Source organism: Macrobrachium nipponense, chromosome 10 (genome assembly GCF_015104395.2).
Source record: "Macrobrachium nipponense isolate FS-2020 chromosome 10, ASM1510439v2, whole genome shotgun sequence".
In the NCBI taxonomy this organism is placed as follows: Eukaryota; Metazoa; Arthropoda; class Malacostraca; order Decapoda; family Palaemonidae; genus Macrobrachium; species Macrobrachium nipponense.
The window spans coordinates 74,341,648-74,485,826 of NC_087204.1; the positions used below are offsets into that span (position 1 = coordinate 74,341,648).

General features: G+C 40.3%; 2 protein-coding genes across 4 annotated transcripts in view; both read left to right on the forward strand.

Moving 5' to 3' along the window:
* The first annotated feature begins 35,564 nt into the window (after positions 1-35,564).
* On the forward strand, positions 35,565-81,308 carry LOC135224254 (DNA/RNA-binding protein ALBA2-like). Its single transcript, XM_064263103.1, has 6 exons — positions 35,565-35,577; positions 36,842-37,039; positions 54,474-54,606; positions 79,719-79,847; positions 80,198-80,314; positions 80,958-81,308. The coding sequence occupies exons 1-6, from the start codon at positions 35,565-35,567 to the stop codon at positions 81,247-81,249; spliced, it is 882 nt and encodes a 293-aa protein (XP_064119173.1). The 3' UTR covers positions 81,250-81,308.
* A 32,222-nt stretch (positions 81,309-113,530) lies between these two features.
* LOC135223703 (GTP-binding protein 128up) overlaps positions 113,531-144,179 on the forward strand; it is a 196,779-nt gene continuing 166,130 nt past the window's right edge. Inside the window, exon 1 of one of the 3 annotated variants that reach the window (XM_064262424.1) lies at positions 113,531-113,645. Coding sequence is in view for 1 of the 3 variants with exons in the window: in XM_064262423.1 (XP_064118493.1) it covers positions 140,656-140,694 (39 nt within the window). In the remaining 2 variants the exon portion in view is untranslated. Of the gene's footprint in view, positions 113,646-114,453; positions 114,474-140,534; positions 140,695-144,179 lie in introns of those variants that run through there. The other 2 variants (XM_064262425.1, XM_064262423.1) reach the window with 2 other exon arrangements.

Here is a 144,179-nt window from a genome sequence, read left to right on the forward strand (position 1 = left end):
GAGAGCCGCTCAGGTGACTCTCGCCAGGCCAGCGGCCGCTCTTGCAGCGACCAGCTGGTAACCCGGGTTTTCTCCCCCCTAAGAAGGCTCCTTCGGGACCTTCTAAGGGCCCGTCTCGCTCCGGCGTGATTCGGGGAGCTCTTCTGCTGGTCCTCCTGCTCCCTCGGGAACAGGGCCCGTCTCTTCTTCTACCAAGGAGAAGAAGACGGGACCAGAGGAGTACCAGCCTCGGCTGGCACTTCCTCGCCTGGTTCTAGCGGTTCTGCCGCTAAACCAGGATCCGCCTCGGCCTCTCGTTCGCGAGAAGTACCGAGTGGACGGTCGCGCGGGGGGAGACCGTCCAGCCAAAGTCTTGACGCCCGAGCTCGCTCGCCGTCAAGACCGAAGCGCGGAGCAGAAGACTGGCGAGAGTCGTGCAGACGACTCTCGCCAGGCCAGCGGACGCTCTCGCAGCGACCAGCCGGCTGCTCGGGCTGACGTGACGGTCCTCCGACCGGCCACGCGCTGAGGCGAGGAAGGGGTGGGCCCCCGCGGCGGTCGGTGCCAGCCGAGCAGCTGGTACCACCGAGCGGCTGGTGCCAGCCGAGCGGCTGGTAGCCGGCGGCTCTGACGCGCCGGGAGGACGCTCACGTACCAGGTCTCACCACAACAGCGAGCATAGCAGGTCACCTGACCGCCACTCCCACAGGGACCGGGCGGATAGGGGGACCAGCAGCACCTCCTCTGCACACGAGATCGGGGGCCGCTGTTTCTCGGTCCCCAGCCGTTTCCCTGGGAAACGGCTCGACTAGGCCTGCAAAGTGGGCGATCGCCTGCAGCCCATCCAAGCCCGCTGGTTCTGCCAGCGAGCGAAAGAGGAGCGTCATGTCTTCCTCTCCCGTGCCTGCAACTTCCTCGGTTTGCACCAGGAAGAACGAGGCACAGCGGGGTGATCGTGAGGGCCATACCCCGCACGATCCCGTCACGACGCCGTAAGTACCAGGTACGATCTTCGACCGACCAGGACGTACGCGCAAGTGGCAGGATGGAATCCGAGAGGGGTCTATCGCAGTTCCTCCTCCTTAAGGGGGAGGTTCTCGGAATGCTCTTGTTCGAGGGGCTTGACGGTCCTACTCTGCAAGATGCTATGACTTCCGAGATCCAGAGGAACTTTGTCGAGTTAGGCGCTGATTCGTCAGTGCAACGACCTCGGGGAAGGATTGCCGCTCCCACCAGCAGAGCCCACGTCTCTGCTCGAGTCGTTTTGGGGCCCGAGAGGGAACCCAAACCGACGGTGGGTCTGCCGCGATCGGAGCTTGCCGATTCTGTCTTGAACCAGAGTCTCTCGTCTCCGGACAAGAATGGCTCTCTCAGTTCTGGGCCGGACTCGATCAAGCTACTTCCACCTCCTCTACTGCGACAGCGGCGTTTCTACGTGTCTTCGGACACCGTATTTAAATACTCCTTCGGTCTCCTGGAGAGGTTTCGACCTCGACGAGGACTGGAATGAGTCGGGGAGGACGGTATCGGCTCTCTCCTGTCAGGTGTCGATCAGCCCCACCCAGACGACGTTCACAGTGGCGGCAGACCCTTACCTATACGAGTGAGAGTTCGTAACCCTCCTCGGGAAAACGTTTTCTCCTGACGATACGTTTTCCCAGACTCTGAGAGGCCATCGCCGCAAGGCGATGGCTGCTCCTACTCTTCTCCAACTGCTAGTTCCACTGGGAAGGCGAGCGAGTATCCAATTCCTCCCCCATTCCCTCTCTCCTTACGGCTACGAGGGAAAGGGGAGGGATCCTACAGAGATTTCTCTGTAGGATCCCACGTTGGGGACTGCGCTACCGGGGGGACCTTCGGGTCCTACCTGACGTAAGCCCCGGTCGTTGAGGAGGGATCCTGCCCCATTCTCGATTTCTACGGGAATCGAGAGGACCACCAGCCGATATCGTTTGACGAATTCGGTCGGGGTTTCGCAGACTGCTTAGAATTCTACGGAATTTCTAGCGCATTCAGAGTGTTCGAGTTTTTTTTATCGATCTCCAAACCACTTAGGCGAGACCACGGTCCAAAGAAGTGAGCGAGACGAGAATCCCCGATATGTTACACGATAATCGGGAACCTCGCCTATGCTCGAGTTCCTGTAATTTCTAGCATTGGGAAGAAGACTGCTGCTGAAAGAAGAGTATCTCACAGTAGGCGACCAACCTGGAATAGAGAAGAACGGACGGGAATATCCAGTTTGGCTTGAACTATCGTCTTAGTATTCTGTTCACCATTGAAGCTTTCCTTCGAGGAAGACTTCTCCTTCACTCTCTTTGATAGAGATCGAAGGTGGTCGATCTCCAATCCTTATATTGTTTTCTTGAAGGAAAGAATTTAGGATGGAGATCGTTGTTCAGAATCCTACAAATATACTACGTATATTAACCTCGCAACATGATTCTGCTAAGCAGTTGAATTGTCCGAGGGGTAGGCGCATATCCTAGTTAATCTACAGATTGTGACTTAGACGAGAAGTATCTAATTGAACTGCAACTCGGGTTGCCTGCAACCTCCCAGGAGTTTTCAGTTTCAATTTTATATACTTATGGTTTTGTCACGACAACACCATTTCAACTTTTATATTTACCGAAATTCGTTTCGCCTAAATATAATTGCTCGAGCATATCTTTTATGCTCGGTGGTTTCTAGCCGAACGCATTCCTTCGTGGAATAATGGATTACCTGGCAACTCAGGATGACGAGTCAGTGAGAGGCCAGGCTCATCTACTGCGTATTGAACTGCCTGATAGCAGCTCAGTATCAGCTGGGCCTCCGAGATGCATGGTCAGTTATGTCTCTCTCTCCCCTGCTTTGATTGACTACCGACCGTATCTCTGCCCAACAATCATGGACTTAGGTCTCAGATTAACGGGGATTCTCGCATAATGAAGGACCATCTACTGCTGTGACGCTAGATTCCATCGCCTTCGACATTGCCGAGAATTTTCAACAGAGATATCTCTTGGACTCTTCATCTTTCTGTTTACCGCACGGTAACAGAAGTCTGTACAAGTCTCTCCCGCTGCATCGCACTGCGATAATGCGAATGATTTTGCAGACATCTGAGTTTGTCTTCAAAATATCTCGTATTCGTAGGTGTGCAATTGTTCATTGTTCAACCCGAATTAACAGATGTGTTCATAAGACATCGCCTACTCTCCGACCTGACCGCTCTACTTCCAAATGTTCAGCCCATGAGAAGCAGTTCTCAGGCGCTTTCCCGTGTTTTTTTCCATTACTGAAGAACGCCCCGCTTTCATTGCAACTACTACTCTCACCGGACAGCAATGAAATAGCGGTTTTAGCGTTTTTTCAGTCATTTGTAAGCACAGTTATGAATCTTGAGAATCCTCACCTCCACCCGGTCCAACAGCAGTCGTACGTTCCAGGATCAATCGAAGGACGTAGCATTGAGACAGGAGATCAAGACCATGCTGAGCAAACGAGCTGTAGAAATCGTCACGGATCAGTCACCGGGCTTCTACAGTCGACTCTTCTGGTGGAAAAGTCTACGGGGGCTGGCGCCCGGTGATAGATCTCTCTCCCCTGATTCGGTTTGTTCGCCAGACCCGGTTCACGATGGAGACGGCACGCTCCGTGCTCGACTCCATCAGGGAGAACGATTTCATGCTTTCAGTGGACTTGAAGGATGCGTATTTCCAAATACCCATTCATCAGTCCTCCAGAAAGTACCTCCGCTTCATCCTCGACGGGACGGTGTACCAATTCAGGGCACTTTTTTCGGTCTCTCAACCGCCCCACAGGTGTCACGCGAGTGTTCACTCTGGTGTCTGCTTGGGCCCATTCGCACGGGATACGTCTGATGAGGTATCTCAACGATTGGTTAGTCCTGGCGAGCTCCCGCTCGCAGTTGCTACAGGACAGGGATCGACTACTCGAGTTCTGTCGCGATCTGGGGATCGTTGTGAACTTCGAGAAGTCCGATCTCGAGCCCAGCAGAGGATGAAGTACCTGGGTATGCTGATCGACACGGTAGCAGGGCGAGTCTTCCCCGCAGACTCGCGGATCAGCAGATTCAGGGAGGGCAGCCAACCAGTTCCTGTCTCGGCAGGAACAGGTAGCTCAGCGATGGCAAGTCGTGATCGGACACCTGTCGTCACTCGAGAATTTTAGTCCCTCACGGGCGTCTTCACCTGTCTTCTCTCCAGTGGAGACTAAAGGAGAGTTGGTCACAGGCGACGGATCCCCCAAGCTTTCTAGTGTCACTGACACCGGAGGTGAGGCAGGACCTTAGCCTGGTGGCTGGACGACAGGAACCTCTTAAGAGGAGTGCCTCTGCGCACTCCCCCCCCGGGACATGCAGCTGTTCTCAGACGCATCGACCGAGGGATGGGGCGCACACGCCTGGAGGAGTTGCTGACTTCGGGAGTGTGGGGACGAGAACGACAAGCACCTTCACATCAATGTACTGGAACTCAAGGCAGCGTTTCTCGCTCTCCAAGAATTTCAGGACCGCTTGATGGGACACTCAGTGGTGTTTGATGTGCGACAACACCACGGTGGTGCCTACGTCAACAAACAGGGGGGCCTAGTGTCTCTCCCGTTGTACCAGTTGACTCGGCAGGTGCACGAGTGGGCCGAGGCACACTCAATAGAGCTGTCGGCACCGCTACATTCCAGGGAAGAGGAATGTAGTAGCAGACACGCTCAGCTGTCGGGATCAGGTGATAGGGACCGAGTGGTCTCTACACCAGGACGTGGCGGAAAGTGGCTCTTCGACCTGTGGGGGCGACCAGTAGTGATCTGTTCGCCACCGGCACAACAGAAAAACTTCAGGTTTTCTTTTCAGCCGTGCCAAACCCATGGGCAGCTGCAAAGGACGCTCTTCAACACCCGTGGGACAACCTCTTCGCCTATGCCTTTCCCCAGTTCAGCCTGATTCGCAAGGTGATCAGTCGAGCACTGGTCACCCCTCCGAATCTCAGGATGATCCTGGTGGCTCCCAAATGGCCACAGGCCATTTGGTATCCGGACCTGCTGGCTCTTCTCGCAGGAGAACCGAGAGAGATTCCCCCTTGGCACAACCTTCTCGCCCAGCCACACGTCGAGCGGTACCACCAGCAGTCCAGTCCCTACGACTTCACGGCTGGCTGTTATCCACCATCTCTTGCGAACGAGAGGCTTTTCTCGTAGCGCATCAACAGAGATGGCTGGAAACGTCCGTCAGTCCCTCTGCAGCTGTTGTACCAGGGGAAGTGGGCCGTCTTCTGTGGTTGGTGCATAGACGGGGTCTATCTCCTCTCAGAGCCACTTCTTCGCAGGTAGCGGATTTCCTCGTGTTTCTTCGCCGAGAGAAGCTCCTCTCAGTCCCCACAGTCAAAGGATACAGAGCCGCCCTGGCACTTGTCCTGAAACTGAGGGGATTGGACATCTCGAACTCGTTCGAGATCTCCTTGCTTATGAGGGAGCTTCGAACGGGTCTTGCCCACCCAGGGAACTCAGGCCCCCTGCGTGGGTGTGACTCTCGTCCTTAGGATTTGACTCGAAGACCCTTCGAGCCACTCCGAGAGTCGTCAGACAGGGATCTGACCCTCAAGACCCTCTTCTTGCTGGCCCTGGCATCGGCAAGAGAGTAGGGGAACTTCATGGTCTTTCCTATGATGTACGACACTCCAGGGGATGGGGATCTGTGACGCTCGATTTTGTCCGCGAACTTCGTTGCGAAGACTCAGAAACCGTCGGTCCCCTGACGACAGGTTCGAGTCTTTCACGATTCCCTCCCTAATGGACTTCACCGATAATGATGCGGATGAGATGCTGCTTTGTCCTGTGAGGGCGCTACGGCGCTATCTGAAGAAAACTCGACACCTCAGGCCTGAGTGTCGACGCCTCTTCGTTAGCACCGGGGTAACCAAGAAAGAGTATCCAAGAACACTCTTTCATTCTGGCTGCGTGAGGTCATCAGGAGGGCGTATGAGGCTGATGGTAGTGACGACATCCGTACGTCCCGTCCGAGAGCTCACGAAGTCAGAAGTATTGGCCCCTCGTTGGCGTTTCGTAGAATTTCTCCGTGGCGCAGGTCCTGAAGGCAGGTGTCTGGTCTAAACCAGACTACCTTCACCTCCTTCTACCTTCGGGATATTGCCCACAGGTCCTTGGATACCTTTTCCTTGGGACCCGTGGTGGCTGCTCAACAAGTTGTGTAGCTAACCCAGACCCTCGCAGGCTGAAACAGCATCGAGTCCTGGTGTGACTGTGCAGATGGATGTGTGAATGAGTGAGTGACTGGCTTTCTCTTCCCATCTTTTCCTCCTCCTCTACCTGTGGGCAGAGGGCCACGGTCGTCACTACGCTGGATGAGGACGAGATGCAGGTGAGCTATATGACAGAGCCCCATCCTATCCCTTTCACTAGGGATAGGAGCAGAATATCCACCACTTCCTCCTACAAGGGGGGGGAAGTGGATGCCAACAAGAGACAAACCCATGACTTTATATTTGCTCCTGTACAGGAACAAGTTCTTACATTGCTGGTACGAAGAGATACGCTTGCCTCTCTCTTAGTACTCGGTCCAGAGGTCTGACCATTGATCCTGCGGTGCACACCCCGATCAATCGGACAGAGGCTTGGATCCCTCCCTCGCTCTTACGACCAGGGAGGCTTCCAAGGTTGGGCGAACACCAGTCTGTTCACAAAAGACTCAGATTCCTCCCACCAAGAAGTGAGTCTTCCTATTGTAAAAGGACCGAAAGGTTTGTATGCCGTGTCGGAACAAATGACAATTTGTCCAAAATTGCATTTTTCCTAACTATACAAACCTGAGGTCCTTTTACACATAGTCCCACCTCATGCCACCCCTCACTCTGGAGTTTTTGCTTGGGCCAAAAGCAAAAGTGATTTGTTTACCTCCCAGTCGCGTGCGCGCGCCTGTCGACAAGCAGTTAACTACCGAACCCCTTGTTCGAAAGCTTACGACCTATCCAGCTGCCGCTAGTACCTTCCTATTGTAAAGGACCCATCAGGTTTGTATAGTTAGGAAAAATGCAATTTTGGACAAATTGTCATGTCTCCACCCCTTCGACTTTCAAGGCTTTGCTGTAGAAGAGAAGGTGGTCTCCCCACCCCCTAAGAAGCCTCGTGACGGGAACTTCTAAGGGTCTGTCTCGCTCCGGTGAGACAGGTGGTCTTCCCGCTGGTCCTTCCGTTCCTCCAGTAATGGGGCCTGTCTCTCCTTCCTCAGGGAGGAAGAAGCCACGGGGGACCATGGAGGTACGCATGGCCACCATGGTTACCTCTCTCCCGGGACTTCGTAGGTTCCACCTCCGGACCGGGAAACGTCTCGGCACCCACTCGCGAGCATCACCCGAGGTACGGTCACCTATAGGTGGGACTGTGCAGCAAGGTCCAGGACTACTGATACGCCCTCTCGTATAGGACCCAGGCACGGAGCGGAAGGATGGTAAGAGTCACTCAGATGACTCTCGCCAAAACCTGTGTTGCTCTTGCAGCGATCATCTGGTACCCAGGGACGACGTGACGTTCCCTCGGGTCCGTGCACGCAGAGACCGGTGGAGGCGACCCATCCAGACCCTCTTTTTTAATTATTCTTCTTTTCAGAGAGGTTTCGGCCTCAGTGAGGACTTGGAAGTGTCAGAGGACAGTATTGGCTGTCTCCTGTCAGGTGCACGCTCAGCTCCACCCAGACGACGGTCGCGCAGTCTCGGTGGTGGCAGACACTTCGCCTGCCGGACAAGAGTTCCGTAACCCTCCTCAAGGAAGCGTTCTCTCCATTACTGCTCCCGCAGGTCCCTCCGGACAGGTGCAGTTGGGCCGTGTTGCTACCGACCACAACTGCCCCAACTCCGTTCCTGGATGGAGGACCTGTCGGTTGTCCTGAGGAAACTGGCGAAGAGGAAGTCCAGGAAGAAGAGGAAGGTGTTGTTGCCTTCTTCTGCCGCCTCTTCCCCTTCGACTTCTAAGGGTCTGTCTCGCTCCGGTGGGACAGGTGGGTCTTCCGCTGGTCCCTCCCGTTCCTCCGGGAACAGGGCACGCCCTCTGCTCCCAGCTCCAGAGGTTCTACCTCCATGTCACGGACCCTGAGGAGGTGGTCTGCTCCAAGGTTCCATATTAAAACAAAGAAAGGAAATAAAGAATTCAACAACCAACAGTTGAAACTGGAGATACGAATATAGAAAGATACACAAACAGGAACAAGGTTTATTTACAAGCTTACTAACAAAGATAAATGCAGAATGGTTTAACCTATTTACATAACAAAAGTAAAATCTTACACTGCATGAACTGGGGGAAACAGTGAGGTAATGAAAATACTTGCTGGCAAGATTTTCAGCTGTCGGAAATCAATGCTCGAAGTGATGGCTTCACAAATGGAACTGTGACAGCAGACGTCTTCTTGACTCTGTATTGCAGAAAACAATGTCTACTCTTGATACTCGAAGGCAGGAACTCCTCGAAACCTCTTGTAGAACGTTTCTTCTGAAGGCTTGCTCAACGTCGGAAAACCTCTGTCGTTCTCTCTAACTGGATGACTTGACCCAAATCCGACCAAACTCTCGTACGCTTCTACCTCTCTAATCCTTCGTCTGTTCCTTCTTCTCTTATCTCTCTCTGATGATCTGATGATCTCTGCTGGTCTCCCACTGATGGGTCTCCTCTGATGTCTGCTACTTTGTCGTCGTATATACGTATATGGCAACCAGCGAACGTCACGGGCTCCTGAGATGACAAGAACGTCTTAGAAAGTTCTCAACGAAATATTGCATCATAATACGCTGCGTTCCTACGACATGTCGGCGCCTGTTAAGTTCCATATACACCTGACGATTCTAGAACGATCATGAGAACAGGCGCCTCCGACACGTGCATGAATGCCTCTTTGCTGCAGACCTACTTGAAGAGAATGCATTTTCATTTCCTGTAACTTATCTTTCTTTGCTATAAAGCAATTACCATGACACTCCAGACCGGGAACCGTCTCAGGCCACCCACTTGCGAGCATCACCAAGTGTACGGTGCAGCAAGGTCCAGACTGCTGAGCACGCTCTTCATGTCGGGACCCAGGCACGGAATGGAAGAGTGGTAAGAGTTGCTCAGGGTAGATGTTATGCTCCCACCGACCTTTCACGTAGCGAGGCTAGGAAGAGGTCTCCCCTGTCACCGGTCCAGCCTAGCCTGGACCTGGTCCAACCTCGCCTGGACCTGGTCCAACCTCCCCTGGACCTGGTCCAACCTCCCCTGGACCTGATCCAACCCTCCCTGGACCTGATCCAACCTCCCCTGGACCTGGTCCAACCTCGCCTGGGCCTGGTCACCGGGTCCAGCCTGAGCTGGACCTGGTACTGTGCCGCATCGAGAAGACGGTTGCTCGCTCTCACCGCGTTAGTGGACACTACCAGTCACCCGACCGTCACTCCCACCAGGGCCGTATGGCTCGCACGACTGGTAGTGGCTCCCCTGATGCACAAAGAAACCGACCGCTACCGTCCCTTGGTCCAGCGCTTCATCCATAAGGATACTGCTGGTCCAGACCTGCATCTCGATCACTACTGTGGGTTGGTGATTGCCTGCAGTCCTCCCAGCCTACTGGTTCTGCTGGTAGCAGGGTAGGAGCGCTTATAGCAGCTCCCCTGACGCACGAGATCGATGCTCTGTCCCTTGTCCAGTGCTTCTCCGCAAGGAGACCGCTGGTCCAGACCTGGAGCTCGATCACCACCGTGGGTTGACGATCACCTACAGTCCTCCCTGCCCTATCGGTTCTGCGGGTAGGGCAGGGTAGGAGCGCTCGTAGCAGCTCCCTAGACGCCACGAGACTGACACTCTGTACTTTGTCCACCACTTCTCCGCAACGAGACCATTGGTCCAGCCCCCCCTGCAGCTCGATCACCACCGTGGGTTGGAGATCGCTTGCAGTCCTCCCAGCCTACTGGTTTTACTAGTAGGCAGGGTAGGAGTGTCAGGTCTCCCTCACCTGTCCCTTCAACCTCCTCAGGCTACATCGGGAGGAACAAGGCAAAACAGGATTGACCGTGATGAATGCACTTTCTTACAGTCCAGCCACGGACCTGGTTCGGTCCTGGGACCAAACAGATCCTCGCTCAAGTGGTTGGAGGAGATCATGGGGGCTGGCGAGGACGATGATACTTCCTAGTCTTACGGAGTGACCATCACCGCTGTTTCACGTGACGATCTAGCTGGGACCACGCATGTAGAGACCGGTGTGAGCTCCCCCTTCGATCCTCTTGATAGGTTTCGACTTCAACGAGGACTGGGACGCGTCAGAGGATGGTATCGGCTCTCTCCTGTCAGGTGCACACTCAGCCCCACCCAGACGATGGTCACAGTGGCGGCAGACGTTTTGCCTACAGTACGAGTTTCGTAACCCTCCTCGGGAAAACATTTTCTCCGACAGTAACGTTTTCCTAGATCGGAGCGGCCATCAACCGCAGTTGACGGCTGCCCGTAACTCGCTTCTCTGACTGCTAGTTTCCGCTGGCAAGGGCGAGTGAGAGCGTCCAATCTTCTTCCCCCATCCCCTCTCTTCCTATGGCTGCTATGGGAAGGGGAGGGACCCTGCAGAGCATTCTCTGTAGAATCCGCATCGGGGACTGCATTCCTGGAGGGACCTTCGGGTCCTACCGGACGTAAGTCCCCGTCATTGAGGAAGAGTCTTGCCCTATCCTCAATTTCTACGGGAATCGGGTGAGGACCACCACCTGATGATCATCTGACGAAATTTGGGGGGTATTTTTGCCAAGCGCTTAAAATTCTTCAGTTTCTAGCACTCTCTGAGTGTTTTGGTCTTCTACACTCTGCAAACACTTGGGCGAAACCACGGTCAGAGTGGGCGAAACGAAAATCCCAGATAATTGATACTACGATAATCGGGAATCTCGCCGAATGCTCGAATTCCTGGAATTTCTAGCGTTCGAAGGAAAGTATACTGCTGCTGAAGGAAGAATATCTCAGGAGGGGCCCAGCCTGGATGGACATGATGATCTGTCGCCTCAGTAGGCGGTCAACCCCGGATAGAGAAGAACAGGTGGGAACATCCAGTTCGCTTGAACTATCGTCTTCGGTATCCTGTTATCACCGTAGAAGTCTTCCTTCGTGAAAACTTCAACTTCAATCTCTTCATTAGAGAATGAAGGAGGTCGCATCCAGTCCTTATTCTGGTTCCTCGAATGAAGAGAATTTAGGCTGGAGGTCTATGTACAGGAACCTACAAATATACCATGTATATTTTCCCTCACGACATGCTTCTGTTATCAGTTGAATGTCCGAGGTGTAGCACATAACTCTAAGGGTTGTGACCGAGACGAATAGTATCTTCTTAATTGAAATACAACTCGGGACTACCCTGCAAGCCTCCCAAGAGTTACCAGTTTCAATTTTGAGGTACTTGTGGTATTGTTACAACAACAGCACCACAGCATTTGCATTCACCAAATCCGTTTTTCAGTTTAAAATGCAAATGCTCGAGTGTATTTTCTTGCGCTTGATGGCTTCTAGCCGAACGCATTCCTTTTTTGGAATGGATTACCTGGCAACTCAGGAATGACGAGTGAGCAAGAGCTAGCGGTGTGTACAGGCTGCCTGCCAGCCCTGCCTGCCGCAGCCCAGTACCAGCTGGCTATTGTCTCTTGTCCTCTTCGATGATTGACTACTGAATCGAATCTATGCCCAGCAATCACAGACTTAGGTCCTCTGGTTGGCTGGAATTCTCGCATACGTGCATGACCATCTCTACTGCATCGCCTTTTACTGTTGCGAGAATTTTCAGACAGAGGTATCTCACCAGACTCATTATCATCTTTCTGTTTACCTCACGGTAACAGAAATCATTCTGCGATGACGCAGAATGATTTCTTCAGACATCGAGTTTGTCTTCTAAATACATCTCGTAATTCATAGGTGTGCAATTATTCTTTGTTCACTCCCGAATTGTAGATGATAATGGAAGACCTCGCCTGTTCCCCACCCTGCCAGCTCTACTTCCAAGTATAGAAATGTCCTCCCTGATCCAGCCCATGAGAAGTGTTCTTCAGGCAGTACAATCCGTGTTTTCATTACTGAAAAGCGCTCCGCTTTCATTGCAACTCCGACTTCTCATCGAACAGCAATGGAGCAGCGGTAGCATTTTCAGTCATCTGTAAAACAAACAGGGATTAAAGCCGTCTTCACTGGTTGGTGTCATCGATGGGACTTTTTCTACGTTCAGAAGCTTGAGAGTTAACTTCTCTCGATTCAGCTGTGAGTGTAGGTCTGCATTCACCTAAATCACCTTAGTCTTTCACTGGCACATAGTATTGTTTCTCCTTAGTTGAGATTCAACTACTATGAGAGCTTCTATCTTGCCATCAGGGACCCTCGGTCTCTAGAAGCCAATTGACTTTCGTCTGATGGGTGCATGCCTTGAGAAAGTCATCATCTCGTCTCCCAACTTCGGTGGCACAAGATAGACGATTTATATGGTTTCGCATAACCCTTCAAAAGGCAAGTGTCACGTGACTACATCTCGCTGCATGACTGCTCACTCACACGGTCACACCGAGCGCAGTCAGTCGGCAGCTGTTTGAAGAGTCTGAGGCCATCACGAGCTACGCTGTGGACTTTGTATCGGTTTGATACAGATCAATCATTACTTTCTCCTATTGGCGTGTTCCTGTACCCATAAGGATCGACACCCACCATGGAGTGTCGGTGTCTTTATCTGCTGCAGATATTACAAGACCTTGAGAGATTTCGCTGCAGTTGGATAGCCCAGTGAATGGTTACTGGTCATCATTCCAAAGAAATATGTCGGACCAGGAAGTTGGATAAGGTCATTGCGACCATATCTAGCTTTCCCTTCGGCCTGCCCACAGGTCCTTGGAACCTCATTTCCTTGGACCAGTGGTGGATGCTTGCAGGATGTGTTTGCTTACCCAGCTCCTTCAAGAGGATAAGTTGCATCTCGTCCTTGGTGTGCAGTTGTAGAGGTAGAAGAATGCGAGATTGACTGGCTCCCTCCCCCTTCCACACCTCGTCCTTCCGCTCCTCTTCCTTCGGGTTTGTTTAGGATAGGACTCGAACTCACACTGGCTGGTCGGACAATTGATGAGATTAGCTTATGCATAAGCATCCTTTTTTATGTTTCTTATCATAATCATAGAAGGAATCCCACTTCTTCCTCTAGGGAGGAAGTAGACTGACAATAATGCAAACCCTTCCCAGAGCTTTGCATTAATGTCTCCGACGCCAAATATCTTCACAGCCCTTTTTCGGATGAGTCACGATCCCTCACTCATCATTTCAAAAAGGCCCAGAAGTCTGACCTTTGATCATGCAGCTCCTATACTCCGATCAAGTTGTTCAGAGGCAAGGCACTCCTCGCTCTTACGACCGGGAGGAGTAGCACTATACAAACCTACGGTCCTTTATATATATGCCCACCTCATGCCACCCCTCAATCTGAACTTGGACCAAAAGGCAAAGTGGAGTGTTTACATCCGGGCAGGCTAGCCTGCCACACGGTAGTTACTGCCTAACCACCTTGTTTCAAGATTTAACGGCTGTAATTCCAGCTACCGGCTGTAAGTAATTCCTTATGTCAGGACTAAAGTTTTTTTATAGTTAGGAAAATACAATTTACTTCCAAAAATTTTGATTTTCTTCTCAGTCGTGCCTGACCCATGAGCAGCTGCAGAGGACGCGTTCCAGGCACCCCGTGAGACAACCTCGTAGTGTACGCCTTTCCCCCGTTTCTGCCTGATTCGCAAGGTGATCAGCAGAGTGCTGGTCACCAGCAATCTTCGGATGATTCTGGTGGCACCCAAATGGCCACAGGCTGTTTTGTATCCTGACCTGCTGGCTCTTCTCTCCGAGGCACTCGAGAGATTCCCCCTTGGCACAACCTACTGTGTCAACCACATGTGGAGTGGTACCACAAGCAGTTCAGTCCCTGTGTCTTCACGGCTGGCGGTTTATCCACCATCTCTTGCGAGCGAGAGGCTTTTCTTACCGAGCAGCAACAGAGATGGCTGGTTACCTCAGACAGTCCTCTGCAGCAGTATACCAGGAAAAGTGGTCCAATTTCTGTGGTAGGTGTCTAGAGGTGGGGTCTCTCTCCGCTCAGAGCCTCTCTTCCAGCAGGTAGCCGGATTTCCAGATCTTTCTTAGCTGAGAGAAAGCTCCTCCCTCCGTGCTCTGCAGTCAAAGTATACAGAGGCTGTCCTGGCCCTAGTCCTTAAGCTGTGAGGAGTGGATATTTTCTTCCTCCATGGAGATATCTCTCCTAATGAGGAGCTTTAAGAGGTCCTTGCTCAACCAGAAACTCAGGCCCCCTGAGTGGGATGTGACTCTTGTCTTAAAGAGCTTGACTCAAAGACCCTACGAGCCTCTCCGAGAGTCGTCAGACAGGGATCTGACACTCGAGACTGTCTTTCTGCTGGCCCTGGCATCGGCAAAGAGAGTAGGGGAACTTTACGGTATTTCCTTTGATGTTAAACACTCGAGGTAATGGGGATCAGTTATGCTCGATTTCGTCCCAGATTTCATAGCAAAGACTCGGAACCCTTCGGTCACTGATGCCAGGTTCGAGTCCTTCACAATCCCCTCCCTGGAAGACTTCACCGACAATGAAGTGGATGAGATGCTGCTTTGTCCTGTGAGGGTGCCATGGCACTATCTGAAGAAAACTCGCACACCTCAGGCCTGAGTGTGGATGCCTTTTTGTTAGCACCAGGGTGACCAAGAAAGAAGTGTCCAAGTGCACCATTTTCTTTCTGACTTTCGTGAGGTAATCCGTAAAGTGTACGACTCAGACAGGAGTGCCGACACCAGTACCTTTCGTCCGAGAGCCCTCGAAGTCAGAGGCATTGGTCCACCCTTGCATTCCGCAAAAACTTGTCTGTGGCCACAGGTGCTGAAGGCAGGGGTATGGGCCAACCAGAATTTGGCTCTTACATAGGACCTAGTTCATGCTTGCTATTCATAAGAAGTACGCTTGCCTCCCTCTTTTGAATTGGTCCAGAGGTCTGACCACTGATCTTGCAGCGCACACTCCATTCAGTTGGACAGAAGCTAGGTTCCCCCCTTTTCTCTTATGACCAGGGAGGGAACCCAGGTTGGGCAAACACCAGTTTGTTCACAAGACTCAGATTCCACCCACCAATAAGTGAGTCTTCCTTATGTAAAGGACTGAGGGTTTGTATAAACGTGTTGGAACAAACAACAATTTTGAAGTAAATTGTAATTTTCCTAACTATACAAACCTGAGGTCCTTTACATATAGCCCCACCTCATGCCACCCCTCATTCTTTCCTGGGCCATAAAGCCAAGTGATATGTTTTACCTCCAGTCAGGCTGGACTCCCGACCTACGGACAAGCAGTTACTGCCAACTACCTTGTTAGTAAATCTTACAACGATTCAGCTGGCGCTGAATGTAATTCCTTATGTAAAGGACCTCAAGTTTTGTAGTTAGAAAAAATACAATTTACTTTAAAAAAATTTTATTTTTTTGAAAGTAAATTCAGTGGGTCCCCAGTATTCGTGTTCTCCGGATTTGCGGACTCACTGATTCGCGGATTTTTATCTGGACCATATCTACCCATTATTTGCTGTGAATTCGCCAATTCACGGGATTTTCTGATTTTCCTGACCTAAATAATCACTAATTAGTGTATTTTTGATGGTATTTTCATGCCTAAATACATTTTTATGATACAAAAATGATTTAATAATTTTAAAATATTTAATATTGATCAATACTTTATTAATAAGTTTAATAAGATTAAATGATATCATATAATAACTAATAATTCACTCTCTCTCCCTTACAGGGATGTATGCTTTTTTGTGTGATAAATGATTTACTCATTTTCTAATATTAATATTAATATAAAGAGCAATCACTTCAATAAAGAAAATACTTCATTGAATTAGTAAGATTTTAGTTTATAAATTTTAAAAATTATGTAAGAATGAAGGAAATCCCAGTCTTCACGCATCTTTCTTTCGAACTCCAGGTCTCTCTCTCTCTCTCTCTCTCTCTCTCTCTCTCTCTCTCTCTCTCTCTCTCTCTCTCTCTCTCTCTCTCTCTCTACTGAGATGAGAGATTGTTATGGTACACTAGTATATGTTTATTAATATTTTCATATGATAATAGTAATATTAATAATAATGATAATAACTAATAATAATAATGATAACTGTAATTACAAAAATCATATGTGAAAGTATTTTACAGATACTATAGAGATGTATGTGTTTTGGATGATAAATGATTTACTGATTTTTCAATATCAATATTAATGTAAACAGCAATAATATCAAATCATTAAAGAAAATACTAAAGTGAATTAGCAAGATTTTCTTTTAGTTTATAATAAAAAAAAATTATGTAAGAATGAAAGAAATGCATTTTACCCTGCATCTTTCTCTTTGAGCTCCACTAGTAAGCTGAGTTGGCTGGGGTCCAACAAAACTGTCAAATTTATCAAGTGTCAGGAGGGTGAATGTGTGTTGCCCTCTAAGGATCACGTAAATTCTCTCTCTCTCTCTCTCGGTCTCTCTCTCTTCCTCTCTCTCCCGTCGTCTCTCTCTCTCTCTCTTTACTGTGATGAGAGAATTTCTATGGTACCATGTGTATGTTTATTAACCCTTTAACGCCGATTGGACGTATTAAACGTCGATATACAAAAAAGTTTTTTTTTTTAAATTCGCGGAAAAATAGTTTAATAGGCCTACTAGGTCAAAAACTTTTGAATCACGCACCTTGGGGGATGCTGGGGAGCCCACGGATCAAGGCGTTGTTTTGTTTACAATCGTTATGCAGGCGCGCAAACGCGAATTTCTTTCTTGCCGCACTAAAAAGTAGCTGTGACACATTTGTCGTCACTTTGACATAATTTTTGTACCATTTTAAATTAGCCGTTACATGGAGTATTATATATGAAAATGTGCGCATTTTATGTAGAATACAACAAAAAAAATACTCGTGATTGTAGCTGTTATAAGTTTTGAGATATTTTCATCATAACGAATAACGATAAGTCCAAAATTTCAACCTTCAGTCAACTTTGACTCTACTGAAATGGTCGAAAACGCAATTGTAAGCTAAAACTCTTATATTTAGTAATATTCAATCATTTACCTTCATTTTGCAACTAATTGGAAGTGTCTAGCACAATATTTCGATTTATGGTGAATTTATGAAAAAACTTTTTCCTTACGTCCGTGCGGTAACTCTTCCGAAAAAATCATACATGCGATTGTGGTAATGTTTGCACCATTTTAAAATAGCCGTTACATAAAGTTTTATATATGGAAAATGTGTGCAATTTCATGCACAATACAACTAAAAACAACCCATGGTTGTAGCTTTTATCAATTGTTTTAAATATTTTCATATAAAAAATGATAAGTGACAAATTTTCAACCTTCGGTCAACTTTGACTCTACCGAAATGGTCGAAAAAACGCAATTGTAAGCTAAAAATCTTATATTTTAGTAATATTCAAGCATTTACCTTCATTTTGCAACTAATTGGAAGTCTCTAGCACAATATTCGATTTATGGTGAATTTATGAAAAAACTTTTTCCTTACGTCCGTGCGGTAACTCTTCCGAAAAAAATCATACATGCGATTGTGGTAATGTTTGCACCATTTTAAAATTAGCCGTTACATAAAGTTTTATATATGGAAATGTGCGTAATTTTCATGCACAATACATCTAAAAACAACCCATGGTTGTAGCTTTTATCAATTTTGAAATATTTTCATATAAAAAAAAAAAATGATAAGTGACAAATTTTCAACCTTCGGTTCAACTTTGACTCTACGAAATGGTCGAAAAACGCAATTGTAAGCTAAAACTCTTATATTCTAGTAATATTCAATCATTTACCTCATTTGCAAACTAATTGGAAGTCTCTAGCACAATATTTCGATTTATGGTGAATTTATGAAAAAAAAAAGAAAAAAAAAACTTTTCTTTATGTCCGCGCGGTAACTCTTCCGAAAAAATCATACGTGCGATTGTGGTAATGTTTGCACCATTTTAAATAGCCGTTACATAAAGTTTTATATATGAAATGTGCACAATTGCATGTAGAATACAACAAAAAATAATTGAAGGTTGTAGCTTTAGCTTTTGTCATTTTCGAAAATATTTGCATATAAATCACGATAAATAGAAAAAAAAACCACGTTCGGTCAACTTTGACTCTACCGAAATGGTCAAATAACGGCAATTGTAAGCTAAAAAACTCTTACAGTCTAGTAACATTGCAATCATTTATCTTCTTTTTGAAACAAATTCGAAGTCTCTAGCAACAATATTTAGATTTATGGTGAATTTAAAAAAAAAAACTTTCCTTCCCTCCGCGCGCGGATTCTCCGCCACAAATCTCCGAAAATGCGTTACGTCCCATTCTCGGAATATTTGCTCCGTTTCATATTAGGCATTTCATAGAGTTTTATATATGCAAAATATAGCGCAATTTTCATGTAGAATAAAACGAAAAAATATTTGAATGTTGTAGCTTCTATTTCTAATTTCCGAAATAATTGCATATAAAAAAAAAATATAAAAAAATTCTTCGACATTCGGTGGTCAACTTTAACTTGTCAGATATGGAGGTCAAAAACTGCAATTGTAAGCTAATACTCTTACAGTATAGTAATAATTCAATCATTTGTCTTCATTTTGAAAGAAATTGGAAGTTTCTAGGACAATATTTAGATTTATGGTGAATTTTTGAAAAAAAATATTGTTTACGTCTGCACGTTACGAATTCATGCATTATTTTGTGATAATATTTTCTCTTGTGTTGCTTTGATCGTTTTACAATGTGTTATATACCAAAATGATCGCAATTTAGTGTAAAATTACAACGAAAAAAAATTAACTTGTTACCTTTAACCGTTTTGGGCATAGTGCGATTTGAATACAATATATATGAAATTTCGTTTTTGCTGCTATCATATATCGCATTATTTATATATGATAATGATAATTTTTTTCATTTCTGATGGTTGCATACTAAACTTCAGCCAATGACAAAAAAAGGAGCCAAAAATGAACTCTTAATCTTGAAAACTAACGTGCTGTGATTTTTGAAAAAAAATATTTTTTTCCGTTCCGTACTCACTCTGAGACCGCCTCGGACACGGAAGACGATTTTTAATATACCCCTTCGGCATTTAAGGGTTAAGCGATTATATGGTTCAAGTTATATCGCATACCGTGGTTATCCCTATGGATGGCAACCGAGAGGACTATTCTAATTGCATTTAATCGGTAATCCTGCAACCTTTCGGGAGTTTCCGATTTCCCTTTTAGATATTTAAGGTATTGTTACGACAACACCAAACTCAGCTTCTGTATTTAGCGAAATCATTTTCGTTTAAATATACCTGCTTGAGAGTTTCTTTCTGCTCGATGATGATAACAAACTTATTCCTTCGTAGAATGAATAGCTGGCAACTCAGGCGGAATAGTGCGAGACGGCGAACGTAGGCTGCTGTTGCTGTAGAGCCGCTCAGTTCCAGGTGGGTCTCTGTCATGCGCGGTCGTTACATCTCTCTCTCCTGCAGGATTGACTGACTAACGTATCTCTGCCCTACATCACAGACTTTAGCCTCAGGTTGAGGGGAATTCTCGCATGCATGAATGAACATCGCCTTCGCTTTGCGAGAATTTTTCAACAGAGATATCTCTTAGACCTTTTCAGTTCTGTTTACCGCACTGTAAACAGAATTCTGTACGAGTCTACCGCCGCATAGCACTAGAATAATGCACCTGCTTAGGCAAAGCGCAGCCTTATTGGGGAAGGAAAACATGCTCGGTGAGGGAAGGGATGATTCTGCTGGGGACCATTTCCTCGCTGGAGAAGTTTGTTTCCTGAAGAGATTGCAATTCAGACCTCTCCAGTTTTTCCTGCCGGAAAACTGAAATATCATCGAAGATCTGGAAGTGATTCTGAACATCTCTCAGTCGGTCAACAATCACCTAAGGTGATAGAGAGTAGGTGCCAGGCATCTGGAGAGGGGAAACAGATGTCCTGGCACATAATCTAAAAGAATTGGAAAGCAATTCGGTTGGCTCTCCAGTTCTTCGAAGAACGAGTTTTGGCCGAGTGGTCCAGGTCAACTAGGATAATTCCACAGCTCTCGCATATCCCAAGAAGTATCGAGAAACACTCTCTTGGTCCCTGATTCGAGTTAAACGAGTGAGATCCTGTTATGATCACAGGCACGGAACTTAACGATACTCAAGAAGTTCGTTGCAGGATTGCAGAACATCTGTGCGGATCTTCTGGATCGACGGCAGCAACTACTGACGTCCGAGTGGACTCTTCACTTAGAAGTATGTCGAGAGTTGTGGAGACTTTAGGGGCGTCCTTTGATAGATCTCTTCGCAATGTTGAAGACAAAGAGGCTTCCTCTAGACTGCTCCCTTGTTCTTGATCCGGGAGCGGTAGTAATAGACGCCATCCTATGGAATTGAAAAGGGATGGATGTTTAGTCTCTTTTCCCCTATTCAAACTCTTAGGAGAAGTAATAAGATAATTTGCGGCGTCAGAGGGAGCGAGGATGACGCTGATCGCCCCATGTTGGCCTTCGAGCGACTGGTTCACAGAGGTCGTGTCCTTCCTAGCACACTTTCCAAGGACCCTTCCCGAGAGAGTCGGTCTACTCTAACAGCCTCACTTCGAGAGGTACCACAAAACCTCTCCGCTCTTGAGTCTGACTGCGTTTAGGACTATCGAGAAAAAAAAAAAAGTGACCAGAGCGAGAGGATTTTCAAGACTAGTGGGCAAGTGCGATTGCCAAGGCAAAGAAGAGCTTCTATCTTGCAGTGTACCAATCGGAGTGGGCCGTTTTCTGAAGATGGTGCCAGGAAGAAGGATTTCCTCCACCTCGACCTTTGTGAATTAGATTGCCGTCTTCCCTTTCCGTCTGAGGAATGTGGATAAGCTGGCAGTCCCAACAATTAAAGAATACAGAAGTATGTTGTCGATGGCCTTTAGACTCAGAGATTTGGATCTGTCGAACAACAAACCCCCCCCCGCCCTTCACGATCTTTGAGGTCTGTTGAAATCTCGAAACTGTCTAAAATCGAAGCTTCCAGCATGGAACTTAGACGTAGGCTGGAAGTTCCTGATGTCGAAGCCTTTCGAACCTCTCCTTCTGCAAACTTAAAGCACGTGACCATAAAGGCTAATTTTTCTAACCAATCTAGCTACGACAAAGAGGGTTAGTGGGGTTTAAGCCATCAGCAGACATATTGGCTTTAGAGGACATAATGCGGTGTGTTCTCTAAGCCTTCGTTCTTGGCTAAGAATGAAACCCCATCATAACCCTTGGCCCAGGAGCTTGGAGACCAAGGGGGCGTCACAATTTATTGGGAAAGAGCCAGAGAGAGTCCTGTGCCCTGTCAGGGCTCTCAAGTTTTATCTAGGTAAAACTAAAAAGAAAGTCGAGATCCTTCGGACAATCTGCGGTGTTTCCGTAAAAAGACCAGACTTGCCCATGTCAAAGAACCCCTGGCATCCTCTTAAGGAGCTCTTTCAAAGAGGCTCATTCGTCATGTTTGGACAAGGTTTTGTTAAAAACCCACTTTTAAAGTGAATGCTCCACGAGGTGAGGGCGCGGCCTCGGAGGCATTTCAAAAGAGCATGGCACTCAGTAACATCCTGAGTGCCACGTTTTAGCGAAAGCAACTCTGTGTTCATTTCACATACCTGCGGGATGTGAAGACGACATATGAGATCTGCTGCTCGCTAGGGCCATACGTGTCTGCTGACACAATTTTGGGGACAAGAAGTACCACTCATCCTATCTGTAGAAAATGGTTAGGAAGAGCTGTTAATTATAGTTGTTGGGTCGGCCGCCAGTGGGGACCTTCTCAATTCTTAGCTTTAGTAAACATCCTTAACTTGGCTAGGTTGGTCAGATGGTGATATATGCATATAATTCTTAGCCCTCAAGTAGGTCAAAATGGTCTAGTCACATTGTGGTCACGCTCCCGTTGACAGATCATCTAGAACTTACCAGCTATACAGGTCATTACCTTGCTGGAGACTCTAGTAAAGCAAAAGCCGACTTGGGTGACAGTAATCACGAAGTAGCTATGCTAACAGGTATGGAACCAAGATGTCAATCATCTGCAGCAATGTTTCCCTTAAATCATTCTATTCTCCTTCCCAAACCTCCAAAGTGGGATTCAGCTATATATATATCTGACAGGTAAGTTTCATGAACAAAATGATATTGTTATGATACAATAAGTTTGTTCATACTTACCTGGCAGATATATAATAATCAAGTACCCACCCACCTCCCCTCAAGGGACAGTGGCACTAGAAAATCTGAATAGAAAATGGGAATGGTTCCTGATACCCGCCTCCCAGCAGCGGGAATGGGTACTAACCACCTGGCCGACCACTGTGTGTGTCGTAAGTTTTGAAATTCCGTCGGACTTCGGAGAATACAGCTATATATATTATATCTGCCAGGTAAGTATGAACAACTTTACTGTATCATAATAATATCATTTTTCGTGCGATTGTCGTAATGTTTGCACTATTTTATATTAGCCGTTACATAAAGTTTATATATGGAAATGTGCGCAATTTCATGCACAATACACTAAAAACAACCCATGGTTGTAGCTTTATCAGTTTTGAAATATTTTCATATAAATAACGATTTGCCAAAATTTCAACCTTTGGTCAACTTTGACTCTACTGAAATGGTCGAAAAACGCAATTGTAACCTAAAACTCTTATATTCTAGTAATATTCAATCATTTACCTTCATTTTGCAACAAATTGGAAGTCTCTAGCACAATATTTCGATTATGGTGAATTTATGAAAAAAAAAAAAATTTTCCTTACGTCCGCGCGGTAACAATTCCAAAAAAAAAAGCAGAAATTTTTCGTCCGAGTGTCGTAATGCTTTTGCACCATTTTGAATTAGCCGTTACTTAAAAGTTTTATATATGAAAATGTGCGCAATTTCATGTAGAATACAACTAAAAATAATTGAAGGTAGCTTTTCTCATTTTCGAAATATTTGCATATAAATCACGATAAATAGAAAAAAAATCATTTTCATACATTCAATTTACTGTCAGATATATACATAGCTATCGACTCCGTCGTCCCCGACAGAAATTCAAATTTCACGGCACTCACTACAGGTAGGTCAGGTGATCTACCGCCCTGCTCGGTGGCAGGACTAGGAACCATTCCCGTTTTCTAATCAGATTGTCTCTGTCGCCGGTAGTATCAACATTGTGTTACTTCCTCCTGACTGGAATTCTTTTTTCACAACGCTTTTGATCATCTTTCGACTGATTTTGGTGACGTACTTGGATCGTTGTTGGCATTCGCTATCGTGGACTGTGTTTTTTGGACTTCGCTTTGGATTTTCGTGAATATGTCTGATTCTAGTGTTAGCTTCAGAGTGTGTGTGAATGAGGGCTGTAAGGTGAGGATTCTGAAAGCTTCGGTAGATCCTCACACTAACATGCAGTGGTGTAGAAGGGTTGAATGCTCAATTGAGAATACGTGTAATGAGTGTGAGAGCTTGAGTGCGCAAGAATGGAAGAATCTGACTTCTTACTTGAAGAAGTTAGAGAAAGATAGAGAGAGGAAGGCGGCGTTACAAAAGCCGGAAAATGTCTAGTAGTTCTGTAGCTTCTTCTTTTTCTTCATAATTATGCCCATTCTATTTCAGCCCGTTCACAAGTTAATCCCCTCTGATTCCGCCTCAGAAATAGCGGAACTCAGAGCTTCCCTTCAAAAAATGCAAGAAAAAATGGAAGCATTGGAAGGTAAGAGAAGTGAATGTGGTTTCTCGAGTGATGTTAGTGTCCCCAGTGTAGTGGGAGGGGGCGTATGGTGTCTGCGACGCTCCCCAGGTCTAGACCTCTTCCAAGCTCCCTGGCCCGAGGAGAAGGAAAGTCGAAAGCCTTACGGGGGTCGTGGAGAATCCCAACGATCAGGCGTCCCTTCGGCGATCTTATACATCTCAGACTGCCAGGGACAGCTTATAGGAAAAGCGTCCTTCGTGAGTGCTTTTCATCATCTAGTTCGCCTTCTCCGAGAAGAGGATGGAAGGAATCGAAGCTTTCACGTCCGAACGTCCGCTGAAGAGGAATTGGAAAGAACCTGAGCTCAATTCTAGCCCCGAGCGCTTCTCTAAGAGGATGCTTTTCTTCGGTAATCAAGAAAGCTAGAAAGGAGTTAGATCCTTGGAATGTAAAAGACTCTCAAGCGCCTTCCAGATCTCCTTCTCCTGATTCGAATGAGCCTTCGACCAGAAAATTTTGATGAATGTGCAGGAGCAATTAGCGTCTTTTGGTAGGAGTAATTTCTATAGAGCCTACTCGTAAAAAAGGATACAGACTTCCGATTAAGAGTTCCAAATACCGATCTGCTGTCGGGCGCGACGAACCCTCCAGGGGAGTTGTCGCACAGGCGGCCATCTCTGGGGGGAGCGGTGCGTTAGGCAGGCGAGACGTGGGAAAGGAAGTAACTCCTGCCAAGCATCTGGGAGCCAGGCGCCAAGTAGGCGCAAAGAGCCTGAATTTACTGTAGATCGTTCCAGGCCCAGATCTTCATACAAGCAACAAGAGCCAACTGGAGAAGAGAGAACTCCCTGATAGGAGTAAAGCGCCCGCTAAGCGCAATATACTTGCCATTCGAAACAAAGGCCCATTTCCATGAGCGATACTCTACCAAGCCACAGGAGTATTCGGAACTAGATGTGCCTCCATAGGTCAGGAGTATTCGGAAAGAGATACTCCTGCCAGGCGCCTTGAGTACTCTGACCTCAATACTCCTCCAGGCGCCAGGAGTATTCTAGACTTTTTATCCTACCAGGGCGCCAGGAGTATTCGAGACTTTTACTCCTACCAAGCGCAGGGAGTATCTGAGCTAATACTCCTAAACAGGCGCCAGGAGTATTTGGAGCAAGATGCGCCTAACAGACGGCAGGAGATTCGAAAGAGTGTTACGACTGTCAGGCGCCCAGTAGTATTTCCAAACAGGATACTCCTACCAGGCTCCAGGAGATTCTCAGCGAGATACTCCTGCTAAACGCCAGGCGCATTCTCTATGAAGAGCTTGATATCCGACAGGAGTCTAACAGGCGTAAAAACAGTTTTATACATGACTCGCCTAATGATAAAACGTAAGGAGAGCGTTACTCCTAGCCCCTCTCCTAATAGAAGTATACTTCTTCGGACAAAGGAAGAAATCAAGAGAGGAGACAGAGGTAGGGAGGGAGCCTTCTCCTTCCGAGCCTATTAATTTAGATGACGTCTCGGAGGACGAAGTTTACTAACAGAGAAGGGCTTTCGAATTACAAAGTTCTTTCTGCTCTTCTCTTAGAAGAATATGGAGATGCATTGACTCCAGCCGCGCTACTTCCTTCCTCCGCGCTCTCTATTTTCAAGTACGAAGGCGCACAAGTCTTCATCTTTCCTGAAAATGAAGCCGGCCTATCCATGAAAAGGGCCTTACAATCTCTTGACTCCTGGATCAAGACAAAGAAGGAGTTGGAAGGACGATCTTTTGCCATGCCTCCGCTAAACTAAGGGTAGGAGCGGCATATGGTACGAAACAGGGAGAAAATATGGGATTGTCTCTGCCCGTTTCAGCTGAATCTACTTCTCCAGTCTCGTAGACTCGTCGAGGAGATGCCTTAAATTCAGCGAAAGCAACATGGGGTCTTTCGGAAATGGACCATCTCCTCAAGGGACTTTTTCATACCTTAAAAGTATTTAACTTCCTAGATTGGTCCCTTGGGGTTATTGCAAAGAAGTCCCATGAAAAAGAACAACTAAGCCCTGAAACCTTACATAGCATCCTTACATGCATCGATAAGGCGGTTCAAGATGTATCGGCGGAAGTGTGCTCCCTCTTCGGTGCGGGAATACTAAAGAAGAGAGCGGTTCATAGTGCCTTTCTCACTAAGGCCGCTCTCGCCTTCGCAGAGATCCCGCTTTGCTGTATGCGCCTCTCTCTGAACATTTATTTCCTTCTCAGTTGGTGAGAGCATTGCCCATTCGCTGACTGAGAAAGCCACTCAAGATCTTTTAAGGCAATCCTCAAGGAAAAATAGACCTGTGGCCAGTGAGGAAAAGAAAGCCTCTAGGCCAGCTCAACAACAGCAGCCCTTTTCGAGGAGGCCCTCAGGCTAGATCCATCGCCAGAAGAAAGTCAACGGAAAAAAGGGGAAGATCTGCCTTCCGTCCCTTTAAGAAGGGAAAATGAGAAATCTTTCCTCAGACACCTGTAGGAGCCAGGTTACAGTTCTTTGCGGGAGCATGGGAAGACATAGGATCCGATCCTTGGTCGATGTCAATAATCAAGAAGGGTTATTATATCCATTCAAGGACAGGCCCACCCCCCTTGACAACATCACCGAGGGAACTGTCAGCCAGATACAGGGACCCTGTTCTGATGGATACTCTTCGTCAAATGGTGGAACAGATGTGGGACAAAAGAGCAATAGAGCTGGTACTGGATCAAAGCTCCCCGGGGTTTACAATCGCTTGTTTCTCGTAGCGAAAGCCTCGGGGGGATGGAGACCGGTACTGGATGTAAGTTCGCTGAACAAATTCGTACAACAACATAAGTTCAGCATGGAAACGTCTGCCTCAGTACTTGCAGCTCTCCGTCAGGAGATTGGATGGTCGTCCCTAGATCTTCAAGACGCATATTTCCACGTCCGATTCACCATTCGCGAGGAAGTACCTTCGTTTCATGTTCGAGGGAAGGATCTATCAGTTCAGGGCCCTGTGTTTCGGCCTTTCTACGGATCCCCAAGTCTTTACAGACTTGATGAAAAATGGTGTCAAAACACCTTTCACATGAAAGGGTATAAACGTCCCCTCCCTATACCTGGACGACTGGCTCAATCAGGGCCAGGTCTCAAAAGCGTGTCTGGAGGACCTGTCAACAATCCTGGAATTGACAAAGACATTAGGATTAATCGTGAACCTCGAGAAATCTCAGATGGTCCCAGCCAGAACGTAGTCTATCTGGGGATTCAGATGGATTCTCGGCGGTTTTTTCGAGTATTTCCTTCTCAAGAGAGAGTAAGGAAAGGCTGTGCCACAGTATTGAACTTCTAAGAGAAAGAGCGTACTTCAGCGAGGGAATGGTTGAGCCTTCTGGGGACCCGTTTCCTCGCTCGAACAGTTCTTTCCTCTAGGAAGACTACATCTCCGTCCGCTTCAGTTCTTCCTGAGAAGCAGTTGGAGTTGGAAGACAGGACAGCTCTCGGACTGTTTCCAATCTCATTAGAAGTAAAGCAACAATTAAGGTGGTTGACCCCTTAGAAGAAAACAAAGGAGTATCCTCAGAAGTTCGGAACCCAAACCTGACATTGTTCTCAGACGCGTCGGAGACAGGTTGGGGTGTGACTTTAGGGTCCAAAGAAGTGTCAGGCACCTGGTCGGAAGAGTAGGTGTCATGGCACATAAATTGCAAGGAGCTCTTTGCGATCACCTCGCGCTAAGGAGCTTCGAGCAGATAGTCAGAGGACAAAGTAATACAGATAAAACTCCGACAATACGACCGCTCTGGCTTATGTCAAGAAACAAGGAGGAACTCACTCTCTTGCCTATACGAACTGGCAAGAGATCTGCTGATTTGGGCAAATCAAAGGAACGTGGTTCTTCTAACGAGATTTGTTCAAGGGGAGAGGAACGTGAGAGCGGACAGACTGAGCAGGAGGTTCCAGGTCCTTACCTACAGAATGGACCCTCCACTCGGAAGTCTGTCAGACCCTTTGGTATCTTTGGGGGAAACCGCAAATAGATCTATTCGCCACGTTTCTCTCCAAAAGGATAGATACATTTGCGCCCTGGTAGAAGATCCCAGGGCTTATGCAATAGACGCCTTTCTCCTGGACTAGGTTCAGGGCTAGACGTGTACGCGTTTTCCCCCATTCAAGATTCTGGGGGAAGTAGTCAGAAAGTTTGTGGCCTCGAAGGGAACCAGAATGACTTTGATAGCCCCATATTGGCCATCCCGAATTTGGTTCACGGAGGTGATGGAGTGGACAGTGGACTTCCCCAGATCTCTTCCAAACAGGATAGATCTGCTCAAACAACCCCACTTCGAGAGGTACCATCAAAATCTACCCGCTCTTGCTCTGACTACCTTTCGACTATCGAAAGACTTGTCAGAGCGAGAGGGTTTTCTGCAAGGCGGCAAGCGCAATTGCTAGAGCCCGCAGATCATCTACTAGGCGAGTGTACCAATCGAAGTGGGAAGTTTTCAGAAACTGGTGCAGGTCGAAGAAGCTGTCCTCTTCCAATACCTCTGTAACCGAAATTGCGGATTTCCTTCTTTTCCTGAGGGAAAAGTCACATCTCTCTGTACCAACAATTAAAGGATACAGAAGTATGCTTTCGTCAGTCTTTAGAAACAGGGGCTTAGACTTGACGAATACTAAAGATTTGCACGATCTCATCCGCTCCTTTGAAACGTTGAAGTCAGTAGAGCTTAGGATTCCGAGCTGGAACTTAGATGTGGTTCTGAAATTTCTGTCCTCGGAAAAGTTGTCGAACCACCCTCATACGGCTTCATTCCGGGATATCACTAGAAAGTGTATATTTCTGCTATCTCTGGTCGACGGCTAAAAGGGTCAGCGAGTTGCACGCCCTTGAGTCACGAGTTGGCTTCAAAGAAAGTTCCTGCGATTTGTTTCATTCCAGACTCTTTTTCTTGCCAAAAACGAGAACCCTTCGAATCCCTGGCCTAGGAGTTTCGAGGTAAAAGGACTTACTAGCCTAGTAGGCAGAGAAATAGAAAGATCACTTTGTCCAGTTAGAGCACTGAAATTCTATCTGGACAGAAAGAAGCGGTTGGGAGGCTCACAACATGGTCTATGGTGCTCGGTGAAAGACCCCAAGAGACCTATGTCTAAAAATGCTTTGGGCCTTCTTTGTTAGAAGTGTAATTACTGAGGCTCATAAGAACTGCCCAGATGACTCTTTTAATCTATTATGAGTAAGAGCTCATGAGGTAAGGGCAATCGCGACATCAATTGCTTTCCAGAGAAATATGTCACTTAAAAATATTTTGGACGCAACCTATTGGAGATGCAACTCAGTATTTGCATCTCATTATTTAAAAGATGTGCGAGTAACGTATGAGAAATGTTTTTCTCTAGGTCCGTTTTGTGTCAGCACAGACGGTTCTGGGTAAAGGAGAGAGCACCGATCCTTAAATATGTGTACGTAACCCTCTCTTGTCGGATGTGTTCTTGTGTTTCCTGTGCATGGGAGTGTCGATGTCGCCAACTGGCGGCCTTCACTTCTCTTCATTAGGAAATCGAGTGACAGCTGACTATTAGAGGGGTACAAAATTTTGTTTGATTTTGTATGTATGATTTTCGAGTTGTGGTTGTTTGCTAAGAGTTTGGGTGATCGGGATCGGTTGTGTGCTCCTTAAAGAAGGCATGTTGTCATATAAGCGGATTAGCACCCCTTGACAAAATGCCAGTTAGGCTCTGCCGAGTAAGTGGATAAGATCCCATCGACAGACCAGCAAGAACTCTTGGCCACAGATCACTATCTTGCTAAGGCTCTTGAGGTGAAGCAGACTCCTGGGCAGTAGCCACGAAGTCTTCCATCTAATAAGGTAGGAACCAAGGTTTATTTATACCTACAACATATGTTGTTTACCTGTCTAGTCAGTAAGTTAGCTGTCTCTTGCCCTCCACCAAAGGGTGTCAATCAGCTATGTATATATCTGACAGGTAAGTTGAATGTATGAAAATGATATTGTTATGATACAATAAAGTTTCATACATACTTACCTGGCAGATATATACGATTGAAGACCCACCCAGCCTCCCCGCAGGAGACAGGTGGAAGAGAGAATCTGATTAGAAAACGGGAATGGTTCCTAGTCCTGCCACCCACCAGAGCAGGGCGGTAGATCACCTGACCTACCTGTAGTTGAGTGCCGCGAAATTTGAATTTCTGACGGACGACGGAGTCGATAGCTGTGGTATATCTGCCAGGTAAGTGTGTATGAAACTTTATTGTATCATAACAATATCATGTTCGGTCAACTTTGACTCTACCGAAATGGTCGAAAAACGCAAATGTAAGTAATCTTACAGTCTAGTAATATTCAGTCATTTATCTTCATTTTGAAACAAATTCGAAGTCTCTAGCACAATATTTAGATTTATGGCGAATTTAAAAAAAACTTTCCTCCCTCCGCGCGCAGATTCTCTGCCGCAAATCTCCGAAATGCGTACGTCGCATTCTCGTAATATTTGCTTCCGTTTCATATTAGGCGTTTCATAGAGTTTTATTATATGAAAAATGTGCAATTTCATGTAGAATACAACAAAAATAATTTGAAGGTTGTAGCTCTTCTCATTTTTTGAAATATTTGCATATATATATAAAACATTTGACATTCGGTCAACTTTAACTCAACCGAAATGGTCGAAAACTGCAATTGTAAGCTAAAACTCTTACATTATAGTAATATTCAATTATTTACTTTCATTTTGAAACAAATTGGAAGTCTCTAGAACAATATTTAGATTTATGGTGAATTAAAAAAAAAGAAACATTTCTTTACGTCCGCTCGTTACGAATTCATGCATCATTTTGTGATAATATTTTCTCTGTGTTGCTTTGATCGTTTTACAATGTGTTATATACCAAATGATCGCAATTTAGTGTACAATACAACGAAAAAAAATTGTTAGCTTTAACCTTTTGCTCACCGCGCGATTTGAATACAATTATAGTATAGAAATGTTTTGTTTTCGTGCTATCATATATCGCATTATTTATTTAAAATAAAAATAATGATATTTTTTTTTATTTCTGATGGTTGCATACTAAACTTCAGGCAATGAAAAAAAAGGAGCCAAAAATGAACTCTTAATCTGGAAAACTAAGCGCGTTGTGATTTTTGGAAAAAACATTTTTTCCGCTTCGGCGCTCACTCCAAGACCCCTCGGCATACGGGAAACAATTTTTATTATACCCCTTCGGCATTAAAGGGTCAATAATTAATGTAAACCTACTTTTTGTGATAGCCTGATGGCTGCCATTCTACTTTGTGTTAAAGGTCGGCAGTAAAGGTATGTCAATATCTTTACTAGTAGTAACATTTTTTATTTTCCGGCCCTTTAACGTTAGGATGAGACATGTATTCATCGCTTTGGGAATTGCCGAGGGGAACTTCAGAGTTTTGTCCTTTGTTTCTTCTGGTAATTCCTCTTCTTCGTCCTTTCCTCGCTAGCTATCAGACGAAGGTAGGGGAGAGGGCATGTGGTGTGGTGTTTGGGGGATCTCCTCTCATTTCAGAGGGCGGTTGCCCGTGGATGTGAGAGGAGTATCCTTATTACTTTAAATCATATTTTCTTTCTTTTACAGGCTAACAGTGGTAATACAGCAGTAGATGGTTGGGATATCTCTTCGTGTTGGTTATCCTAACCTTGGATTTGTATTTGTGACTCGTAGCATGCTGTAATATTGGTCCTTGGGTGTGTGTATTTGATCCCCTGCTGGTAATCATATTCATTTACCACTGCTATCCTGGAGTTGCATCACTGGACAAAACCTTCGCTGCTGGCCTGTGATTATTAACTCTATTCCTGCTGGTAAATATACCTCATTCTGTAGAAGAAGTCTCGCAAAATTTGGAGAATTCAAAGAGGAAGAGAGCTCATCAAGTGTCGTCATCTTCCTCTTCAGAATCGTCATATTTTCATCAGTCTCCCCCCCCCAAGACGTCTTGTCACGGGACTAAGGGTCTGCCTCCTCAAACTGAGGAGGCAGTTGGGTCTCCTGCTGGCTCTCCCATTCCTTCGGGAAAGGGAAAAGGGAACTGTCACGCTGTCCCCAGGGTCCTAGCGTGTCGGGAGCTGTAGAAGGGCAAACTTCGGTTTGCACTTCTACTGCTAGACCCAGAGGTCCTGCGCCTAAGACTAGCTCCGTGTTGGGCGCTTGTTTGCGAGTCCCCGAATGCACGTAAATCTTTGGATTCGTGTGCATCCAGAGTCGGTGATGCTGAGTCTGCTCACCGTCATGACTCGGGCATGGAGTGGAAGAAAGGAGCGTGTTGCTGATGAGATTCACGCCTTGCCGTTGATTGGTCTGTCGCAGTGATTGCTCAGTTCCCAGGGTTGACATGACCGTTTGTGGGCGGACTGAGCACGCAGAAGAGACTGATGGGGCATCCCCATTCGGTCCTCTTGAGAGGTTTCGGATTCAATGAGGACCTGGACGCGTTGGAGGATGGTATTAGCTCTCTCCAGTCAGGTGCACGCTCAGTCCCACCCAGACAACAGTCAGGTGAATGCTCAGCCCCACCCAGACAACGGTCAGGTGCACGCTCAACCCCACTCAGATGATGGTCAGGTGCATGCTCAGCCCCACCCAGATGACGGTCACGAACCGGTCTCGGTGGCGGCAAATGTGTTGCCTGCTGTACTAGATTTTTGTAACCCTCCTCAGGAAAGCGTTTTCTCCAGACGATAACACTGTCCTAGAACTCGTGGAGCGGCCATCACCACAGGTTGATGGCTGCCCATGACTCGCTTCTCCTGCTAGTTCCGCTATCAAGGCAAGTGAGAGCATCCAGTCTTCCTCCCCTATTCCCTCTACTTCCTGTTGCTACGCCGGACGGGGGGGCAAGGTGGAAATAGGAGGGATTCTGCAGAGCGCTCTCTGTAGGATTCAGCGTCAGGGACCTAAGTTCCTGGAGGGATCTTAGGGTCCTACTGGACATACATCCATGTTGTTGAGAAAGGATCTTATGTCAAAAACTGGAGAATATGTATCCATGGCTTTTTCTGTCCTTTGTATGGATTTCAGGTCACAGTCCCCTATGGGTTCTTGGGTTTTGGGAGCCTCGATTGTATATGTTATTGAATTGTACTCTCATTCAAGTCTTAAATGCTCACATTTAGGACTGGTATTTATGTCCGTTCCTCCTCGATTTCTGTGGGAGTTGAGGAGGAGCCCCACCCCGATGATGTTTGATGAAATTCGGGGGTCTCGCCGAGTGCTTCAAATTCTTTGGAATTTCTAGCACTGTCCGAGTGTTTCGTTCTTCTGTGATCTGCAAACACTTGGGCGAGATGAGAATTCCTGATGATTAATGCTACAATACTTGGGAATCTTGCTGAATGCTCAAATTCCTGGAATTTCTGGCATTCTTAGAGTGTTATGGTTTTTTTTTTTCTGTAATTTGCCAAACACTCGGGTTAGACAGACATTCCCGGCAATTGTTATTACAAAAATCGAGAGTCTCACTAAGCCATTAATAACTTGGAATTTCTAGCATTTGTAGATTTAGTTTTCTTTGATTTGAAACACTCAGGCAACAGGTATTCCCAATGATTATTACAATAATCCGGAGTCTTGCCGAGTGCCTGGATCCTTTGGTTTTGTTGGCGTTCGCCAAGCGCTCAGCTTCATCATATTGCCAAGTACCAGGGCGAGAAAAGGCTACCCCGATTATTGTCATACAAGTCTTAAGGCACTGGCAGAAGGAAAAGATAGACATTTATATCAAAATAAATGGGGTTGATAATCTTAGCTCTTGCCGGTTAGAGACAGGTGCAAATGCTGGATTCCTCGGATTTGCTGAGATAAAAACAAATAGAAAACATGCCGTGTGCATAAACGAGGTCGTGAATACATTCCTGAGACATGAGATAACCACGGGGAAAAGTTATCAAGGACATGGGAGTTAAACTAGTGTGCATACGTTTGTAAGAAGTTGCATGCTTGTATCCGTACAGCTGTTGGTGGATGTACTTACGTACGTGGGTCACAGAAAATGACATATAATCTCTAGTATGGAATTAAGGGTAATTAGATGACAACTGTCATAGTGGACACAAGTGATTTTGGCGTAGAGAAGGTGCTTGGAGATCCGTCGGAAAAGATGGATTCGAAGTCACCATATAGAAAAATGGGATTTCTCTAGACTTGTTTTGACTTTTGATAGACAATGAATTTTTGGACAGAAAGAGATAAGAGTGGGTACATATTTATATATGATTTTGGGAAGAATATGATAGTTTAACATTTTTTTTTTTTTAGACATTTCTTTGCTTATTTTATTCCATTTTCATGTTAACTATTTTGGGAAATAAAAAGTATATTTTAGTAATAGCAGGAGTTTGATTTAGCCTAGAGTTTGATATTTGATTTTCAGCTAGCTTCAGAGGTGACATTCAAAGGGAATAATGAAAGGTAGGTTACGTTTTGCAGTTAGGAGTTCTTTCCAATTATTTATATGAGCGTCATTTTGACCTTGTAAGAGGTGGCGGCAGCGGAAAAGGAGAGACTGGGATTAAATATTATTATTGGCATATGTTGGGAAAAAGTGGTTATGATTATGTATATTGGCCACTGACTCTCTTGCTGATTTATGGGGGAATTTAACTGGTAGTCAGCAGATTTTGGCCAGGTAGCTGGGCATTGGCAGTGATGTTAGTAGTTTTAAAAGTGTAGTCGATGTGTTTCTGTGTTTCTTGGGCAAAAGGGGATATATGATAATGGAATTAATTATGCGCAGTCGCAAGTGTAACTGAATATTACGTGCTAAGGCGAGTGCAAATAACTTAATGTTTACGTGCCAAAACCTATGAGGACGTAAGTGTGAAAGTTTACTTTTTTTTGTGTGTGTGTTAATTTGCTCACAAGTGTATTTTATTTTTATATCCCTCGGGATTAAACAGACATTAGGAGTTTGTTGCAATTGCAATGCATTAGAAGAAGTTTTACGATGAGTTCATTTTTATATGTGGCAGAGAGAGAGAGAGAGGAGAGAGAGAGAGAGAGAGAGAGAAGATGAGAGAGAGAGCGAGAGAGAGAGAGAGAGAGAGAGAGAGCTACGTGAGAAGGGTTGCGCGAGCTAAGCGATTTTTCTCAGAAGAGAGATCGGCAGTACGTTTTCTCTTTCTCTCGCTCTTCCCCATTTTCTGTGGGCATAGCGACACACATTGGATCAGCTGATTGACCTTGAATCTTTGAGGCAGCAACTCAAAGCAATAGCAGTTTATTGGGAACCGGTGCATTTTGTTTTCTTTTGTTAATGAATGATATATTATTACTTTTGTGTGTGGTTTGGTGTGTGGGGATAAATGGCAGTCCCCGGGTTACGACGGGTTCGGCTTCTGACGTTCTGAGTTAAGTCGCTTTCCAATTATATTCATCAGAAATTATTTCCAGGGTTATGATGCATGTTCCAGGGTTACGCCGCCTACAATGCTCATCTGGCAGAAGAAATATGACATAAAAAATGCAAAATAATCAATATTCAAAGGTTTTTTCGATGAAAAATGCAATAAGAATGGAGTTTACATAGTTTTTAATGCACCCAAAGCAATTAAAATAAAGGTTTTCTTAGGATTTTTGACGATGTTCCAGCTTACGATGATTTTCGGCTTACAATGCGACTCAAGAACGGAACCCCTGTTGTAACCCTGGGGACTGCCTGTATATCGATGTTATTGATGTCGGGGCAAATCCTGAATTATAAGAGTTCCCATAAGGCAAAATGGCTGAAGCAGGTAAAAGTCAGACTTTGGTGCATAAGGTAACTAACATAAATGCTGGAGTTAACCCTTTTCGAGGCATTGTTGATGGCGTTCTTTCCCAACCAGTGCAAATTTGCAAATTTTTATTAAGGGAGTGAATAACTACTTAAACGCCAAGGAAATTAAAGGTGATGCAGTGGCGTTCACAGAGGCAATAGCCTTGCTAGATTTCAACAAAGAGGATTTGTTCATTTAGATGCCTTAGTTTTCAGTACACAAATGTCATTCATTGACCGAATTGCAAGTATCTCTAAGGCGGCTTATGGCTCAAAAGAACACGGAGATATTGTGAGGGATTTAAGAGGACTGTACAAGAGCAGAAAAGGGGCAACAAGCCTTATTGAGCATAGCTCAAAACTTTTTGACTCAGCAGGAGAATGGATACAGAAATTGAGAAATTCCACATGGGTAAATGGGAATAATATCTCACTCGACAATTTACATAAATTGTTGCATTTCACACAGCTTACTACACGACGTCCCGGACACCATTGTAGATAGTTTTGATGAAAAGATTGAACCTACATCAGATGAGGAACTAATTTATTCCCAAATTCAGAAACATATGTCCAAATGTTCCACAGTGGATAGTACATCTTTTAATGGGACCGGTCCAAGAAATATGATGGAAAGAGACTCAGATTTTCCTTCTCCCGTTTGTGTGTAAACGTGGAATATAAGAGAAGATCGATCGATTAAGGGCAACAGCAGTTGCATTGCTACAATTGCAATAAACCAGGGGACACAGAGAAAGTATGTAATCAAATATTGTGGAATATGCAAAAGTGTGGATCACTGTTGCCAGGCTTGTCTGTCTCAGATACGAGGGGATGCAAGACCTACACCTCAGAAATTTCAGTAGTTATAATACAACCACTTCCCAGGCAGGTCACTCAAAAGGGCAAAGGGATCGGGAAATTTTTTGAAAGCTGATCAAACAAAAGGGTACAGATGATTTGTACGTACCATTGTGGTCTCATGGAGGACGCCCCAGAGCCCAGGGCAATAGTAAATGGAACAGTGGAGGATGTGAATATCCCAATTTTTTTTATATACAGGATCTTCTGTGAATTTAATGGAACATGATCTGTATCAGTCCCTGTTCTCCCATTACCCTTTGAAACCTTCAACAGAGATGGTGTGTGATGTGCAAGCCCTTAGACTAAATGCCCTGGGTTTTGTCAGACTGGTTTACTCTTGGTGATAGTGTTAATAGAACCATTTTTGGTTATAAAAGGGGTTGTGTTGGGTAACAAACTTTTATTGGACCATCCTGGATGTAGGAGACACAGGATATCGGTCCATACTGGTGTTAGTGGTATAACGGTTGGAATACCAGGTGTTTTTATGCCTTATGAAGACACAAGTGGAACTAAGGATACTGAGATTAATATGGGAAATAGTGAAAATGGGGGCGCTTTTGGCTGTGTTAATGGTAATGATACCAAGGGTATATGGGGATTGGTGATACGGAAACCCCACCACTGATGATAGGGAATAACAGTGGTGGTTTCGGTGATGATGAACGGGATATTGAGGGCCACGGTGGTAACAATTTTAGCGGTTTTAACAATGGTGGTATGGGTGGTGATACTAATACTGATACTATTACTGATAATAACAGTGGGATCCTGGTTGGTGCAATGAGAACCACTGGCAGTGGTATTTATGGGGACGTGGAACAGGGAAGTACTAACCACAATTATAAAGGTGTTTTATCAGAGGATGTTATTTTAACTCCAGGTACAAAGACTATGGTAAAAAGTCAAGACCGAGGGAAATGAAAAGCCCTGGGAAGTATGCATAATTGAGGATAGCAATAAACTAAGAGGGCTATTAGCACTGTACTGGTGGAACAGAGTATCAAACACTGGTGTTACATGGGTGGAATTATTGAACTATAATGATACAATTAGGAAATACCAGAAGAATACATATGTGGTAGACCTCCAAGATTGGAGTAGTGACAGTGGTTCAGTGGCTATTGTAGGGGGGAAAAATGAGTTTTCAGAGGCAGAAATCCAATCAAGGAAGAAAATATTTAGAGAACATTTAGCTAATGCAGGCTATAAAGAGCATATAGAAGTGGTAAGCAAAGTTTTGGCAGAATTTGGGGAAGCGGTAGCTTTACGAGGGATAAACTGGATTGACTAATGTGTTAGAACATAAGGTAAACTTAGAGGAAGGTACAAAAACCCATTTTATTCCTGCATACCGCATACCTTTCAAAATCAGAGAACAGGTAGAAAAAGAGGTCAGTAAATGGGAAGAGGAAGGAATTATTAGACCTAGTTCGTCTCCATACAACTTTCCTCTGTTAGCAGTGCCTAAGAAGGACAACTGTCTGAGTATGTGTCGATTTTAGACGTTTGAATGAGAAGACAATTCCTGATCGTTACCCAGTTGCATGCATACCGGATTTTTTGTAGAAATCGGGGGGGACATGATATTTATAGCTCAATTGATTTAGCGTAGGGTTTTTGCAGGTCCCTCTTAGCGAAAATAGCAAGGAGTATACTGCTTTTTCAGTGCCCAAGGGCCACTATGAATTTATGCAGATGCCTTTTGGTTTGTCAGGCAGTCCTATGACCTTTATGAGGTTATTAAACACAGTTTTGCACCGGATATTTGGTAAAAAGTTTTTGTGTACATGGATGATATATTAACCCTCTTACGCCGACTGGGCGTATTTTACGTCGACATTTTTGTCTCCTGTGTGCCGACTGGACGTATTTTACGTCGACTTACAAAAGTTTTTAAAATTCGCGGGAAAAATACTTAGGAGGCCTACCAGCCTAAAACTTTTGAATCACGCGCCTTGGGGGGTGCTGGGAGTTCACGGATCAAGGTGTTGTTTTGTTACAATCGTTTACACCAGGCGCGCAAGCGCGAATTTCTTTCTTGCCGCACTAAAAAGTATCTGTGACACATCTCAGAAATTATTTCGTCACTGACAAAATTTTGTACCATTGTAAATTAGCCGTTACATGAAGTATTATATATGAAAAATGTGCGCATTTTTATGTAGAATACAACATAAATACTCCATGATTGTAGCTTTTATCAGTTTTGAGATATTTTCATCAAAATAACGATAATTGCCAAAATTTCAACCTTCGGTCAACTTTGACTCTACCAAAATGGTCGAAAAAAAAAACGCAATTGTAAGCTAAAACTCTTATATTTTAATAATATTCAATCATTTAACTTAATTTTGCAACTAATTGGAAGTCTCTAGCACAATATTTCAATTTATGGTGAATTTATGAAAAAACTTTCCTTGCGTCCGCGCGGTAACTCTTCCGAAAAAAATCATACATGCGATTGTGGTAATGTTTGCACCATTTTAAAATTAGCCGTTATATAAAGTTTTATATATGGAAATGTGCGCAATTTCATGCACAATACAACTAAATACAACCCATGGTTGTAGTTTTTATCAGTTTTGAGATATTTTTCATATAAATAACGATAATTGCCAAAATTTCAACCTTCGGTCAACTTTGACTACCGAAAATGGTCGAAAACGCAATTGTAAAGCTAAAACGCTTATATTCTAGTAATATTCAAGCATTTACCTTCATTTTGCAACAAATTGGAAGTCTCTAGCAACAATATTTTCGATTTATGGTGAATTTATGAAAAAAATAACATTTTCTTTACGTCCGCGCGGTAACTCTTCCGAAAAAATCACACGTGCGATTGTGGTAATGTTTTCACCATTTTAAATTAGCCGTTTACATAAAGTTTATATATGAAAATGTGCGCAATTTCATGTAAAATACAACAAAAAAAAGAATTGAAGGTTGTAGCTTTTCTCATTTTTGAAATATTTGCATATAAATCACGATAAATAAAAAAAAACCACGTTCGGTCAACTTTGACTATACCGAAATGGTCGAAAAAAAAAACGCAATTGTAAGCCTAAACTTTTACAGTTCTAGTAATATTCAGTCATTTATCTTCATCTTGAAACAAATTCGAAGTCTCTAGCAAATATTTAGATTTATGGTGAATTTAAAAAAAAAATCTTTCCTTCCCTCTGAGCGCGGATTCTCCGCCACAAATCTCCGAAATGCGTACGTACCATTTTCGGAATATTTGCTCCGTTTCATATTAGGCATTTCATAGAGTTTTATATATGAAAAATATGCGCAATTTTCATGTAGAATAAAACGAAAAATATTTGAAGGTTTGTAGCTTTTCTTATTTCCGAAATAATTGCATATAAAAAATATATATAAAAAAAATTCGACATTCGGTCAACTTTAAACTCGTCAGATATGGTCGAAAACTGCAATTGTAAGAAATCAATACTCTTACAGTATAGTAATATTCAATCATTTGTCTTCATTTTTGAAAGAAATTGGAAGTCTCTAGGACAATATTTAGATTTATGGTGAATTTTTGAAACAAATACTTGTTGACGTCCGCGCGTTACGAATTCATGCATTATTTTGTGATACTATTTTCTCTGTGTTGCTTTTATCGTTCTACAATGTGTTATATACCAAAATAATCACAATTTAGTGTACATTACAACGAAAAAAAAGTAACTTGTTACCTTTAACTGTTTTGCGCACAGCGCGATTTGAATACAATTATATATGAAATTTCGTTTTTGTGCTATCATATATCGCATTATTTATATATGATAATGATAATTTTTTCATTTCTGATGGTTGCATACTAAACTTCAGCCAATGAAAAAAAAAGGGAGCCGAAAAATGAACCCTTAATCTTGAAAACTAAGCGTGCTGTGATTTTTTTGGAAAAAATATTTTTTCCGATTCCGCGCTCACTCTGAAACACCTCCGGCACACGGGAGACAATTTTTTTTTTTTACCGCTTTGGCGTAAGAGGGTTAATTGCAACAGACTCGATCGTGCAACACTTAGAAGTGCTTAAGGAAAGTACTTAGGAGACTTAGGTTAGCAGGATTGAAAATTAAGCTAGCTAAGTGTTTCCTCTTGAAGAAGCAAATTACATATTTAGGTCATGTCATATAAAGAGGGAGTTAGAGTAGATGATGACAAAGTCAAAGCAATTGCAGATTTTCCTGCCCCGAAATCAAAGAAACAAATTAGGTCATTCCTGGGGATGGTGGAGTATTTTTGCAGGTTTCTGAAAGGGTTTTCTAACACTGCAGCTCCTCTAACAGATGTATTGCAGGAAGACATCCAATTTCATTGGGGAGAACTGCAACTAGTAGCTTTTCAGAAACTTAAGGATGCATTCATGAATCTCCCAGTTCTAAAATTTCCAAATTTCAGCGAACCGATCATTAATGACTGATGCCAGTGATGGGAAAGCTCCATCCCATAGGATTCTTCAGTAGTTAATTTAGGACAAAGGGCAGCAATGAAAGGACTAATATGGCTATACCGTAGATAAAGAGGCCTTTGCAATAGTATCAAGTTTGGTTCATTTAAAATGTTACTGATGGGGAATAAAGTAGAAGTTCTTACAGACTACAGCCATTATTGGATCTTATTAGTAAACCAGATTTGTCACCCAAAAGAGCTCGATGGTCCTTTAACTATCAGGGACTTCAATGCATAGCTCAAATATATAGAAGGCAAGTTAAATGTAGTCGCAGATGCCCTTAGGTAGAAGTTTTTATGGTACAGAAAGATTTCAAAGTTGGGGTAGTTACTAGTGATTTCCATACAGTGGGATATAAGTCTCATAGAGCAAAGCAAGATGAGGATGAAATTTTTGGCAGATGCAAAAGCGTTCCTCAGGGGAATCAGTCAAGAAAGGTTATAAGTTACCTTTTTCAGGTTTAGAATTAGAAGGTAATCTGTTTTTCAGGAAAATTAAATATAAATTAAGGACTAGTGAAAGTAAAGGAGACACGACAGATTGTAATTCTGAAAGTCCTAATTCCAGTAGTTTTGGATATAGTACATTGCAGGTTTGGTAGTCCACATTCGAGGATAGAAAACAAAAATCGAATAATGAGATGTGTAATAAGTATAGTATTTGGAAAAATATGTGGAAAGATGTGGAAAATTTTGTGAAAAACTGTACAGTGTGCAATGCTTGCTAACCCGCAAGGGTAACTTCGTGCAAATTAGGGTCATATCTGATACCAAGTAGACCTTTTCAGAGAAACATATGGATATCCTAGGAAATTTTTGTGAATAGATATGGAAATAAGTACCTGTTGGTAATAATAGATGAACTAACAAGGATAGTAGAAATTTTTCCACTTACCATAAACATAAAACAGCTGGAGAAAGTAGCTATAGCATTTTTCAATGGTGTCATCTGCATATATGGCTACTATCATGGTAATCGCTCTATAGCAAGGAATTATATATTAAGGAAATGAAAATGCATCTTCTTCGAGAAGGTCTGCAGCAAAGGGGCATTCGCTCACTTGTTGGAGGCACCTGTTCTCATGATTGTTCTAGAATCGTCAGGTGTGATATGGAACTCAGCAGGTGCAGCCATGTCGTTAGCAACTCCGCGATTCATGGTGCAACATTTCGTCGAGATCCTTCTAAAAAGTTCCCGTCGGGAATCTTATATTTGTTGTTATGCTCCGCCCCCTTCAACCCTGGCCCCAGATCGCCATATATATACGACTGACAAAGTATCAGAGATCAGGGAGAAATCGGGAGAAAGCAGAGGGTCATCAGTGAGAGATCATCAGAGAGAGACAAGAGAAGAAGGAACAGATGAAGGATAAGAGAGGAAGGTGAACAAGAGTTTGATCGGATTGAGTCAAGTCGCCCACAGTGAGAGAGAGACACAGAAGTTAAGTCGTCTGTAGTTGGAAAGGGAGATATTCCGACGATTGAGCAACCCTTCAGAGAAGAATCGTGGTACAAGTTGGTTTTGAGGAGTAACCTGCCCTTCGAGTATCAAGAATAGACATTGATTTCTGCAGTACGGAGTCAAGAAGACATCTAAAGTTCTACAGCTCTCCTTTGCGAAGCCGTCGCTGCGAGCATTGATTTTCGACAGCTGCAAAACTGGCCAGCAAGTATTTTCATTACCTCAATGTTTCCCCAGTTCACGCATTGTAAGGTTTTACCTTTTTTATGTAAATAGGAGAAACCATTCTGCATTTACCTTTGTTACTAAGCTTTTCTGTTTGTGTTTCTTTCTATATTCGTATCCCCAGTTTCAACTGTTGGTGTTGAATCTTTTTTGTTTAGTATAATATATCGAACCTGTAGCAGACCCCTGGGTCCGTGACACTCAGCCGAGGTTTTGTTGACTGACAATGGTAGAGAATTTGTAAACAAGACTTTGGAGTGTTTGGCAGAAGTCATGGGGATATAGAAAGTAACAATTATTCCATACAGACCTGAAGCTAATGGGTTATGTGAGCGAGCAAACAGGAAAGTGCTTTCAGCTCTCAGGAAGACTGTAGGAGGAAACGATAGAAACTGGATATATATACAGGCAGTCCCCGGGTGACGACGGGGGTTCCGTTCTTAAGACGCGTCATAACCCGAAAAATCGTCGTAAGCCGGAACGACGTTCTTGAAAACATGTCCACGGAAACTTTCACTAATTTGCAATTTTATACATTCAACTTCCTGCCAGATATATACTTAGCTATAGACTCCGTCGTCCCCGACAGAATTTCAAATTTCGCGGCACACGCTACCGGTAGGTCAGGTGATCTACCGCCCTGCCCTGGGTGGCAGGACTAGGAACCATTCCCGTTTTCTAATCAGAATTCTCTGTCGTCCGAACCGTCAACATTGTTTTTGTTGGTCCTCTCGATTGGTTTTTCTTTTTTCCACTGGCAATTGATCTTCTTGACCGACTTTTGGTGACGTATCTGGATTGTTGGATTGGCATACGCTTTTGTGGACTGTTTTGTGGGACTTGATTTTGGATTTTTCTTTAAAATGTCTGACGCTGGAATGGTTGTGAGACGTTGTGTGAATGTAGGCTGTAAGGTGAGGTTGCCGAAAGCTTCGGTAGGACCCTCACACTATGCAAGGGTTGCAGGGAGTATGAATGTTCTTTCACTAATACTTGCAAGGAATGTGAGAATTTTGAGTGAGAATGAGTGGAAGAATCTAACTAATTATTTGAAAAAGTTAGAAAGAGAAAGAGTGAGGAAGGCTTCTTCTAGAAGTTTAAGTAGTTCGAGATCTAATGAACTAATTCCTAGCTTGGGATCTTCCCCAAGGGTAAGTATTGCTACTTCTCCTTCCATTTCAGCCCCTTCTCCTATTGCAGAACCTGTAGATTCAGCGAAAGAACTTGCGGATCTAAAAGCGGCCTTCAAGTTAATGGAAAACAAAATGGCTGCCCTGCAAGGTAATGGCTAGTGATTTTTCAGTGGACAGTTGATGTGAGTGTCCCCACAGTGTAGTGGAGGGGGCATCTGGTCGGCTCCGCAACGCTCCTAGGTCTAGACCTCTTCCAAGCTCACATGCCCAGAGGAGAAGGAATGTCGAAAACCGAAAGGAGGTTGTGGAGAATCCCCACCGATCAGGTGTCCCTTCGGCGGTTTCTGTGACACCCCAGACTGCCAGGGATCGCTATTGTAAAAGCGTCCTGCGTGATTGTTTTTCTTCATCGGGATCTTCGTCTCCGAGACGTGATTGGAGGGATTCAGATCGCTCGCGACCACTGAAGAGGGAGCTGGAAGGCTCCGACTATTGACTCGAGCCTGGAAAACTTCCCTGAGGAGTCTCCTTCGGGAGTTAAGAAGGCAAAAAGAGCCATTCTGTCACCCAGAGTTAGAAGGAGTCAGGAGGTGGAGGCCATGGACTCCTCCCCTCCTCCTTCTCCTCCTCCCGAAGAGGATAAAGAGGAGGTTACTAAGAGGTTTCTGGTTTCTATGCAGGAGCAGATATCGTCTTTAGTAGGAGTGCTTTCAAAGGAGCCTCCTAGAAGGAAAGACACTTCCCTTCCTATCAAAAGGTCCTCCAGACGTGTGGAGGTACCTGCCGCCAGGATCGATGCTCCTACTCAAGGTGAGGCTTCTAGTAAGAACATGGAGTCAACCTTACGGAGTGAGCCGATCAGGCGTCTGGCACCGGCCAGGAGTGAGGAGTCACCCAGGAGGCGGGAGCCAAGAACCAGGAGCGAAGAGTCTCCCAGCAGGCAGGAGCCAAGAGCCAGGAGTGAGGAGTCACCCAGGCAAGAGGCAGGAGCCAGGAGGCAAGAGCCAGGAGGCAAGAGGCAGGAGTCAGGAGTCAAGAGGCAGGAGTCAGGAGTCAGGAGTCAGGAGTCAGGAGTCAGGAGGCAGGAGTCAGGAGTCAGGAGGCAGGAGTCAGGAGGCAGGAGTCAGGAGCCAGGAGGCAGGAGTCAGGAGTCAAGAGTCAAGAGTCAAGAGCCAGTAGGCAGGAGTCGGAGTTCTTCCATGAGGCAAGATATGAATAGACTCATTTCTGGAATTTATGACTCTTCTCCAAACAGAAGCTCCTCTCCTTCAGATCGTAGGAGTCTTGGAAAAGACTCTTCCTCCAAACGAGAGCTTTCTCCTTCGTCTGATCGAGGTTTGGACGATTTGTCTGATGACGAGCTTCCTGCAAATGAAGGACTCTCAAACTATAAGATCTTAGCCTCCTTGTTACTACAAGAGTTTGGAGACTCTCTTAGTCCGGCGGCTCCTCCTTCTCCTCGTTCTCTCTTTTCGAGCTCGGCTACTGTGAAATCCTCGGCCTTTCTGAAAATGAAACCTGCGATTTCCATGAAGAAGGCCCTCCAATCTTTAGATTCTTGGATGGGCACTAAGAAAGAGTTGGGAAAGACAGTATTCTGCATGCCTCCTTCCAAACTCCATGGAAAGAGAGGTATTTGGTACGGGACAGGAGAGACTATGGGTCTTTCTCTTCCTGCATCGGCAGATGCGGACTTTGCCAATTTAGTGGATGCCTCCAGACGTCACTCTTTAGGATCGGTCAGATCTACGTGGAGCATTTCGGAGTTGAACCACTTTCTAAAGGGACTTTTCGTCACTTTAGAGGTGTTCAATTTTCTGGATTGGTCACTCGGAGTTCTGGCTAATAAATCTAAAGACCCGGAGTTTCTTAAGAACCCACCCAGAGATTCTCCATAGCGTCCTGTCTTGCATGGACAAGGCAGTACAAGACGGTTCGGGAGAAGTTGCTTCCCTATTTGGTGCTGGTCTTCTGAAGAAGAGATCAGTCTATGGATCCCTGTTATCAAAAGCGGTTTCTCCGAGCCAGAGGACAGCGTTATTGAGTTCCCCCCTCCCCTCCGTCAGATTCAATCTGTTTCCTTCTCAAGTTAGTGAAATGGATATATCTCGCTCTGACTAAAACTGAGAAGGCTACCAAGAAGCACCTACTTGGTACCAAAACATCCAAGAAGAGTCGTCCTGGTAGTGTCTTACCGAATAAAAAGGACTCTCGTCCTCCTCAGCAGCCCTTTCGTGGAGGTGCAGCGGCTCGTCCCCCTGCCAGAAAGAAGAGCTCTGATAAGAGAGGAAGGTCTTCCTTCAGACCTTTCAAGAAGACAAAATGACTTGATGATCCTTCAAGCACCAGTGGGCGCCAGACTCCTGAACTTTGCAGGAGTCTGGGCAAAAAGGGGAGCCGACCCTTGGTCAGTTTCAGTCCTAAAGAAAAAGGATACGTAATCCCCTTCGAGGACAGTCCTCCCCTAACATCTAACGCCTCGGGAACTGTCAGCGAGGTACAGAGACCCTGTAATGAGAAAGACTCTCCTTCAAATGGTAGAACAAATGTGGGAAAAGGAGGCCATCGAACTTGTGCAGGATCCACACTCCCCGGGATTTTACAATCGCCTTTTTCTAGTACCAAAGGCATCGGGGGGGTGGAGACCAGTACTGGACGTAAGAGCTCTGAACCGCTTTGTTCTTATTCTGTATGGAAACGTCCGCCTCAGTAATGTCAGCTCTTCGTCCAGGAGATTGGATGGTCTCTCTGGACTTGCAAGATGCATATTTCCACGTTCCCATTCACCATTTGTCAAAGAAATATCTTCGATTTATGATAGGAGACAAGATTTTTCAATTCAGGGCTCTGTGTTTCGGCCTGTCTACAGCTCCACAGGTCTTCACCAACCTGATGGCGATTGTAGCGAGATGGCTTCACCTAGAGGGAATAAACATCCTCTACTTAGACGACTGGCTGATCAGGGCCAAGTCGGAGATTCAGTGCTTGGAGGACTTATTAATAACAAGAAAAATGATAGAATCGCTGGGATTACTCGTGAACCTCGAGAAGTTGCAGCTGATCCCCAGCCAGAACTTGGTCTATCTGGGGATTCAGATGGATTCTCGGGGTTTTCGGGTATTTCCTTCGCGAGAGAGAATCACTCGAGGTTTGTCGAGAATCTCGAACTTCTTAGAGAGAGAGAGCAGTTCAGCGAGGGATTATCTGAGCCTTTTAGGGACTCTGTCCTCGCTAGAAAAGTTTCTTCTCTTGGGGAGGCTTCACCTTCGCCCTCTTCAGTTTTTCCTGAAAGGGGTGTGGAGTTGGAAGACGGGACAACTCTCAGACACCTTCCCGGTTCCACAAGAGATAAAAGATCACTTGAAGTGGTGGATCCTTCCTCTTCAGAAGAACGAAGGCGTGTCGCTTGCCCTGCAGAACCCAGACCAAGTGTTATTTTCCGATGCTTCGGAGTCGGGATGGGGAGCGACGCTAGGAGCAAGGGAGGTGTCAGGCACCTGGACAAAGGAACAGGTGTCCTGGCACATCAATTGCAAGGAACTAGTGGCCATACACCTAGCCTTAAGGTTCTTTGAGGAGATAGTCAGAGGCGGGGTGATACAGATAAACTCGGACAACACCACGGCTCTGGCTTACATACGCAAGCAAGGAGGGACGCACTCTTTCTCCCTCTATCAGTTAACAAAAGACCTGTTAACCTGGACAGAGAAAGAGGCATAACTCTCCTCACAAGATTTGTGCAAGGGATAAAGAATGTGAGAGCGGACAGACTAAGCAGGAGGAATCAGGTCCTTCCCACAGAGTGGACTCTACACGCAGAAGTGTGCCGAAGTCTTTGGTCCCTGTGGGGGAGACCTCACATAGACCTGTTTGCGACGTTCCTCTCCAAAAGAGTAGAGATCTTTTGCTCTCTAGTGGAGATCCAAGAGCCTTTGCATTAGACGCGTTTTCTCCTGGATTGGTCGGGTTTAGACGCCTACGCCTTTCCCCCGTTCAAGATCCTGGGGGAAGTACTCAGGAAATTCGTAGCTTCAAAGAGCACGAAGTTGACCCTAATAGCCCCATTTTGGCCAGCCCAAGAATGGTTCACGGAGGTACTGGAGTGGATAGTGGACTTCCCCAGATCTCTTCCAAGCAGAGTAGATCTACTCAGACAACCCCACTTCGAGAGGTTTCATCACAACCTCCCCGGTCTCGCTCTGACTGCCTTTCGACTATCGAAAGACTTGTCAGAGCGAGGGGTTTTTTCTTGCAAGGCTGCAGGCGCTATCGCTCGAGCCTGCAGATCTTCGACGAGAAGAGTATACCAATCGAAGTGGGAAGTCTTTAGGAGGTGGTGTAAGAGTCAGAAGCTGTCCTCCTCCAGTACCTCTATAGTTAACATTGCCGATTTCCTCCTCTTTCTGAGAGAGGAATCGCACCTATCCGTGTCAACAATCAAGGGATACAGAAGCATGCTGTCTTCAGTATTCAGGAATCGAGGGCTAGAAATTGCAGATAACAAGGATCTACATGATTTGATTAGGTACTTTGAAACTTCGAAATCAGCAGCTCCTAGAACGCCTAGTTGGAATCTGGACGTGGTCCTGAAATTCCTTTCCTCAGATAAATTCGAGCCTCTACATCTGGCTTCCTTCCGCGACGTCACTAGGAAATGCTTATTCCTGTTGTCTCTCGCTACAGCGTAAGAGGAAGAGCGAATTGCACGCTCTGGACTCCACAGTGGGATTCAAAGGAGATGCTGCTATCTGCTCGTTCCAGACATTGTTTCTGGCGAAAAACGAGAACCCATCAAAACCTTGGCCCAGAAGCTTTGAGGTAAAAGGTCTATCTAACCTCGTAGGCAGAGAGGCAGAGAGGTCTCTCTGTCCAGTGAGAGCTCTTAATTTTATTTAGAGAGAAAGAAACAGATGGGAGGTGTCAACAAGGTCTTTGGTGTGCTGTGAAGAACCCCAAAAGACTCATGTCCAAAAACGGCCTGGCCTTCTTTTGGTGAGAAGCGTAATTTACTGACGCACACAAGAACTGCTCGGTAGGAATCCTTCGGTCTTCTAAAGTTAAGACCCATGAGGTGAGGGCAGTAGCAACGTCCCTGGGCGTTCCAAAAGAATATGTCTCTTAGAAATATCATTGAGACTACTTATTGGAGGTGCAATTCAGTGTTTGCGTCTCATTACCTAAAGAAATGTGAAAGTGACTTATGAGAAGTGCTTCTCTCTAGGTCCATTTGTATCAGCAGATACAGTTCTGGGTCTTGGAGCAAAGACTGATCCTTAAAATATTTTAATTTTAACGTACATACTCTTGTCAGATATGGGCTTGGTTTTCTATTAGCAAGCTCACTGATGTCACACGGGCGCATAGTGTCATTGCTGGTAGGGGATCAAGAGTATGTATGGCTAGTAGGGGGGTACAAATTTTTTTTTTTTTTTTTTGGGGGGGGGGGGGGGGGGGGTATATTTTGTTATAAATGATGCGTGTAATTATGTTTCGAGTTTTGGTTGTTTGTAAGGAGTTCGGGTGATAACTCCTTACAATCTTAGAACTAACATGGATGTTAGGATCAGGTGATCGGGATCGGTGTTGTGCTCCTTGAACAAGGTGTATGTCATGTTAGTGGAATAGCACCCAATGACAAAGGCCTTTAGGCTCTGCCGAGTAAGTGGATAAGACCCCATTGGCAGACCCACAAGAACTCTTAGCCATAGATCAATATCTCGCTGAGGCTCTTGAGGCTAAGCAGACTCCTAGGCAGTAGCCACGAAGTCTTCAGCCTAATAAGGTAGGAACCAAGGTTTATTAATACCTACAACATATGTTGTTTACCTGTCTATTTCAGTAGTTAGCTGTCTCTTACCCACCACCAATGGGTGCTAATCAGCTAAGTATATATCTGGCAGGGAATTGAATGTATAAAAATGATATTGTCATGATACAATAAAGTTTTATACATACTTACCTGACAGATATATACGATTAATGGCCCACCCAGCCTCCCCGCAGGAGACAGGTGGAAGAGAAGAATTCTGATTAGAAAACGGGAATGGTTCCTAGTCCTGCCACCCAGGGCAGGGCGGTAGATCACCTGACCTACCGGTAGCGTGTGCCGCGAAATTTGAAATTCTGTCGGGGACGACGGAGTCTATAGCTAAGTATATATCTGTCAGGTAAGTATGTATAAAACTTTATTGTAATCATGACAATATCATTTTTTCTTAGGGCCGTATCTCTAAAATTATCACTAATTTACTTTTTTTTATGTGCAACACTGTGTATTCACAAATTACTGTATATTTTCATTAAAATACAAGAGAGAGAGAGAGAGAGAGAGAGAGAGAGAGAGAGAGAGAGAGAGATTACATAAAACCATTAAAATTCGTTGACCATTGTATGACATTGTTAAGCTCCTAGTATCACTGGAGTTATGAGGTAGGGAAATTGATACAGAAAAAGACTGAAGGGAAGAATTTTCTTTTGAAATTAGTTATCGTATTATTACTACTTCTATTATTATTATTATTATTATTTGAAAATATAATAAACACGTGCATCTACCATAAAAATTCTCTCATCTCAGTAAAGAAAGAGGAATTATCCTTACAAGTGAAATGGAAAGGTAATTTTCATCTCTTTAAAATACGACCATTATGAATTTTGTAATTAAAGTTTTATGTATTATTATTATTATTATTATTATTATTATTATTATTATTATTATCATTATTATTATTATTATTATTATTATAACGAAATTATCAATAAACATTTTACATACTAGTACCATAAAAATTCTTTCATCTCGGTAAAAGAGAGAGAGAGAGAGAGAGAGTTTATCTCTCCCTGTTCTCTCAAAAAATATTTGAACGCTCCAGCGAAAGAAAGAGAGGGAGGGAGGTTACCACTATGACACATTATTATCTTGTGTGGCAAAAGAGAGAGAGAGAGAGAGAGAGAGAGAGAGAGAGAGAGACGAGAGAGAGAGAGAGTTAGAGAGAGAGGAGCGAGACCGAGGAGAGAGAAGGAGAGATTGAATTAAAACAATTGTTAAAAGTGACATGGATAGATTAGTACGAAGTTGTATTTTTCCTTACAAAATACTATCACATATGAATTTTGTAATTACAGTTATTATTATTATTATTATTATTATTATTATTATTATTATTTGAAAGTATTAAAAACAAATAGTACAAGTACATAAAAATCTTGAGTCTCAGTAAATGAGAGAGAGAGAGAGAGAGAGAGAAGATGAGAGAGAGAGAGAGAGAGAGAGAGAGAGAGAGAGAGAGAGAGAGAGAGAGGGGGGGGGGTTTCATGAACACTTGATTGCAACACTGCAGCTCTTCCCCCTCCTGGCTGCCACAGAACTTGATATATCTGACAGTTTTTAGTACCTGGATCTCAAGAAAAGGTTACTGAAAGAAGACTGGGATTTCCTTCATTCTTCCATAACAACTTTTTAAATATAAGCTAAAAAATCTTATTAATTCACTATTGGTATTTTCTTTAATGAATTGATATTATTGCTGTATAAATTAATATTAATATTTTGAAAATAGTAAATCATTTATTTATCATACAAAAAAACGTACATCTTTGTAGTAGAGAGAGAGAGAGAGAGAGAGAGAGAGAATTATTTTTATTATGTGATATCATTTCAACTTATTAAACTTACTAATACAGTATTAATCAAAATTAATATTTGAAAATTAGTAAATCATTTTTGTATTATAAAAATGTTTTATTAGTCATGAAAATAAACATCAAAATACACTAATTAGTGATTATTTTCATGGAAAATACAAAGAGAGAGAGAGAGAGAGAGAAACTGAGCTAAACTATAAAGGATTCTTATCATAGTATGCTTTTTAAAAGCGTCGTTAACTCGGAGCGTCGGAAGCGTCAGCGTCGTAACCTCGGAGCAAGCGTCGTAACCCAGGTCGGTTTCTTTTTCAATGAATATTTAAGAAAAAGTGTCGTAACCTCAGAACGTCGTAACCCAGGGACGCTGCCTATATATATATATATATATGTGTGTGTGTGTGTGTGTGTGTGTGTGTGTGTGTGTGTGTGCGCGTGTGTGTGTGTGTGTGCGTGTGTGTGTGTAGAGTTAGACATAACATTAATATTATGGTCAGTGATTCCATTAAAATGTCTCCATTCGAAGCATTGGTTGATTGCCAAGCATGAGGCACATTTGATTTGCTAGCTATACCTCATCATGGAGGAAGATACAATTGAAGCATTAATTTCCACAGCAAAGGAGAGACATGGTTGTCTCAGCTGTAATCTCGAGGTTAAGACTCGAGAAATGGTGGAAAGAAGCAATGAGAAATCATTAGATGTTAAAAGTACTGAGACAATGTATTCCTAAAAATTAATGTGAGAAATGAACTAATTACAAGTTAGGTCCAAAGTTTGAGGGTCCTTTTAGAGTTATTGAAGGAATGAACATGAAACATTTTGTTTTTGAATCTTAGATTAAAAGACAGGTTGGGCGAAATTAAATCATATATCTTAATTGAAAAAGATAGGTAAATAATGAGATAACATTGCACAGTTGCATTTTTTTTTCAGATTTTGCAAATGGATGATGAAATGTGATTAATCAGCTTGATTGTAAACTTTTTTCTTTCATTCTTTTGCTTTAATTTTGTTTTTTATTATGTGCAAAATGTGGCAATTTGGCGTAAAAACCCGAGGTAATCATTTTCATTATGGAAAAACAGGGTGAAAAATACAGGCAGTCCCCGGGTTACGATGGGGGTTCCATTCTTGAGACGCGTTGTAACCCGAAAATCGTCGTAAACCGAACATCACCAATATCCTAAGGAAACCTTACTTTTAATGCTTTGTGCGTTCAAAACTATGTAAACTGCATTCATATTGCATTTTGCATCAAAAAAAACCTTCAAATATTGATTATTTTGCATTTTTGGTGTCATATTTCTTCTGCCAGATGAGCATTGTAGGCGTCGTAACCCTGAAACATGTGTCGTAACCCTGGAAATAATTTCTGATGAATATAATTGAAAAGCATGTTAACCTCGGAATGTCGTAAGCCGAACCCGTCGTAACCCAGGGACTGCTGTATGAGGAAAATATATATATATATATATATATATATATATATATATATATATATATATATATATATATATGTGTGTGTGTGTGTGTGTGTGTGTGTGTGTATGTGTGTGTGTGTGTGTGTGCGTGCGTGTGTGTGTGTAGAGTTAGATAACATTAATATTATGGTCAGTGATTCCATTAAAATGTCTCCATTCGAAGCATTGGTTGATTGCCAAGCATGAGGCACATTTGATTTGCTAGCTATACCTCATCATGGAGAAGATACAATTGAAGCATTAATTTCCACAGCAAAGGAGAGACATGGTTGTCTCAGCTGTAATCTCGAGGTTAAGACTCGAGAAATGGTGGAAAGAAGCAATGAGAAATCATTAGATGTTAAAAGTACTGAGACAATGTATTCCTAAAAATTAATGTGAGAAATGAACTAAATTTTACTAGTTATGTAGGTCCAAAGTTTGAGGGTCCTTTTAGAGTTATTGAAGGAATGACAGGAAACAGATTTGTAGTCTTAGATGAAAAGACAGGTTTGGGCGAAATTAACTCATATATCTTAATTGAAAAAGATAGGTAAATAATGATAACATTGCACAGTTGCATTTTTTCAGATTTTGCAAATGGATGACGAAATGTGATTAATCAGCTTGATGTAACTTTTTTCTTTCATTCTTTTACTATTTTCTTATTATGTGCAAAATGTGGCAATTTGGCGTTAAAAACCTGAGGTAATCATTTTCATAATGGAAAAACAGGGTGAAAAATACAGGCAGTCCCCGGGTTACGATGGGGCTTCCATTCTTGAGACGCGTTGTAACCCGAAAATCGTCGTAAACCGGAACATCACCAATAATCCTAAGGAAACCTTACTTTTAATGCTTTGGGTGCATTCAAAACTATGTAAACTGCATTCTTATTGCATTTTGCATCAAAAAAACCTTCAAATATTGATTATTTTGCATTTTTGGTGTCATATTTCTTCTGCCAGATGAGCATTGTAGGCGTCGTAACCCTGAAACATGTGTTGTAACCCTGAAATAATTTCTGATGAATATAATTGAATAGCATGTTAACCTCGGAATGTCGTAAGCCGAACCCGTCGTAACCCAGGGACTGCCTGTATGGGGAAAATAGGGTGGAGTTGAGAAATATTATATGGGATTCATCTGGTGATGACTTTTGGTGGTGATGATACCTGGTGGTGATTTTTGTGATTTGGTGATTCCTGGTGGTGTTGATTTATTGGGGCTGATTTTTTTGTGGTTATTTTGTTGGTGAATCTGTGGTTTTTATGAGCCAAAGGGGTGGTGATTGTGGTTCTTTGTGGTATTATGGCTCTTGGGGGGTGGCACTAGTGCATTGTGGTTTTACGGACCCTGGCAAGTATTTTATGAAGTTATATTCACCAGTGGTTATATTTGACATTATATAATTGTTATGGATAACTTGTTGATTGTGGTTTTCTATGGTTTATATCCCGACAAGGTGATTACTATGGTGTTATATACATGTGGCGGTATCACGAATGGTTTACTTTGAGGTATATTGTAAAGGACCTCAGGTTTGTATAGTTAGGAAAAACAAATACAATTTACTTCAAAAATTGTGATTTTGTCTAATCTGTTTTAATTTCCTTGACAGTGGAGAATTATTCGAAAGGTGAAAACGTAGAGACAGAGGCTGAATGGAGTATACCTGTAGGTGATACTACCTCGCGACTTGAGGTTACCCCAAGCACCAAGATACGGGATGCCATAACTGTAGCTCTTGACAAGTAAGTTTAAAGTTTGATTTGTAGTTATTTTCCTTACATCTTCCTGGTTCAAACTGTCAAAGAAAAAAAAAATTATCTTTGGTGTGAGTGCAACTGTTAGATGGAACACAAAAATGGCATAATCTTGGAACCACTGTTTGGACATTGGAGAAGGGATCATGTGGATTTGATTTGATTTGGTATTTTATGGAGTTTCAGGCATGAATGTTATATTTTGCCATCTTAACCCTTAAACGCCTATTGGACGTATTATACGTCGACTAAAATTGTCTGTTAATCGGACATACGGTACGTTGACTACAAATTTTTTTTTTTTAAATATTCACAGAAAAAAATTATAGGCCTAGTTTGCAAAAAATTTGAAATCACGCCCCTTGAGGAATGCTGGGAGTTCACGGATCAAGCTGTTGTTTTGTTTACAAGCTTTACCGAGGCGCGCATGCACGAATTTCTTTCTTATCACACTAAAAAGCTAAAAAGCACCAGAGATGCATCTCATAAATTGTTTTGTCACTTTGTTGTAATTTTTGCACCGTTTTATATTAACCATTACATAGAGTTTTACTTATGAAAATGTGCATAATTTCATGTAGAATACAACAAAAAACAACCCATGGTTGTAGCTTTTATCAGTTTGAAATATTTTCATATAAATCACGATAAGTGCCAAAATTTCAAATTTGGGTCAACTTTGACTCGACTGAAATGGTCGAAAAACGCAATTGTAAGCTAAAACTCTTACATTATAGTAATATTCAATCATTTACCTTCATTTTGCAACAAATTGGAAGTCTCTAGCACAATATTTCAATTTATGGTGAATTTATGAAAAACACTTCATCTTACGTCCGCGTGCAGTAACTCTTGCCGAAAATCTCAGAAATTTTTTCGTCCGATTGTCGTAATGTTTGCACCGTTTTATATTAGCCGTTAAATAAAGTTATATATATGAAAATGTGCTCAATTTAATGTAGAATACAACAAAAAATGGTTGTAGCTTTTATCAGTTTTGAAATATTTCATAAAAATCACGGTGCCAAAATTTCAACCTTTGGTCAACTTTGACTCAACCGAATGGTCTAAAAACGCAATTGTAAGCTAAAACTCTTACATTATAGTAATATTCAATCATTTACCTTTATTTTGAAACAAATTGAAAGTCTGTAGCACATATTTCGATTTATGGTGATTTTTTAAAAACACATTTTCCTTACGTTCGCTTGCAGTAACTGCCGAAAATCTTAGAAATACTTTCGTCCTTTTGTCGTAATTTTTGCACAATTTTATATTAGCCGTTACATAAAGTTTTATATATGGAAATGTGTGCAATTTCATGTAAAATACAACAAAAATCAACCGCACGGTTTGTAGCTCTTTTCAGTTTTGAAATATTTTCATATAAATCACGATAAGTGCCAAATTTCAACCTTTGGTCAACTTTGACTCTACCGAAATGGTCGAAAAATGCAATTGTAAGCTAAAACTCTTACATTCTAGTAATATTCAATCATTTACCTTCATTTTGCAACAGATTAGAAAACTCTAGCACAATATTTCGATTTATGGTGAATTTCTGAAAAACACTTTTTCCTTACGTCGGCGCCCGGTAACTCGGCCGAAAATCTCAGAAATTCTTTCGTCCACTTTGTCGTAATTTTTGGACCGTTTTATATTAGTTGTTACATAAAGTTTTATGTATGAAAATGTGTGCAATTTCATGTAGAATACAACAGAAAATAACTCATGGTTATAGCTTTTATCAGTTTTGAAATATTTTTATGTAAATCACAATAAATAGAAAAAATTTGACCTTCAGTTAAATTTAACTAACTCGACCGAAATGGTCGAAGACTGCAATTGTAAGCTACACACTTACACTCTAGTAATATTCAATCAATTACCTTCATTTTGCAACAAATGGAAGTCTCTAGCATCAATATTTGGATTTATAGTGAATTTAAAAAAAACTTTATTTTACGTCCACGCATTACGAATTCATGCATCATATTGTGATAATATTTTCTCTGTGTTTCTTTGATCGTTTTATAATTTGTTATATACCAAAATAATTGCAATTTAGTCTACAAGACAACGAAAAAAATTTAACTCATTAGCTTTAACTGTTTTGCTCACAGCGTGATTTGTATACAATTATATATGAAAATTTATTTTTGTAATGTCATACAATGCAATATTTTATATGATAATGGTATTTTTTTCATTTCTGATGGTTGCATACTAAACTTCATGCAATGACAAAAAAAAGGAGCCAAAAATGAACTCTTAATATTAAAAACTAAGCATGCTAGGATTTTTTGAATAAACTTTTTTTTCTTCTTCAGCACACATTTTATATATATATATATATATATATATATATATATATATATATATATATATATATATATATATATATATATATATATATATATATATATATATATATATATATATATTTATATATATATATATATATATATTATATATATATACACACACACACACACACACACACAGTGGGCCCCCTGTATTCACGTTCTCCGGATTAGCGGACTCACTGATTCACGGATTTTTATCTGGACCATATCTACCCATTATTTGCGGTGAATTTGCCTATTCGCTGGATTTTCCGACGATAAATAGTCACTAATTAGTGTATTTTGATGTTATTTTCATGCCTAAATACATTTTTATGATACAAAAATGATTTGCCTAATTTTAAAATATTAATATTGATCAATACTGTATTAGAAAGTTTAATAAGGATTAAATGGTATCACATAATAAACTAATAATTCATTTCTCTCTTCCCTTACAGTGATGGTATGCTTGTTTGTGTGAAAATAAATGATTTACTAATTTTCTAATTATTAATATTTCCTAATAATTTAAAATTTTAAAAATTAATGGTAAGAATGAAGGAAACTCCCAGTCTTTAAGCATCTTTCATTTCAAAACTCCAGGTCCGCTCTCTCTTCTCTCCTTCTCTCTCCTCTTCCATCGTCTCTCATCTCTATCTCTCTCGTACAGAGATGTAATGTTTTTTTGGATAGATAAATGATTTAAAAACTGATTTTTCAAATATCGATTTATTAATGTAAACAGTAATAATATAAATTCATTAAAGAAATACCAAAGTGAATTATCAAGATTTTAGTTTATAAATAAAAAAATTATGTAAGAGTGAAAGAAAATGCATTTTACCCCGCATCTTTCTCTTTGAACTCGAGTAGCAAGCTGAGATGGCTGGGGTCCAAACAACTGTCAAATTTATCAAGTGTCAGGATGGGGAATGTGTGTTGCCCTCTAAGGATCACATAAATTCTCTCTCTCTCTCTCTCTCTTTTACTGAGATGAGAGAATTTCTATGGTACATGTGAATGTTTATTAATATTTTTGCATACTAATAATAATAGTAATATAACTAATTTCAAAATTCATATGTGATAGTATTTTTATAGAAGTACAATAATTCTATCCATTTCAGACTTTTAATAATAAGGATAACCCTCCCTCTCTCTCTCTCTTTCTTCTCTCTCTTTTGCCACACAAGATAGTATGTCCTAGTGAACTCTGCCCTCTCTTTTTGGCTGAAAATGTATGTATAAGTGTTATCTTTAAGGACATTACTACATTTTATGGTAAATAATAATATATAGTACTAGTTTACAAATAATATTAAGTTTAATGAGATTAAACAGTAACCATAACATCTCTCTCTCTCTCTCCTCTCTCTCTCTCTCTCTCTCTCTCTCTCTCTCACTTACATATGTTTATTTGTTTTGTAGTATAAATAAATGATTTACCTGTTGTTATTGTTGAAGATTAAGCGGGCTTTATGCCAGCACGGGCTCTTGCTCAAGAGCAGCCCGTAGGTGATTTACCTTATAACTAATTTTCAAATATTGATAAGATTATTAAAAATAGCGATTCCCAGTCTTTTTATCCATGTGGAGGAAGGTGGGCGGGGGAGTAAATGACAGTTTGATATATGTATTGGCGTAGTATTGGCGGAGGGGGAAGGAGTCGGAGTTTAGGAGTTACTCTCTCTCTCTCTCTCTCTCTCTCTCTCTCATTATTATTCTCTCTGTCTCAGAAATAATTCATAATTTCACTCTTGATGGTCAGATATATGATATTGCCATTCACTGCTCTCTCTCTCTCTCTCCTCTGTCTCTCTGTCTCTCTCTCTCTCTTCTGTTATTGGCTGTAGATATATATATGGTAAAATGTTTAAGATGACTTTGAAATTATATTAATAATATAACCTCAAACATTAATACAGTAATAGGTTAGTAATTTTAGGTATATTTGAAGTAGGATGTTACTAAAGGTTACATTTGGTATCTGAACTTTCAATATAGGCAGTATAAGCATTTTTAGTGGTGGTTCTAACTATTCGCGGGTTTTAACTATTCATGGGGGTGTTTGGTACACATCCCCCATATTCGCGGGGGATGCATACCAGACCCCCATGAATAGTTAGAACCCGCGAATGTTTGGTACCCCTATAAAAATGCTAAAAACAGTCTATTTTTGTTAGTTAAAACTCAAGAGAAACCCAAAAATTTTCATATCTGGTTTTCTTAATAGTTTTTTATCACAAAAAGTGCATTTTATGATGAAATCAATCAAAAAAACAAGGAATTTGTGGATATTTCTCATAGAAAAATAGCAAATGTGCGAATTTTCCGTGAATAATGCAGGGAAATGTTCCTGAAGAGGAATCCGCGAATCCGGAGAACGTGAATACGGGAGGTCCTGTATATATATATATATATATATATATATATATAATATATATATATATATATATATATAATATATCTATATATCTATATCTATATATCTTATATCTATATATCTATACATACATACATATATATATATATATATATATATATATATATATATATACATTATATATATATATATGATATAATATATATATATATATATATATATATATATATATAATATATATTTATACATTATTTATTTTATATATATATATATATATATATATATATATATATATATATCTATATATATATATATATATATTTATATACATATATATATTAGATATATATATACCTTTATTATATATATATATATATATAATATATATATATTATATATATCTATATATATAGATAGATTATATATATTATATATATTATTTATATATATATATATATATATATATATATATATATATATATATATATATATTATATATATAAGTCATATCACATTACCGTGATTCATATACATATATCGAGCTACAATGTCCTTTGAGCATATATGAAAATATATTAATTCCGAGGTAGAGCGAATTAGATATTAAAGGACATTGTAGCTCGATATATCTATATAAATAACGATATATATATAAAATAAATACTATATATTATTGTTATTATATACATATATGCATATCATATATATATTATATATAGTATAATAATATCTAATATATATATTGTTATATGTCTAACTAATGTAGATAATGTATAATATATATATATATTATATATATTATATACTATATATATCGATATATATATGATCTATCTTCTAGTTATGATAATAGCATATACCACACACATATATATATATATATATATATATATATATATATATATATATATATAGATATATATATATATATATATATATATATACATATATATATATATATATATATATATATATATATATATATATATCTATATATATATATATATACATACATATATATATATATATATATATATATATATATATATATCTATATATATATATATATATATCTATTATATATATATATATATATATATATATATATACACACACACACACACACACACACAGACACACACACAGTGGAACCTCTACATACGAAAGTCCCTACGTATGAAAAAATCAGGTTACGAAAGCAAAGACGAAGATTTTTTTTTGCTTCTGTGTACGAAAATAATTCAGGTTGCAAAAGGGTAAAGTCCGAGATTCGCCCGGGCTGCCGAGAACAATTTTAAAACTGGCGTGCCGACAACCTCAGTGGACTCGCCATTGGTTCCTGATGCTAGCCACCACCGTTAGATCCTGCTCTCCTATTGGTCAGCAACTGTCCCATCATGCCTCTATGTAAAGCTGTTCCTTGACCATTTTTTGCGGCAGCGTTATCTTAAACACCTGGAATTTGTTCGTTCACATATATTTCGTTTGTTAACGTAAATTCGTGTTAGTGATTTCGCTTTCGTTGCACTGTAAGTTACTTTATCGTGTTGTGTGTGAATTTAATGACTTACATTATTAGCCTTGGCTCCCAAGTTCACGGAAAGAAGAGGATATTTTGTATGGGGACGAAGATGTTGATAATCAAGAAGTGTTAAGGGGGCCGGCCAGAACCCCTATATATGGTGGTATAGGGCGAAAAATGCAAAGTCATGAAAAAATTCATGGAGCTTCATATGGCAATTGAGAATATGGTATACGAATATTTCGTCAAAATTCATCTTACTTTCGTAGTTACAGGGTAATTAGTAAACATAACTCAATAAGCCTAAAAACATTCAATTATTGGCAAAGAAATTGTGAGAAATGGCATCTGTAGAGATTCTGTGGCTCGCAGAAGCGAGTATCTGGTTCAATCATGAATCAGTTGGACCATAGACTTCAAGTAGATTACACGTTCGAGTTTCACCTCGTGACATTCGCTTGCTATTAGGTATGTTTATGTATGTTTCGATTATTTTCGGGATAAATCGCCCTGGCGTCACAAAACCGAAGGTCAGAGGCGAAAATCATACGGTTTGGCGGTTTGGAGATGTCCCAAATCACCTTATTAACCCTTAAACGCCGACTGGACGTATTTTACGTCGACATTTTTTGTCTCTCGGGTGCCGACTGGACGTATTTTACGTCGACATACAAAAGTTTTTTTTAAAATTCGCGGAAAATACTTTTAGGCCTACCAGCCAAAAACTCTTGAATCACGCGCCTTGGGGGATGCTGGGACTTCACGGATCAAGGTGTTGTTTTGTTTTACAATCGTTACGCAGGCGCGCAGCTGCGAATTTCTTTCTTGGCGCACTAAAAAGTATCTGTGACACATCTCGGAAATTATTTCGTCACTTTGACATAATTTTTTTTACCATTTTAAATTAGCCGTTACATGGAGTATTATATATGAAAATGTGCGCATTTTTATGTAGAATACACCAACAAATACTCATGACTGTAGCTTGTATCAGTTTTGAGATATTTTCATCAAAATAACGATAATTGCCAAAATTTCAACCTTCGGTCAACTTTGACTCTACCGAAATGGTCGAAAAACGCAATTGTAAGCTAAAAATCTTATATTTTAGTAATATCAATCATTTAACTTAATTTTGCAACTAATTGGAAGTCTCTAGCACAATATTTCCGATTTATGGTGAATTTATGAAAAAACTTTTTCCTTACGTCCGCGCGGTAACTCTTCCGAAAATAATCATACATGCGATTGTGGTAATGTTTGCACCATTTTAAATTAGCCGTTACATAAAGTTTTATATATGAAAATGTGCGCAATTTCATGCACAATACAACTAAAAACAACCATGGTTTGTGTAGCTTTTATCAATTTTGAGATATTTTCATATAAAAAAATGATAAGTGACAAATTTTCAACCTTCGGTCAATTTTGACTCTACCGAAATGGTCGAAAAACGCAATTGTAAGCTAAAACGCTTATATTCTAGTATATTCAAGCATTTACCTTCATTTTGCAACAAATTGGAAGTCTCTAGCACAATATTTCGATTTATGGTGAATTTATGAAAAAAATAACATTTTCTTTACGTCCGCGCGGTAACTCTTCCGAAAAAATCATACGTGCGATTGTGGTAATGTTTGCACCATTTTAAATTAGCCGTTACATAACGTTTTATATATGAAAATCTGCGCAATTTCATGTATAATACATCAAAAAATAGTTGAAGGTTTTAGCTTTTCTCATTTTCGAAATATTTGCATATAAATCACGATCAAATAAAAAAAATAAAAAAAAACCACGTTCGGTCTGGTCAAATTTGACTCTACCGAAATGGTTCGAAAAACGCAATTGTAAGATAAAACTCTTACAGTCTAGTAATATTCAGTCATTTATCTTCATCGTGAAACAAATTCGAAGTCTCTAGCACAATATTTAAATTTATGGTGAATTTAAAAAAAAAAACTTTCCTTCCCTCCGCGCGCGGATTCTCCGCCACAAATCTCCGAAATGCGTAAGTCCCATTCTCGGAATATTTGCTCCGTTTCATATTAGGCATTTCATAGAGTTTTATATATGAAAATGTGTGCTAATTTCATGTAGAATAAACGAAAAATATTTGAAAGTTGTAGCTTTTCTTATTTCCGAAATAATTGCATATAAAAAAATATATATATAAAAAATTCAACATTCGGTCAACTTTAACTTGTCAGATATGATCGAAAACTGCTTTTGTAAGCTAATATTCTTACATTATGGTAATATTCAATCATTTGTCTTTCATTTTGAAAGAAATTGGAAGTCTCTAGGACAATATTTAGATTTATGGTGAATTTTTGAAAAAAAAAAAAAAAATATGTGTTTACGCCTGCACGTTTACGAATTCATGCATTATTTTGTGTAATATTTTCTCTGTGTTGCTTTTATCGTTTTACAATTTGTTATATACCAAAATGATCGCAATTTAGTGTACATTACAACGAAAAAAAAGTAACTTGTTACCTTCAACCGTTTTGCGCACAGCGCGATTTGAATACAATTATATATGAAATTTCGTTTTTTGCGCTATCATATGTCGCATTATTTATATATGATAATGATAATTTTTTTCATTTCTGATGATTGCATACTAAACTTCAGGCAATGACAAAAAAAGGAGCCAAAAATAAACTCTTAATCTTCAAAACTAAGCGCGCTATGATTTTTTGTTTTTGAAAAAAAAGTATTTTTTCCGCTCCGCGCTCACTCTGAAACGTCTCCGGCACACGGGAGACTTTTTTTTTACCGCTTCGGTGCGTTTTAAGGGTTAAGTGGTATGAATGTCAAAGTCCTGTCGTTAAAAAACGGCATTAGCTGGCCGGGCCCCTTAATGTTTTCTGCCATTTTTTTGTGTTTCGTAAAGTTAAGTGTTCATGTTTTCTGCCGTTTGTCCTCCCCCTCTGTTGCCACTTTCGAACATCACCTCACTCGAAAGGTAAGGTTCCACATTTTACTACATACGTACATACATGTACACACAGTATTTCTTGTACCCTGTTCACTAATGACCTGATCTCGGTCATTTGTGGGTTCAGGATATGAAGGAAAAAACAGGAGAGAGAGAAGTTTACATGCATGCAATGTAGAACATGCAAAAATAATAATCGAGAGAACCCTTAACACAGGTTTATTCTTCTTAGCTACACAGGTGGCCTTTAACTATAATCATTACTTTAACTTTGCTAGTGCACAACCGGACGGCAGGTTAGACTGTTATTGACACTCATGGTGACATACGTTTTTGTGTGGCGGCCGACGGCGACGGGAATGTGGGCACTGGGCACTCGTGTCTCGACCCAGTCTACTGTATGAGACCCGCTAACTAACTGAACTGACCGATGGTGCGGCCTGTTTCAAATGCCCCCTTTCAGATGGCATCATTATGCAAGAAGCTGATTGGTTATTCTGGCTCCTAAGACACAAGGGCCAATCAAGATGGCTGCAAAATAATTGAACTAAACATAGCTCATATCACCATTGGCAAATATCAAAAATGGCCAAAAATATATCTCCAATATATTATATCTCAAATTATAACTCCAAAAATATATACCTCCAATTATAACTCCAAATAATATATCTCAATTCTCCAGTGAATAACTCAATGTTATAGTCAAAAACTATAAAACTCTCTCCTTTTAGCATAACTGCTGAAAAAGGGCAAAACTCGGCAAATAAAAACTTCTAGAAAATTCTAGAAAAAATCACCAATGCGCCACAAGTCATTATAACAGAGCTCCAAATTCACAGTGTCTAAGCAAAGACTTCTCCATATGCACTACGACATAGGCCACTAGAAACTTAACCAAGTTTCCTATCTCTCACAAAGTTGTCACATATACAACAAATGTATTGTGCAAGAAAACTCACAATTTCTGGAGCACAAATATCCAAAGAAAAAATGTAGTGCCATTACATATGTATTCAAAACAGTGCAAGAATTCTCCCGTAAATTTATCTGCAGCATCAAATAGCTGAAAAAACAAACACGTTCCCGAACAATGACTCTAAGTCACGAACTGAGATATTAAGAAATATTCACACCAACTGGAGAGAAAAAACAAATTCAAATTCACCCATGATAAAAAAAACTTGTGCCAGCGATGGCTAACTTCCAAAAAAGGAGAAAAGAAAAATCTACGGCATTGTTAACTATCTCCCGTAACTCACTAGATGTCAAGCAATTATCTGCTGAACTCATAAAAAAAAGGAAAAAAAAAAATAGAATAATGTGTTGTTAGTTCCTCCCAAATTCAAAAAAGATTTCACCACCCTTGATAGCATTACAACACACGTATTAGTGTATATATATATATATATATATATATATATATATATATATATTATATATATATATATATATATATATATATATATATATATATAAAAACTCAGTATCAGAAACATCATCATCAGCAAAATCACCAAAAAATTGCTATCATCAAAATCACCAGTATTAGCATAAAAAAAACATCACCAATGTTAATGCTTGTCCATTCTCCAAAATTTAAGTACAAAATTCAGCAAAGGTTCAGCAAGATTCAACACAATTCACCAAGATTCAGTCAGATTCATCAAGATTCAGCAAAACTCATCGTTCATGAATGACCGAAATATTCTCCAAAGTTACAAAAACTCAACAAATAATTAAGACAAGACTTCTCCCATTAATTATTCATTGTAATAATTCTCCATGAATAATTATCTGTAATAATTATAAAATAATCTCCCATGAAATATCTCAAATCTCTCATAAAACCAAAGTCTCCCGTAATGATAATTATACTTAAGCAACCCTCCTGTGACACATCTCAAGTGTAATAATTATTAATAATAATAATAACTCTCCATAGCAATTCTCTTGCAAAGATCTCAAGTAAGGGTGAAATTCAAATTGCATACAACAGTAATGCTGAACCTTATGACACACAATTTCTCCAGATGTAACACCATTCATGGCGTCGGGCATCACCATACATCACCACTCGGTACCATTTTCAAAGTAATCCCTCCAACACAATAAAAAAAAAATAATAATAATCTGTGTCTCCCCATTTTGTGTCTTCCAAGGCACAAGGAAAACACACACCCATACAATGCATTTCAATTCTCTTTTCTCATCATTCACTAGAAAGAAAATCTCTTTCTATTTCCTTTCTCATCATCCAAGAGAGAAAAAAAAATCTCTTTTCTAAAAAAAAAGACTCTACGGGAGTTTCACTTCATCAACTAATCAATCAGCTGATATCTTAGCATTCATTTTCAAGGCCAGACTCGCCTTCAACAGCCCGACAAAGAAAAAAAAAGAAAGGAGGAGTTCACCCACAATGAGAAAAAAAAAAAAAAAAGTTTCTCCCCCCAATGAGCGTTGACACTCCCTCAGTCAAGCGGCAGAACACTCCCCCGAGGCATACACCAGTACCCATCTCCCTTGAACAGTGTCTGAGGACCCCCTCCCAAGGTACACACTAGTGCCCTCCCCTGCACTATCTCTCGAGGCATGCCATACTCCCCTGGCAATGTGCCTCTCTGCGCGGTTAGCAGAAATGTGCTGAGCCCGTGAAATTCAGTGGCCGCTCTGTTTCCAAGCTAAATATGCTATCTAAGCACAGAAAACACATCACTTCTGCTACTATGGGCAAAGAAAGAAAAAAAATTTTGACCTCTTGAACCAATCCCATAACCCTGAAATATTTTAAAAAAAGGGATTTTGACGTAAGGAAAAATCTATTTCTGGGCGATTGTTCGTGTCGCCAGCGAAATATCCTTTAATCCATTATTTCTAAGGTAAATGTACTAACACATACCAGAGAATAAATAAAATAAAGAAAAGGTCAGTACTACTGACTCGCTCACCCTCCAAGAGGGTGTCGGTATGAACACTATGGCGAGTGAGACCACTACCACGAACCACTTGCCAATAGAAATCTCCTACTACAAAATCCCCACTAGAGGGGAGCCGACCCACAGAGTGGGCAGCAACTACTACTACTCCATCCATGCTGCCGACTGCTGCGCCTCTGGCCCCTGGCCATCTTGAGTTAGCAGACAATCTTGAGCGTTGGGATGGGTAGGGTGGGATTTCGCTGGCGACACGAACCAATCGCCCAGAAATAGATTTTTCCTTACGTCAAAATCCCTTTTCTGGGCTCAGTTCGTGTCGCTGCGCGAAATCGTACCAGAGAAATAGCACAAGATTGTAAAGAACAAATAAAACAGACAAAAAAGGTCTCAATAAAACATAAAATAAAATGAAGAAATATAATTGCTAATAAATATACATATACACAATGATACATAATAGAAATATTACTTAAAATTAACTTAAGGTTAATAATATTTCTTAAAATTAACTTAAATTTAACATATATATACAGGGCTTACATGGAATATATGTTGAGCTTAACATCTGTGTATAGTTAATATTGTACAAAGTAATTAAAGCAATTAAATAATAAATTGAACAGAACAAACTTCGACAATAATATAATAAAGAAATGTATATGACTTAGTATACAAAAACCCGTAACCATTGTAAATAAGATGTGTACCCTAGTATAAAAATAAGGGGACCACATCAAAGAGATTCATTATACAATCAATTGTGAGTGACCCTAGCAAAAAAATAAGGGGCACCCACTGTACCATTCCATAAAGTAGCAGCTTAAGACTCAAGGTAAACGTAGAAGACATGGCAGGTATAGACAAAACTGTTGGGTGAGATAGGTAGAAAAGGAGAACTGGATCTTCTACTAAAGATTAAGCAGAGTCGGGGCAAACTATGTTACCGCCGCAACTGCTGAAAATTTCAGAGCTTCCAAGGACTTTAAGTAATGACGCTTAAATACTGTCGGCGATTTCCATCCAGTATACTTTTTTAAATCATCGAAATTCATGTGTTGGAAATAGTTAATTGAGGTGGCAACTGCCCTGACATCATGTGCTTTAGGGAAGGAATCAGGGTTGGCTTGCTTAATAAAGTACAGGATTTGTTGCCTGATACCTTTAGTAGATAAAGTACCACCTTTTTCTCTCATAAAGAGGGGACCCGAAGAGGATGAGGATGTCCTGGACAGAAAGGCTCGTAAAGGTCGATACTGGACAAAGAGAAACATCTTGTGGAAGGGGTACAACCTTCCACGGTTCCCACCTCATCAAAGGATCCTCATTCTTTGCTATAAAACTACGTTCCGGAGAAAGTAAAACTTCCCCTGTGGGTGAAGAAATTCTATATGATTGGGATCTCTGGATAACGCCGACAGTTCTGAAATTCTAGCTCCTGAAGCCAAGCTTAAAAAAATAGAGTCTTTCTTAAGAGCATTATAAATGAACATGTCGTATTATCTGTTTCTGAAGCCAGCTTTAGAAACATCATTTAAGAACCACGACACTGACGTAGGCCTCACTGAAGGTCTAAGTCTAGCACAAGCCTTGGGAATAGACGAGAAGTAAGAGTCTGTCAAGTCTATGCTGAACCCGAGTTGAAAAAATCTTTTTCAAGGCCGACTTGTTTGTCGTAATAGTGCTAGCTGCTAAGCCTTTTTCAAATAAAGATCTGAAAAGGATATAGCTGAATTGATTGTCATGATTCTAATATCTGATTCTCTCAGGAAGGTTGCCAACTTTTTGACTGCAGCATCATACTGTCTCAAAGTTGAATCTCTCTTATCGGATTCCAAGAAAAGAATATTTCGAGGATCAATATTCTGCGTCTCTTTTAGCCGCGAACTTCATGAAGTCCATAAAGTTAGGGTTTTGAGAATTCCTGAGGAAGCGAACACAGTCTTCGTTTGTACTAACTGGGAGAGCCTGGGATTGGGAATTTCGAACGAGACGACGAACCCAGTTCCAGAATGAGAGGGTACCAATTGCTCTTCGGCCAGTCTGGGGCTACTAGAGCTACTTGACCCTTGAACGTCTGAGTTTGTTCAGTACCTTCAGGAGAAGATTACTGAGGAAAGACATAAATCTTCTCCCCAAGTTGCCCAGTCTATGGACAGGGGCGTCCGTGGCATAGGCCAGAGGGTCCAGGTTGGGGGCCACATAACATGGGAGTTTGTGGTTCGCTTGGGATCGAATAGATCCACTTGTAGACCTGGAACCCTCCGGAGAATCCATTGGAACGAACTGTTGTCCAGTGACCATTCCGACTCCAGAGGAACTGATCGGGATAGAGCATCTGCTATGACGTTTCTCACTCCAGCTATATGGGTGGAGGAGAGGTGCCAACTGAACTTGTCCGCCAGGGAGAAGATGGCTACCATGACATGATTCAGATGTCTTGACTTGGAGCCTCCCCTGTACACAATGGACTACCACTGCGCTGTCTAAAACTAGCTTTATGTGGGAGTTCTTTGGCGGAACGTAACCTTTTTAGAGTCAAGAACACTGCCATTGCTTCCAGTACATTTATGTGAAGCTGACGGAACTGGGGTGACCAGGTTCCTTGAACCTTCTTGAACTGAGAATATCCTCCCCAGCCGCTTAATGAAGCGTCCGTGTGGATGGTAATCCCCGGAGGAGGAAACTGAACTGAAAGTACTGATATTGACAGGTTCTTGACTTTTGCCCCAAGGGCGTAGACGATTCGCAGAATCTGTGGGAACTGATGATAACTTTGGTTCCTCGAACCTGACATTTGCTCGTGAGCGCCAGATTCTGGTTAGGTCTTTCAGTTTGGCTTTCATCAAGATGTTTGTCACTGATGCAAATTGGAGTGAACCCAGAATCCTTTCCTGGGTTCTCCTTGAAGCAAGTTTGTGTCCTAGAAATTGCTTTACTGACTTCGCTATTCTTTTCTCTTGGCTGATGGAATGACAGAGTATGGGAGGATAGATTCCATTGAATGCCCAGCCACTGAAAGTTTGACTCCGGAGTGAGTCTTGATTTTGTCCTCTTGTTTATCTTGAACCCTAGATATTCCAGGAACTGGATTACTTTCAGTGTTGCTTTGCGACATTCCTCGACTGTGGAGCCCAAATTAACCAATCGTCGAGATACGCTACTACCATGATCCCTTGCGCCCTTAGTTGTTGGACGACCACTTCCGCCAACTTCGTGAACACCCTGGGTGCCACGTTCAGACCGAAGGGAACTACCTTGAAGGAGAATGCTTGATCTCCTATCTTGAAGCCCAGATAAGGGCGAAAGTGTCTTGCAATAGGGATATGATAGTGTGCGTCTGTAAGATCGATAGAGGTGGTGACGGCCCCACCGGGGAAGTAAGGTCCGCACCTGCGAGATGGTGAGCATTTTGAACTTGTCGCAGCGAATGGCCAAGTTTAAACGGGATAAGTCTAAGATTACCCTTCTTTTTTGTGAGCCTTTCTTTGGAACGCTGAACAAGCGCCCTTGAAATTTTAATCTGTTGACTCTCGCTATTGCTCCTTTCTGAAGGAGGTCCTCCGCATACTCCGTCAACTTCTTTTGATGGAAGTTGAAGGAAAGGTGCTGGGTGGGGGCGCGCAGATTCGCAACCCAACTCCAACCCAGGCCTTTCGACACAATACTTTGTGCCCATTTGCTGAATCCCCACCGGTGGCGGAAGAGAAACAGCCTCCCTCCTACCTGGAAGTCTCATTGTTGCTGGTAACCTCCGCGGCCTCCCTGGAAGTGTTTTCCTCTATTAAGGGACCTTCCTGATCCTCTCTGACGAAAGGATCGCTTACCTCTGCCTCCCCTACCCGAGCGGTCATACTGCTGAAAGGCCTGGCCTTCGAACACGTTGGTTTGAAGGCTGGGGAGACAGCGTAAGAGGTGGAAGGTTGAGGCTGGGGGGAAATCACATAGATAGGCTGTGATTGAGCCTTGGAGGTAGAGGGTTGGGCCGCCTGCACCAACGGAACAGCCGAAACAGGCTGGGCGAAGCGTTGTTGTTTCTTTTGGTAAGGCTGGAAACGTCTGGGTTTCCTCTGAGCCTTACCCCTTATTGCTTGGTCTTGGCGTCTCTTTGCAGTGAGACCCCAACGATCCTTAAGGCTTTGGTTAAGCCTTGTAGCTTCGCCTGGACCTCCTTTACCATTGCATCGGGGAAGAGGTCTGCTCCCCAGATGTTTGATGATGAAAGCAACTTATTCGGTTCATGCCGAATAGTTGCTTCCTGGAGGACATGCTTCCGACAATTCGTTCTGGCTGTGGCGAACTCAAACATGTCAGACTGAACCGTTTGTGTCAGTGACTTGGTGAGAAGCTTAAAGAGTGGCTCAGAACCGTAAGCAATGGTAGCCACTCCGTCATGGCCATGGTGTTAATAGACCTGGCTAGCCTAGACTTGGCCTCAAACTCCGCCTGAATGAGGCTGTCCGGAAGTCTAGGCAGCTTCTCACCAAACTGATCCATAGCACAGTCTGGTTTGAGTTTGCCCGCCGAAAAAGTGTTGGCAGGTCTTCCCACAATTCTTCGGTTGAAGGAAGCAAAGGAGATGTGGGGTCCGCTTCCTTTAGCTGTGGTAACGACTCCCCTTCTGGGCCGCTGGGATAGTGACCGTAGCGATTTTGGTAAGGAAGGGAAGCGGAGTTCCCTCTTCCATTGTGAAAATGGTTGAATGGGACTCTGAACAGGTTGAGTCTTCGTGATTTTGAACAATCCATGTCCTCTAAGCACCTGAGCCATTCTCTTTGAGCCTGGCAACCCGTGAAATAGAGACTGTCTCTTTTAGGGACCTTGTCATCTCTCGTCATGGCTGCGTCAGTGAGTCTGGCGTAGCCAATGAACGGTGGCTGTAGACCCTCCGGGTAGAACTCGAAGTCCTCAATCCTTCGAGTACCACACTCCGGAATTGAAATAAGCCCGTCCTGGAAGGGGGCGTATGACGCCACCCTCCAGGGGTTATTCATAGAGAACGGAGGCAGAGAGTCATGAGGTGGAAGCTGAGCCATACCTGTGCCGAAAGGTGGGGAGTAGCTAGAGGAGCTGGCTAAGTTCGGCGATGATGTTATCCTGGGAGTGATCCTGTCGGACAACCGGGAGAACATCTGCTCCATACTGTTTTTGAGAGAACCGACCAAATCCCCCATGTGTTGTAACAGACCAGCATTGGGATCCAAAGCCGGAGCTGCTGCGGAGGTGGTTGGGTAAACTCTGAACAGGTACCAAGGGGAGAGGAGAAACGGCTGACTCCGCCGGAGTATGTGATCTCTCCTTGGAAGACCTACTCCTTGAGGATTTGGAGCCGGACCCAGAAGCTCTAGACCTCTCTGCTCCGGGGTTCGTAAGTCCGGAGCGACTTGCGAGAGTTGACGCCGACGAAGTCTTTTGACGACGAAGACGTCTTGCTTAGGGTTTTCACAACCGTTCTGTCCTTTGACCTTAGGTCTTACGGAAGCATCAGGAGAAGTATAAAGGAGCTCAGCTCCTGTAAAGCCTTGGAAGGAAGCTGGAGAGTTAGCAGGAGTAGAAGACCCAGTGGCACCCAAGGGAAGCCCTTGGGCGTCCAACGTACCTACCTCGACCAACAGGTCGTCAACACCTACCATTGGTTCAATATTCAGATCCAGTGTCGCGACTTCGACGAGATGTCTTGGCCTGGTTCACTCAACGAAGCGGCGAGCTGTTGCTGAATCGCCGCCATAGTCGGGGCTGCCTCTGCCGGGTCGACGTAACCCGTTGACTTGCCGCCGGGGAAGATTAGGACAGCCAACCTCTTCTCAAAGAATGTAGGGCTTGGGGGCTGTCCCTTGGCGGGTAGTGTTCTTGCCAAAACCGCCGACCCAAGCCCTCAGGGTTGCCAGGGCGGTGTGTCTCTAACAGCGGGAGCCTGGAAGAGAGGGTATTTGTTAGTTTTAAGTTTAAACTTAAGATTAAAACTTAAGTAATAGGCTTAGTCTAAAAACAATTAAGGGGATGCGAGATCCCATATAAAACAAGCTTAAGTTTAAAATAAGAGAGTTAAAATTAAACTTAAGAACTATAACCTTGTAGGGATTAGCGAACGGAGTGGGAATACTTACCCCGTCTAAGAGCTGGCTCACCAGATCGTAGCAAATAGTGCAGGTCTCGTGGAACCAGACTTGAAGATTCCCGTGCGGAGTCGCGCATGGCGCATGGGAATCGCGACTTCATGGCCCACGGGGGTCCCGGAGCATGGCATTGCATCCTGGATGCTCACAGTTGGTGGTCTGTAAGTGAAAAGATACATGAGCATCGTAAAAGATATCACTTACAGGCTAGAGGCTAAAAGAACTCCGCTGCATGCCGGAGCGCGAAAAAATTTTGGGCATAACCCCTCCCTTACCGCCTGAATAGGCTAGAACCCCGGAGAGATCCGGTGTGAGTAGGTAACGGAGGGATTTGGCTTAAGGTAGCTTAAATTAAACTTACTATAGTTTAAATTAAATACTAAACACTTAAACCTAAAAGCCATAGAACGTACCGGAATAAATCCGGTGTGCGCGGCGGTGTTCGTGTCGCGATATCAGCGCGACGGGGTGGTTAGGAAAGACCAACTGTACGCCTGCAGTCCGCCCGCCAGGGTGAACTAGCACCTTTCCACGTGGATGCCGGAGCTCCGGTAAATTAAAGAGCACCAGTAAGCCGGGAAAGGGCGAGAGGGCGAAACAGACTCGAGCTAGCAACGGAGCGACGGCGTAACGACGGAGGGGGGAAAAAGGCCCAGTCCCCCCTCCCCCCCCCCCTTAGTCATCCGAGCGCGCCGTGAAGCCAGAGAACGGTCGGGTCCAGTCTGGGTCTGTCCAGCCCCCCCTACTCCCTCCGCCTAGGGAGAGAGGGGAGGCAGGCACGGGTATGTGGAGCGAGCTGAGGACAGAAGAAAACCCCCCCCCCCCCCCCCCCCCCCCCCTGCCCTATGGAAGAGCGGAGGAGGGAAAGGTGACTGGAACAGGCGCCTGGCTGCTCCGTGATCACATAGTGACCACGGAGCGGTAACATGCGAATACAATGAAACAATATAGCCTAGGATAAAGCAACCAACTAATCAGAGAGATGCTATACAGAAGCAACCGAACTGAAGAGCGGAAGCAATAGTGGTGGATACCAAGGTAATACATAACCTAGGCTACGTAAACTGCCAAGGAAGCCGTAGGCTAACCTAAAATATAAAATAAAATCCAAAATCACTTAATGTAAAGAAAGAAAAATAAATCAGTAGGAGAAAAAATCCAGGAGTGTACGACTAAACCCGAAAGAAAGTCTACCACTCAAAGCTAGCCGGGGCCGATACTAAGAGCTGTGGCTAGGGTCTGGATGGAAGATGCCTACGCAAGGTGAAGAAGACTGCATGCATGACATAAACCCAGTAGGCTGGACCCCTAACTCAAAATAGATAACTAACAATAGAGCGTAATGAAATAAGGGAATGTTCTGGGTATGGAAGACCAAGAACGAACCCGCCACGAGGCAGAACCATGCTGCCATGCTTCCGACCAAGAGCCCGTATTTATACCTAAAAAACAGCAAATACTGACTCAAGGACGGAAAAAACCCAATAGCAATAACAACTGATACTTAACTTAGCTGCTGCGATGGCTGTACGCTCCATGACTAATAAATCCAAGATAGGGGCACAAAAAACACAGAGCAAAAAAGGGCACGTGTGTACTCGGTGCGCTAACTGAAAAGGATGGCCACCAGAGGCGCAGCAGTCGGCAGCATGGGATGGAGTAGTAGTAGTAGTTGCTGCCAACTCTGTGGGTCGGCTCCCCTCTAGTGGGGGTTTTGTAGTAGGAGATTTCTATTGGCAAGTGGTTCGTGGTAGTGGTCTCACTCGCCATAGTGTTCATACCGACACCCTCTTGGAGGGTGAGCGAGTCGGTAGTACTGACCTTTTCTTTATTTTATTTATTCTCTGGTATGTGTTAGTACATTTACCTTAGAAATAATGGATTAAAGGATATTTCGCGCAGCGACACGAACTGAGCCCAGAAAAAACATACACAACATTCTTTAACACTCACCATTCCATAATGGGAACAAAAAGAACTCGGAATTCGCGTAATGCACTAATAACTACACCCGTGCGTGAATCTCGGGATGCACTTGACATTACACACAGAAGTCATACTGAGTGCCGCTGCAACTAGTAGGCAGACTGCCTGGGTCAAATGCTGAGTCCAATAAAATCCTTCCCACTCCCCTTAGCACAGTTAACAGATAGTTATTTCTCTTTTTTTTTTCTCTCACTTAGTAACTGAAAACTAACAATTTACCAATTTTCCACAATCCCACAAAGGCTTTGTCGTTCGAAAACTATCGCTAAGCCATAACCCCTTTATTTTCTAACTGGTCACTTATCTCTTCATTGGCGTTCCCAGGCATAAAAAAAAACTTTTATACCTCTTTTTCACCGCTTGCCACCAAAATCTGTAATGAGGATATTTCCTCATTATTCATTTGGTAAACGTGTAACTCGAGCGTCAAGGCAAACAACTTCCCTCTCTCTCTCTCTCTCTCTCTCTCTCTCTCTCTCTCTCTCTCTCTCTCTCTCTCTCTCTCTCTCCACTCTAACAGGTAACCAAAATGAGAGAGTTGCATCATAAGAAAATACATTTATTAACAATGAATAAATAATGAATTAATCAAGTCTTACAGACTAACTCAAAACCCCCAACAGTAAAATGTCTGACAGTATGCAGTCACCAAAAAGTCTATATCCATTGGGACTCCCTTTCAGTCCCCCCATTGCCAGAACCGTCTGTTTCAAAGACACAGAACACATCCCATAAGTACACACACAAGTTTAACAATCAGAGATTAAAGATTGAATATTACCACAAAAATGTCAAATAGATTACAAGCCGCTCTTTGGCTAAAGTAATTTAACTCACCCATGCAACCGGACTATTTCGCACACTTAATAAAAAACCACTTCGGAGAGCACCACGGCATCTTGCCTTTCTTCCAAAGACGCCTCTATCAAATCCCCCATAGGCTTGGGTATCCAACATTATTAAAGGAAGAGGCGCACACGCACATACGAACGCACATTTCGTTAGCTCCTCACAATACTAGCTGCATCCAGTTTCACAAAGGCACTTTGAGAAGAGTTCATGACCTGAGTACATTGACTTGTGTAACTAAGCAGTTTTATCTCACGCCATCCACAGAAACTCATTGTTCAGCTTTCTCGGGTCGTTGCTTCTGCTCTGTTCTTCACATTCCATAGGTCACAGCAAACATATTGGCAATATATTATTAATCAACAAAAACCCTAGGCCTTTCATATATATATATATATATATATATATATACATATACATATACATATATATATATATATATATATATATATATATATATATATATATATATACAGGCGGCCCTCGGTTAGCGGCAGGGGTTCCGTTCCTGGCCACCGACGCCAAGCGATTTTCGACGCTGAGCGATTTTAAAGCCTACGGCCGCCGCACACCTTCTTTCGAAACTCTAGACCAGTCAAAGGCGCTGTAATCCCACAACGGCGCAATAAGTGAAATTATATTTATGCAGTATAGTACTATAGAAATTACTGTACAGTACATGTGGGGTGTCTAAAAGTATGTAAAGATATAATAAAGTTTATACAGTGTACAGGTAGCTGTAGTGTTCAGGTTACGATCATTAGTCTTACGATAGTTCGATTTTATGAGAGATCAATTACAATGGTCTAACTTTATCCATCTTCTAGTTACATAAGTTCAATAACAGCAAAAGAGAATGATGAAAGTATGGTGTTAACGTTATACTCGTTGCGTGAACGTGTACAGCCATGAACAACCGAACGAGAAACTACTTTTTTTTTTTTCTCCTAAGTACAACCGAACTGGATAACATCTGTTTGGCTTGTATTTCGATCATCGTACTACAGTGCAACATTACCGTATTTGTTATAATAAATGGCGTTATGTATAGAATAGAAATGAGATATCTTAATGTAATAACTTTATTCGCTATAGATCATAGATCAATATAGATTAAAGATCAATCGGGAAATATACCGTTAAATTTAAAACCTAGTATAACTGAAGCTGAGAAAACTGTTCAAGCTGCTAATGACTATTATCGTACATCGGCAACAAGGATAAAACTGCAGTAAACGTCTGCCATCACACACAACTGTAGATAAAATTGGGATAAAATCATTTTAATCAAAACTACTGTGCTTGAAAGAACACATTTTACTGTTTGGTTTCACGCCGATATAAGATAAATAGCGTAAAGTTCGTATTACGATGATATAAAGGATTACGTATTGCGAACGGAATCACGTAATTTTTTACGCAATAAACATGCCGCCAACGTAATCTGTTAACGAAAAAAAATAGTAGTTCACATTCACAACGAGACATATTCAATAAATATTTCCACCTAAAAACACGCTGTATATGGAAAAATAACTTTGTCTCATATAAGTCAAGTATATAGATATTCGTTTTATGCTAACTAGAAGCAAGAGCATTCGACTCAGAATTGCGTTATTGTGAAACAGACTCGTATTCATCAGCTGATTTCAAACCACAACATTGGCCGCTCCGTCGGAAATTACTGGCTTTAAGTTGTAGCCGTAGTCCAGTTTGAAAATAAAATCCAATAATATGAGGAAATACATACAATATTCTTGGATACAGTGAAATAATGTATAACGTGGAGCCTAGTTACAAAGGCTGCCTTAATTGTATCTTATTTCTGTACAAAAATGAAAATACCTTTACGCAATATGTTTTCATACACATTTTTAAACATAAAAGCATAAACATTTGAAAAATAGGACACATCGATCGCTAAATTTGCACTTTTTTTTTTTTTTTAACTCGATATTTTCGGAAGAGCGGCAGACGGCGGCATACAAGAACGAACTTGAAAAAAATAAAAAATCGTAAGTCGATAAGTTAAAGGGGAGTTTCAAAAGCTACCTTTTTATCATATTTCTGCACAGAAATAAAAATACCCTATTCGTAGTACATTTTCATACACATTTTAAACATAAAAGCATAAACATTTATAAAATCGACACATCGATGCTAATTTGCACTTTTTTTAAATCGACATTTTCGGAAGAGAGCGGCAGGCGGCGGCTTACAGAAAGAAACATGAAAAACATCGTATTTGATAACGTGAAGGGCGCAGTTTTCAAAAGCTGGCCTTTGTATCATATTTCTGTACCAGAAATAAAAACTGCCTTTCACGTCATACATTTTCATACACATTTTAAACAAAAAGCATGAACACTTATGAATCGACACATCGTAGTCGATAACTTGAAGGGGAGTTTCAAAAGCTGCTTTTTATCATATTTTTCTGCACAGAAATAAAAATACCCTATTCGTAGTACATTTTCATATACATTTTAAACTTAGAAGCATAAACATTTATAAAATCGACACATCGATCGCTAATTTGCACTTTTTTTAAATCGATATTTTCGGAAGAGCGGCAGGCGGCGGCTTACAAGAAAAGAACATGAAAAAACATCGTATTTGATAACGTGAAAGGCAGTTTCAAAAGCTGCCTTTGTATCATATTTCTGTACAGAAATAATAATGCCTTTCACGTAATACATTTTCATACACATTTTAAACAAAAGCATGAACATTTATGAATCGACACATCCATAGCTAAATTTTGCACTTATGTAACTCTATATTTTCGGCATAGAGCAGCGTCAGAGGCATATATTTTACCCTAATACCTACGTAATAACTCTCCATAAAATTTGTTAATATAAATTTGCATAACCTTTATGGTCTGAACGGCATTTCTACATATGTATGAACTCGTTTAGACAACGGGCGCTAGCGGCGCTGTTAACTGAAATTTGTGCCGTAAAGATACCTTTAAAATGCCTTATTTTTTAATGAATATTTTTGACAACCGCCGTTTAAAAAACCGATTCGCCGTTGAGTGATTGCGCCGTTAACCGCGGGCCGCCGCCTGTATATATATACATATATATATATATTTATATATATATATATATATATATATATATATATACATATATATATATATATATATATATATATATATATATATATATATACATATATATATATATATATATATATATATATATATATATATATATACATATAAATATATATATACATATCTATCATATATATATTATATATATATATATATATTATGATATATATATATATATATATATATATATATATATTATATATATACATATATATATATATATATATATATATATATATATATATTATATATATATATATATATATATACATATATATATATATACTATAATATATATATACATATATACATATATATACATATATATATATATAATACACACACAGATGTTTTTGAAGTACGTATTGAAGGCTTATTAGATTTACAAACAGCACCTAATGTACTACCTTTTTGATAGCATGAACCAGTGTAATATCAGCATAATCAGTTCAGTGGTAATGATAAAAACAGTCTAGTAGCCATTCTAATAAATTATGCAATATTTTTCCACTAGTTACACTGTTGACTGTACAAACTATGGAAATAATTCAATATGTAATTGTTCAGAATTTATCCTGCAATATGGTATGCAGTATTTTTCTTCTACATATTTTTGATAGCTTTATTTTTATTTTATACTCAGCAATCCTGAGCATTACCACTTTGTTCAGTAATGAGATTAAATGTATGTACGTACGGTAAATATAGGATATCTTGGTGAAGATTTGGCGATGTGTTTCTTATAAAATACTCCATACAGTATACCAGTAGGCACAAAAAATGTGTCATATACTGTAAATAAAAAAGTTCAAAACAATAAAAATTTCTTTTATAGTTTTATGGGTCTTTTCATATCTTAAAATTTTTAACATTCTTTTTTTTTGGGGGTGAAAAGATTAAAAACAGAGAACCAACTATTATGGATAGGTGTGGGCCCAGCAGTTTCGAAGCTTGTCTCAATGGCAGAAATTGTTAAAAAACGTGTAAAAGGTCTTCATCAGGTTACGCAGCTTAGTTACAAAAGGTAAGCTGTTAACAGTTTTATGAACCGCTACATATCAGTTGAATAAAGTAATTTTTTTGCAGTTATCCTCTAATTATGTGCATTTATTTTCTGAAATGATGCATTACAGTATTTTAACTAAGTCGTGAAAATATGAAGGAAACACAACCCTTGAAAAGATTAAAATATTATTGATTAGATGTCTTGAAGTTGCTGAGGATAATAACTTTTTTGTGAAAAGGGCTTGGCTCCATAATGCAATATTAATTTTTTATTTTAGACAGATGAAGTTCAGTTTAAGATGACTTAAATGTTGGTTATGTCAACTGTATACAGTATACATAGTATATATTTGCATTGCTATTTTATAGAGTTGATGAATACTGGGAACCTAAGCTAGAAGGTCTTGATCGTCTAAAGGTCACACGTGAGGTACCAGCTGTTGCTATTCTTTTATCAAAAGATCCCCTGGATGCGTCTCTTCCTGGGTAAAGTTCTTTTTCAATTTTTATGTTGAATTTTAATATTGTATTCTACAGAAGTTTATGAATGGAGAGATAGTAATTAATTCAGAAAACTTATTGCAGCAATATATATATATATATATATATATATAGTATATATATATATATATATATAATATATATATATATATATATATATATATAAATTGCAGTACATATATGCTTCTTTCTCTGCTTGTCTTGGTGGGTTAACCAACTACTGTACAGAATGGAAGCACTACTTCATTTCTTTTTTTAAGTGACTGGAGTTGCCCCAAGAGGACACCACTACTTTTCATCTGCCACAGCACTGGACAGCATGTTGCAATCACTTGATAGCAGTGTGGGAAGAGAACTCCTTGTAAAGCAGTGAATTATATTTATGAAACAATTATTACTTTAGAAATTAAAATATTCTTCCTAAGTGCATTGCAGTCTACTATACTAAAAATTGCCATGTGTGTCCCATCAGCCCCAATTTTTCACATGTTTGCTTATGTAACATTTCACTGGTTTGTTTGGTCTCTACCCACTTAGCTATTATCTTCTCTCTTTTGATTTTTAGCCCATAAGAACAAATGCCTTGATTTTTATTTTACGGGTTAATCTGAAGTTTTATTATTTTCAGGTACCAGGGACCAGGGGCAACAGGAGAGGAACTTTGGCTAAGTAAATCCCAAGCAAAAAAGAAAAACAACAGCAACAAAAATAAACAAAGACAAACATTTGACAAGAATTCTGGACCTAGAGATAACAAAAATCAGAACCCAAAGAAAGAAAAAGACTACAAAAACCAAAACTGGAGAGAAGGCAGAGCTAAATCAGAAAGGATTCCTCATCAGAAGAAGGATACCAGAAGTGAGGCCGAGACACCAAAAGGAAAATCTGAAAATGTTCCAGAAAACTCTAATGAACCGTAAAATAAATATGAAGGCATTTGTTTTAAATGCCACCCAAGATTAAAATATCAATATATTTATTATAGTATCTTTTTTACTAATGCACCTTTATTGTTCTTTACAAAACAGAGGCCGTCAATTATATTAAATACGTACATAGGATCAAACTTTAAATTTAAACGTTTTACAATTAACAGCCTTTGTATCTCAGTTTCATTTGGCCACCCATAAACTCAGTGGTTAGCAGAGACTAATTCCATAGATTGATCATCAGGTACAAAGCATTATTATATATTTTTTCTTTTTTACTGTAGTAAGGTACAAAGTATTATTAATAGTTTTTTTCTTTTTTACTGTAGTAAGGTCATCACCTCCTTCTGTATCATGAATGAAAACATTTGACACTAGACATTTTTCCAGAATGTACAGCCTGCAGTAAGGGTAATGTAATTGAAATAATTGAAGCTAAGAAATTGCTGAGTATATTTCTTGTGCCTTCTGAGGGTTCATAATGACATTAAGATATTGTTGTTTCTACACGATATACAAACCCTCGGTCCTTCACATAAGGAATTACTTTCAGCATAGGCTGGAATATGGCCATTAAATTCTTGAAGAAGGTGATTAGGCAGTAACTACCGTCTGGTAGGTGAGTAGGCCGCCTGTCCAGATGTAAACACTCCACTTTACTTTCGGCCGTCTTCCGATGAAGAAGTATGTTTGTGAGCTCTTGCTGACTAGCTGTTTATTACGATTTTCCTGGTGGAATCTTTAATTTGTTATTTTGAATGGATATGTATATATGTTGGCGGACTGCACCCTCTTATGTTTTCAAGTGTCCGGAAACAGTCCTCGGTTGGTTACTTAAGGATTCGCAAATTGCAAATAGCAGTGTGTCTGGAGATTTTTAACAATCTCTCTCTCTCTCTCTCTCTCTCTCTGCAGGCAAGTCAGGTAGATACTTCTTCAGTTTCATGGTTACATTTTAGTATCATAGAAGGATGTTGGGAAACTCTGGAAGTTAGCTAAAAATAATATATTCTCTGAAGTATACTATTACATCTTGAGATAGACTTTTCAGAAGAGAGTGGTAGTGGTTCCTAGAGAGTCAGAGGAGGAAGAAGTGAAGTTCATAATGGAATGTACATTCGAATAGGTTACAAACCTAACAGACATATTAACGAACACCACTTTTAGGTCATGATGATTCAACAAATTCATCTAGTTCCCGTGGGACCAAATCTAGGTTCCCAGAGCAAGATGAGGTTTCGTTCGTGTGTTGGTTGTTATGCTTACTTAGCCTTCGCACATCCTGTGAATGTATTTTTGGGAGCTGCTTTGCTCGGTCACGACAACAAAATAAGGTCAATCAGATCAAGAAATGCTCTTAAACAGGATGTGTGTGAGTGCTTTTCCAAGAACAAGATAATTCAAGATAATGATTATTCAAATAGTGATAAATGATTGATTAATGCATCAAAATCAAAGAATAGATGATAATGCAATCAATAATAATAATAAAGCACAGTCATAAGGTAAATAAGGATACATGTGCTGAAAAAATGTATGGATATATATATACAGGCGGTCCCCGGGTTACGACGGGTCCGGCTTACGACGTTCCGAGGTTACGACGCTTTTTCTTAAATATTCATTGAAAAATCCGCCCTGGTTTACGACGCTTGTTCCGAGGTTACGACGCTGACGCTTTTGACGCTCCGAGTTTACGACGCTTTTAAAAAACACATGCTATGATAAGATAAGAATCCTTTATAGTTTAGCACAGTTTCTCTCTCTCTCTCTCTCTCTCTCTTTGTATTTTCCAACGAAAATAATCACTATAATTCTCTCTCTCTTTCCCTCTCTCTCTCTCTCTACTACAAAGATGTATGTTTTTTAGTATGATAAATAAATGATTTACTATTTTCAAATATTAATATTAATTTATACAGCAATAATATCAATTCATTAAAGAAAATACCATAGTGAATTAGTAAGATTTTAGCTTATATTTAAAAAATCATGGAAGAATGAAGGAAATCCCAGTCTTCTTGAAGTAACTTCCAGTAACCTTTTTCGAGATCCAGGTACTAAAACTGTCAGATATATATCAAGTTCTGTGACAGCCAGGAGGGGGAAGAACTGGGGGAGAGCTGCAGTGTTGCAATCACGTGGTCCTGACATTTTCCCCTCTCTCTCTCTCTCTCTCTCTCTCTCTCTCTCTCTCTCTCTCTCTCTCTCTCTCTCTCTCTCTCTCTCTCTCTCTCATTTACTGAGACTCGAGATTTTTTATGTACTTGTACTATTTGTTTTTTAATACTTTCAAAATAATAATAATAATAACTGTAATTACAAAATCATATGTGAGTATTTTAAAGAAATACAATACGTACCAATATATCCATGTCACTTTAATTAAGGTTAACTCTCTCACTCTCTCTCTCTCTCTCTCTTCTCTCTCTTTTGTCACACAGATAATAATGTGTCATACATAGTGGTAAACTCCCTCCCTCTCTTTCTTTCGTTGGAAGCAGAGAGAGATAAACACACACTCTCTCTCTCTCTCTCTCTCCTCTCTCTCTCTCTCTCTCTCTCTCTTTTACTGAGATGAAAGAATTTTTATGGTACTAGTATGTAAAATGTGTATTGATAATTTCAGTTATTTAATAATAATAATAATAATAATAATAATAATAATAATAATAATAAAACTTTAATTACAAAATTCATAATGGTCATATTTTAAAGAGATGAAAATGACCTTTCCATTTCACTTGTAAGGATAATTCCTCTTTCTTACTGAGATGAGAGAATTTTTATGGTAGATGCACGTGTTTATTATATTTTCAAATAATAATAATAATAATAATAATAATAATAATAATAAAGTAGTAATAATACGATAACTAATTTCAAAAGACAATTCTTCCCTTTGTCTTTTTCTGTATCAATTTCCCCACCTCAACTCGAGTGACACTCAAGCTTAACAATGCCATACAATGGTCAACGGATTTAATGGTTTTATGTCTCCTCAATCTCTCTCTCTCTCTCTCTCTCTCTCTCTCTCTCTCTCTCTCTCTCTCTCTCTCTCTCTCTCTCTCTCTCTCTCTACTGAGATGAGATCATTTTCATGGACGTGTATGTAATAAGTTTATCATTAATATTTTCCAATAATACTATATAGTACAAAATTCATATCTGAGTATTTTAAATACAATAATCATTCATTATTTTCTCTCTTTTAAATACTGTAAGGACAATTCTCTCTCTCTCTCTCACTCTCACTCTCTCTCTCTTTCTCTCTCTCTCTCCACAAGATACTTGTCATACATTTGGTGTTTCTATTTCTTCCTATTATCTCTCTCGCTCTCAGCAAAAGAATTGATAGACAGACAAACATAATTGCACAGTCCTCTCTTTCTCTCTTCTCTGGAGAAATATATGTATTTATGGGAGGGGGAAAAAGTTGCTTACAGACGTTCATTTCAATCTATTGAAACCTAAGGAGTTATTTCTCTCTCTCTCTCTCTCTCTCTCTCTCTCTCTCTCTCTCTCTCTCTCTCTCTCTCTCTTGTATTTTAATGAAAATATACAATAGTTTGTGAATACACAGTGTTGCACATGAAAAAAAAGTAAATTAGTGATAATTTTAGAGATACGGCCCTAAGAAAAAATTGCAAAATTAGTAGTGAAATTTTCCCTGTGGACATGTTTTCAAGAACGTCGTTCCGGCTTACGACGATTTTCGGGTTACAACCGCGTCTTAAGAACGGAAACCCCCGTCGTAACACGGGGACCGCCTGTATATATATATATATATATATATATATATATATATATATATATATATATATATATGTATATATATATATTATATATATATATATATATATATATATATATATATATATCTATATAATAATCCTACTTGTGTGGATTTAGATCCAAAAGGTTATATGTATGCTAAATAGATGCATTTATATAAATGCAAGTCATGAAGGTAATTAATCAATTAGAAATACTAAGGCATTTCTGGTAGTTACATGACACGCAAAAGTTATATAGTGTTTCCCTGTAAATGCGGGGGATGTGCACCAGACACCCCTGTAAAGTTAAAACCACCAATAAAAATGCTTATAACTGCCTGTCTTGAAAGTTCAGATACCAAATGTATACCTTAAATAACATCCTACTTCAAATATACCTAAAATTACTAACCTATTACTGTATTAATCTTTGAGGTTATATTATTAATATAATTTCAAAGTCATCTTAAATATTTTACCATTAAAATATATGCCTACAGCCAATAACAGAGAGAGAGAGAGAAAGAGAGCGAGAGAGAGAGAGAGACCATTGAATGGCAACATCAAGTATTTAACCATCAAGAGTGAAATTATGAATTATTTCTGAGACAGAGAGAATAATAATGGAGAGAGAGAGAGAGAGAGAGAGAAGAGAATAACTCTTAGACTCCGACTCCTTCCCCTCCGCCAATTCATGTCAAACTGCCATTTACTCCCCCGCCCACCTTCCTCGAAGTGGATAAAAAGACTGGGAATCACTATTTTTTATTAATCTTATTAATATTCAAAATTAGTTATAAGGTAAATCATTTATTTATACTACAAAACAAATAAACGTACGTAAGTGAGAGAGAGAGAGAATGTTATTGTTTTTGTTTAATCTCATTAAACTTAATATTATTTGAAAACTAGCTCTGTATATTATTATTTTACCATAAAATGTAGTAATACCCTTAAAGATATTCTTACACATACACCTCCAGCCCAAACAGAGGGCGAGAGTTACCACTATGACATACGTGTATCTCGTGTGGTAAAAGAGAGAGAGAAAGAGAGGGTTATCTTTATTTAAAAGAGTGAAATGGATAGATTATTGTATTTCTTTAAAATATTGTCACATATGAATTTTGAGATTAGTTATATAATTATTATGCAAAAATATTAATAAACATATACACATGTACCATGGAAATTCTTTCATCTCAGTAAAAGAGAGAGAGAGAGAAATTGCATGATCTGGTGTGGGCAACACAGTCCCTCCCTCTGTCACATTACTTGATATATTTGATAGCTGTTGGACCCCAGCCATCTCAGCTTGGCTAACTGGAGTTCAAAGACAAGATGCAGGGTAGAATGGGTTTTCTTTCATTCTTACATAATTTTTTTTTTATTTATTAACTAAAATCTCGCTAATTCACTTTAGTATTTTCTTTAATGAATTGATATTATTGCTGTTTACATTAATATTGATATTTGAAAATCAGTAAATCATTTATCATCCAAAAAAAATACATCTCTGTAAGAGAGAGAGAGAGAGAAATGGAAAGATTAGCATAGTATTTCTGTAAAATACTTTCACATATGATTTTTGTAATTGCAGTTGTTGTTATTATTATTATTATTATTATTATTATTATTATTATTATTATTTGAAAATAATAATAAACATATGATACATACATGTACCATAAAAACTCTCATATCAGCAGAGAGAGAGAGGACTCTCCCTCCTCTCCTGTCACATTAATTGATATATTTAACAGCTGTTTGACCTCAGCTTGGACCTGGAGTTCGAAAGAAAGATGCGTGAAGACTGGGATTTCCTTCATTCTTACAAAATTGTTAAAATTTATAAAGTAAAATCTTAATAATTCACTGTAGTGTTTTCTTCAATGAATTGATTGCTCTTTACATTAATATTAATATTTGAAAATTAGTAAATCATTTATTTATCAGTAAATTATTTATTTATCATACAAAAAACTTACATCTCTGTAAGAGAGAGTGACAGAATTATTATTGTTATTATGTGATATTTAATCTTATTCAACTTACTAATACACTATTGATCAATATTAATGTTTTAAAATTAGTAAATAATTTTTGTAACATAAAAATGTATTTCGGCATGAAAATAATATTGAAATACAGTGGTACCTCGAGATACGAAATTAATCCGTTCCGAGGTGGCCTTCATATCATGAGTTTTTCGTATCTTGAACTGTATTTTACATGTAAAATGCCTAATCTGTTCCAAGCCCTCCAAAAACACCCCAGTAAATTTCATAATAAAGCTAAATTGACCTATAAACAATGAAATACTACAACAATTTGGACCATTCAATACCTAACTTAATATGTACTAGTAGTACTAATATGTATGTACCTGTAAATAAAGTGTATTAGTGTACATGGTATACAAGAAATACTGTACGTACATACGTACGTATGTAGTAAAATGTAGAAGCTTGCCTTTCGAGTGAGGCTATCTCTGAAAGTGGCGACAGAGGAGGACAAACAGCAGATATGTACACTTAACTTTACGAAACACAAAAAATGCCAGGAAAACAAACTAAACTTTACGAAACACATTAACAAAACCGTAACACTTAACTTTACAAAAAATGATATTGTAATGATACAATTAAGTTTGTTCATTACTTACCTGCAGATATATATATAGCTGATAATTTCCGACGACCGACAGAATTTAAAAACTTACGACACACGTAGTGGGAGTCAGGTGGTTAGTACCCATTCCCGCCGCTGGGAGGCGGGTGGGGGGATCAGGAACCATTCCCATTTTCTATTCATAATTTTTATTTCCACTGTCTCCTGAGGGGAGGTGGGCGGGTAATTAATTATATATATCTGCCAGGTAAGTATGAACAAAAACTTAATTGTATCATTACAATATCATTTTGTTCATGCAACTTACCTGTCAGATATATATATAGCTGAATCCACCACCTTTGGTGGTGGGAGAGACAGAATAGAGGATTTAGGAAACAACATATATGCAGATATTTGATATCTTGGTTCCCTTACCTGTTAGCATAGCTGGCTTCGTGATTACTGCCACGTAAGTCTGCTTGTGCTACTAGAGTTGCCAGCAAGGTAGAGACCTATGAAGCTGGTGCACTCCAGATGATCGTAACAGGGGTTCGAGACCACGACGTGACTAGACCATGGACCCATACTAATGAGGGCAACGAGACAAAAAATACCACCACCTGGCTTAGTTTACCAAAGGTATCCCACTTAACTAAGCTAATGGAAGGGAGACCCGCCCCAGGCGGTCACCCCACAACCATAAAACACGAGTTAAAAACCCCCCTAATCCCTAAAGGATAGGATGAGTGTTACCTCCTGCCCCCAAAACAGTGTCTGCAGCAATGTATGGTCCGAGGGAGAAGCAATTTTCGTATGTCACTTTCACCTCCCGCAGGTAGTGTGAAGCGAACACCGAATTGCTTCTCCAAAATGTGGCATTCAAAATATCTTTGAGCGCCATATTTTTGTGAAAAGCTACCGAAGTAGCAATAGCTCTCACCTCGTGAGCTTTCACTTTCAGAAGCTTCAAATCACTATCACTGCACTTATCATGCGCTTCTTTAATCGTATTCCTGATGAAGAACGCCAGTGCGTTTTTCGACATAGGAAGATCAGGTTTCCTCACTGAACACCACAAATTGTCAGATGAACCTCTGCAAGCTTTAGTTCTCTGCAGATAGAACTTTAGAGCCCTGACAGGACACAGGAATCTCTCACGTTCATTTCCCACTATATCTGACAACCCTTTGATTTCAAAGGTCCTCGGCCACGGGTTGGAAGGATTCTCGTTCTTGCTAAGAACGTGGGACTTAAAGAACAAATCGCACTACTGTCTGAAAACCCAATCTGCTTGCTAATGGCCTGAATTTCGCTAACCCTCTTCGCCGTCGCCAGAGCGGTTAGGAAGATCGTTTTCTTCGTCAGATTCCTGATAGAAACTGAATGAAGCGGTTCGAAGTGACTCGACATCAAATATTTGAGCACCACATCCAAGTTCCACGAGGGTACTTTAGGCTGGACGACCTTCTTAGTCTCGAACGATCTAATGAGATCATGAATGTCTTTATTATTAGTCAAATCGAGTCCTCTGTGCCTAAAGACTACAGAAAGCACGCTCCTGTAGCCTTTAATAGTTGGAACAGCCAACTTCACTTCCTCTCTCAGATAAAGAAGGAAGTCAGCTATCTGGCTCACAGAGGTTGTGGTGGAGGAAATGCCCTTCTTCCTGCACCAGGATCTGAAGACAGCCCACTTCGATTGGTACAGAGCGATTGAGGAGGGCCTCCTTGCGTGGCAATCGCCTTCGCCACAGGTCTTGAAAAACCCCTCGCTCTGGCCAACTTCTTGATAGTCTGAAACGCAGTCAGACTCAGAGCGGGGAGGTTTTTGTGGTACCTCTCGAAGTGGGGCTGTCTGAGTAGATCTTTCCTTAAGGGCAGAGTCCTCGGAAAGTCTACCAGGAAGGACATCACCTCTGTGAACCAGTCGGCTGCGGCCAGAAGGGGGCGATGAGTGTCATCCTCGCTCCTTCCGATGCCGCGAACTTCCTCATCACTTCCCCGAGGATCTTGAGCGGGGGAAAAGCGTATATGTCTAGACCCGACCAACTCCAAAGTAGGGCGTCTACTGCGACTGCTCCCGGGTCCAGAACTGGGGAGCAATAGAGTTGAAGTCTTCTCGTCCTGGAAGTTGCGAAGACATCCACCTGTGGACAGCCCCACAGGTCCCACAGCGACTGGCAAACCTCTTGGTGAAGGGTCCACTCTGTCGGAAAAAGCTGTCCTCGTCGACTGAGAAGGTCCCGCTTCGAAACATTTTGTACTCCTCCCATGACACGAACCTTGTCAGGATAGTGACTTCTGCGCTTTCGCCCATAAAAGGAGTTCCTTTGCGATGGCAAACAGAGAAGGCGAGTGAGTTCCCCCTTGATTTCTTAGGTATGCCAGTGCTGTGGTGTTGTCCGAATTGATCTGAATGACTTTGCCGGATACTTCTTCCTGGAAGAACCTGAGAGCCAGGTAAATTGCTGACAGCTCTTTCAGATTGATTGTGCCAGGACACCTGTTCCCTCTCCAGGTGCCCGACACTTCTTTCCCTCCTAGTGTTGCTCCCCAACCCGTGGACGACGTCGTCGGAAAACACACTAGGTCGGGGTTCCGAAGTTTGAGGGAGAGCCCTTCTGCGAGCTTCCGTGGATCTGACCACCAACTTAGGTGATCCTTCACCTCTCGTCGTTAAACACAAGATCGCCTCCAGATCTTGTTTGTTCTTCCAACTGTTGGCTAGGAAGAATTGAAGAGGTCTGAGGTGCAGCCTTCCCAGAGAAACAAACTTCTCCAGTGAGGAAATGGTCCCCAGCAAACTCATCCATTCCCTCACCGAGCAGTTTCCTTCCCCAGAAAGGTCGCCACTTTTTCCAAGCATTGAAGTTGTCGCCCCTGGGACGGAAAAGCCCGAAAAGCCACTGAGTCCATCTGAAATCCCCAGATAGACTAAAGATTGAGAAGGAGTCAAATGCGACTTTTCGAGGTTTACTAGAAGCCCCAGGGACTTCGCTAACGTCATTGTCGTGTGAGGTCCTCCAGACACGGTTCCCGCGATGAAGCTCGAATAAGCCAGTCGTTCTAGGTAGAGAGAGATCCTTATATTCTCCAGATGAAGCAGCCTTGCCACGTTCTTCATCAGAATGGTGAAAACCATCGGCGCTGTGGTCAGACCGAAGCAAAGTGCCCTGAATTGGAATACCTTCCCCTTCAGGACAAATCGCAGGTATTTCCTTGATTGGGGATGGATGGGGACGTGAAAATACGCGTCTTGGAGGTCTAGTGAGACCATCCAATCCCCCGGTCTTAAAGCTGACAGCACCGATTGAGGTGTCTCCATCTTGAATTTCTTCTTTATAACGAAGAGATTTAGGCTGCTGACATCGAGGACGGGTCACCACCCCCCCGAATGTTTCGGGCACCAGGAACAGACGGTTGTAAAATCCTGGAGATTCCAGGTCGAAGACCTGTTCCACCGCTTGCTTCTCGATCATTTGTTCCAAGCAGATCGAAAAGCACTTTCTGTTTCTCTCCTCGATAAGAGGGAGACAAATCCTTTGGTGTTGAGGATAGCGGGGGTGACTTCAAGAACGGGATCCTGTAACCTTCCTCACAACATCCAGCGACCAAGGGTCGGCATCTCTCTCTTCCCAGGCTTTCGCGAACCGTAGAAGCCTGGCTCCTACCGGCGTCTGAAGGACTTCCAAATCACTTCCTACTCTTTGACGGAGCAGGGGTTTTCCCTCTGGAAGAGCCTCTTCCTCGGGGAGGCTGTTTTCGAGGAAGATCCAGCACGAAAGGGCTTCGGTTTCTTGGTAAACGAAACTCCAGAAAGATGAAGCAGCTGCTGGCCTTCTAGAAGACTGAGCCAGAAGATCTTGCGTTGCCTTCTCCTGAAGGCTTGATGCTATGTCCTTAACCATAGTCTGGGGGGGGAAGAGATGGTCTGAAAACGGAGCGAAAGCAAGTCCGCCTTTTGCGCTGGAGAGACGGATTTGGCCGTGAAGTTACAGAAGAGTGCTCTCTTCTGAGAATCCCCGAGCTAAAGTGCGTAGCCAACTCCTCAGAAACCATCCCTGACAGCCTTGTCCATACAAGAAAGTACACTGGACAGCTCCCCCAGACTAATAGTATCAGAACTCCTTGACCTGGCATCTAAAACTCCAAGACACCAGTCGAGAAAGTTGAAGGACCTCTAGAGTCCTGAAGAGGCCTTTTAGATGAAAGTCGAACTCGTTATGGGTCCAAGTGACTTTTGATGAAGACAGAAGGGCTCTTCTGGAGGCGTCCACGATGCTCCTGAAATCACCTTGAGCAGAGGCTGGTAGTTTAACACCTACGTCCTCTCCCGTCTCATACCACATGCCTCCTTTACCGCAGAGTCTTGATGGCGGTAAAGCCAAAGAGGACTTTCCTGACGCTTTCCTCTTCATCCATTCATCATGGACTTTCCGGAACGCTTGCTTCGTGGAAAGCGACTTCTTCATTTTAACGAACCCCGATGCCTTCGATGCTTTAAAAGAAGAGAATTGAGAAGGGGGAGTACGAGGGGCTTCCGGTTGAAAAGTTTCTCCAAAACTCCGACTGTAGGAGACGCATCAAAACTTTATAGTCCGATGAGACAGGAGCGGTTGCTGTTCTTCCTCTGCTTCTACTAAATTATCGCTAACTCCTTCCTCAGAAACTGGAGAAGTAGGAGGAAACTCTGAAGAAAATTGACGAACAGGAAGGGTTCCTTCATCCACCTGAACTTGCGTTGGTGAGGAATGGTGTCCACCAGCGCGCGCTTGGCGTCCGAATCCACACGTTTGGCGCCGACAGGTGCGCGCTCGACATCTACTAACACACGCCTGGCGTCCACTGGCGCACACCGAGCGTCCACTAGTGCACGCTTGGTTCTTACTGGTGCGCGCCGAGCGTCAGTCAGCGCGCGGCTGCCGCCCACTGGTGCACGTTTATCAACAAAACAGGTGCGCGTTTGGCGGCAACGGAAGCGCGCTCCACTTGCACAGAAGCGCGCTCAGCGTCCACCACTCGCTTGCGAACATTCGAAGACTGCGAGCGGGAGATATCTCATCCTGAGAGCGAGAAACGAACTTCTCACCTCCTCTAGAGAGCTGCTGGGGAGCAGACGAACTCTAGAGGGAAACTCGAACGAAGAGCGAGGCGAGTCAGCGAGGAGAAAGAGCAGGTCTTGACTTCTTCACAGGTTAACTTCTCATCCCCTTTCTACGACGCGGGGGGAAGAGACTCTCTAGAAGCAAGAGCGTCCTGAAGTTGCTGCTGCAGTGACTGAATCATCCTCTTGGTTGGCGAATCTTCCTGCTCCGGGGAGGGACTGATCCTGTGAGCAGGAGAGCGGCGAGGGGACGCCTCCCTCCTCCTCCTAGGTACGGCCTCCTCCCGAGCTCTAGAGCGACTGTATCGCTTGCACGAACTAACCGAATCCAAGTCCGAAGACTTCTCTACGCCTTTTCTGCGGCGGAAAAGCAGCGAACGCACTGTCAGGAGAAGATCGCAAATTCGGAGAACTAGGACGTGAAGCGTCAATATCACGCGCCGTCCTTTTCAGCGGACGGGAAGCACCGTGAGAACTCCACCCTTTACGTGGGGATGAAGCCTCCGATGACGAAAAACACATCCTTGAGGAGACGTGCCCGTGCAAGCTCCCTGGCAGTCTGGGGATTTTCATCAGTAACTGCCGAAGGCACGCCAGATCGGTGGGGGTTCCTGTAACCCTCCTTCGGCTTTCGACATGCTCCCTCCCCAGGTCCTGGGAGTCAAGCAGAGGTCCAGGCCTAGAGGCGAAACGAGGCCGATCTGACGCACCCTCCACTACACAAGGGGTATCACTGCACTTTTGCACATCACTTTTGCTCTCAAGAGCCAACACTTTCGATTCTAAATTACGAATCGACTCCAAAATTAAGGATAAAGTATTACTCTCTACAGACACTGCTTCAGGGCCCGGAGGCAAAACTACAGGGTTAGGAGCATTAACAGAAGGAGGGTTAACAGGAGAAACATTAATTTCTTGCACACCTGAAAACACTCCTGGAGGAAGACCTCTTAACCTATCCTTTTCAAGTTTCCTAAGATAGGTATCATACGCCTTCCACTCAGAATCTGTTAATCTTTCGCACTCTTGCAACGGCTTTCATACACACATTCTGATCCCTCGCTCCCTGCAACTCTTACATACCGTATGTGGGTCTACTGAAGCTTTCAGTAGCCTACCTCTACAATCAGTCCTAGAGCAGAACCTAGCGCTAGCTGTTACTAGACCCTGACATATTATCCAAGAGAAGTCCAAACCAAAATCAAATCAATCCACTAATAACGTGTGCCTAGCCACCGATCCAAGTCAATTAATCCAAAAAAGAACCAAAAGGGATACTCAAGTAGCAAAAAAGTTTCCAAATCCAGACGGAGGTGCTGTAAACAGATGTTCACAACACCGGCGACAGAAAAATTATGAATAGAAAAATGGGAATGGTTCCTGATAACCCGCCTCCCACGCGGCAGGAATGGGTACTAACCACCTGACTCCCACTACGTGTGTCGTAAGTTTTAAATTCTGTCGGTCGTCGGAAATTATCAGCTATATATATATCTGACAGGTAAGTTGCATGAACAAACTTAAAATTAAAAAAAATTTTCTTTATTTTTACAACTTTCTGTTTTTTCGTAGTATCACTTGGTTCTTCCTTTTTGCTTACTCCTACTAAAGGCCTCTTAAAAAATAACTATCCAAGGAAGATTGCTTTCTGCCTGCTTTAACAATGTTCCTCAACGACTCAGGCAAACGTCATCGAACTGTGCAAGCATATGACCTGTGTAAGCCTTTTCTGGGTGTCTCTTTTCTACGAATGATTGCAACTTATGAAAAGCAGCTAGAGCATCCTTAATTTCTGCCATTGTTATAGAGTCGTCGTCCTCCTCACTGCTGCTAGAGAACTCTTCTTGAACGACGTTATGTTACATGGCCTCCAACTCCTTCAGGTCATCCGTCGTGCGCTCCTCTTGGTGCTCCTCGAGAAGGTAATTGATGTCGTCCTTGTCGACGACCAGCCCCGTGGACTTGCCGAGTGCAACTATCTTGTCAAGATCTAGTTGCGAAACAGTTTCAGGATTGTCAACTGTTCCTGAATCTGCAGCACCAGCTTCGCCCACGTCGAATCCCTCGAAGTCTCAGGCGGATACGTCATCAGGCCAGAGTTTCCTCCACTAAGAATTCAAGGTTCGCCTCGAAACCTCCTACCAAGCTTGGTCGATGAGTCGGATGCATATCATAACATCGAAATGCTCCTTCCAAATTCATGCAAGGTGAGGTTTGTGGTATCGGTGATGTCGAAACATCTCTTGAAAAGATGTTTCGTATACAGCATCTTGAAGTTCGATATCACTTGCTGGTCCATGGGCTGGAGGAGAGGGGTGGTGTTAGGCGGAAGATAAAGAACCTTGATAAACGAATACTCCGCTAGGACATCTTCCTCAAGGCCAGGAGTGTGAGCAGGGGCATTGTCCAACACCAGCGGACATTTCAGAGGGAGGCGCTTCTCTTCCAAGAATTTCTTCACTGTCAGGCCAAAACACAGATTTACCCACTTGGTGAACAAAAGTCTCATTACCCAGGCTTTTGCATTAGCCCTCCACATCACTGGAAGCTTCTCCTTAAGAACTTTGTGGGCCTTGAAGGCTCGAGGAGTCTCCAAATGATACACAACTAGGGGCTTCACCTTGCAATCCCCACTGGCGTTCGAACAAAGTGCGAGCGTAAGCCTGTCTTTCATAGGCTTATGCCTGGGTAGCTTCATCTCTTCCTGAGTGATGTACATCCGACGAGGCATTTTTTTCCAAAAAAGGCCAGTCTCATCCCAGTTGAAGACTTGCTGAGAACTGTAGCCTTCATTGAGAGTCATCTCGTCGAACGTCTTAATAAAGGCTTCGGCTGCTTTCGTGTCTGAGCTGGCCACCTCCCCATGCCGCACCACCAAATGGATGCCTGTCCGTTTACGGAATTTTTCGAACCACCCATGAGAAGCCTTGAACTCTGGGGTTGGCGTCGATGTCCCTTCTCCATCGTCTTCAGCCTGGGCAATCAAATTGACGAAAATAGCGCTGGCCTTGTGGCAGATTGCTGTCTCCGTTATCGTATCGCCAGCGATTTCTTTGTCTTTTTATCCAGACAAGAAGCAGCCTTTCCATTTCATCGTGCACGTGGCTCCTCTTGCTGGACAAAATATTCATGCCCTTGGAAGGTGTAGCTGCTTTGATGACATCCTTCTGCTTAAGGATGGTGCCTATTGTCGACGGATTTCGGCCGTATTCCTTGGCGATCACACTCAATCACATACCAGCTTCATACTTTTTAATTATCTCCATCTTTGTCTCCAAAGAAAGCATCCTCTTCTTTCCGTGAACTTCAACTTTCTTGGGACCCATGACTACATATATATTGTACGTAATTATGTTATGTAGTATACGTATGTAGTAAAGTTCTCACACAACATAATAAAGTATACTACAACGAAATCACTAACGAATTTACGTTAATAAACGGAATCGTATAGAACGAATGAATTGCATGTGCTTATGATACTGATGATGCCACGAAGTGGCTGAAAAAGCACGCCACTACATAGATGCATGATGGGATCATGGGAGAGATGCTGACCAATAGGAGAGTAGGATCTTATGTCGGTGACTAGCATCAGGAACCAATGGGAGAGTAGGAGGATGGTGGCGAGTCTACTCAGTTGGCGGCGCGTGAGTTTTAAAATTGTTATCGGTGGTCCGGGCGAATCTCGGACTTTACAGCAACAACCTTTCGTATCTTGAACAATTTTCGTATGTAGAGCCGCAAAAATCTTCGTATTTGCTTTCGTATCTCGAGTTTTTCGTAAGTTGAGCCTTTCTTATGTCGAGGTACCACTGTACACTAATAAGTGGTTATTTATCGCTGGAAAACCCCGCGAATAGACGAATTACATGCAAATAATGGGTAGATATGGTCCAGAGAGAAATCAGCGAGTCAGTGAGTCCACGGATATGGGGGCCCACTGTATGTATTAGTACAAGATTATAAGAACAAAAATTAATGGTACCTTGTAAGTGATAAATATAAGGCCTATATAGGTATTGATTAAAGATAAATGTGATTAAGGTTACATGTGCACTTTGATATATATATCTGGTGCGTGCAAACTCACAGCTAGATTAGTTATATATGCTTCAGGTGCGCACAGTTAGATAATGATACGTGGAATGCATTGTTAATGAGCCTCACTACTTTACAAGCTAACCAAATACTGATCCACTTTTCACACATTCACAGTTCCAAAACAAATCAGCGGTGCCATGAAGTGGCCAAATTCACGTAACCCGAATATCCCATGGTTTCAGAACATAGGAAAGATTGTCTTGGCGGGTTCTGACATTCCGTTCATGGGCCTGCTGTATATTCCTTATCTTGCGCCAAGCAAATAAGTTCACAATGATTATGATCGCCACTTTCAGCATGACGATGGCCAGCAGTGCATAGTAGTGAAGGTCTTCATTAGGCATGTAAACAGGGTGGACCGGATCCATAGTAGCTAAGCGCTTTAGCTGTTTTGCTATGGTGGGGTTGTAAGGTAGGGGGAGTTCTGTGATGTGGGTGGTGTCCCACGTCATATTCGCGAAATAGGACCTCTCCTGGATGATTATGCTCACTTCATGGACGGTGTAGTTGGGCGTTGCTCCACTGCAGGCGTCAGCAGCAATGAAAAGATGAGATTCCGTAGCTGATCCATCTGGGCAGGACACTCTGAATTTCTCTAGGGAGAATCTCAGCCAGGTTCCATTATTCAGTCTGTGAGCAAACTTATTCTTGTCATAAAGATACAGGTGATCCAAGCTGTGTTCTCGTGTATGAGACAAAGTTCCATTGAATGCTAGGTCTAACTCACATGAACCCTCGGAGGTATTCCAGAATTCAAAGGAGTCAGCCATGCAAACCCTTTTATCCATGGCTGTGTAGCAATTAGTGAACGATTCCAGGTCTCTGACGAACATAAAAGTTTCCTTGTTAGGGGAAATTAATATGTAGCCAGACAGATTCAATATAACTGGTAATGAACAATTTGACATGTAAGTGGGAAATGGTGCTACATTATAGAATTCCCATGCATCAGAAGGATCAAAAGGGATATTAATCATGATTTTATAGTGTTCTATGCTAACTGAGATTAGGCTATAATAGAACTCAATCTTATGTGCTTCTAACAAAGGAGTACAACTGAGTTTGTCACAAGCATTCTCTATGGTTAATGTTAAGTCTTTGATAGGAAACAAGTGCGGCGACAAGACTCCTTTTGTAGCAAGTGTTATGGCTTCCACATAATCTTTGGATTTTTCAATGAAATGAGAAACCTTTGTATATATATGATCCATCTTCATATTGTAATATGCTATAGTTGCAAGCAAAGATTGCACGTCTTGGATATGATTTAAGTTACTGGAATGTTCGTTTACTATCGTCATGAGTTCGTCAATGGATTCTGGTTGTTTACGAAATTCAGAAAAAATGAATTCATGTTTGTGCTGAAATATTTCAATTCTCTTATTCTGATCGTTGATTTTAAGAAAATTAGATATACCTAAACCTAAGCCTGCTACAGAACCCAACACATTAAGTGCGGCAAATGCAAAGGGGTTACGTCTTTCTACACTGGTGTGTGGAACGGTCCACATAAGGAGGTCGCGTGCTAAGCATTCTGTTTCAGCCATCTTATTCTGCAAATCAAAGGACATTAACTCAGCGATACCCAAGGTATGAGCAAGTGGGTGTTTGTCGCTTGAGGGAAAATAGGTTCTGTGCAGTTGATTCAATGACTCAGCAAAGCAAGATAATTCGGATTTCAAATTGATGACATCAGTTTATGGCAAGAAAATAGCTTGCATATCAACTTCTAGCATAATGTTACTTGATGTAATGAATAGATCTTCAATTCTTTCAGTGCTTGAGCCATGATTAAATTGCATATTTTTGGTTTTGGAACCAGTCCCACCTGCATCCTCACGGCTGGAGGTTATCTACTATCTCATGCGAGCGAGAGGCATTTCTCGTCAAGCAGCAACAGAGATGGCAGGATACTTGACAGTCCTCTGCAGCAGGTTGCCAGGGAAAGTGGGCCGTCTTCTGTGGTTGGTGTCGTAGACGGGGTATAGGGCTATAGGGCTTCATTGACCTTGGTCCTATAGCTGAAGGGTATGGATATCTCGTCTTCCTTCGAGATATCCCTTGTCAAGAGGAGTTTCGAGAGGATGTCCCCATCCAGAGATGTCAGGCCTCCTGCGTGGGATGTGACTTTCGTACTACAGAGCCTGACTCATGCCTCGTACGAGCCACTTCGAGACTCCTCAGACAGGGATCTGACCCTCAAGACCGTCTTTCTGCTGGCCCTAGCATCAGGGAAGAGAGTAGGTGAACTGCATGGTCTTTCTTTCGACGTAAAACACGCAAAAGGTTGGGGATCAGTTACGCTCGACTTCAAAGACTTCCACATCCTAAGAAGAGGAAGGTAATTCTCCTCCCACTAAGAAGTCTCGCCTCAAGATTTCTAAGGGTCTGCATCCTCTCTCTGGGGTGGGGGCAATTGTCTCTTCGGTTCATCTGCTCCTTCCGGGGTGGGAACCTGGATACTATCCCCAAAATATAGTATCTCGGGAGCCCCAGGAGTTTGAACCCAGCTTCGTTCTCCTGTCTCTGGTTCCAAGGGCGCTGGTCATGGAACTGGGGCTGCGTCGGGTGCTTGTGTGCGGGTCTCTCCGAGTGTACAACCTCTAAGGGGGGTCATATATCCAGTCTTCTCTCCATCATGATAGTGACACAGGGGAAGAGAAGGAAGGGATCGAGCCACATTGCTGGCTCAGACCCACCTGTGGAAGCCAGGAATGGCTATTTTTCAGGTGCCAAGATTGATGTCGCTGTTCCTCGGGACAAGGCATCTGAAGGAGATAGGAGGAGGTCTCCTGTGTAGTCCTCTTTGTGAGGTTTGATCTTGGAGAGGATAGATGCATAGCAAGATGAGGCAAGTTCTCGCCCCAGCTTTTACTGCATTTAATTCTGGTCAATTTGCAAACGAAACAGTTGTAGGAAACGAATGCTTTGTTTAACAGAGTGAGAACATCGGAAGTTCAGAGAAGAGCGGGCAAGAACAGTCAGTCCTCCTCTCTTTTTTCCCCTCTACTTCCTGGTTACACCAGAATGAACAAAGAAATAAGAGGAATTCTGTGGAGTCTACTCCTCAGAGTTCGAATCTGAGAGACTATGTTTTTGATTCAGTCTTAGGATCTTACTGAACATAGATCAATCTGTTTAGGATGGATAGCACCGAGAGGTTTGAACACTGCTCCAGTGCTACTGTTTTGGGAACAACTGGTTCGGCTTGAACTAGTCATCTTCAGTATCCTGTTATCACTGAAGAAGTCTCCCTTCGGTACAACTTCACCTTCGCTCTCTTCATTAGAGAATGAAGCAGGTCTGCTTCCAACCCTTATTCGTGTCTCTCAAATGTAGAAGAATTAGACTGGAGTGCGATTTACTGGAACCCACAAATATACGTATCAGTATATTTCTCTCACGACATGCTTTTGTTATCAATTGCAACATCTGAGTAGTAGACGCATATCTGTAAGTCAATTCTGGTATGTGACCAGGACGAATAGTACCTTCTCATAATTAACCGGAAACTCAGGACAGCCTTGTAGGCCTCCCAAGAATTTCCAGTTTAAATTTTGAGATAACTAGTGGTATTGTTTCTCAACAACATCACTGCATTTGCATTATCACCAAACAAGAGGATTGTCTTCATTTCCACTTTGGTTAAAATGCAGATGCTCGAGTGTATATTTTTGTGCTCGATGGTTCTAGCTGAATGCATTCCATCATGGAATGCACTGCCAAGCAACTCAGTATAAGGAGTCGAGCGAGTGGTAAAGTACTCTTGATGCTGTCCTCTCTGTGAGATTCTGTTCATTTTAGTATTGTTTCTCCTATGTCAAGGATTAACTACCAATTCGAATTTCTCTGCCGAACAATCGCAGACCTAGGTCTCTGGTTGGCTCAGAATTCTTGCATAAGGCCCATGTCTTGTGCTCCACATTTGCCGTTGCAATTTTCAGACAGAGATATGTCTCATTAGACTAGTCATCATTTTCCTGTTTACCTCATGGTATAACAGAAGTCTGTAGCCTAGTCTTCTGTTCCATTGCACCTGCCCCATCTGCCGCTCCAATGAAGCAGAATAATTTTCTTCAGACAAATTGAGTTTTGTCTTCTAATGTACATTTACTACAGTGGGCCCCCGTATTCGCGTTCTCCAGATTCGCGGATTTTTCTCTGGTCCTTATCTACCCATTATTTGCGGTGAATTCGCCTATTTGCGGGATTTTCCGACGATAAATAATCATTAATTAGTGTATTTTGATGTTATTTTCATGTCTAAATACATTTTTACGATATAAAAATGATTTACTAATTTTAAAATATTAATATTGATCAATACTGCATTAGTAAGTTTAATAAGATTAAATGATATCACATAATAACTAATAATTATCTCTCTTTCTTACAGAGATGTATGCTTTTTGTATGATAAATGATTCACTAATTTTCAAATATTAATGTTAACCCTTAAACGCCGAAGCGGTAAAAAAAAAAATGTCTCCCGTGTGCCGGAGACGTTTCAGAGTGAGCGCGGGAGCGGAAAAAATATTTTTTTCAAAAAATCTTAGCACGTTTAGTTTTGAAGATTAAGAGTTCATTTTTGGCTCCTTTTTTTGTCATTGCCTGAAAATTAGTATGCAACCATCAGAAATGAAAAAAATTATCATTATCATATATAAATAATGCGATATATGATAGCGCAAAAACGAAATTTCATATATAATTGTATTCAAATCGCGCTGTGCGCAAAAAGGTTGAAGGTAACAAGTTACTTTTTTTTTCGTTGTAATGTACACTAAATTGCGATCATTTTGGTATATAACAAATTGTAAAACGATAAAAGCAACACAGAGAAAATATTATCACAAAATAATGCATGAATTCGTAACGCGCAGACGTAAACACATATTTTTTTCAAAAATTCACCATAAATCTAAATATTGTCCTAGAGACTTCCAATTTCTTTCAAAATGAAGAAAAATGAATGAATATTACTATACTGTAAGAATATTAGCTTACAAATGCAGTTTTCGACCATATATGACGAGTTATAAAGTTGACTGAATGTCGAATTTTTTTATATATATTTTTTTATATGCAATTATTTCGGAAATAAGAAAAGCTACAACTTTCAAATATTTTTCGTTTTATTCTACATGAAATTGCGCACATTTTCATATATAAAACTCTATGAAATGCCTAATATGAAACGGAGCAAATATTCCGAGAATGGGACTTACGCATTTCGGAGATTTGTGGCGGAGAATCCGCGCGCGGAGGGAAGGAAAGTTTTTTTGTAAAATTCACCATAAATTTACATATTGTGCTAGAGACTTCGAATTTGTTTCACGATGAAGATAAATGACTGAATATTACTAGACTGTAAGAGTTTTATCTTACAATTGCGTTTTTCGACCATTTCGGTAGAGTCAAATTTGACCGAACGTGGTTTTTTTTCTATTTATCGTGATTTCTATGCAAATATTTCGAAAATGAGAAAAGCTACAACCTTCAACTATTTTTTGTTGTATTATACATGAAATTGCGCACATTTTCATATATAAAACGTTATGTAACGGCTAATTTAAAATGGTGCAAACATTACCACAATCGCACGTATGATTTTTTCGGAAGGGTTAGCGCGCGGTCGTAAATAAAATGTTATTTTTTTCATAAATTCACCATAAATCGAAATATTGTGCTAAAGACTTCTAATTTGTTGCAAAATGAAGGTAAATGCTTGAATATTACTAGAATATAAGCGTTTTAGCTTACAATTGCGTTTTTCGACCATTTCGGTAGAGTCAAAATTGACCGAAGGTTGAAAATTTGTCACTTATCATTTTTTATATGAAAATATTTCAAAATTGATAAAAGCTACAACCATGGGTTGTTTTTAGTTGTATTGTGCATGAAATTGCGCACATTTTCATATATAAAACTTTATGTAACGGCTAATTTAAAATGGTGCAAACATTACCACAATCGCATGTATGATTATTTTCGGAAGAGTTACCGCGCGGACGTAAGGAAAAAGTTTTTTCATAAATTCACCATAAATCGAAATATTGTGCTAGAGACTTCCAATTAGTTTCAAAATGAAGGTAAATGATTGAATATTACTAAAATATAAGCGTTTTAGCTTACAATTGCGTTTTTCGACCATTTCGGTAGAGTCAAAGTTGACCGAAGGTTGAATTTTGGTACTTATCGTTATTTATATGAAAATATCTCAAAACTGATAAAAGCTACAATCATGAGTATTTTTTTGTTGTATTCTACATAAAAATGCGCACATTTTCATATATAATAGTCCATGTAACGGCTAATTTAAAATGGTAAAAAAATTATGTCAAAGTGACGAAATAATTTCAGAGATGTGTCACAGATACTTTTTAGTGCGGCAAGAAAGAAATTCGCGCTTGCGCGCCTGCGTAACGATTGTAAACAAAACAACACCTTGATCCGTGAACTCCCAGCATCCCCCAAGGCGCGTGATTCAAGAGTTTTCGGCTGGTAGGCCTAAAAGTATTTTTCCGCGAATTTTAAAAAAACTTTTGTATGTCGACGTAAAATACGTCCAGTCGGCACCCGAGAGACAAAAAATGTCGACGTAAAATACGTCCAGTTGGCGTTTAAGGGTTAATGTAAAGAGCAATCACTTCAACAAAGAAAATACTACAGTGAATTAGTAAGATTTTAGTTCTTTTGAACTCCAGCTCTCTCTCTCTCTCTCTCTCTCTCTCTCTCTCTCTCTCTCTCTCTCTCTCTCTCTCTCTCTCTCTCTTACTGAGACAAGAGATTTTTATGGTACACGTATGTATATGTTTATTAATATTTTCATATAATAATAATAATAATAATAATAATAATAATAATAACTGTAATTACAAAAATCATATGTCAAAGTATTTTACAAATACTACGATAATCTTTCCATTTCTCTGTCTCTGTCTCTGTCTCTCTCTCTCTCTCTCTCTCTCTCTCTCTCTCTCTCTTACAGAGATGTTTTTGTTTTGGATGATGATTTACTAATTTTCAAATATCAATATCAATGTAAACAGCAATATCATAAATTCATTAAAGAAGATACTAAAGTAAATTAGCAAGATTTAAGTTTATAAATAAAAAGAATTATGTAAGAATGAAAGAAAATGCATTTTACCCCACGTCTTTGAACTCCAGATAGCCAAGCAGAGTTGGCTGGGGTCCAGCAAATGTCAAAACAGGAAGGGGAGTGTTGCTATCAAAGGCTCATGAAAATTCTCTCTCTCTCTCTCTCTTACTGAGATGAGAGAATTTCTATGGTACATGTGGATGTTTATTAATATTTTCGCATAATAATAATAATAGTAATATAACTAATTTCAAAATTCATATGTGATAGTATTTTAAAGAAGTGCAATAATCTCTCCATTTCACTCATTTAAATAAGGATAACCCTCTCTCCCTCTCTCTCGCCACACGAGATACTAGTATGTCTTAGTGGTAACTCTCGCCCTCTGTTTCGGCTGGAAGTGTATGTATAAGTATATCTTTAAGGACATTACTACATTTGATGTTAAAATAATAATATACAGTACTAGTTTACAAATAATATTAAGTTTAATGAGATTAAACAGTAACAATAACATCTCTCTCTCTCTCTCTCTCTTACGTATGTTTATTTGTTTTGTAGTGTAAATAAATGATTTACCTTATAAGTAATTTTCAAATATTAATAAGATTAATTAAAAATAGCGATTCCCAGTCCTTTTATTTACTTGGAGGAAGGTGGGCGGTGGAGTATATGACAGTTTGATATACGAATTGGCGGAGGGGAGGAAGGAGTCGGAGTCTAGGAGTTATTCTCTCTCTCTCTCTCTCTCTCTCCATTAGGTATTATTCTCTCTGTCTCAGAAGCAATTCATGATTTCACTCTTGACGGTCAGATATATGATGTTGCCATTCATGGGTCTCTCTCTCTCTCTCTCTCTCTGTTATTTGCTGTAGGTATACATTTTTAATGGTAAAATGTTTAAGATGACTTTGAAATGATATTAATAATATAACCTCAAAGATTAATGTAGTAATAGGTTAGTAATTTTAGGTATATTTGAAGTAGGATGTTATTAAAGGTATATATTTGGTATCTGAACTTTCAAGATAGGCAGTTATGAGCATTTTTAGTGGTGGTTTTAACTATTGGCGGGTTTTAACTATTCACGGAGGTGTCTGGTACACATCCCCCGCGAATATGGGGGGGAGCACTGTAATTTGTAAGGTGTTCAATTATTCTTTGTTCACCCTGAATTGTAAATGAATAACGGAAGACTTCGCCTGTTCCCCGCCCGACTATAGTCGATTCACTTAAGGTAGATTCTTGCGCCTACGAGACGTTTGTTTGGCGGCCTCTGATTGGCTGGTACCGGGAGGTAGGCCGCTTGCTCAGACTCATTATTTTCTAATGTGGCTTAGAAAACTAGCAATATTATGTTTATATTTCTTCAATCAACTCACGCTTTGCTCAAGATAGGAAAATTTTGGTCATACCATAGGATTCGGTATTAATTTTACAACCAAGTTATCTTTTCCTGAAATCAATATGATAAAACACAAAGGAATTACAACGAGTAAAAGTGATAAGAGAAGGATTTGATTCTTTATACCTGTTTTTATTTATTATCGGATTTTGCATCATTAAAACTTGTACTTTCATACAACAAATTCACCCTGAATACGCTGTTGCTTTCAGATTTTGGATGCATGTAAAATGTGAGGAGAAAATGAAGAATCTGTCTTATTATGTTGCATCAATAAATGATTCAAGTTTGACGGCATTGCTGAGAGAATGAGATCTGCAAGGCGTCGTCGTTGCGATTGTCGCCTCAGCGAGAGATTTGAGTTGCCAATTAGCGATATAAAAGGTTGCAGTTTCCACAATATTTACCATGTTATATTATCACATTTTCTGAAAATCAATACACAGAATTTCCATTATAACTGTCGAACATTTTAAATCCAATATCATATAGTATGTTTGGGTATATCTAATAAGGAAAAAATAATAATAATCAGATGGATGCATCTGGTATCGTCAGCTCGACCCATGGGGGCGTGGGGAATTCAATCTAGCAAAGAAGTTGAACTCTGTGGACATAGATATAAAAGCCTAGATGCCGCATCGCCCGCTAGCTGAATAGGCTGGCGCACGTCATTAGGTCCGCCATCTTGGGGCGGTAATTCAAACTATGCAGCAGGCTGCAGTATACGACGTTTTTTCGCAACTATTCGCTTAATATTGCACGGATTTTCTTGTCTGATGGCTCGTTAAAAAGCTTACATAATTCCCTACAAGGATCTAATAAAATAAAGTTGTTCCTTATTGTTTGAAAGTTAACTTGCAATGACTTTGTTTTAGCAGGAAGGGGGGCTAGTTGTACACAAATGTTAATATTTACCCATAACTATTGCTGTAAACAATAATTTGAAATGCTGTGATAAGACAGATTACTAAAGTAGGCCTACAGCTATGGATCTGTGCAACTTAAGTAAAATCTTTGTCTCTCGAAGTGCTCTGTTAAAAAAACTAGGATTTCTGTGTTATCTAGCCTTTGCATCTCTGCCTGCTCCTTTGAGCCTGGGGGGGGGGGGGGGGGGGTGGGGGGGGTCTTCCAATTTTTTGGAACGGGATGCTCCTCAGTGAATTCTGACCTCTAGACCTGGCTTTGGAAAATTTAGGGGGGATCAAGAGACCTCGTATAGTGGCAAAAGTGACCTATCTCTAGACCTAATTTTATATGGTGAAATAATTATATAGAACTTAAATTTTTCACAAAATTACCTTTAATTTGCTCAGACTAGGATATATCATTATGGCAAGCATTAACAGTTCAATATAGCTCATCTCTTGACCTGTGTTGTCAAGGTCCCATCAATTATTATACCTTATTTGGGATAAGGGCATGGGTCATCTCTATATTTCTACCCTTCCAAAATGAGCCAATCCTGATGAGCACCCCCGTAACCCGGTGGTCATAGTCCCCCCCCCCCCCCCCCACCCCCCCCCCCCCCACCCCCAGCCTTTCAGCCTAGGCCACAATCATAAGGCCAGTCTAATTTTTTTTCAGCTAACTGTTCATTGGTTTGGTCAGGCATGTAAATTTAAAGCTATGGGTGGCCTTATGGGTCATTAAGCCTATACTTTGAAGTAACAACTCTCAAAATGTATTGCACAATTATTTATTTTCATGATATTTGTTCTTACATTGAATGTATATATAACACTTATTGTACATCTGTGCATTTATTTATAAATATTCCCAGTAGTTTAAACAATTTTTTTTTTCATTGCTGTTTCCAACAGTTTAATGATACTACATTGTAATGATAATCTATATACATTGATATGAAATTAGCAGCCTATATCAAAACATCAACAAAAACCCATTATGTGCCTTGCTTGGCCATTTAGTTCTTATTACAAGGACCAGATTAACACTTTAATATTACATAGCTATAATGCAGTGAAAGAAATCTAGAAACATCAAATTAGTGTCCAACATACATGATTTACCCTATTGACCTAATGGCCCTTAAACAATAAATTTTAACATGATAGACACATAGAGCTGAGCAGAAAATATTCTAAAACCGATCTGTATTATTGCTTGTATTACTGCTACAACAAATATAAAGAAACAGAGACCCTAGCAGATGGACAGACTACATTCTGGCGATTAAAATGATGTATGACAACCCTAGTTTTCTATCAGAACAGGAAAGATAACCCGGGATTAACCATAACTACTTTTGCAACATTCAGTTATATTGCAGAGATAGGGCTGTTGCTGCTGTTCCCGACAAAAAATGAGATTGTGTACATACAACAATAAACTTACTTATGAAATGTGATACCCTGCTCTCGGCTACGTAAATTTCGTATGCTGTTACAGCCAAATGCAGCACAATATTGAGGCATTTTAGAAAAAACCACGTCTGAAACCACCTGTGTACGATTACCGCGCCAAGATGGCGGACCTGATGACGTATGTCTGGCCGGCCGATGCGGCCACAGATATAAAATTATTGTTTACAGCAATAGTTATGGGTAAATATTAACATTTGTGTACAACTAGCCCCCCTTCCCCCTACCTGCTAAAACAAAGTCATTGCAAGTTAACTTTCAAACAATAAGGAACAACTTTATTTTATTAGATCCTTGTAGGGAATTATGTAAGCTTTGTAACGAACCATCAGACAAGAAAATCCGTGCAATATTAAGCGAATAGTGGCGAAAAAAATTCATATACTACAGACTGCTGCATTGTTTGAATTACCGCCCCAAGATGGCGGACCTGATGACGTATGCCCGGCCGGCCGATGCGGCATCTAGGCTTTTATATCTGTCTGTGGAAAGACGACTTCACACTCTTCAACTCAGCCTAAACTTTAATCAGGTTGTTTCAAGATATTGTTTCTAATTTTATTTTATGAATATATTTTCAAATGACAGAGACTTATTTGAGTGATATGAAATAATAATCTCAGTGAAGTAATAAACAAAAAATAATTAAGAAAGATTGGCTTCCTATTAGGCTGAGTCAAGTACGGCTGCAACATAATAAGACATATTCTTCATTTTCTCTTCACATATTACACGCATCCAAAATCTGAAAGCACCATCGTATTCAGGGTGATATTATTGTATGAAAGTACAAGTTTTAATTCATCTTGATCGTATGACTTATTAAAAATCCGATGATGAATAAAAACAGGTGTAAAGATTGAAACTTTTTCTCTTCACTTTTACTCGTTGTAATTCCTTTGTGTTTTATCTAATTGTTTCAGGAAAAGATTATTTAGTTGTACAATTAATACCGAATCCTTTGGTAAGACCAAAACTTTATTATCTTTTGGAAAACGTGAGATAAATGAAGAAATATAAACATACTGCATGTTTTCTAAGTCACAGACGAAAATATGACACAATGAGCGAGCGGCCTACCTCCCGGTACCAGCCAATCAGAGGCTGACAAACAAACGTCTCGTAGGCGCAAGAATCTACCTTAAATGAATCGACTATAGCTCTGCTTCCAAAGTAAATAGAAAATTCCTCCCTGATCCAACCCATAAGAAGCTATTCTTCAGGCAGTGCAATCCCTGTGTTTTCCGTACTGAAAGACTCTCCGCCTTCATTGCAAGCTCCAACTTTCTCGCTAGGCAGCAATGAAATATCGGAATATATTTTTCAGTCCTCTGTAAATCAGAGCTGTCTTCACTGGTTGGTTTCATCAACGGAAATTTTTCTATGATCAGAATCATGAGTTTACTTCTCTCGAATTGTGAAGACGTAGGTCCACATTCACCTTAGTCATTCACTAAGTAATATAGTATTGTTTCTTCTTGATTTAGAGTCAACTGCTGTTGAGAAACTTCTGTCTTGCCATCACAAGGACCTCAGTCTCTAGAGGACATTTGACTCATCCAATATGCACATGCCTTGCAAGAATCATCTCATCTCTCAACATCGTTAGTGAACAAGACAGACAATTTGTAAGGTTGTTCTCAACATCACCCTTCAAAAGGTGGGCATCAAGTCGTGACTATGTCTCAGATGCGTGGCATCACAATCATTCGGCATCTGTTGACAAGTCCGAATCTTTCATGACCTCCTGCTCTGGACTTTGTATTAGTTGATCGAGATCAGTCATTGCTTTGTCTTTTTGGTGTGTTGCTGTACCTATGATGGATCGACACCCTTCATTAAGTGTCGATGCCCTTATCCACTGCAGACTGCCATTGAAGAAGTATCTAATGACACGTCTTTCGCAGAGTCTTGGACCGGAAGATAGATGAGGTCGCATTGCTACCATATTTATATATTTCTTCCTTTGGGTCTGCCCACAGGCCTTACGAACCTCTTTGCCTTGTTTCGATGGTGGATGCTCACAGGTTGAGTTTGCTTACCTGGCTCCTTCAAGAGTACAAGTTGCATCTCGCCTATGGTGTGCGGTTCTAGAGGTAAGAAGGATGTGAGAGTGACTGGCCTCTCCACCTTCCCCTCCTTGTCCTTCTACTCCTCTTCATTGGCTATTCCATTGAGTTTAAGATGTGTATTTCTGGTGATAAAAGTTCACTCTCGACATGGTTCGGAAGTTACGTAAAGCCGTTGGTCCTGTTGCTGAATAACTGCTGGTTCCACGCAACGTAAAAACACCATACACACACACTTAACATACACTCACACTCAATAACACTAAACACTGAATACCCAACACTCACTATACACTAAATGCTCACTAAACACTTGAAACACCAAACTCGCTAAATACTCATTATACCCCAAACACTCGGTAAACATTCACTAAACACTCACTTAATCCTAAACATTAATTAAACACTAAACACTCACAACCCCAAGCACTCATTAAATACTAAATGCCTACCAATCCCTAAATACTTATTTAATACTAAACAGTGAATGAACATCCACTCTTAAAAACTCAATAAACACTTACACACTAGACATTTGCTAAACACTAACATTCACTAAACACTCACTGAATATTTACTGAACATTTGCCACACAAAAACAATCACAAAACTTTAACTGAACCTAAACATTCACTGAATACTTACACATTCAGCTAGTACGGCACTTCAAAAGTTGGATGATCAATGGAGAGTGTTTCCCATATTGCAACATGAACTTAAAACATCTCGTTAATGAGTCACCTGATAAGTTCTGGGGAGAAGTGTCCCAAAAAGAGTCTAGTTTTTCAGACCTAGCCAATTTTGCTCTATCTGCTCTTTGCTTGTCGCACTCTAATGCTGAATGCGAACGAGTGTTCGGTAAAGTTAACCTCTTTAAAACTAAACAAAGAAACAGACTGAAAACAAGGACAGTTAATGGAGCTCTTATCTCTGCTAGTTGCACGTTTATCATGTTCAGCTGGTGAGTCTCCACCTATAACAATATCATCCAGATATGGATAAGCAAAATCATAAGAAGCTAACAATTGGGAAATGAACCTCTGAAATATTGCAGGAGCAGAATGGATACCAAATGGTAACCGTAAATATCTATATACACCAAATGTTTTGTTTGTTTGTATGGTGTTTTTAACTTGCATGGAACCAGTGGTTATTCAGCAACGGGACCAAAGGCTTTACGGGAGTTCCGAACCACGTCGAGAGTGAACTTCTATCACCAGAAAGACACATCTCTGACTCCTCAATGGAATGGCCGAGAATCGAACCCGCGACCATAGAGGTGGAACGCTAGTACCATACCAACCACGCCGCTGAGGCGCTCTAGACCCAAGTGTGTGTTAATTACCAAATATTTACGGTCTTCTGGAGCAACTTCCATTTGTAAATAAGCATTCTTGAGATCAAGTTTGGTATAATACTTATATCCAGACATTGGAAATTAATTCTGACATACCTATTAGGTAATGGGAATTTAGATTCATGAATTTCATTTATTTTACGAAAATCCCCACAAACCGTAAGGGATCCATTCTGCTTCCTGACAGTAATAATTGGTGGGGCATAATCTGAGAATTCTACTCTTTCTATAATCTTATTTTTTTCAAGCTCTTGCAGCGCACTCTCAGCCTCACTACGTAACGTCAGTGGCACCGTGCTGACCTTCTGAAAAACGGGAACATGACCAACTTAAGGATACAACCGGGCTTGACAATTCTTAATAGATTTCAAACTATCTACAGTATAGTTTTCCACAGGATCTTTAATGTTTAACTGATGGACATTAATTACATTGCACTTATCTATTAGGTTCCTACCAATCAAGTTATTTGGAGAGTCTGACCCAACAATTATGAATTCAACTTCTGAATGATTTTGCTGTTTGTATTGAAAATTTGAAACTTTGACCTTACCAAAATACTTTAATTGGCACTTGGTTATAACACTGCAAATTAGTTTTACAGTTCGGTAATGTACAATTTAACTTCTTGAAATCATCATACTTTAATGTGGAAATAGCTGAAACGGTGTCAATTTCAAATAAAAATGGCTCATGATTCAATTGACAACTAACATAAGGTTGAACAGAACTCTTGTTTACCATACACTTTAAATCAAGTGACTCCTCATCATTGGATTCCTCTTCTTGGATTATAAGTTCCAGGGCTGCCGAAGTGTGGAAATGACGTCACTAATACGGCTTATCTTGTCCACATCGTGATTAGGTGTGGAGTGTGGAATCCACACGTAAAAATTTCCACGCTTTTTACTTAAAAAGCGTATGCTAGTTAAAATCTAATAATAAATTATGAAAATTGTTTACTATTCTATTTTATAAGTCTCACACACAAATATCCATAAAAATAAATAATTAATTTTATCCTTTTTAATTTGTGGATGCGTTTGGATGTTTATCAGATGCATAACGCTGACCGTTGATTCATGTGCAAACCAAGACCTAGAATATAAGCTAGATCTTGACCGTACGAACTGGCTGGCTCCAGCTCCAACTAGCCTCAGTTACCTATTCAAAATTATGTTCAATCTGGTCCTCAACAAAATCTACATTTATTCTTTTTCATAATACTAGAGAGTATTCTTATTTTGCTAGTTTTCATAGTTTTATGTTCTTAAAATTTTGTGAAATATATGCATACATTCATACTGCCATTTGGTAGCCAATTATTTTTCAGCGATGACTTTACAGCTTTGCAATACACATTGCAAATTTTGCAAGTGAAAATGATTAATGTGCCTGTATAATCAGTTTGGTTATTCTACAACTACGGTGAACAAACTTTTGAAATGAACGGGCTTTAATGATTTCATAACTATAATTCGTATAACGTAAGGCCTTAGCAAAAATCATAGGCCTAGTTTACCTGTATAGATGATACCGCTCATGATTTCGTTGTCAGTTGATATTGCCCTAAATGAATGTGTGTATAACAACGATAAAAGTGAGAAATTGCATAATGCAGTGGTAATTAAATCTTCATGTAAAATTAAATGGTTCAGTACATTAGACTAAGTCCAGGATACGTTGCCATTTTACTCTTTTCTCTAAAAAATAAGACATAGTATTATAACACCGGTGCTTACTATTACATTTGCAGCTTCATTCTTTATGAAAGTGATTGTAATTATGTAATAGCAATGATACAGTACAGTGATAATTATTTTTTCAAGTTCACTTGCGAGCATATAACCAACAGTGTTAGTTGGCCCAAGATATAGGTCTAGTCATTATATTTATGGCAATAATGCCGGATTGAACATCATTATAAATTTGTCGTTACATTTCATTACGATGATGTGATTAAGATGCCTTATATATATAAACTTGTTGTAAAACACCTATGTTACTTTTTTCATCGTCAAATTGAATGTGTCATTCCAGTTGTTCATCATCAAATTAAAGGAGTACCGACTGTTGTTGAGAAGTGCTTCTTTTACCCTCTCAAAAAAAAAAAAAAACTAGAATCAAAATCTAACTAAATGTTTAAACAATATTAGCTAAAAACTTATCTATATAAAATAAAAAAAAGAAAAAGCTTCTGGTTGGGAATTCATACCGCTAAGTTTTGAGCACTTACAAGATCACGATAAACATTCCATCGAGTTCGATTAAGTCAAATATATTGCATAACTGGCAACTGTCTGAGACCGTGTGTGGATTTCCTCAGTGTGGAAATCTGGCAGCCCTGAATACCTTCATGAGTCTTCAAGTTGGGTTTCGTCATTAGCGGCGCTCTTGTGAAAATTAACCTGAAGCTGCTGTACAAGCCTAAGAGGACAATTGTCATAACTTAATACTTTCGCGGGCTTAAGGTAGATTAAATACACACTTCGTGTAAAGTACTCAGAGCTTTATAGTTCCTTCACGCCGTTACAGGTGGTATAACTTACGCATAGCGTTATCCTGGCTGCCATTTTTAGGATCTTGTTTACAAGATTAATTTGCTTACATCTTTTTGACAGGGTCCAGCTGGCCAGCATTACAAAGTAGGAAAATAGTAATGTATCTCTATATCAGGGTTGTAACAGTAGCTATATGCAGTATGTATGCTGTATTTTTTTCAGTTTTAGACATCAAAGGTAGTGTTGGAATTGTTTAACAACGGTATTCTGAAACACCCTTGGGGAGATCCGGTCAGGACGACGTAAACAGAACGTAAAAAACAACTTCGATTTTAAGTTGAAATAGGCATTTTTTTGATAATTCACAGAACGTTCAAAAAGTTGTCATATATCTACTGTCTTATTAATCACTGACTTCTCATTTTGCCTTAACATGAAAACTGTGTGTGTGTGTGTGTGTGTGTAAAACACACTCGATCGGTGGCCTAGGCAAAACATTCAGTTACACTTCTTTACAGTATCATGGGATTTCTGAATGACGAGTCCAGCACAAATTGATTTTAATGACACTGCCTGAAAGTAATCTATCTTTGTATATTTTACCGTAAGTTATTTTTCATCACATAATAGGCTAATATAGAAGCTTCACTTGTATGTGTGTTTACATGTATGGCATTTCATGATTTCAACAACAGAAGTCTTTCGGTTTCGGCCGTGTAGTGTGTCTTCCGAGTTCCGGCCGACGTTGGCGACGAAGCAATTTCGTTATAATGAGACTCCTGTTTTACAACTATTAACGTCAGTAATTTTATTTAATAATTTATGAAAGAGGTGAAGATAACTTTCTACTTATATAATATCAACAGATTGATTTGAGAACGTAAACTGATAGGATTTTATAGAAAAGATGGTTTGTTGAGTGTCTTCAAGTAATTTCGCTTAAGTTCCTACAGCAATTTTACAACTGAAGGATACGGGTATGGTAGAAATCAATTAATTTATATTTTACTGGACATTAGTTGCCTTGTGAATGAAAAGGTATTGGTAGATCTATATAACTATTCCGCGGCGAGCTAGTCTATGGCAGTTGACCTTTTTCTATGCAGTTTTACCTTCGTTTCGCGAACCAATGATCAGCGTAAGGCTACTGAAACCCTATAGGCTAGGTATATCCCAAAATTATTGCGGACTACAGCGGATATTGGTGATTTGGTAAAGGCATTGTAGGTAGGTGAAAATGCAAGAGCGAAATAGGCATACAAGGAGGTATTCTAACATTGCCATGGCAACTTGTATCTATAGGTTCAGATCCTGAAAAGGGTAAACTTTTTTGGGTTGGGGTGTGGGGAAGTGATACAAGGATTGGTTTTAAGTGGTCCATGATACTTAAATGAAGGGTGATAAAGTACAGCGTGCACTAGCTAAGTAAGGACCTGGTAACTTAGGCTTATGTTAGTGGTCTACCAGGCTATGACCTGATACCTAAGGTTTAGGTTAGGTAAGGGTAGATTCCCAGCCAATAATTTTTAATGTCAAGTTCCCAAAGTTAGGTTAAGTTGCAGTCCAGGAGTTGGCAAAAAAAGTCTGGCTATGTAAGGCCTTCTGTGCCTTGGTTACAATGGGTTGCAACCCTGTTATTTTAATTCACAGTTCCATAAATTATAGTAGGGGGTGGGGGACGGTCATGAGAGCGAATCCCCCCGGCATCCTAGGTGGGATCCCCTGATAGGTGAAGTAAGTCAATGATTTTTCACCCACCCAAATACCCGGCTTTCCATCAAGGTTGTATTACATAGGAAAAAAAAAACGTGCATTTTGGCCAAGCCCGACGTGCTAGATATAAGGCTTTTTTTTTTTTTAATCAGTTCAAATGCAAATTTCCTTGAAAATTGTAGCACAGTAATACTTTGATAAAAGAGACAACTTTCACAGTAATACCTGGATAAAGGGGATAGTCTTCACAGTAATACCTGGATAAAAGGACTGTCACCACAGTAATACCTGGATAAAAGGGAGGGACAGCATAGTAATACCTGGACAGTCACCACATTAATGCCTGGGTGAAGGTGATAGACAGCACAGTAATACCTGGATAAAAGGGAGTGTCACCACAGAACACAACACTGGATAAATGGGACAGTCACTACAATAATTCCTGGAACAAAGTGATAGTTACTTTAGTAATACCTGGATAAAAGGGACAGTAATACCTATCAGTTCACCCCCACGACTGTTAGAAGGGTAAACGTCCACGTGTAAAAAGTAGAACTGTCAGTCGGACCATCGCTCATTTGCCAGAAGAGTGACACAACTCAAAAAATGTGTTTTGAGCTATTGATACCAGCAGATAGCTTGTTCTTTATTCCATATTGTGGTAAAAACTTCTTATTTGTATTTGTCATTAAAACAGCTCATTAAAAGAATCATCTAAATATAAATGGACAAAGTATAGAGAATTTCAACTTTAGATTGCTTCTCCCGAAATATAACAATTTTCGACTTAAGACACACTTCTGGCAAATGAGCGAATATATACTCATATCCTAATTTTGATCCTCATTTAACTTTGATGTTAAAATTAGTGATATAAGTGAATTATAAAGTCTGACAATTTGGTTTTTCTTCATTTATTTAATGATTAGAACTCGGTATTAAGAATATTCTTATTTTTTGTTATTATTATTATATTATTATTATTTTATTATTATTATTATTATTATTATTATTATTTGTCAATTATGTAAGTAAATCCCTATGCAGTATTCTTGCTTAAGATTTGCAAAGTCTCATGTCCAATTACCCTTTTTGGGCATATTTCGGTACTAGCTATGATTTATTTTTCCTGTGATGCAGTTGAGTCATCAAGGAGTCTATTGTTATTTCAATGGAATAGATAAATTGAAAAGTAGAGTGACATTTTCTCCTTCTGTTCTAAGTCAAATGGACAATTTCCCCACAGTCCAGACCTTAAAGGGGAACTTCTGGTTGCATTTCAGATGTTCCATATGTAGTATTATTCCTTTTAAATACCCCGGTGAAAATTTTTTTTGGAAAGGGGCATTTTCTTATTTTTCACAAACAATTTTCTATTGCACCATGGGCGCAGCCATTTATGTGTGGCTCATCTGTTATGCGTGACGTCATGTCGCGGTATGCTCAGACAAGCGAAACTATTCCGCCAGGCATGCTGGCTACACAATTCATGGACACACACACACACCCACGTTTAAAAACTGCCGTTCACCCCAACACAACACGCACATTTCGATTGTCAAGAATAAATTTTAATTCAAATGCATACAGGTGGAGGCACCATAGAATAGATAGCTGTAAATAACCGCCGTATCTTTGTTGGTACCGTGGTGTGTTCAGAGAGAACAGACCTTCATTTCACGTTGATCTATTTTCACTCATAACTGTGGCCACCACGATTTCCTTTAAGGAGAAAAAGGTTCCTGAATATGCGATGCCAAAAAAAAAGAAAAACTACCTGACCACTGTTTGTAATCCTGAAAAAATCATCATTAAGAGCTGTCGCCATTTTCTCTCTCTCTCTCTCTTGGTAATGTTGCAACATCACATATATTACACACTTGCGCATGCGCGGTTTGCTTTCGTAAGGGCTGTCACTATTGCCATGAGTGGTGGGTCTCAATATGTAGTCCCTTTCAGGTGTGCGCAGTTCTGCTTTAGTACTTTTGATTCACCCGTGTACTTTGGCGTTCCTCGTTCGTAGACAGTATGTCTAAAATGTGACTTGTCTTTGGTACATTATAACATATTTATATTACCTATATATAGATATTATATATATATATATATATATATATTATATATATATATATATATATATATATATATAGATAGATAGATAGATAGATAGATAGATAGATAGATAGTAGATGAAGATGATAGATAGATAGATAATAGATAAGATAGATAGATAGATAGATAGATAGATAGATAGATAGATAGATAGATAGATAGATAGATAGATAGATAAACTTAAATGGACAGAATATTATTAATAAAAACCTCAATTGGAGTATCATACACGAAAAATGGTATGCACGCATTAACTTTCCCATCCCAAACGGAGTAATTCACATGACTGTCATATGTAAATATACCAATACACCGTTTTTATACACAAAAATACAGTCTCTCTCTCTCTCTCTCTCTCTCTCTCTCTCTCTCTCTCTCTCTCTCTCTCAGTGCCATTTTGCTTGGTGAGACGTTCCCGTGCACAGACTGATTAATCATCAGATATCCCCCGTTTAACTGTTCATGAACTGTTGGTGATAAGATTAGTGTGAAAATAGTAGGATAAAGCGTCTACTATGTTAGTTTATCATGTGAAATACTGTAAATCAGATCAAGATGGCAGTAAATTCCAACTGTGGAAAAAAATGGCAAAATTTAGCGTGTTTAGCAGATTCGCGATACGATGAGGTAGCAGGAAGGGAGCTGGCATTTCTCATCTATGAGATCAGCAACAGCCCTAACCAAAAAGATACAAAAGCATTCATAGACATATCAGAAGGCTATGATCCTTCAAACTGGAACAAATCTACAGAAAACATCTTGAAAATAATTGAAGAAGTTCCAATAAAATCCAAGTGGTCAAGAGACTCATAAAGAAAATTTACATCAATCAGCATATTCCGACAAAGAAAATGAATAAGGTGAACATTGTGAATATCCTAATTGATGCAATAGGAAAAAGAAGCCAAAAGCATGCAAACTGTGGTATGGCATAGTTAATCCACAAAACCTGATCAGAAAATGTTCTGCATGCAACATTCTGACGCATCCTCAATGTGCTGAAGTAATGCAAGATATGAGTAAGGATACCAGAATATTTTGCTCAACATGTCTTATCATGGATAGACAATTGTTATTAAATCAAGACTTAATGTACAAATAGTTGAGGATGAAGAAGAAGAGGAAGAGGAAGAAGAAGAGGAAAACGGAAGAGAAGTGAACAAAACTGAAATGACAGAAAATAATAAGGAAAAAGAACAAGATAAAAGTATGGATGCAGAGATACTCATTGATACTACATATGAGGCAATCAAGCAGCATCCATACGAAGAAATAAATTACGACATGACAACACAAAAGAAAATCCCGAAGAGGCTCTACCCAGATCTGCACACTGATGGGAAAGAGGAAAAAATAGACAAGAAAGACAAAGTCTGCAACCTTTTGAAAAGAGGGAATTGCAGATTCGGAGAAAGATGTTACTACAAACATCCCTAGGTATGTCACAACTATGAAATCTATGGTAAATGTGCATACCTAGATGGCTATGAGGATGATTGCAGAGATCTACATCCAAAAATATGCAAAAAGCTAAAAGAAGGAAAAGGATGCCAGTTCGACAAAAAATTTAAATATATGCACCCTGTAGCCATGAATCAAAATCAATTAAATAATCAATCAAATAAAATCCAAAATAAGAAAGAAACAAATAAAGAGAGGAACAAAGAATATGAGGTGAAGGAAAAAAGCAAGCCATCACCGCGATATGGTGTGCCAGCAAAGAATTTCCAAGCATCAACTCCAAGATACAGCTCAAGAGATAAATACGTACTGTATTTACGATACAAAAGGATATTGCAGCTACGGAGAAAATTGCAGATTCAGACACAAAATGAATAATTATGATGAAGGAAGATCAAATATTATGGTAAAGTTGGATTTTTTAATGTTAGAATTTCTGGAAATGAAGAAAAGAACAACATACCAGAACAGGAAAGAGACGTGGGAAAATCGTTATTATTACCCATATTAAATGAAGGAGAAAACACGCAAACCATCATAGTGATGAATGCGCAGGGTTTAGTTACGAGTAACTCAAAAAGAAAAATAGAGTACTTAGAAGAACTAACCCCAATTGAAAAGAAAATAGATATAATGAATATAAGTGAAACCTGTTATTCCCAAGAGACTGGGAATGACGATCAAATAAAAGGATTCCAAACTTAGATCAGATAGAAAAAATAGGAATCAAGGGGAACCGCAATATATGGGAAAGACAAAAAACAAGGAAAAATATATGAGAAATATAGTAACTCAGAATGTAAACTAATAGCGGTAGAATTTGAATCTGAAAAATTAATGAACATAGTAATATATAGACCCCCTAATACTAAAGAGTTTGACACAATAATAGAAAAATTGGATGATATATGTAGAAATCACAAGGACTGAACTATTCTCCTATCCGGAGACTTTAAGTTTCCTTTCGTAGACTGGAAAGAACGAATAGGAGATTGTGGTTGTATTTATACATATAAAAAAGAGAGTAATAGTAGTGCAGAAGATAAGAGGCAATTCGAAAAGCTATTAGATATGCTACTAGAATACAACATTCAACAAATAAATCACCTGCCAACAAGAAAGGAAAATACTTTAGACCTAGTATTTGTAAACGAGGTGAATTATGTTAAAGAAATAATAGTTTATAATGCGAGTATTTCAGACCATAATGTCATAGAATTAACAGTCCATTCCAAAGCAAGTGAAAACAGAGATAAGCAAGAAATGAAAAAGTGGGAAGGATATGGAGAATCCAACTTCTACAGTAAAAATATAAAATGGTCAGAAATAAGTGAAGAATTAAACAAAGATTGGGATAACATTTTGATCTTGTTCCAGAAAATCAGAAAGTGGAAAATAGGTCTTGCAAAAGAAAAAAATGCATGGAAAGTGATAAAACTAAAAAGTAAGATAGAAAATGCAGAACAAAAGATTATACAATCAAAAGAAAATGAAAAACAGGACTTGGAGGAAAAACCCTAGTAAATATCAAAACCTCAAACTATTATACTCGTATGCAAAAAAGATGAGTAAAAGAAGAATAGAAATAGGCCCTCTAAGAATTGAAGGGAGATTAACGAATGAAAAAAAGGAAATATGCAACATATTGGCAGAACGATATAAGAGAATTCACCCCTAGAATTGATAATGAAGATAATGATATAGAAGTAAGGGATGAAAATAGTGAATATTTAGCAGACATAGATATTAATGAAGCTGATATTGTGCAGGGTATTAATGAAATTAAAAATGGAGCTGCAGCAGGGCCTGATGGTGTCCCTGCTATTTTGTTAAAGAAAGTAGTTCATTCTATCGCAAAGCCACTTGCAATATTATTAAGACAAAGTGTAGATACAGGCAAGATTCATGATGAGCAAAAATTAGCATATATTACCCCTACTTTCAAAAGTGGATCAAGACTAGAGGCAAGTAATTATAGGCCTGTGAGTCTAACATCACATATTATGAAAGTGTATGAAAGGGTAATGAAGAAAAATATGAAACATTTAATAAAAAATTATTCATTTAATATAGGACAACATGGTTTCGTACCTGGAAAAAGTACACAAACCCAGCTGTTATCCACCGTGAGAACATATACAAAAATATGAAAAGCGGAAATGAAACAGATGTGGTTTATCTAGACTTTGCAAAAGCTTTTGACAAGGTAGAACATAATATATTAGCGAAGAAAATTAGAAAACATAATATAGTGGATAAAGTAGGAAGATGGTCAAAAGAATTTTTACACAACAGAAAACAGATAGTTATTGCAAACGATGAGAAATCGGAAGAAGCTAAGGTAATATCCGGTGTGCCACAAGGTACGGTGTTAGCTGCATTACTGTTTGTTATTATGATTGCAGACATAGACAGTAATGTTAAGGACTCTGTAGTGAGTAGTTTCGCCGATGACACAAGAATAAGTAGAGAAATTACATGTGATGAAGATAGGAACGCGCTACAAAGAGACCTTAACAAAGTATATGATTGGGTATTGGTAAATAGGATGGTATTTAACTTTGATTAATTTGAATCAATAAATTATGGAGACCGAGAAAGAAAGCTATATGCATATAGGGGACCTGATAATGAGACAATCACAAATAAGGAAGCAGTTAAAGACCTTGGTGTTATGATGAATAGGAACATGTTATGCAATGATCAAATAGCAATTCTATTGGCAAAATGTAAAGCAAAAATGGGAATGTTGTTACGGCACTTCAAAACTAGAAAAGCTGAACACATGATTATGTTTTATAAAACATATGTTCGTAGTTCACTTGAATACTGCAATATGACCCAAAACTATACCAGGAAAAATAAGGAAAGCACACAGGACATAAATCCACTATGCACCAGCATTGATAATGCAGCATCTATTCAGTGCGTTGCCAGCTCATCTGAGGAATATATCAGGAGTGAGTGTAGATGTGTTTAAGAATAAGCTCGTCAAATATCTAAGCTGCATCCCAGACCATCCAAGATTGGAAGATGCAAAATATACCGGAAGATGTACTAGCAACTCTCTGGTAGACATTAGAGGTTCCTCACACTGAGGGACCTGGGGCAACCTGAACAAGATGTAAGGTCTCTCTCTCTCTCTCTCTCTCTCTCTCTCTCTTCTCTCTCTCTCTCTCTCTACTTATATCGAATGCAAAGCCTTACACCTAAAGGAAGAATTCCAGACCTTGGGCAAGATGAGAGAAGAGAGAGAGAGAGAGAGAATTCATGGGACACAAGGGTAATAAATGAAAAATCCCCGAATTTATTGCCATAGATGAGGTAAAAAAACACACACACACACACGGGAAGAGAGAGAGAGCAGACGAAAAAAGATACGGACTGCAAAAAATCCCTAATGTTCTTACAGACTTGAGAAAGAGAGAGAGAGAGATTTCAGTAATTTAAAACACCAAGAAACAAGACATAATTAAAAAAATTTCAGAATCATTCTTGCTATATTTTGATAAATCAAAATATCTTTCGTGGAAATAGAAAGTAAAAAAAAAATCGAGAGAGAAAGAGGAGGGTATTATGAAGTAGATACTTCAGATATGGATTTCAGTTTGAAAAGAATGTGGCCTTACCTGGTCTTGGCAGCAGCTGTTGTTGGGATGTTGTTCGAAATACGGAAGATCAATCATCTTGTTTGGTGTGGCTGCCTATTCGCTGGCGAAATTTCTCTCCTGACTGATGATGATAGAGCTGAACAGGCCAAGGAAAAGGGACTGAAGGAGAGAATTGCAGTCTTGCGAGATGCCATCCATTGCCAGAGAGAGCAGCGGGTGAACTTGGACAGGACAATTCTTCAGTTGCAACAGAGGCTCGACTACTATGAAGAGAGACAGAAGGGAAGAATGCACTCGTGCCAACCAGATCACTCAGGTGTTACAAGAGCAAGCCTGGCAAGACAAGGCCCCCTTGCTCCAAGCTGGAACGATAAAGAGAAGAGGGAGAAACGCCAGCTAGAAGACAAGATCCTCAAGATGGTAGAAGAAAATCAGCAGCTGAAGGACAACACGAAGGAAATCGGGCAGAGAAACGATGGCCTATGTGAGAGGATAAAGGATGTCTGCTTGAGAGACTCGAGAAACTCCTATGACTGAAGGAGAAAGACCTGCAGCTAAAGATGGCATAAGCGGCGCGGATGGCAAGGCTCATCCAGGAACAAGAATATGTGACCGAAAAGTGGGAATCCGAGAGGAAAGACCTCGAGTTGAGGTTTCATTGCCTGCAGAGGGAAGTGAAGGCCTCTGGAAGGAAAAGTGTGGACTCCAGTGTGAAGTTGAGGCGGCGAAACTCAAGAGGAACGAGCTGGCATTGCCTTCTAGAAGAGCTGGAAGATGAGGTTCGACAGCTGCAAGGAGCAAAAGAGAAAAAGGACCTCCTAACGGTTCTTTAGACGATAAAACACCATACAAACAAACTTCCATTTCCACCCTCTGGACTGCCTATAAAGGAAAACAATGTCAAATGTGAGATTATATTCAATGGAAAAATGTCTATATTTGAAAATATATGCAAAGAAAACACAATAACAAAGCGTATAATAAGTGACTTCTGATTCAAGCAATCACCATGACTGTTTATATTTTTATGTGTATATGCAATATGTGTGTGCATTGAATTCAAGAATCTGTGTAATAATGAATCTTAGCATCTCCAAGGCTCTCTACATATCGTTAATATTTAATGAGTAAGTGTTTAGGGATTTTTTAGGGTTTAGTAAGTGATTATGAATGTTTATGAGTAAGTGTTTAGTGAATGTATAGTTTATGGTTTAGTAAATGGTTTGTGAATGTATAGTGTGTAAGTTAAATATTCAGTGAATGTTTACTGAGTGTTTAGGGTTGAGTGAATGTTATTGAATGTTTATTGTGTAAGTATTCAGTGAATCTTTAGGGTTTTAGTGAATGTTTAGTGTGTATAAGTATTCAGTGAATGTTTACTGAGTGTTTAGGGTCTAGTGAAGGTTTTGTAAATGTTATTGAATGTTATTGTGTAAGTATTCAGGGAAGGTTTAGTAAGTCTTTACAGTTTTAGTGAATGTTAGTGAATGTTTGGTGTGTAAGTATTCACTGAATGTATTCAGAGAGTTTTTAGGGTTTAGTGAATGTTTTGTGTGTGAGTGTTTAGGGTTTAGTAAAGGTTTGGTGCATGTTAGTGTTTAGTGAATGTTAAGTGTATAAGTATTCAATGAATGTTTAGTGTGTAAGTATTCCGTAAATGTTTAGTTTGTAAGTATTCAGTGAATGTTTAGTGAGTGTTTAGATTCAGTTAATGTTTTGTGAATGTTTGTGTAGTGAGTGCTTAGTGAATGTTAGTGTTTAGCGAATGTTTAGTATGTAAGTGTTTATTGAGTGTTTAGTGAATGTCTTGTGAATGTTAGTGTTTGGTTGATGTTTAGTGTGTAAGTGTTTATTGGGTGTTTAATGAGTGATGAGTCGATGGGCAATCACTGTTTAGTGTTTAATGAGTGTTTAGGAGTTTAATGAGCATTTAGCATTTAATGAATGTTTAGGTTTTAGTGAGTGCTTAGTGAATGTTTACTGAGGGTTTAGTGTATAGTGAGTACTTAATGAGTGTTTAGTGTATAGTGAGTGCTTGGCGATTGTTTAGTGTTTAATTAATGTTTAGGATTAATTGAGTGTTTAGTGAATGTTTACTGAGTGTTTGAGATATAGTGAGTATTTAGTGAGTTTAGCGTATAGTGAGTGTTGAGCACTCAGTGAGTGTATAGTCTTATTGAGTGCGAGTGTAAAGTAAATGTGTTTAGTGAGTGTGTATTGTGAATACTAGTGTTTAATGATTGTACATTTATGTCTAGTTAGTGCGCAGTGACTGTATGCAAAGAAAGTCCTGTAATTTAGATCTTGACCGCAGTGGTTGGAGTGCTTGGGCGCCAACCGGTTTTTGTAAGGTAAATTTTCTCTGTGAAATTGGGTCCATTAATAATGATAATAATAATAACAATAATATCAGCAACACTAATAATAACAATAGTGAAAATAGTACTAATAGTAATATCAGTAATAAGGTAGTAGTCAAAAAGATATATAATAATTTTTACAATTAACAATAATAGTAATATAGTGTAGTACTATGAGCTGGATCGAGAACTTTCAATATGGCCGCCTGATGTCACAATCTTGGCAGGAAGATCGCCACTCCAATGACTGACGCTCTATGGTTCAAACTTGCATAACTCAATCTAGAGTGAGAGGATTGAGTAGGTGTGTGTGTGTGTATTTCTATGCTATATTATGTGTGCATGTTATGTGTTATATATGCATGAGTTTGTCTATTCTGGCTATGTGTATATGTACAAGGTTGTGTGGATGTGTGTGCATGCACCCAATCTAAATAGAGCAAATTTGATATTATATTTTTGCCACTGAAATCGAGTATGTTTTTGTTGTTGATGCTTTTTTCTCCTTATGTCGATAATCAACAAAGTATTGCATATATCGATACCCTTAAGTTCCATGGATTCGTTAGGGAGTCACTAAGGAAAAATAATCCGAATAAATTTACTTATTAGGGAAACAATATCAATAAAAATAATTTTTTGAATTTTTTTTTTTAATTTAGAGAGTAATGACTGTGCGAGATGACGTTTACTATTTTTTTTTTAAATTTTCAAAAATAAAATAGTAAGTGAAATAAGCAAAATCACTGAAATTAAAGTCACAAGAATGGCTATAAACTTTAAGAAAATCATAAATTTGTTTCATAGGTAAGTAGTTTCTATTGATATTTATCTTAAAACCATTCCAAGTTAAAATAATCTGGTAGGTAATTTATAAAAAAATATTTTAAAATATGATTCCTCAGGGAGTAAATGGAACCAGCGTCATGGTTCCTGCTTCCGAAGATGCCTTCAAGATACTAAACTCTGATCTTAGCCAAAGGCCGAGAAGCGAAGAGCAGATGAGAGGGCCAACTGCTTACATCTCGGGGTGGGGGTATGCAGACCCTTAAGGGTCCCATACACTGAACGACTGTCGTTATCGACAAACACACACTTTGAGATCGTTCAGACCATGAAACTCGGCCCACTTTTGCATTCAGACAAGCCCATACACAATGTTTTTGCGAACAATACAGACTGTCATTCAGTGTATGGGGCCCTTTAGAAGTCCCAAGTTGAGACTTTCTGAAGGGGTGGAGAACCTACCTTCCTCTTTTTAGGCTGGAGATGTCAGCTAACAAAGATGATGATGGTGACCCCTATGAAACTTGCTGCAACACGGGAAAGGAGGGTGCTCTAGGCCATGGCAAGGAACTGCACTGATCAAGAGCAGAGTTTGTTCGGTGTGGCTGAGCCGAGCAGATCATGGTCACCACCACATAATTATGAGTGGTAATTGTCAGCAAACGTATTATCACTTTTTCCCAATTAACTTTTCTCCTTCAAGGCCAAAGCTCCAAGAAGAATAAAAAGGGATTCTGTATCTGTCATACTATGTGCTTGGACCTTAAGAGCCAAGACATGAGGACAGTACTTGACCATTCGCCTAGACGATGTTGGCATGCAATACCAAGGTATGTATAAACAAACCAGACTGAAGAGCAAACTCATTTGTACTGGTAAAGGCTCATCTCACTACCAAACGCTCTTGATAGCGAGAGCTAGAATTCATAAGAAATCCTGTGCTTGGTAAGAATCCCTACTTTGTAAGACAATAATCAGGCGACCTTGCCTCACCCTGGAGTGCTCTAAGAGTGCCAGGGAAACCAAGGGATATAGGCGCTCGGCGAGAGTCCCGATTCTTGTAATAACAATTATCAGGAATGCCCGTCTTGCCCGAGTATTTGGAAATCACAGAAAACCATAACACTGAGAATGTCAGAAGTTCCAAGTAATTCAATTGTTCAGCGAAACTCCCAATTCTTGTAATAACAATTAATGGAAATACCTCTCTCGCCCGAGTGTTTGGAAATCATAGGAAAGCAAAACACTGAGAATGACAGAAAAAACAAGGAACTCAAGTGCTCAGAAAGACTCCTGGTTATTGTAATAATTATTGGGAAATCTTGTCTCACCCGAGTGTTTGCAGATCATTGAAGATCAGAACACTCAGAGTGTGTTAGAAATTCCAAGGGATTTCAAGTGCTCGGGAGACTCCCAAATTCATGAAACGATCATCGGGGAGGGGTCCCTCTTCAACTCCTGTATAAATTGAGGAGGAAGAGACATCATATCTAGTCCTATATGCGAGCATTTAAGACTGGAATATGCACTCTAGGTTCCCAAAACGCAAGACCCCTCATGGGGATTGTGAGCTGGAATCCGTTCAAATGACAGAAAGAGCCAGGGAGAACACAGTCTCCAGGTGTCGAGACAGTGGGCAGATGATCCTTCCTCAATGTCGTGGACATACTTCCGGTGGGAAGACTGACTGACACGAAACTAGTTTTAGAGGCAAAATCTCTAGGACTAGCAGCAGAAGTGCGAACCGAAGTTTGAACTTTTATGACTTCTGACCCTGGACAGCGTGATGGACCCTCTTCCCGAAGAAACAGGAGAGCCAACAGAAGACCCAACTCCAACTGCCACCTCAGTTCGAGGAGACAGACTTAGAAGTCTTGTGACGAGATTTCTTTTGGTGGCAAGAGATACTCTCTCCTTCTCTGGCAGGGGAGCCTTTGAAGTCAAAAGGGAGGAAGTTGAAGACGATGATGATGATGACAAAGAGGGCGATGACACTTGACGAGCTCTCTTCCTCCTCGACTTCATCACCAACTTCTGCAAGACTTCTTCTATAGAACAAAGCACAGTCACCAGCAGAAGTAGAGTTAATACTCACAGGGCAGCCGCATAGACGCTGTCCAGTGACGAAACTTCAGGATTTACAGCAGCAAATAATTATGATTTTCAGCAGGGGAACAGTATACTCACACTCGAGGGCCAATGTTACAGCATGCTAATGAGTCACAAGTACAATTTCTAGGAAGATAGCCAACACAAAAAGATATCGGACCATCTACTGCTGTAATCTTTTATTGCTCACTGTTAGCCTGAAGAAGAAAGAAAATATGATTAAAAAATGAGGATACTCCTCTCGCATCCGAGGGCACTGCCTCTGAAATGAGAGGAGATCCCTCAAACATCAATACCACATGCCCACCCCACTCCTTCGCCCAGTTATAAGCTAGTGAATAGGACGGAGGAGAAAATAAAGGGCAAGGGCAACTTAAGAATTTTTTTCTTGGTAATTCTCCAAAGCGTAAATGTCAAATAAATATACTGTCCCACCCTGATATTAAAGGGCGAAAATATGTGATAAGGGTGTAGATACTACACCTTTGCCACCGAGCCTTAACAAATAAAGGGTGAAAGGTGGCTAGCAAGGCTTATACAAAAAGTAGTTTGTATATTAATTATTAAGGGTATCGGCGGCCTGTAATTTTGGCGAAATTGGCTCAAATTCGTGAAAATGAGTTATCGTCATATTTCCATACATCTGGATCCCGGCCATTGCCACACGTAAGATCATATCAATACGAAGCTTTTTAAATGGTTTAAAGGCCAATTTAAAGGCCACATCCAAGTAGAGAATTAAAGGTCTGGTTAGGGATGGTTTTACTATTTCATTTTCTATTCATTCTTTAAGTATTTGAGTTTCTTTTCATAGCATTTTGTTTCGTATGCCGTACAATATGTTTTCCTGATAAAGATGGCAACTCTTCCCATGACTGAATAATGCGAGCCACTTGTCTCGAGGGAGAATTCTTGTATTTTTTTTATGCAATCGTGTATTTGTTATTTTCAATCAATTGCAACACTTCCTCAGACTTTTAGACATCAATTGTGTATTATATATACTACTAACATGCCAAAAAAGAAGTTTAATAAACGAAGGGAAGCAAGCTCTCATAATATCAAAACTTATCTTGAAACTAAAAGTATAGAGAGCTAATGTAGCTTCTGACATGTCGCCACCTGCCATGTGTGCTGAAGAGATGCCAAATACTTCCTATTATGAAGCTCCGAGGGAAATCTATTATTCCTTTGCACAAATATATCAAGATGATGATGATGATGGCACCGACGACTTTGTTTTGAAGTTATCTGATGATGAGGAGGGGGAGGAGGAAGAGAATGAGCATTTTCAAGATGTAATTGCTTTCCCTGATGTAGCAGGTGATGTCAGTGTTTTATCAGGAGCCAACCTAAGGAGTTTTTTTTTATTGAGAAGTTATATGACTGAAAAAGAAGACGTTCTGAGTGTAAGCAATGATGGAGAAATAGTTTCATTACCCTTGAGAGCTCTAAAAGACGCTTTTAGTTCGACGTATTGCGGGCAGTGGGACAGCAATATAACACTTGAAATTGATAAAAACAGTTTTGATGTTGACTTGAAACTAACGTGTAAGTGTGAGGTGCCATCTGAAAGTGTGAAAACAGAACATATCGGTGAAACAACAGCTTCATTTATATATCAAAACATATTGCTGCAATAGAACATAATATCGGCTATGCACCAAGTTCATTGCTACCTATTATGAGAAAAACGACAGGAGAAAACCTGAAAGGCCTTCAGATGAAAGAGAAGACCAGGAAACGAAGGTCTGCTATGCATTCCAGAAAGCAAAAGAAGCAAAGAACATCAAAAGGAGGATATGAAGGAGGGGCTCATTAGCCTTCTAAAAAACTTAGGCCGCACAAGAGAAGAGTGGCGTTCTACGATAACCCCCCAAAAATAATATAAACTATTTTCTTCAAGTGATAAATGTTTGTTTTTTTAGAGGGAATAATATCTCTTATAAAAAAGAAGGAAACGGACGCCATGTAGGCTTTTCCAAGAAACTTTATATGCTTCTGAAAGCAAAATAATTGGTTAGCAAACTTTAACTGCGTTTTTCTCAAAACATACATTTTCTACATTCAAATTCTAAAAACTCCCTTATTTGTGAATGGATTTTAATAATCTAAAAAGAAATTGGAATAAAGATAGTGAGAGAACACATCGGCAAATTTATTTTTCTTTTTTTTTTCTTAAAAATTTTTTTTACCAATATCTAATACATAATTTTAGGGTATTTTTTATTGAATTTTTTAAAATATTTTTTTTAAATAGCACACATCACATATTGGATTTCTGAGTTTGCCGTTTTATTTGATAGGTATTAAACTTTCTGCTATTACTTTTTTCTTTAAATTGAATGATAAATAAGGAAGGAGATACACTTTAAAAAACAAATAAAAAATGCTATGTTTTAAAGAAAAATATTTGTTAAAAAAAGAGTTTTTATCTAATTCACCTGAAATTTTGTGTGCATCTTTAGTCAAACTAGAGGTAACACCTGTGCAAGTTTGAACACCGTCATTCAAAATTAACCCCCGACCCCGCCGATACCCTTAAAGCCAATCAGTTATTAATGTCAAACACAGTATATTCAAGATATTAAAAACAATAAAAGAAACATCCTACCAGGAAATGGTAATTAATGGCTAATCAGCAAGAGCTCACAAACATGGGTCTTAAGTTGAGGAGGTCATGAAAAACTCGTACACAAATTTTTCGTGACATAATCCTGCCCATCCACCTCCATTTCCCCCCCCTTTGTTTGTAGGCAAAACATCCTCCCCATGGAAGAATGACTCAATTGTTATAGTAACAAATTATAAACAAAAGGAGAAAATGCTTCTTTTCATAGAATTAAAATTACATAAAATTCACTAGCGCCTCAGTGGCATGGTTGGTATGGTATTAGCGTCCCACCTTGGTGGTCGTGGGTTCGATTCTCGGCCATTCCATTGAGGAGTGAGAGATGTGTATTTCTGGTGATAGAAGTTCACTCTCGATGTGGTTCGGAAGTCACGTAAAGCCGTTGGTCCCGTTGCTGAATAACCACTAGTTCCATGCAACATAAAAGCATCAAACAAACTAGCCCATCCAGGTATAAAACGTGCCTGCCGCTCTTAACCTTTGTCTTTCAACTCTAGAATCCTAACTTGCAACAAAAGGGAAGCGGGCTCCAGACAGAGTTGTGTGGGCCATGAGGGGAAGTTGCGAGCGACACCATTTTGTACATGAAGTAAGTAATTGTTCTGTGTCTTAGCCATTATTGGACTAATCGATTGGAATCATTGTTGTCACTGATTAATGAACCTTTGAGCAAGTGTTTATTGCTGGTTTAATGAAGTGATATTCCAATTTAAGTGATTTTTCTGTGTTTTTTGAGTGGTTGTGTGGCCACATTAAATTCATGTTAATTTGAGATTGTTGTGTCACCTATGGTCATGCATCACTGCACAATTCATTGTTTAAGTGATTCAGATTCTAGTTTTGTAATAAAATTGTTAACATCTTCAGTGATTTCCATTCGAGTTATCCTTGTGTACGGGCTGGAACCTGTCCCTTGAGTTAGGGCTATCAAGCCTCCCTCCATCTAGCAAGAACCGGTAGTCTGTCGTAGAACAATTTGCAAAATTTTTGGTCCTTTGTTTAACCGGATACCCCTAAGGATCCAGTCCCTAAACAACGGCAGCTTGATTATGGTCTTTATCATCATAGCACTAGTCACTCACAACCACCCTCCAACCTCCTACTAAACAAAGGAAGTGATAATCATAACGTAATGTCTACTGTAGGCTAGGTGCTCTGCAGCAGAGCCTAAATTGTTTGCTGCCCATGTCGAGGGCTATCGTGAAGCAAGAGCCTGTGCTGTGCAAGGCTAGCTTAGTTGTTTTGGGACTCATGCGCAAGATTTTTTGTTGAGTTGTTTCCGAGATTATCACGCTTGTACAGTGTTCCCCCCGTATTCGCGGGGGATGTGTACCAGACACCCCCATGAATAGTTAAAACCTGCGAATAGTTAGAACCTCTATTAAAAATGCTTATAACTGCCTATCTTGAAAGTTCAGATACCAAATATATACCTTTAATAACATCCTACTTCAAATATACCTAAAATTACTAACCTATTACTGTATTAATCTTTGAGGTTCTATTATTAATATCATTTCAAAGTCATCTTAATCATTTTACCATTAAAAATATATACCTACAGCCAATAACAGAGAGAGAGTGAGACCAGTGAATGGCAACATCATATATCTGACCATCAAGAGTGAAATTATGAATTATTTCTGAGACAGAGAGAATAATAATGAGAGAGAGAATAACTCCTAAACTTGACTCCTTCCCCTCCGCCAATACTCCGCCAATACAATACGTATATCAAACTGTCATATACTCCCCCGCCCACCTTCCTCCATGTGGATAAAAAGACTGGGAATCACTATTTGTAATTAATCTTATTAATATTTGAAAATTAGTTATAAGGTAAATCATTTATTTATACTACAAAACAAATAAACATACGTAAGAAAGAGAGAGAGAGATGGTATTGTTACTGTTTAATCTCGCAAAACTAAATATTATTTGTAAACTAGTGCTGTATATTATTATTTAACCAAAAAATGTAGTAATGTCCTGAAAGATACACTTATACATACATTTCCAGCCCAAACAGAGGGCGAGAGTTACCACTAAGACACTATCTCGTGTGGCAAAAGAGCGAGAGAGAGAGAGGGGGGGGAAGGGTTATCCTTATTTAAAAGACTGAAATGGATAGATTATACTATAACATATGAATTTTGAAATTAATTATATTACTATTATTATCATTATGCGAAAATATTAATAAACATACACACGTACCATAGAAATTCTCATCTCAGTAAAAGAAAGAAGGAGAGAGAGAGCAGAGAAAAATAATTGGTGATCATTGAGAGGGCAAAGGTGTTTTTGAACCACCACCAGCCAACTCTGCTTGGCTGCCTGGAGTTCAAAGATGCTGGGTAAAATGCATTTTCTTTCATTCTTACATAATTTTATATTTATAAACTAAAATCTTGCTAATTCACTTTAGTATTTTCTTTAATGAATTGCTATTATTGCTGTTTACATTAACCCTTAAACGCCGGAGCGGTAAATAAAAAATGACTCCCCGTATGCCGGAGGGGTTTGAGAGTGAGCGCGTAAGCGGAAAAAATATTTTTTTCAAAAAATCACAGCGCGCTTAGTTTTCAAGATTAAGAGTTCATTTTTGGCTCCTTTTTTTTCATTGCTTGAAGTGTAGTATGCAACCATCAGAAATGAAAAAAAATTATCATTATCATATATAAATAATGCGATATGATAGCGCAAAAACGAAATTTCATATATAATTATATCAAATCGCGCTGTGCGCAAAACGGTTGAAGGTAACAAGTTACTTTTTTTTCTTTGTTTGTAATGTGCACTAAATTGCAATCATTTTTGATATATAAAAACACATTGTAAAACGATAAAAGCAACACAGAGAAAATATTATCACAAAATAATGCATGAATTCGTAACGCGCTTACGTCACATATTTTTTTCAAAAATTCACCATAAATCTAAATATTGTCCTAGAGACTTCCAATATGTTTCAGAATGAAGACAAATGATTGAATATTACTATACTGTAAGAATATTAGCTTACAAATGCAGTTTTCGACCATATCTGACGAGCTAAAGTTGACCAAATGTTGAATTTTTATATATATTTTTTTATATGCAATTATTTCGGAAATAAGAAAAGCTACAACTTTCAAATATTTTTCGTTTTATTCTACATGAAATTGCGCACATTTTCATATATAAAAAACTCTATGAAATGCCTAATATGAAACGGAGCAAATATTCCGAGAATGGGACTTACGCATTTCGGAGATTTGTGGCGGAGAATCCGCGGTCGCGGAGGGAAGGAAAGTGTTTTTTTAAAAATTCACCATAAATTTAAATATTGTGCTAGAGACTTCGAATTTGTTTCACGATGAAGATAAATGACTGAATATTAGTAGACTGTAAGAGTTTTATCTTACAATTGCGTTTTTCGACCATTTCGGTAGAGTCAAATTTGAACCGAACGTGGTTTTTTTTTCTATTTATCGTGATTTATATGCAAATATTTCGAAAATGAGAATAGCTACAACCTTCAAACTATTTATTGTTGTATATACATGAAATTGCGCACATTTTCATATATAAAACGTTATGTAACGGCTAATTTAAAATGGTGCAAACATTACCACAATCGCACGTATGATTTTTTCGGAAGAGTTACCGCGCGGACGTAAAGAAAATGTTATTTTTTTCATAAATTCACCATAAAATCGAAATTTGTGCTAGAGACTTCCAATTTGTTGCAAATGAAGGTAAATGCTTGAATATTACTAAAATATAGGCGTTTTAGCTTACAATTGCGTTTTTCAACCATTTCGGTAGAGTCAAAATTGACCGAAGGTTGAAAATTTGTCACTTATCATTTTTTATATGAAATATTTCAAAATTGATAAAAGCTACAACATGGTTGTTTTTAGTTTGTATTGTGCATGAAATTGCGCACATTTTCATATATAAAACTTTATGTAACGGCTAATTTAAAATGGTGCAAACATTACCACAATCGCATGTATGATTATTTTCGGAAGAGTTACCGCGCGGACGTAAGGAAAAAGTTTTTTCATAAATTCACCATAAATCGAAATATTGTGCTAGAGACTTCCAATTAGTTGCAAATTAAGTTAAATGATTGAATATTACTAAAATATAAGAGTTTTTAGCTTAAATTGCGTTTTTCGACCATTTCGGTAGAGTCAAAGTTGACCGAAGGTTGAAATTTTGGCACTTATCGTTATTTATATGAAAATATCTTAAAACTGATAAAGCTACAATCATGAGTATTTTTTTGTTGTATTCTACATAAAAATGCGCAGATTTTCATATATAATACTCTATGTAACGGCTAATTTAAAATGGTACAAAAATTATGTCAAAGTGACGAAATAATTTCAGAGATGTGTCACAGATACTTTTTAGTGCGGCAAGAAAGAAATTCGCGCTTGCGCGCCCCTGCGTAACGATTGTAAAAAAACAAAACAAACACCTTGATCCGTGAACTCCCAGCATCCCCCAAGGCGCGTGATTCAAAGAGTTTTCGGCTGGTAGGCCTAAAAGTATTTTTTCCGCGAATTTTTAAAAAAAAACAAAACTTTTGTATGTCGACGTAAAATACGTCCAGGTCGGCACCCGAGAGACAAAAAATGTCGACGTAAAATACGTCCAGTCGGCGTTTAAGGTTAATGTTGATATTTGAAAATCATTAAATCATTTATCATCCAAAAAACATACATTTCTGTGAGAGAGAGAGAGAGATTTTCGTAGTATTTGTAAAATACTTTCACTTATGATTTTTGTAATCACAATTATTATTATTATCATTATTATTAATATTACTATTATTATTATCATATGAAAATATTAATAAACATATTATACATAGTGTACCATAAAAATCTCTCATCTCAGTAGAGAGAGAGAGAGACCTGGAGTTCGAAAGAAAGATGCGTGAAGACTGGGATTTCCTTCATTCTTACATAATTTTTAGAATTTATAAACTAAAATCTTACTAATTCAATGTAGTATTTTCTTTCTTGAAGTAATTGCTCTTTACATTAATATTAATATAAGAAAATTAGTAAATCATTTATCACACAAAAAGCATATATCCCTGTAAGCTAGAGAGAGAGAATTATTAGTTATTATGTGATATCATTTAATCTTATTAAACTTACTAATACAGTATTGATCAATTTTAATATTTTAAAATTAGTAAATCGTTTTTATATCATAAAAATGTATTTAGGCATGAAAATAACATCAAAATACACTAATTAGTGATTATTTATCGTCGGAAAATCCCGCAAATAGGCGAATTCATCACAAATAATGGTTAGATATGGTCCAGAAAAAAATCCGCGAATCCGGAGAACGAGAATACGGGGCCCACTGTAGTTCTCCTGACCGCCACGATTGGTCATGACCGAGAAAGAATGCTTTATGTCACTCCTACAGCTGGACCCTTGAGTTGCGTTAGAGCCGCCTTTGATTTGGAAAGGGATTCTAGAGTCGGTGGAGCCACTTAGAGTAGGTCAAGCCTTGAGCATAATTGCCACTGATTGTAGCTCAACCTTAGGCTTGTTGGGCAAGTGCTAGGGGAATTATTGCAGAAAATGATAATACGTCCATATCTAATGAATTGGGGGAGATTTTAATTCAACAGTGTGATGCAGCGCTGCTCTTTATCCTGACTCGCTGCAATCCTGTTGACCCACAACCCAGAGAACCTGCCTTTCAACATCCAAAGGACCCATGATCAGCTTGTGATTGAAGATGAAACCTCCAACCAGCACTGAGCCTTTGTTGTTGCTGCCCCGTGAGAGGTTCGGGGAAAAAGAGCCAGACTCCACTTGTTGAAATGTGTATTCGAAGGGGGAATAGTGTTAATTTTGCTTTATTGAATGGAATTGTTTTTGCTTATCCTTGTGCTATGCTTAGTCATGAAACAGATGATTGTGAGTTAGTTGAAGTGAGTAGTAGTAGTAAGACCCAGTTATCGTTGCTGCCTTCAAAAGAACGATCAATTTCTATGTCTTAAGCATCTCCACATCACTCCCATGCATTGTGGAGTCAGTATTTTAATGTCTTTCATTTGGGAGGATTGTATGAGTCCAGGATTCAGGGCTACAGCCAAGAGAGTAGTAGGGAGGTGCCAAGCATATGTCATGGCCTTCAAGCCTCTTCACCGACAGTCACCACCTCCACCCCTCCTACCAACCGAGCACTCATGATGCATCCCTCTGATGAGGATGGCGTGGATCACACACCCTATCAGGACCAAAGAAGGGGTAGGATACCTCTTAATCTTCAGTTGTCTCACCAACCATGCAATCTGGTTGGATCTTGGCAACGGGCTGGACGCTCCAAGCAGTTTCTTGAGAGAAGGCTACCTGAAATCCCTGCAAGAACATCATGACTTGCGAGAGGCTCCCCGACTACACTGTGTGTAGGCGACATCGTGCTGGTAAAAGCAGACCAGCATAAATGCAGTCAATGGCTCCTAGGTAGAATCCTTGAACTTTACCCTGACGATAAAGGCGTTGTCAGGTCCCTAAAAGTACTATATGAAGGAAAGGAACATCTGCAGTGCATGATCCAGGTATCTGACCGAAAAGGAAGGCTGCAAGGGAACAGAGGAAAAGAATGTCGGAATGGGTAAGAGACGATCTAATCTAGTGTAATGTGTGTGTTGATCCTGAAGAGGTGAACTCTGAAAGTGTGCACATTGGAAAGTTTTGAAGGAGTTAGGGCTGAGATTCCATTTTCTATGTTGTGTTATCTGTTGAGACGTTGCATGAGAGCCGACTGATTAGTGAACCTTTAAGCAAGTTTTTATTGCTGGTTTAATGAAGTGTTATTCCAATTTAAGTGATTTTTCTGTTTTTTTGAGTGGTCGTGTAGCCATGTTAAATTCATGTAAATTTGAGATTGTTGTGTCACCTATGTTCATGTGTCATCCTTCAATTCATTGTTTAAGTGATTCAGATTCTAGTTTTGTAATAAAATTGTTAAAATCTTCAGTGTTTTCCATTTGAGTTGTCCTTGTGTACAGGCTGGAACCTATCCCTTAAGGTAGGGCTGTCAAGCCTCCCTCCATATGGGAAGAACAGGTAGTCTGTCGTAGAACAATTCGCGACAAGGGCCAGAAGCAAAGTGGAGTGTTTACAACCCGAGCAGGGGGTTCTACCCGCTTACTGGGACTGTAGCATTGATTATGTGAAAAACATTGTGGTTAATTTAGATAAAACTTTTTCTATGACCCTTTTCTGCTATTTTGCAAGTTACAGATATTAAAATTTGTGGAGTAGTAGTGGGTGGGATATGTCTTTGAAACGGCTCCCTTGCTTCTTTTATTCCTCCTTTATTTGTGTTTGTTTGAGTTTCTTCTCTCTGAAATACCACATTTCTTTTATAAAATCTTTCCTATTCTCCACTTCATCCCTCATTAGAACTACCAATAAGATTATATTTGCTACTATTCCTCTTTATTTTCTTGATATGGTTGCTGCATAAAGCTATATCTATTTCTAATTTCATTGTATGCTGGACAGTAAAGTAAAAAATGTTCTAAATTTTCATTTTGTTCCTCACCGTATAAACATTTTGTAACTTCTTTTATCCTATTTCTGTCATTTAATCCTAGTATACCTAGTCTGGCCCTACTGATCAGCATTGTTTTTTCAGTGTTGTCATACCAGAGTTCTTCTCTTATGTTTTCTTTATATTTTCTGTAGATTCTTAACGTTGACTTTTCATTCATTTCTTTCTGCCATGTTTTTCTGTCCCAATTGTTTATTATTTCTCTTAAGGGTAGGCTCCACTTTGGGGGGTGCCGATCGTAAAAAATATTTGCCAAAAATACACTAATCAAGACAGGCTAATGAAATTTTCAGGCATTATTAGCACTATAATAATGCATATTCCCTGTGAGTTTTATCATCCTACAGGGAAAATTAATGATTTTATGAAAAAAAATGTGAAAAAACGGAAATTTCCGGCCCCTCATACTGAAGGTTATTTGGTGATTGGTGAGAAACTACAGTCTTGAATAGAAATTCGGTCTGACAAAATGTTGGTATATCCACCTGGAACATGCACAAAAAAAATTATCAAAATAGAAACAGTAAATAAGCACGTAATAACAAAAAAAGAGCACAACTTTGTAAGTTCAGCGAAAGCCAGCCGAAAAATCAGACTATAGCTAGGAAGAAATATTCAGGAAAAATTCAAATCTCGATTTAGGGACAAAACCTTTTGAGAGTTTGTAGTTATTATGTCACTTGATAGCCTACATCTAAAAATTATATTATTTAGGACAATCAAAGAAAACCCACCTCCAAAAAAAAAAAAAAAAAAAAAGGTGGGGGGTGGTTTTTTTGGCTTTGGGGGGGGATTGTCCTAAATAATATAATTTTTAGATGTTTTAGGCTATCAAGTGACATATTAACTACAAACTCTCAAAAGGTTTTGTCCCTAAATCGAGATTTGAATTTTTCCTGAATATTTCTTCCTAGCTATAGTCTGATATTTCGGCGGGGCTTTCGCTGAACTTACAAAGTTGTTGCTCTTTTTTTTGTTATTACGTGCTTATTTACTGTTCTATTTTGATAATTTTTTTTGTGCCTGTTCCAGGTGGATATACCAACATTTTGTCAGACCGAATTTCTATTCAAGACTGTAGTTTCTCACCAATCACCAAATAACCTTCAGTAAGGCCGTAAATTTCCGTTTTTTCACATTTTTTTTTCATAAAATCATTAATTTTCCCTGTAGGATGATAAAACTCACAGGGAATATGCATTATTATAGTGCTAATAATGCCTGAAAATTTCATTAGCCTGTCTTGATTAGTGTATTTTTGGCAAATATTTTTTACGATCGGCACCCCCCAAAGTGGAGCCTACCCTTAACTGTTTGTCTTTAACTGCTTCAATTTTACTCAAGTTCATGTTTAGTTCTTTCATTACTCTTTTACTTGCATTATCCAGGGTTTTTTTTCATACTGATCTATGGTTATCTCATATAGGAGCCTATTTCCACCATTCTTCAGTGAATGTTTCAGGTAGAATAGTTTATTCTTGATATCTCTAGATTGGTAGGAAGAGGCCCCTTTTTCAGATCTTAACGCACAACTTGCTGTGTAACTTGGCGCTTTCAAAATTGCTCTGTATACTTTATTGTCTATCTTCTGAAATTCATATATTGTTTTCCTGTCAAGTTTCATGACTTCCATCACATACATGAATGAAGGCATCGCTAGTCCTTTCCAGTACAATTTTCCTATTTTTACCCTGCTACAGCTTTTATTGATGACTCCATTATCCATATTTGCCATCTGCTTTGCTTTAATTTGGGCCCTTTTTATCTGTTCTCTGAAGCAGTCTTTCATGTTGTTGATTGTTACTCCTAGGTATTTAATATTCTTAACTATTTTTATTCCTTCTATGTGCTCCATATTCTCCACATCATCGATACTGTACCAGTCGTTGTATATTAGTATATTACTCTTGTCCTTGTTTATGTTTAGGCCACATTCACTTGCGATTTCCATAAGGGTTTTTATTGATTTTGTTATTTCTTCTAGTGTGTACCCTAGTATTAATCCGTCGTCTGCATATAGTAGTGCCACTATCCTTATTACTTCATTTCTGAAACCTTCTGTTGTATTTTCTAATTTTTCTATTATCAGGTACGTTATTAATAGAAAGAATATGGTTGAGCCATTGCATCCCTGTCTTATTCCATTAGTTACGTTTAGTTCTTTTTGTTCTGTATTGTTAAGGCATAGGCTTGTTACGTCATTTGAATATATCTTTGCAACTGTATTTATTACTTCTGCATGTAGCCTGTATTTCATCATGACCTCAATGAGCTTTTCCTATTAACTGAGTCAAATGCTTTTTGGAAGTCTATTGATACTACAAATAATGGGTCCTTCTGTAAGTTTCTTGTATGCAGCATTGTAAGATATATAAAATTATCGATTCCTCTCCTTTGTGCGGTATCCGAAATGTAGTACGTATATGGTTAGGGGTTGAGGTATTTCCTTTACAACGGCGCGTACATGAAAGTGTGAATTCCTAACATAGGCGAAAGAAGAAGATGCGTAGACAGTCACTTCGGTCGTGTTGACTTGGTGCTAGCACCCTGGTCCTGTTTTCGCTTACAGTACACTCCAAAAATACGTAAAAAAAAATTTTGACAAAGGCAAGATGAGTCTCCTACAGAAGATAGCGGACATTGAAGCCGAGGTAGGTTAATTTCCATTACATCACTATTTGTTTTGACCCAGGGTATGTTTAGACTATGCATACGGTAGGCTACCTAGTAGCCTAGTAGTAGGTACTAGACTAGGTCAGTGTTATGTTTTTCTTATTACCTACCCTATATGCTAGACTAGTTTTATCATAACAACAAATGAAAGCCTTAGTTATCTGTTAGCGTATTCTTCAAAGAGCCCTTAATTCTGTATCGTTGTAGTTTGAATATTAAGGTAAAAAACCGCATGGTACAGGAGTGGACCATGTACGATCAACGTGTACAACCCCAAAAAAAGTACATTATAACGCGCCCTGATATCTGAGATGGGCATCAGTCGCGACTTGTTGTTGGTGAGAAATGGAGCTAAAGACCTCTACTCTCCTTTGGAAGTAAGTATTTTCTCCAAAGTTAGAAATTAAGGCCAAATTTTAAGATTTAAACAGAGGGTAGTGAAATGGTGGTACAAGGCAGTCCAAATCTGCCATCTCGATGTTTATGGAGTCGCTTGTGTCAATAAACTAACCATTTCCTGTGATAAATCCGCACACCACTTGCACCCACAGACGCTGGGGCACTTTCATCACAACAATCGGAACACAGTCCCTAACCGGCTTGTTTGTTAGTAAACAACTGGTTTGGTAGAAGACGACGACAAAGCGTTGTGATGGCTGGCTTGACCACCACACAAAACACTAAACTTTTATCAAATAGTATTCACCAAAATACCATACTAAGTCCACAAAAGGTGGAATACTAGTATCCAACTTCAATAAGAGTGCAAAGTCAATTCAAGGGGACAAAGAAAATACTACAAAAATATACTTAATTTTAATGCACAAGTTTCAGACAGAAATAACACCTGAACCTCAACAATACAATAATTAATGAGAAACACTCACTCTTAAACTCCCTTCAAAAGAAAACAATTACACGATTAAAGAAAGGTCATCAACACATACATACTAAAAGGGGAGAGGGTCCAGAAAGGAGGAGGCAAGCGAAAAGTAAGAATATCCTAACAAATACAATCTAGATATCCCTTACAAGTTCCTCAAACGACTTTATAGGTCTCCTCTTAGAGGACAATAAACTCCACGTCTGGAGGCTTAATCTGGGTGGCAGGGAAAATTGATCCGAAACTATGGTGTTGGAAGGCTTTCACAAGCTCCACTAATGACGTCAGTAGAAGATCACAGGTCGTGATCTCGATAAATAATTATAGGTATAAATATTATTACCTTGGGACAGAGAGGTCCCCTTGGCTTTTACTGAACCAAGGGCAGTACACAAAATGCAGAATAAAAGGTCCTTGCTGCAGAGTAAGGATATCCAAAAAGCTATACAGCTTCAAAACGTAGCTCTGCAATGTGGCGAGGAATAAATATAGTTCCAACAGCATTAATCGTGCCCTTCAAGGTTGGAGGCTCAGAAACACACTGAGGCAAACTCCTCCAAGCGTAAACCTCCATCCCTCGGATAACGAAGGAGCGCCGCCACGTAACCAACACAACTTGAAAATATAAAACAGTCGTTAGCCAATAATAAACACCAAGATAACCACCGGTGAGGATACAAAAAGCTAATAAAGAAAGAATACAACACTTCTATACTTAACATTAAAAATCTAAAAACTTAAGTAATTTAGAAATTAATGACAACTAAGTTACACCACTGGGAGGTAAACAATCACTTTTGCTTTCGGCCTGCTGGCGTGTAGTCGTGTAGACGTGTGTATCATCGCTCTCTGCCCGCTTCATCGTCGTTGCTTTCGCATGGTTGTGTTTTCTTTTTCTATTTATCTAGTGAAACTGAATTGTAAGTACAATCATTTCATCTTTATTTCCATTGAATTCAATTGTGAATTAAAGGATCTTGGTTTATCCACGCCCTCCGATTACCCGAGTGCCGGGACTGAAGGGCGTAAGTGTGGGAATTCATTTTCATACAATGAACTTACCTGTCAGATATATACTTAGCTAAGACTCCGTCGTCCCCGACAGAAATTCAAATTTCGCGCCACTCGCTACAGGTAGGTCAGGTGATCTACCGGCCTGCCCTGGGTGGCAGGACTAGGAACCATTCCCGTTTTCTATCATATTTTCTCTGTCGCCGGTGGTATCAACATTGTTGTTACTACCTCCTGACTGGAATTCGCTTTCAAGACTTTTTGATCAACTTTATTGGATTTTTTGGTGACGTACCTGGATCATTGTTTTGGCATTCGCTACCGTGGACTGGATTTGGACTTGCTTTTGATTTTTCTGCTAGAATGTCTGATTCAAGTGTTAGTGTGAGAGTGTGTGTGAATGTAGGCTGCAAGGTGAGGATACCGAAGGCTTCGGTTGATCCTCACACTGTATGTCGTAAGTGTAGGGGGTTTGACTGTTCTTAGCTAACACCTGTAATGAGTGTGAAAAGTTGAATGCTAATGAATGGAAGACTCTAACTTCTTACTTGAAGAAGTTAGAGAGGGATAGAATTAGACGGGCTGCACATAAGGGTGTAAGTACAAGGCCTATTGAGCCTTTTTCTGAGTCTAACTCTCCTGTTATTAATTATTTTGATTCTCCCTCTGTATCTGAACCCTCACAGGCTTTGCATTCAGATTCGGCTTCTGAAATTGCCAATCTGACGGACTAACTCCTTCGTAAAGATGAAGACAAAAAATGGCGGCCATGCAAGGTAAGGGAAGTGATAACGATTCTTTGCTTAGTGAAGTGAGTGTTCCCAGTGTTGTGGAGGGGGCGTCTGACCGTCCCTGCGATGCTCCCAGGCTAGACCTCTTCCAAGCTCACATACCCAGAGGAGAAGAAAGTCGAAAGCCTTACGGAGGTCGTGGGGAATCCCCAACGGTCAGGCGTCCCTTCAGCAGGCTCTGTTTCGCAACAGACTGCCTCAGGACCGCTTTAATGAAGCGTCCTACGAGATTGTTTCTCTTCGTCGGTCTCCTTCACCTAAACGTGGGGTGGAAGGACTTGGATCTATCTAGGCCACTGAAAAGGCACTGGAAGGAACCCGCGTTTGACTTGAGCCCGAGAGCGCTTCTCTAGATGGAAGCCCCCCTTCATTCTAACAGAAGGTCCTAAGATCGGTCTCGACGTCTCCACGATCAGTAGTTGAGGATCGCAAACCATTCTTCCGAGGTCCCGCTGCTTCTTCCTATTGAAGCGGACGCTGGGTGGTGGCTTCCAAGAGGATTTTGTTAGTTGTGCAAGAACAGTTAGCCTCTTTAGTCGGAGTTTTTTCGAGGGATCCCCCTCGCAAAAAGGACGCTAGACTTCCTATTAAGAAGTCTCGTCTCCTTTCGCCTGCCAGACGTGAAGCGTCCTCCAGGCTTACGGTACCAGATAGACTAGATAAGTCTTTCAGACCCGAACAGCTTTCTAGGCATGAAGAGCCTTACAAGCGCGAGACGTCTTCCAGGCGCGAAGATTCTAACAGGCGTCAGGAGCTAGCCGAGTGCGTTGCACCAGGC

Coding starts and splice junctions, on each gene's coding strand:
- LOC135224254 (XM_064263103.1), top strand. Junction 54,607..79,718: donor ATAACTGTAGCTCTTGACAA/GTAAGTTTAAAG, acceptor GGGGGTGAAAAG/ATTAAAAACAGAGAACCAAC. Junction 79,848..80,197: donor ACGCAGCTTAGTTACAAAAG/GTAAGCTGTTAA, acceptor GCTATTTTATAG/AGTTGATGAATACTGGGAAC.